The following is a 144,179-nucleotide window of genomic DNA, read 5'->3' as shown; positions in this document are numbered from 1 at the left end:
TGTGTTTATATTTTTTCAATCACATTCTCAACGATGAACTTTACCATCAAGCTGTCCTTATCTTCCACTCCACAGTGGCAATCGCCTAAAATACGCGTGCAGTATTACCTGGATATAAAATGAAACAGCTGTTTGTTTCTACTATTGTTCTCCTTTTTGAAGACATCGGGGCTGAAACGTCGCGATTCAAAATGTTGGATTCGGAACTCTCCCCTTTAACTTGTGCTGTAATAGTAGTCCGTCGTGATTCCCAACGGTTTCTGAGTGCAATACTGCTGTCGTGCAGCATGCACTCAATATTCTTAATTCTCTGGACCCCATTATGTTATTACCATAATTGGTCAAATGGTGTGACGAGAGATCTGAATTTAAACTGTTGATACCGCTATCTGTGCAGCTGTTTCCGAAGCCACTTTCGTATTGTTGCGTTATGACCCAAGTGCTCAATTTCCTTCAGCGAAGACGAGTAAGTTAACCACCTTTTTGTTCCCTCAATTTACCAGGAGATCCGGATCCGAATACTTATGTGCGACTAGGTGAGTGTCGACAGTGCTTCGTAAATTATTCTTTTGTGCAGTACTATATAGGAGCGAAAAGGTTTAATGGCTTCCAGTGAGTAGCAGAACAGAGCGCAGATGTTTCCTACTATTGTAATATAATTAGCTATTTTCAAGACGTAAGGTGTGAAAATGATCCACTTTAGGGGTTCCTTCTGCGCTCTTTTAGAATTGTATTTTAAGGTATGCATCACGAGGACAGCGATATGAATGGTACTGTGATATTTTGTGGCGCAATAAGAGATACATGTGATCTCTCACTTTTTCTCGTGAAGTTTTGAAAGCATGAATGTTTACACAACTTTAACAAAAGCATTTGTTTAACCATTCTTGCCGTGAAACGCTCATTATATGCCACTATAGACGCCAACATCGCCTGAAAAGCACGTGGCCTCTATTTCCGATACAGAAATATACTCGTTTTGTTATTCCCGTTCCTCTTCAAGAAGTACAGAAGCGCGAGGGCAAAGCCTTGCTTAGGTTAGACGCTCCCTCCTCCGCATACGTTCAGCGCTGAAATTGGTAGCTGGCGGGATGTTGGCAAGGAATTTATTTATTTATTTATTTATTTATTTATTTATTTATTTATTTATTTATTTATTTATTTATTTATTTATTTATTTATTTATTTATTTATTTTGTGAAGAGGAGAAGTGCACGAGGAACATTCCAGCCAGTGGCATCGTGATCGCTGGGCGTGACTGTGTTCGCTGTCGCTGTGTTCACCGCTGATCTGCCCAGTCCTGCTGATCTGCTGAATAAACCCCCATCTAACATTTGGTGGAGCTGCCGGTTAAGATCTATCCTCTCGTCCTGGAACTCCGCAGCCACACTTTACCACCTCCTGCGATGCCTGAAGACAGCAACCACCAAGCCGTACAAGTTGGCTCGCCCATCATCTGTCCCGGCTCCCTCCGCCAGCGAGCCCCTGCCAACTTCAGCGGCACTGACGACAAAGACGTTGAGGACTGGCTCACATCCTATGAGCGAGTGAGCGCCTACAACAAATGGGACGCGGGAACGAAGTTAAGCAACGTGATTTTTTATCTCACCGGCGTAGCAAATATATGGTTTCGAAACCACGAAGCGCACATTCCATCACGGTCCGCGTTTAAAGCTAGCTTCTCTGAAGTTTTCGGCCGTCCGGCTGTGGGGAAACTCCACGCTGAACAGCGCTTGCGTGCGCGGTCTCAGCAGGTTGGCGAGAATTTCACGAGTTATATCGAGGACGTCGTCGACTTGTGCAAGCACGTGAATGCTCAGATGTCAGAGGCCGACAAGATTAGATACATTCTACAAGGCATTGATGACGACGCTTTCCAGATTCTGAATGCTCGAGATATCCGCACCGTCGCAGAAGTGGTCACACTGTGTCAAAGTTATGATGAACTGCGCAAACAAATTGCCATAACTCGCGCAAACACCATGCACTCTGAGTCTCTTGCTGGCCTGACAGATGCAGGCGAACATTCTGCGCTCCTGCCACAAATTAAGAGCTTCATTCGGGAAGAAGTTGCTCGACAGCTCTCCCATATGTCCTGCCATCAAGAACCTTCCTCACACCTAGCTCCATCATCATCATCATCATCAGCCTGACTATACCCACTGCAGGGCGAAGGCCTCTCCCATATTTCTCCACTTAACCCGGTTCTGGGCTAGCTGCATCCACTTAACCCCTGCGAACTTATTAACCTCATCCGCCCACCTAACTTTCTGCCGCCCCGTGCTACGCTTTCCTTCCCTTGGAATTCAGTTTGTTACCCTAAGCGACCATCGGTTATCCTCTCTTCGCACTACATGTTCTGCCCATGCCCATTTCTTCTTCTTAATTTCCACTAGAATGTCGGTAACTTGAGTTATTTCTCTGACCACCCTGCACGCTTCCTATCTCTTAATGTTACCCCTACCATTTTTCGTTCCACAGCCCTCTGGGTTGCCCTCAACGTAAGTTGAACTATCTTGGTTAGTCACCACGTTTCAGCCCCATAGGTGAGTACAGGTAAGATGAAACAGTTATATACTTTCCTCTTTAGCGATATCGGTAAGCTTGTAGTCATAATCTGTGAGTGCTTGCCAAATGCGCTCCATCCCAATCTTATTCTTCCTGTTACTTCTTTTTCATGGTCCGGATCTGCGGTTACTACCTGTCCTAAGTAGACATATTCGCCTACTACTTCCAGTACTTCGCTACATAACGTAAAGTGCTGTTTCTTCCCGAGGCTGTTGAACATTACCTTAGTCTTCTGCATATTGATTTTCAAGCCTACCTTTCTACTTTTCCTGTCTAGGTCACCAATCATTATTCAGTTCAGCCCCCGAGTTGCTTAGCAAGGCAATGTCATCAGCAAATCGCAAATTACTGAGGTATTCTCCATCTACCCTTATCCCTAACTGCTCCCATTCCAAGTCTCTGAATACTTCCTCTAAACAAGCTGTGAATAGTACTGGGGAGATTGTGTCTCCTTGCCTAACACCTTTCTTTGTGGGAATTTTGTTGCTTTCTTTATGCAGAACTATGGTTGCTGTGCAGCCACTATATATATCTTCCAGCACGTTCACGTACGGCTCGTCTATCCCCTGATTTCACAATGCCTGCATCACCGCCGATGTTTCAACTGAGTCAAATACTTTTTCGTAATCAATGAATGCTATGTATAAGGGCCGGTTATATTCCGAGCATTTTTCTATCACCTGATTGATGGTATGGATATGATCGATAGTAGAGTACCGTTTCCGAAACCCTGCTTGATTCTTTGCTTGGTGGTAGTCTAAGGTTGTCCTGATTCTATTAGTGATTACCTTAGTAAAGACCTTATACGTAACAGATAGTACGCTGATTGGTCTGTAATATTTAATGTCCCTAGTGTCCCCTTTCTTATGAATGAGGATAATGTTTGCATTCTTCCATGGTTCCGGTACAGTCGATGACACCAGGCACTGCGTATACAAGGTGGCCAGCTTTTCTAACACGATATCCCCCCCGTCCTTCAGCAAATCTGTAATTATCTGATCCTCTCCAGCTGATTTGCCCCTTTTCATAGTTTATAGTGCTTTCTTGACCTCGTCCTTCGTCACTGGTGGAACGTCTGACTGTTTTTCCCTACCGCCAATCTCCTTACGGTCCTGACTACTTTGGCTACTGTAGAGATCTGTATAGAACTCCTCGGCTACTTTGACTATCTTGTCCATATTCGTGATGACGTTGCCCTCCTTGTCCCTTATCGTATACATCTGGTTTTTGCCTATGCCCAATTTCTTCTTTACCGCTTTAAGGCTTCCCCCCTTTTTTTACAGCATGCTCAATTTTCTCCATGTTATACTTCCTTATATCGGCCACCTTGCGCTTATTGATTAGCTTTGATATCTCGGCCAATTAAATCTGGTCTGTTGGATTGGAAGCTTTCATACTCTGGCGTTTCTTAATCAAATCTTTCGTCTCCTTAGACAGCTTACCGGTACCCTCTCTAGCTATCCTACCGCCTACTTCTACCCCACATTCAGTAATGATATCTCTAAAATTATTGTTCATTGCTTCTACGGTAATGTCGCCATCCTCGTTTAGAGCTGAATATCTATTCTGTAGCGAGATACTGAACTCTTCTGCCCTCCCCCTCACCGCTAATTTTTGATGGGTTTCTTTCTTACTAATTTGTAGCATTCCTTCTTCTGATTTAGGCTAATTCGGGACCTCACCATCCTGTGGTCACTGCATCGCACTTTCCCGATTACCTCTACATCTTGCATAATGGCGGGGGTTGAACACATTATGAAGTCAATTTCGTTTTTGGTCTCCCATGTCTATTTCCAGTTCTTCCGTTGTATTCATGATTCTTAAGTTATTGCGCTCTGCAAACTCAACTAGTAACTCCCCCTGCTACTCCTAGAACCAATGCCATATTCACCTACTGCCTGGTCTCCTGCCTGCTTTTTCTCTACCTTGGCATTGAAGTCACCCATTAGTACACTATACTGCGTCTTAACATTTCGCATTGCCGATTCTACATCTTCGTAGAAGCTTTCAACTGCCTTGTCATCATAACTACATGTAGGTGCATAGGCCTGTACAACCTTTAGTTTATATCGCTTATTAAGCCTAATAACGATGCCTGCCACTCTCTCATTATTACTATAGAATTCATCTATATTCCCGCTATATACTTATTGACAAGGAAACCTACTCCTAGTTGTCGCCTCTCCGGTAAACCTCGATAACGCAGTACATGCCCATCCTTCAGTACAGTATATGCCTCATTCGGTCTCCTAACCTCACTAAGCCCTATGATATCCCATTTCATACCCTCTAGTTCCTCTAACAGCACTGCTAAACTAGCTTCACTAGCTAGGGTTCTAGCGTTAAACGTTGCCAGGGTCGGTTTCCAATGGCGGCCTGTCAAGCGGAGCCAGGCTTTCTTAGCACCCCCTGCTGCGTCACTGGTCTGACCGCTGCCGTGGTCAGTTGTTCCGCAGCCGCTGGTGACTGAGGGCCGGGGTTTTATGGAGCTTATCATAGGAGGTTGCGGCCAATTACTGCACCAGGGTGGCCAACTCCTGTTCTGGTGAGGGAGTGCATTGCCGGAGGTGTTCACCGGAATCAGGTCGCGCCCCAAACCTGTTTATGCAATTCCATCGACACGCGGATTTCTTTTTTTTTTTCTTTTTTTTTTTAATTCGGTGGAGAATTGCGTGGCACCGGGATTTGAACCCCGGTCCTCTTGCATGCGAGGCGGATGTTCTACCGCTACGCCACCGCTGCCAACCTAGCTCCCAGTTTACGCCAAATTATTCCAGAACAGGTAGCTGAATCTCTTCCTCCAGCCCCTCAATCCATGCCTGTCGCAGCGCCGTTAACATATGCGGCTGTTGCTGCCCGACCACCACCTACATATGCGCCGCCGCCACCTGCCTACGTTCATCCGCCTCCTGCGCCTGCGCGAGAACCTGCACAGTTTATTCGACCAGCTTCAAGACCACGTAATCCCTGGCGCACGACGGATAACCGGCTAATTTGTTACACGCTTGCTGGACACATTTTTCGTTATTGCCGCAACCGTCTCCCAGTGTCGGCACCACCTATCTGAGTACTGGTCTTCGATGCCCCAGTATTCCGCGCCTACTTAGTCTCGAGCCCGCCGTCATTTCTCCCCAGACCGCTCAGCCATGTCCGACCGCCGTTTACCGTCGCCGCGACGCCGCTCTATCTCTCCGACGTGACGTCGACAGAAAGCTTCACGTGAGGAAAACTAGAAGCCGCAGTTCCTGAGGCGAGAACTGCGACCCCGTCGAACTTCCCAAGTCCTCATCTGTCGCCGTCAAACCTAATTGCAGTTTTCGTCGAGGCTGTCATGGCTCTAATTGACACTGGTGCTGCAATTTCGGTAATGTACGCAAAACTATGTACCACTTTAAAGAAAGTGAAGACGCCATTTTCGGGACTTTCGTTGCGAACGGCCAGCGCTCCGCATATCAAGTCTTTAGCAGCGTGCACCGCTCGAGTAGTTATCCAGAACTGCCTTTATACGATTGAGTTCGTTGTGCTGCCAAGTTGCTCACACGCTGTAATTTTAGGCTGGGATTTCCGGTCGCGTCACGCTGCTATTATCGATTGTGCTCGAGCTGAAGTGGGGTTCCCGACTGTGCCCAATGCCTTAACAGACGCTGATCAATCAAATTCCTGTGCTAAAGCCCTCGTCGCCGATGATATCGACCTTCCTCCCTGCTCTTCAGTGCTTGTTCGTGTCGCTTGTGCCTCTGTTAGCGATGACACCGTTCTGTTCACACCAGCCCATACTTTCCTGCGCCGCAAGTGCCTTCCATTGCCGCACGCAGTGCTCGCTATTTCCGCTGGCCTTTCCATGTTGTGGGTCTTTAACTCATTTAACTCCCCTACTGCTTTGCACCATGGTGAATGCCTCGAAAATATCCAGCCAATCGTATCTCTTCTGATCTCTGAGGAACCTGACGACGCGCCGCACTCTGCCGTGACTGCGCTCAGCCCCCCTTCACCTGCGCCCGCTCCCCCCTCTACAGACTTGTTCCTCCGTTCCATCGATGCCGATCTTCCTCCAGAGCAGCGCACTCAGCTTTTGAACCTACTACATCACTTTCGCACCTCCTTCGACTCCCATCAAAGTTCTTTGGGTCAAACTTCTACAGTCACTCATCGCATCGACCCCGGCACCCACGCACCACTGCGACAGCGCCCCTATCGTGCGTCTGCAACCGAACGCCAGGCTATTGAAGAGCAAGTCTACCTAATGATCCAGAATGGCGTGATTCAGCCCTCAAGCAGCCCTTGGGCGTCACCTGTTGTCCTCGTAAAAAAGAAAGATGGTTCTATCCGCTTCTGTGTCGATTATCGCCGCCTTAATAAGATTACGCGAAAGAACGTCTATCCTCTCCCACGCATCGACGACACTCTCAAATGTTTGCAAGGCGCCGAGCTCTTTTCTTCCCTAGATTTACGTTCCAGGTATTGGCAAGTTCCCTTGGAAGCGGCTGATTACCCCAAAACTGCCTTTGTAGCTCCCGACGGCTTGTACAAATTTATAGCTATGTCTTTTGGCCTTTGTAATGCTCCGGCAACATTTGAGCGGATGATGGACACCATTTTGAGCAGCCTAAAGTGGAAAACGTGCCTCTGCTACCTCGACGACATTGTCGTCTTTTCTCCTGACTTTGACACACACCTCTACCGTCTGAAGCACGTTTTGACCTGCCTATCTGATGCCGGACTGCAGCTGAATTTGAAAAAATGTCATTTTGCCGCCCGCCAGCTCACCATTCTCGGCCACGTTGTTTCCAAAGAAGGTGTATCTCCAGACCCTGCCAAACTTCGTGCCGTAGCAGCCTTTCCCGAACCGACTTCCATCAAAGATCTACGTAGCTTCCTCAGGCTGTGCTCTTACTTTCGCCGCTTGATTAGGAATTTTGCTTCTATTGCTGCTCCCTTGACAGAACTTCTGTCCGGCAGTTCCGACCTTTCGTCGTGGTCACCAGCGTGCGACGATGCCTTCAATGCTTTACGCCACATCCTAACGGCACCGCCTGTCCTACGTCACTTCGACCCCACAGCGCCTACTGAGGTCCACATAGACGCCAGTGGTATTGGTCTCGGCGCTGTGCTCGCTCAGCGCAAAGCAGGTTATACTGAAAACGTGGTCGCCTATGCTAGCCGTACACTCACGAAGGCTGAATCCAATTACTCTGTTACTGAAAAAGAGTGCTTAGCGATTATTTGGGCTCTTACTAAATTCCGCCCTTACCTCTATGGTCGCCCTTTTGACGTAGTGACGGACCACCGTGCGCTTCGCTGGCTTTCCTCACTGAAAGACCCGTCCGGCAGACTGGCATGATGGGCTCTTCGCCTTGAGGGATATGATGTCGGCGTTGTTTACCGCTCGGCCGCAAGTATCACGACGCCGATGTCCTTTCCCGCTGCCACCTTACAGCTGAGGTCGCGAGCCTTTCCTCTTCTGACGTTTCCCCGCCATCGCTTCACATCAATGACATGCCGTCAGCGCAGCGACAAGAGCCTTGGATAAATTCTATCCTCGATTTTATCGCCAATTCTACAGCTGCTTCTCCCTCGCGTGCTCTCCGCCGCCATGATTCTCACTTCGCCATTCGTGATAACCTCATCTACCGCCGCAACTACTGCGCAGATGACCGCAAGTGGTTGCTAGTTATTCGTGCGGCAGCTACGTTCGCAAAGCTGTGACTATTTCCACGCTGATCCACAATCCGGTCACGCGGGCGTCTTCAAGACATACACTCGTCTTCGGCTGCGTTACTACTGGCGGGGCATGTACACATTCGTACACAAGTACGTTCGCTCATGCCTCACCTGTCAACGTCGCAAGCCATCTCCCCAATGTTCTGCTCGAGAGTTGCTGCCGTTACCCAGCCCACCACGCCCTTTCGACCGCGTCGGCATTGATTTGTACGGGCCGCTTCCCTACACTGCGGCCGGCAGCAGCTGGGCTATCGTAGCCGTTGAACATCTGACGAGGTATGTGGAAACCGCCGCACTTCCATCTGCCACAGCGTCAGAAGTAGCTTCCTTCATTTTGCAGCGATTTGTTCTTCGCCATGGCGCACCTTGAGAGCTGCTCAGCCGCAGAGGACGCGTTTTCCTGAGCGACGTTGTGAAAGCCTAGCTCACCAAGTGCAATATTATTCATACAACCACCTCCGCCTATCATCCCCAGACTAATGGCCTAACTGAGCGTTTCAATCGTACCCTTGGCGACATGCTCTCTATGTACGTCTCCTCCAACCACTCAAATCGGGACCTCGTCCTTCCGAATGTCACGTACGCATACAATACCGCAACGCAGTCTACTACTGGCTTCTCTCCTTTTTTTCTCTACGGCCGTCACCCCTCTGCTACAATCGACACCATACTCCCGTATCAGCCAGACATATCAGAGTATACTCCTGCGTCTCAAGCAGCCCACTATGCGGAAGACTGTCGACAAATTGCCTGCGCATTCACGGCTAACACCCAGTACCGCCATAAATCCAACCATGACAGCCAACACTCGACACCGGACTTCTCGTCTGGCGCTCTTGTGTGACTGTGGATATCTTCCAATGCTCCTGGACTGCCTTCAAAATTTCTTGCTAAATACCATGGCCCATACCGAGTTCTGGAGCACATCTTTCCGGTTAATTATGTGGTGGAACCTAGCTGTTACGCCGTCCCATGATCTACGCCGGCGCGGACGCGAGATTTTTCACGTCCAGTGCCTCAAACCCTATTACGACCCTGCCGTCTTGCCCACGCCGTAAGTCGCCAGGATGTCTCCTCTTCGTCCCGCAGGTAATTGTGAAGAGGAAGAAGTGCACGAGAAACATTCCAGCCAGTGGCATCGTGATCGCTGCGCGTGACTGTGTTCGCTGTCGCTGTGTTCGCCGCTGATCTGCCCAGTCCTGCTGATCGAGTCCTGCTGATCTGCTGAATAAACCCCCATCTTACAATTTATTTATTTATTTATTTATTTATTTATTTATTTATTTATTTATTTAATATACCCTCAGGGTACAGATGTAGGTTACAGAGGGGATGGGCGCATACGGGATATATATATAAAACAGAAGGTTAATACAATAAGTACAAATCTCTTAAAAACAAAGCACAGAAAAAAAGAACAACGAGTTACATGGCCAATTTAGGAAGACGGCATAGCTGTAAAAAAAAATAAATTATAAAAATAGAATGAGCAAAACAGTATACAATGAAGATAAGCAAATAACCATACAATAAGTTTTAATAAGTATTAATACTGGGCAAGAAAGAAAGTTTGTAGCGCAGATTTAAATTTTTATTCTTCAGTTATACTTGTTAGGAATGCAGACAGGTTATCCCAATCATTACAGGTGCGGGGAAGAAACAAGTTAGAATAGGCAATTGTGTTTGAGGGTTGGAATGTTTACCTTTTGATTGTTCTGCATGTCTGCTGCAGGTGTCATTTCATAACGACCACAGACAACCTAAAGTGTACAGAATTTTACAAATAGACGTGTTAACGTCGCATTTTGCGGAAGTCTACGCACCTGATAGTTTTTATGGCATTGAAACATTCGGGGGGGATTTCCTTCATCGAAGACAAATAATTTATAATCTCTTGCAGAAGACGAAAGAGGTCGACCTCTTCCTCAAGGTGAGTAGAGGCTACACTTTATCAAATAATGTTTTAGTATAGCATCTTAAAATTTTTTACTAGAAAAATAGAGAGAGAGAGCGCTGGGTCAGTGCAATAGAAACGAAAGGCAAAATAACGCTACGCCAGCATTGCCTTCGTTCTTCTCCTTCATCAGTTTTGTCTGTCCTTACTTTATCTTGAGTTTCCTATCTTTCCTCTTATCCGCACCTTCTGCTTTCATTTGTCAGGAACGCTTGCCTCCCGTACTACTCGGCGCCGATTTTGTTCTTCTTAGCAAACCTGGTTTGAGGTAATTGCCCCTTAGGAGACTTGCTTCGGTCATACGAAAATGGCGCGAAGATACGAAGACGGGGCACATTTGGCACTGTCACTTTCGGCGTGCTTTCGAACGACGAAATTGCTTTCTTTTCACGAAACCTTTTCCAGCTTTTATTGTCTGCTCGTGTCACAGTGCTGCTTCATCTTAACATTAGGTTACTCCTTGATTGCTCTACTTGTGTTTTTTTCTGCGTGGTAAAAAAGAACATTTTGCAAAACAAACTCAGTTTGTGTTTAGCATTAGTCCCCTACTGTGTGTTTATATTCTTCGTGCCATGTACTTGCACAGTAAACATATCTCCCTCTCTGCCTTCTTTATTTGGTTCTAGATACCTTGAAATGGCCTTTTTCCGCAATTCTTTTCCCTTACCAGTAGTGCCTTTTCTCTCTCACTCTGTTTTTACTAGTCTTTTTCCCGCATATTATTCAGTTGGCACCTCTAATGATGTAGCACTGTTTTTCAATGCAAACACGAACTATGGCTGCAATACGAAACCTGCCGCAGCGCCCATGCCTGTACACATGAAATTTCATGATGATGCGCGCTAATACAGACAACTTTATTAAAAGCAAGGCTTGTAACCATGACAGGTTTGCTTCTGCACAGGGATACCTTCTTCACGTTTACAGAATTTTGTCCTTATTCAGCTATGAGCCACCAGCAGTTCAATTCAGTTCAGTTCAGTCGTTCAGTCGTGTCCGACTCTTCGTGACCCTATGGACGTCACGCTTTCCGGTCTCTCCCTATCTTCCTAACATCACATAACTTCATCTGCAGCGCCTCGAGGATGCCATCTAACCATCGCGTTCGCACCCTACCCCTTCTCCGGCGACCCTCAACCTTTCCCAACATCAAATCTTTCTCCAGCGACTCCTCATCAGATGACCAAAGTAGCTGAGCTTTAACTTTAGAATTTGACCCTCCAATGAGCACTCACGGTTGAGCCACCAGCCGGACGGCAGGAAATGCACATAGCTGTATTCGGCGCGATGGCAAAAGTGTTTATATTTTGATCTAAATGTTTTTTGGTATAACGAATATACTTAGCTCACGAAAGGTCTTATATTGGAATGCACTTTTTGTCACAATATTACCAGATTAATGTGTTTATTTATATATCTTAAATATAGCAAATACCTTGAACTGTCCGCTTGAGCCCTATATTACCTACCAATCGTTTGCCCTACGCTTATCAAAAGCGTGAGGAGTATTATCTATAGCAGAAATAAAGATGCCACATTATTTCCATCACTACTCTCCTTCGCTAAGACATCAATGCTGCAATATCGATGACCAAAGTCAGCTGGAATTAGGGCATTTTTTGTTCACCCAGAAATGTTATCACTTTACGGTGACTGGCGGATTCTCAGCAAGACATCACTGCGATACAACAAATGCAATATTCAGGCATCTACGGGAACTATCGAATAGAGACCAGACTTAAAGCGTAAAACTAGATTTCTGCACGACCAGGGTAAGCATCGCATTTCGTGGACCAGAATGGACACTGGCATTTTTTCCTCGAGGTAAAGCATTAACTTCGGATTTTATTCTGAGAAGGCACGTGAGGTGTAGCCTCTTTTTTTATCTCGTAATGTAAGAAACAATCCCTTTGGATACCATCCCCCAGATGAGGCCTGACCATCCTTGATCAAATAAATATTTTATGGCATCATGAAGCTGTGTTATGGTGCAAAGGGGTTCTTCATTGTTTATGAAGTTAGAAACCGCATCGACTAAAAGAGTAAAAATTTATTGCTTAAAGAAAAAAAAGCAACATTCACGTCTCAGCTTCTGAACAATGAAGCACGTTGCTGTAATAAGTCGTACTTCAGGTCATGCCACTTCGTGAATACTAATGGGCTTTAGTATCTTTAGTGACGCGTTTAGAGTAAGTATCTCTTGCACTACTCTTCATTTTCGATATCGTGACGATCTCACACACCATTTACGACTGAAAAATAGTACACAGTTATGAACTTCGTGGCAGATTTATAGAAAGCGTGAAATTTGGTTAAGTTTGGCACTAAATTGCCTTTTTTTTTCGATTCCCTCCTTTTCTCTTTTCGTGCTGTCCTCGCCGCGCGGCTGTTCTTTGTTTCTCCTACCAGCTTGCAGCACTCACCAGAAAAGACTGAGGCGTTCAGTTTGAAACACGAAGGCATGCTCAGTTCTACCATCTTCTTCCGCAGTCATGTCAACATGCGAAATACTAATATAATACTCCTGTTACACGCCTATTTCTCAATCTAGAGATAGTAGTGCCCAGCAGATTAGGCGTAAGGTAGTGTTTCCGATGACAAGTGGCAATGTTCTGACTCTTCAGATATCTGCCCAAAGAAGTTCGAATTTGTTCAAGGATTAAGGATAGATTTATAGCCACAAAACCTAGGCACTGCATGCGAGATTTGCACATTCGTTTTTCTGTTGTTGCGTTAGAACGCTGCCGCTCTCCTTCAACGAAAACGAGAAATTCAAAGTACTTTCTGTGCGCTTTATTCAACAGGGAGCCCAGATATGTACGCTAAAAGATGTGAGTACCAACGATTTTTGATAAATGGAGATTTTACATTGAATCCTCTAGGAGTAATAAAGCGTATGGAATGCAGTGAGTGGTACAAGACACTGTAAAAGTTTTCCAATTGAAAACATTTGGGCGCAAAGGTATGAACATAAATGGCTTCGCTTCTGTACAGCGGTATGTGTACTCCCAAAACCAGTGCAGTATTATCTGGTACATTGGAATCGAATTGCCAGGTTTGGATTCGTGAATGCAATTTCGAGGTGTTTGGCAGCGTTTCAGAGCACATATACCCTGTTCTTATCCATTTGTTCAGGCCTCCACTTATTGAAAGTATGAAAGCAAGAATATAAATTTCTCTTCATTTTGTGTATTTTAATAAATTTGTATAATTAGTCTAATATTTGAAGCAGCCTGCCTTTCATAATAACTCCGTTCATACCGCGAGTTTGCCAACACCCGTGTGTAGGCCAAACCATCGCGCATTATATGCAGTCCTTCAGCCTCACTCGGCACAAAAGAAAACGCGTAAGTTTCATGAAGGAAGCACAAAATAGCGACTGCAAAATACGTCATGCTCATCGGAATACTACCCACAGGAGGAAGACACTCTTGACCCTAGTTTTAAACTCACTAACTAGGAGAAAAAGCCGACCTTGCTGAATTACGTAGTATTGGAGAGATGTTCGTTTTCTTGTATGTAATGTTATCATCGCTTTTTTGTTTTGGCGGCAATGCAAAGTGAAAGTATATCTTTAATGCAGTGCAGTTAGTTGCGTAGGAGCATGTCTATTTAGGTTCCAATTTTAAATGAATATATACATATTTGGGACTTTCGAAATGTTGACTCACTTCATAATTATATGGGGAAGAGTTAAAGAAAATGTTGGCCACTTCTTTCGCATGTTGGTATATGTTGGTGCACTAATGCTTTCTTCAGACACTGCTGAACTCAAGTACTTTACTGTTCACCTCTGAGTTTATTTCGCACTGCTTGGGTGAAAACGTGTGCACTGAATTCTTGTTTTTGTGTAGCTTTAGTTTATAATACGCACGCGCCGTTTACTTTTTTTTTTCTGGTTGGGTAGTTCTTACAATCATATCTACACATGCATTCACCATTCGTGCTTTCACTTCTTTTTCAAGTAATTATTCTGTGAAGGCGATAACGCTTAACCAAGGCCCCAAATATCGGCAAGAATAGATGTCGCGTAGCTCCTTAAAACAGAGAGTATAGCATGACGATGTAAAGAGCGAGAGATATGTGATAAAGGCATTATTGCGATGCGGTGTGCTGTTTATTAGTGTTCGCGGGCGCGAAAGGCCGCCTTATATCAGCTCTGCCCAAAAGCAGGGTCCTGAGCCTGACATTTATGGCACCGTTGGTTTGGCAACTATACAACAGCGGTCAAATAGGGGACACGACTCATTGTTATGTGCAGGACACCGACGCCATGTAATTAAATGTCTGCTGCTTGCATAACACAAAACCACAAAGCACGTAAAGCAGATCCTTCACCTCCGTTTGCATAGCTCCTCTTAGATATAAGCACCCTCTAGCGCCTGCCGCAAAGGTAGGTCCGGCTTTCAGAAGCCCTGAGGACAGCTGCGACATAGCTGGCCAGAAATTTTAGGCTGTGTGTACGAGGTGAGAGATAAAAAGATATAATGGTTCAAGTGCTATGGTGATGACTCCTTAGATCCGGTATGACATTGTAGGTGGCATATACTAGCCATTTATTACCAAGACAAAGAAGCAGGACCGCGATCAAATTTCAGCAGTGATTGGGCTTGTTTTTCGATCCCTCTGTAGCACGGGATAAGTAATAATTAGAATTGTCCCGGCCTCTTTTCCGGTGCCTAATGTGCGTCAGAGCCTGTCTGACGCGACATGAAAGAACATCCTTTTGACTTCCCCTACAGTTATTCGCTGCAATCTCTGTATTAAAGGTATCCGATTAAAATTCGCTAATTAGGCGCTGCCACTGGCAAATGGTGTTTTTTTATCATTGGAATGCCTCAGGGGTGTTTAGCAAAATTGCGCAACCCTACTGCACAACACTATCGCACAACAGTACACCCTAAACACGAGGGACCGCCTAAAGTAACCGAATGTCCTGGAAGGGACAACTGGTTTTCTGAATTATAAGCCCCTCTAACTGCGATTACTTCTGCCCTCTGTTTCTAAACACTAACATGTACTTTACTTCAGAATTAGAGACTTGTCTATCATATATCTGTTTTGCTTACACCTACAACTACAACCCTGCGTGCCCACTACATCAATCTGTATTAAATACCATTTGTTAACTTTTATGAGTACTGGCTGAAAAATGAATGTGGGATGCGAATTTTCGATGCGAAATGTGTGGTACAACAGTGTCTCAAATGCTCTTCCGGTAAAAACTAAATCTCGCTTTTTCAACGAGAATAGCGTCATAAACATGGCTTTAGTTAAGTCCAGCTGTATTAACCGCAGGCCTGCAACAAATTACCTACATGAATTATTACACTGCGCCAAAAAAAAAAACGTTCGAAATGCGTCTTCTACATTTCCGACCATACTAAGCATACTAATAAGCAGTAATTGAAGAAGTGTAAGAGTAGTGGGATCAGTTGGTGCAGCGTTATACGAAAACGTGAAAAGGCATAAGTGCAAAGATGTCGGGCTATACACGACTCCAAGTAATGGAGATTAAAAGAAAATAGGGCCATTCGGATGGGTCATCCATCGAAGCCAGCACCTTCGAATTGCGTTACGGCCACTCTCCGCAAAAGCCAAAAAGGACTGTTGGTTCGAACTGAATAAAGATGTAAGTAGTGAAAGCGCGATGCGATCGTAAGAGACCCCGTAAGGTTGTCGCTTTCAACTCGTCAGTAAATATTTATAGCAAATGCACTATACCAGGAATAAAGTTAATCTTTTTTAAGTGTACAATATTCGTGCGATGTCACCAGAAAATGACTGGGGCTCAATCCCTCTGAACCAATTTTAAAGAGCGCAAACTCGATTATGCATGGTCAGACACTATTTTCTGTGCACATGTTTAACTCCTCCGTGGCTGGGAACGTCGAGGAACCGCGGCCAAAGCACTGGTTCCAGAGCGCGACTTCTCCTTGGCTGTCTGTGAACCTGAAGGACACCAGAGTCGGGTCTAGACGACACAAAGCCGTCGAGGGTATTTTGTAGAGAGAGGTTCCAGGAGGCAAGCCGGATGTGCAGAGGTGGCGGTGGAGGTAAATGGCCCGCATGAGACTATCGTAGGTAAATGGTAGGAGGGAAATACCACAGGGATTTTATGCTTTTTCTTTAATTCGAAGGAGGCGGAGTTGTAGGCTGATATTTGCTAACAGATTACTGTGACTAATTAAGAGAATTGTCCTCCCTGGTTTTCGCAGACAGCGGAAGAGATTAAGAAAGTTCTGGTAAGTAAATACACTTCATTTTCATACATTATTAGTAATTTATAAATATCATCCCGTTCTGCAACTTTTAAAACTGGCACCTGTGCCCAGGAATGAAAGATGATCCAAGGAGGCCTTTCTTTTTTTTTTAAATCTTTATAGCAGTTATTCGTGACTTTTTTCAGGCAAACACTAGCTTCTGTAGGGTCGTGCCGTTACTAATTTGTACTTATCCACTTTCCTAGTTACTGCTCGAACTTTAATGTAACGACATTTCTAGCTGTACATAATCTATTGAAGATTAAGGTTTGAAGTTGAAAGTTTATTTGCGAATCAAAAAACAACGTACAGGAATATACAGCGAAAGGTCCCATGGTACAAGACCGCGGGTTGGACCTCCCATGGTAATAGATTTCGATAGGCAACGTAAATAATAATATTATTGCAAGAAACATTTTGAAGCAACACTGAAAATAAATAACGAAATACATAGTAAAGAGTGCATTGCCGACAGATTTAGTTACAAAAATAGAATACAGAAACAAGTACAAAAATACTTACGAATTCCGCCACACAAAGAACAAATAATAAAGAAATCACAATTAAGAACAAAAATGTTTAGTTTCAACTTGAACAAAGAAAGTGTATTCGTTTGCTTAATGTCGAAATTCAAAGAATTCAACAGTGATATGGACAAAAATTGAAGGCATTGTTTCCCGTAGTTAGTACTGGCCTTAGGTAGTAGCAAAATATTACGTAGAGCGAACCGTGTAACGCTGTTGTTTTTGATCGTGTCGAGAGGAAAAATGCTAAATGGGAGCTGATGGTGACGAATCCTAAAGAATAGAATACCGATATTATAAAGATAAAGAGCTGAGAGGGTAGAGCATTTAAATCCATGAACAAAATGTGCAACGGTGGCATTCGAGGGGAGGAGGTTATGATGCGTATGGCTTGCTTTTGCAGTTTTATTAATGGCCAAAGATGAACATGAACATGGTAGGCGTTACCACAGGATGAAGTGCCGTAGTTTAAGTGGCTGTGAACGAATGCGTAGTAAAATGATGGTAACGTCTGGATTATGAAATAGAATCGGGCTTTGATTAGTGCGCGTAACCCATATAAAATTTTCTTGCAAGTTTCCGCTATATAATAATGGAATTTTAGGTGAGGATCAATAACAACACCTAGAAACGAAATTCGGTCTTGTGACGCGATGGCTGTGGAATTGAAGTATAGTAGTGGTGAAACAGGCAATGGCTTCTGAGGGGGATGGAAAATCTGAAAGCAAGTCTTAGTAACATTCACAGTAAGGCGGTTAATATGGCACCAATTCTCAAGAGAATTAATGCGTCATGGTGCGATGTTATCATGGTAGAGTCATCTGCGTATAATATACTATTGCAATGCCTAAAGCAGAATGGCAAATCGTTAATATACAGTAGAAACAATACAGGGCCTAGAAAAGAACCCTGTAGAACCCCTTTGCTAGTGAGAGCTTTGTTAGATGCAGGGTTATTAATACAGACTATGTCCTCTCGGTCACGAAGAAAGCTCTTCAAAAGCATTAGTGGAGGTCCTGATATGCCGTACTACTCTAGTTTCTGAAACGAGATGGAGTGATCGATGGAATCAAATGATTTGCTGAAATCAATAAAACCTGCACCTGAAACCTTTCCTTTATCGATAGCAAGCCTAATGTAATCTATGAGAGAAGCTATGGCAGTATCTGTAGATAGTCCGTGCCGAAAACTATTTTGAGTATATTTCAATATGTTGTATTTTTAAATATATCCTGACAACCTTATTTCAAAAAATGTTTCTAAAATTATGTAAAAAAAAAGGAAGAATGGCAATTGGTCGATAATTATTTTATGAACACTGGCATTATTTTCGCTGTCTTGAGCTGCTGTGGATAACTACCACTTAAAAAAAAAACAAGATTGAAGATGTGGCTGAGAACTGGTGCGAGCATTGAACGGATAATGTTCACATGTTTTTCATGGATGTTGTCAACGCCGGGACCGGTCATCTTTAACTTAATAATTCGAATACTTCTGGGCAAGTGCGGGCAAGAAAGAGGGAATGGGGGCAGCGCTCAAGAGAAGGTGTGCATGACGAAGAGCAAGGAAAATTAGACGAGTTCAAAAAATATAATTGCAAAATATGTTCGCTATTACTTCAGGATTAGTTAAAAGAACACCATCGTGGAAAATAGATTTAACTGCATTGGGTGACTTTGCAATGTTCAAAAACTCATCAGGAAACTGCCATTTTCGCTTAGAATTATTAGAGTGCTTGGATAATTGGTTTTTATAATAGCTTCATTTAGCTTTTTTTACAAGAGATGATAGTATACTAGAATACCTGATGTATCGCGATTTAAGACTAAGAATAAATGGCTGGCGTTTAGTTTTCTTATACATGTCTTTTTTTCTGCAGTGAGTTTAAGAGGGCGGTAGTTATCCATGGGGAAAGAGGGGTATTACACTTTCGCGAGGATGATCGAAGTGACGAGCATATATTAATTCCTGATACGATTATAGTCGACAGCTCATGAAGAGCCACTTCTGGTTTCGCGATACCCAAAATGAATGAAAGATCGGTGTTAGATATGGTTTCAATGTATTTTTCACTATTAAAAACTAATTTATGTGTAGACTTGTGATTAATACCTTGAGATGATAGTGCGTAAAATAATATCGGCAAATGATCAGTGATATTACATTCTACCATGCCGCCTTAAGGAGCGATGGGAAAATTAGAGAGAATGTGATTAAGTAAGGAATGCAAGCCGTGGTATGTACAACGTGTAGGGGTGATAATCAAATTTCCGTAATCATAGCTGTAGAAACAGGTCATGTAGTCGATACTGATAGGATTAGTCAAGTCAAGCAAATTAATGTTAAAGTCCTCCGTGATGAAGACATTATTCCATATTCATTATTCCATTAGTCCGCCTTTCTGAACAGATCGCGTTTTAAACAGTTTAGGGTTGCATTTCCTTCCTTTTCCCCACCACCGTCACTGGTTAGGTTGCTCGAAATCAAAGCATAAGGTGGCGGGTCTAATCTCGGCCGCTGCGGCCACTTTTCGATATAGCCAGGAAGCAAGATCAGAATTTCCAAAGCCCTACACTACGGCGTATCTCATGTTCTGAGTCACTTTCGAACGTTAAATCCCCGGAAAGAAAATCAATTCCCACATTTCTTTCACTGCGGGTAAGCCTACCGGCTCTGAAACAGACTTGAAGGAGTAGCTGGAAAGACATGCGGGCCTGACTCCCATTGCAACAAATCGAAAAAATATCCTCGCGCTCAATATTTCTTCTTCCCTACTGTTGCGATTCTGAAACCTCTAAAGAAAAATTCGCATGGCATAGGCACTCCCTCGTTCAAATTGCGGAGTCATCCAACAACAAAAGCGATATATTTCTTTTTAAATCATCATTCACAATTTAAAAAAAGATGATATGCCTATTGAAGTTAGCAAAGGATTCCGATATTTTCTGCTGCAGAGGTAATGTTCTTGTTCAGACTTCTCTATACTCTTCAAGCACTTAGTCTTTTATTACACAGTTCGTTCACCTACAGCTTCTGTTTATTGTGAACATGACGCATAATAGGGAAACATGTCGAAAACATTTTCTTAATTTAAATTCTAAGAGAATAAGCACTGTATCACTTAAAGAAACTAATCTGCCTTTAAGTTTAAGATAACTTGATGTTTCCCATACCTATGGCTATCAACTATACCAGTTGATAGACATATGACAGTAAAATATGGCATGGCAGCGTCGAACGGTTTTTCTTGTCTGTACTTGTCCACTGTGTGCAGTGAGAATAAAGCGTTATAGCCTTGGCATGCACTATTTTGGGACAATTCTGTATCTAGAGCATCATATTTAGCGGCTGTTGACACAACATTTAAAACTATTTAATTCTTGAACACGTCGATTGGATTCAGAATTTCAAGACCTTAATCTAAATGCTTTAAATGTTACGTATCGCGCATTTGGTCCGGATTTGAAGTAAAGAAGCGCTAGGCCTAAATACTCTGCACAGGCCATAGAGTTTCTTACTCTTACCTAGAGGGAAAGCTGTGCTGCCGTCTATGGGAGCTTACATGGAGTTTTCAGACGCCAGTTCAGCCACCATGGGCGCTCAAAGCATCATGGGCCGGAGAGCTACCGAGTGCAGAACTACAACTTTTGGCCAAAACTAATGCAAAGATAAACGTTGTTCTACCGTAAATAATGTCCTAAGATTGAATATTGTGACTATAAATTACAAATAGAGAGAGAAACAGAATGCCAGTGTGAGATTTATCCAATATAAGCGATGACTCTTTCTCCTATTGGCTTAGTTTTGAGAGCAGCACAAATACCAATATTTCGCACTTAATAGGCAAACTTTGAAATAAAAAAACGCTATGAAAATATTTATGGCTGTACAATCACTTAAGAAAGTTTTTAGTGGAATTTCGGGAAACAGAAACCATTTATTGACGACGTCTGCTTTAGCGCCTTCGCTACTATGGCTTTCGCGGTCTATGTACGCACCTTCAGATGATGATGATGACAAAAAAGAAACATCGCAGTAACGCCACTCCACGTACCCGAGAAAAACCGACTGTCCCGCAACAAGTAGCACACCGGCCCATGATTCTTAGCGCGCCCATGGTGGCTGAAGTGCAGCGCCCTCAGCTTTCCCTCTAGGTAGTGTAAGGAACTCTATGGCACAGGCTGAAGGATATTGAAATTTTCCGAGAAATTACTCAGTTTTAGCCATTGGCTCCGAGAAATACGAAAAGACGAAGCCAGCCTAAAGCTATGCTCTTAACGACTGCAGTCATCAGAGCTGAGTGTGTCAGAGAGATGGAACAAAGGCGCCTTTCCTACTTGTGACAAAAACTATGGCATCATTTTTCTCCTGTAAATTTTTCATTTCTGTGTCTTTGTTGCACAACTCCGCCACAGAGATCACACAGCATGCGTTAGCATCACGCAACGCGTCGTGCGATTTGGAACACGGTGCGCTGCTGTTGAACCTAGAGGCGAATGGTGGCAGCAGAGGCAAGGTGGTGTTGGTAGTTATGTCGAGAAGCATGAGGCATGATTAGTCTTTCGCAAAATTACTCGGCCACTTGTTCGGTGTTGTTGCATGTTTTAAAAGGAAATATAACCACTACCTGTGCCTGATTATGAAAGTACCATTTGACATTATAGCCTTACACGGAACACAAATTCAGTGAAGCTCTCCAGAGGCACGCTTCAACTTCATTGGTTTAGGATCAATGAGGATATATCTCATTCTATACTGAATTGAAAATTTCAGGGAAGCACGATTATCAATCGGAACTCATGGATGTACTTTGCTTACAGTCGGTGTTTTAATGAATTTAGCAGCTTCAACATATGCCTCAACTGCTATAAATGATATGATTTATCCAGTCAAGTTATGTAGACAGTTTACAGCAGTGGACCACAAATCGTTTTGAATTTCTCAAAGTAGATTTACTTTTAAAATAACTCTTAGCCTTCCGACAAATGTCAGTGGTCTAACTTTTCACCTACAGTACGCCAATTCCATGCCCTTTGTACAGCAGGTAATAGCACGCATGGTTATAATTTATAGATTCGCAAGGAAAGGCTAAACATTTTTAAGAAAATTATGCAGCGTAATGGGACGTCACACAAAAGAAACACTCAGGATAGAGGCAGACACAACACAGAGCCAACCCTGAAAACTTAGTGCTTGACATTCCAGCTCAGATGCTAAGATCCTGCTTCTGCGTTTGGTGCGCCAAAAAGAAAAGCTTGCATTTCTTCTAGGCCAAATATTGATCCACGAAAGATATCATTCAATGAATGTAAATATCAACAGCGCAGGTGTTGGCTTGCTGCTATTTTTGTAGTCTGCAGTCTAAAGAAAATAACTTGCATGACGAAAAGAACCATGTCAGAGAAGCTCTGATTTCCAGCCCTATTTCATTCAATGCTACCAGCATTTTTATATGCATAGTGTTCTTTTATTATATCCCTATTAGAGGGAGCCTTACGAAATTTAAGATTACTTTCTCTGCATATGACAAAATGTATACAGAAATTGTTCAATCGTGACATGGGCCACTCAAACAATTTCCGCTCTTTTAACCAGATATTTGATGACTGACGGCATGTTTGTGTTACCCCACAGAAACATACCCTGCGCTTCAACTGTAGAAACATACAGTCACTTATACATCAATTACAATTGCTTAGCTATCCCTTGATGAGATGTCTAGTGCCAATGCGCGGCAGAGCACACAGTATTTTAAACAGCCGTTCCTTAAGAGAGCGAAATACAGTTGGCAGTCAAACAGAATATACGAAGTCGTGACAAGATTGCATGATTTCTTGTTATCCAGGCTGCACTTAGGTCCATCTCTGTGTTTTCTAGGAAGATTCCCCAAGCGGAGATGACAGTATCGATCGAAGAATTTCATAAAGATGTTCAGTCTTCGAAAGCCGAATCTGGATTTGGGGCACTTGTAAATTGTAACTCAAAGTCACTGCACTTGGGATAGAAAAGGGGAAATAAAATAAAAAGTGAATTTTCTCAATTCAGTGTTTCGCTTACTTTTCTATATGAATGTTATAAATTAAGCGTGCATTATGTAGCATTCTAGGATCGAAGCAGCCCATTATCCAGATGGGCATGAGTAGAATGTCAGGCCCACAAAATAGATTCACCTTGCGAATTCGTCAGTACGGTAGAATTTGTTGCAATATTAAATCCCTACGGAGGACCAATTGCCTACACATGACTACTTTCACGGCAGTATCTACCCGAAATCTATCTATTTGTAACTTGTGCTGCTTGTAAAGCCATTCATCCCTGATACCCATGGGAGTGTAGCTCCCGTCCTGTAGTGCATTTTATGCATTTAAAATGGGGCTGAGAATCGCATTTATTTAGCAGTTTTATCATTCCATGTTAAACGCCGCAACCCGGCTGTGGGAGTGTGAAGACGACCTCGGCAATTTTCCCACACGTATACCGCGAGTGAAAAGGTCATTCTGCTGTACGGTAAGAGTGCGGGACAGTGGTGTTCCATTATGTACGAATATCAGCGCAACACAGCAAACGATACAACTTGTGTGTCATCGTTGTCTAAGTCGTATAGTTTTCTGCGCTGCGCTGATGTTAGTACATAAATTTCTGCACGCTGCAAAACGTTTTCAGCTCGCGTTCTTTGCGTTCGTGTACATCTACAATCCCAGTGTGGCATCGCTGCTTTGCCTACGACGTCGTAAGGTGATGCGCACTGGGACAACACCAGCTACACTACTACAAGGCCTGTGCAAGCTTATGTGACGTCATCGTAGTGAGATCATACTGAAAATCGGCTTCACCCTAGGCGGTTGCGTTTTTTTTTTTTTTTTATTCGACGCTGCTCTGGAGCTATCTCTTGAAATATATAGTGCTAGCGATGAAGAGGGTTATACTTGTGCTACCTATGTTATCTAATACTGCCACTCTTTTGAAGTATATGAAAAGTTTGACACACCTGGCATTTAATTCAATAGCAGAAATGTAGTTGCGAGGAAATTTTCCCCTTCGTTCAGAGTTACTTGAATAAACATTAAGAGAGGCACGAAAATCATCTGAGGGCACATTTATTGTTAGATGAATAGATAAAGCTAAGAATTGTAAGTAGAGATATTACTCAGAACGGTGACCCTGACGACACTCAGTGTAGATTGTCGTGAATACGAGGTTGCTTTCACAGAAGTACTGGTCACAAAGCTGTGTACGTAATTATAACAAAAGCTGCTTAAGCTGGGAGCAGTGATAGCCATGAGTATACTATATTAACGCATTGAGCAGCTAACTCGACTTTAACTCAGTCATTTACTACGGCAACTACGATCACGTGGCCACTAGCGAAATAAAATTGTTTCCATAAGAAAATTATTTAGGTTGCAAAACAATTTTGTTCTACACTCAAAACAGGGCGAATGCTACTCGATTATTAGTAGCTGTGCTGTCCAAGTTGTGTGCTCGATATGGGCACGTCTACGCTTTAATACACTGTGCTAAATCAAATAGCAGTGAATAACAGCACGAGTATAGGAAGCAAGCAAGAACGCTTTCTCACCACAGTGCACTTCATCGGTAATAAGTATTTCCACGGCACAGCCTTTGTCCACGCTGCATTTTGAGCCGAGTCCGACGGAAACTTGTACGTTTGAGGCTTTGGATCCATTGGCACGGTTAGAACGACAGTTTAGCGCACAACACCCAGACAGTTTCCCTTGCTCGCAAGCACCTATGCAGCACGGATTAGGAACACAGCAAACACAGGCTGAAGACACGCACACTCAGGCCGAGTCGTTTCAGATCGCCTTGCTTGCGTACGCTTGAGCTCGGTGCCGCCGATCTATCCCAAGATCTCACTGTCGTGACGTAGGACTAGTGGAAAGAGGGACTTGCGCTGGCCTTCTCTTAGTCTAGGTGGTGTTGACTGGGACCCAAAAGTGTTATCACGCCCGTGCAGCCAAGCCTCTCTGGAGCAGTTGACCCTTGACGATGGTAGAAACTTACAGAACTTTGCCACGGTATAAATGCGTTCAAAAAACCGCGGCGTTAGAAGAAAGACCAAGGGACAAAAGCAGCATGTAAGCATTTATGGTGTGAAATCTCGACTTTGCTTGACGAAATAAAATTTTCGGTGGCACGCAGGGACGCACTCGGCGATCTGCAGAGAAGCGCGAGGGTATTGCTCACGACACTCAAGAATGAGTTGGCGAATGCGACAAAGATAAACTGCGACAGACTGCCGTATTCTGTCACAGCCATCAATACAGTCAAAGGTGAAGCGAAGCAATAAGCCAAACGACAATTGTACGCGTAATAAAATTATCCGACACGCACAACTACTGTAAGCTCGCTGCGAGTTTTACGTAAAGAGCCTCAATTCTGTCGCGCAAAAAGCGCTAAAGGAAGGCTGGGCTTCAAAGCAAGTAGACATACCTGAGCGGCTACTACATGATGCCTGGAGTTCATCTCAGAAAAAAGGGCGAATCAGTCTTCGTAGACGCTGCATTTCGCCTACTCAAAGGTTATCTGTATGACGTTGTTCAGTGGCCAATGGAGCACACAATCAGGCTTGGAATCATTCATCCAAAATATGACAAACGATTCCTCCCGTACTGTAAGCCAAACATTCGTGCACGAACTTTCAAAGGCTTGTGGTAGAAGCAGGTAACGTAGCAACGATTCTTATAGCTTACGCTCGTGACTATATCGGCAGTTTGTAATAGATGGCATCTTTCTTGAAGTATTTTAGGCGTTGGAATGTCGATATTTTGTTCACCACGTCTGACACGTTTTCTCGTGTTTCCACGACAGTGTTTTTGAAGTATATGCAGTGCCTTATAAGGCCATCAATAAGAATGCTTTTGCCTTCTTATCGGCTCATCTTCCGGCGCCATATCATTAATGGTATTGTGACTGGCAGGAAATACTGGAGTGGGTTGCCATTACCTTCTCCAGTGAATCACATTTTGTCAGAACTCTCTGCCGTGACCTGTCTATCTATGGAACTTTTACCAGCTTACAAAAAAAGTCAAATGAACGGTTTGCAGGTTCTGTTCACCGCTAAATCTCACAGGGTGGGATGCCCTCTAAGGGTAATCATTTCTGAACTTTATTCTTGGCAGAAAAGTGTTCCTATTTTTCTGCAGGACAAGTTATGCCTCTTGGAAGTCAACTATCTATTTGTAGTTAGGAATTCTGAGAGCCTAGTAAAGTTTCTGGCAACAGTTTAACCAAATACATGACTACAATGTCTGTCGGCATAGAATACCCTTATTATTCCCTGCCCCATGGCCAGCTGTTTTCAGGTGTAGAAGACAGCATTGGTTTTAGTTTTGTAGCGTTTAAGAATGCTGCTGATGTATTAGTGGCAGGATTCACCCAAATGTTGAATGATTATTTGTCATCAACCTATGCTAAGTGAAACAGTGATGTTCATTTACAGAAACAAGTAATCAGCATAGGGTCCTGCTTGGCGCCGGTCCTTAGAGACCTGTTTTTAGCCGACTATGGCAGGTTGGTTGCTACCCACCTTCAGGAGTTAAGTTATAAATGTGTGTCGTACCGTTGACGATTTTCTTTTTTTTTTTTAGTTAGGCAATTGCCCAGTGAGCGTTGGACATGACTTTATCCCTATTTTAAAACATTTCAAAAAGAACTTTCGTCCACTTGAGGCGACCCATGAGCTAACCGCGGACAACAAATTCTAGTTTAAGATTTAATGGTAATATAGTGGCTACCTAAGTGAGCTGCTACTACCACCCTAGGGTTATCAAACCACTCCTGTCATATTCATTATCCCACACGAAGCTTGTGAAAAAGGCAATAGTGATCATGTGCTTTACCAACGTCATGAAAAAAACCTTGACCTCCAATTGATGCCCACCAGATTTAGCGAGCAGGCCAGTCGCCTTTCTAAAGCTGGTTATCCCAAACATATGTTATTTCGGTGCCAGAAGGCTTGGTGAAGAAGTTTCGGGAGATTTGTTCGGAGCAATCCAGGAATAGTAGAGAGACGGCTATGACTCCTTGTATGCACGACATTTCACACAGACTCATGAGAGTGGCCAAGAAGGCCAATGTGAGGCTGGATTTCTTTGCCCCAGACAAGTTGTAAAAAGTGTGCACAATCACAAACCCGGTTCAAAGTCGCTTAAAGGGATACACTAAGAGGCATAAAAGTAAATTTGTGGAGTGCACACAAGGGGAGGTATTGCGTCTTCATTTGACTTGTGGCTGGGTATACACAGTACAAACCAGCAGATGTTTAAATGAAAGACTGACAGAACACAAGCGCAACGTGGAACATTCAAGGAAGGGCAACTTGTCTGAAAACTGCTATGACTTCCCTAGTTGAACATGTAAGCCATTATTCGAGCAGTGCATTATTGAGGCAAGGAGCAGAAATCGTTTCATGCTTTAAATAATCAAGGCACGTTTGACTCTCAAATCGGGCTGTGTGCATTGGAACTTCGTTGATGTATTTGTCCAAATATTCAGTCACAAATTAGTGCGCCATCCTGTGTGTATCTCCGTCCCTGTCTTGTTTGCGCTTCAGGCTTCGAAAAAATGAGCAAACGCCACCAATTATCCCAAGAAACAACCTTGTTAGACAAGTGAATCTGGGTTTTTTGCTTATGAAGCGTTTAGTAAATTCGCGGATTGTTTCGGCAAAGTTCATATTTAGCACAACGAGCCGGACTTTTTGCTGCATGTCTTCATACGCTCCGTCGCATTGACAACAAACTTCAGGACTCCGAAATGCGTCACTTGCATTCGCGGTTGTGAAGGGGCTTTGCATGTTGTACACTCCGGTTTCATGAAACTGGTCTGGTGTTGTTTGAAAATTTTGCCGCTACAGCTTGTCCTTCGAAAAATTTAGACATCATCTTCATTTGTTGAGGATATGTGGTGTATATGTGTATACGGTGTATATGTGTCCTGACATGAATGTACTCGTCACACTTGCGACATTTACCGCTACGGCTTGTCTTTCAAAATATTGAAGGACAAATCCCTTTCACTTATTGAGAATATGCGATTATATTTGTCGACGATTATCGAAGCCTTTATTATTTCTTTCTCAGTAAGGTGGAAAGCTTTATTAAAACTAAAGCTTCCATGGACTAGCTGCGGCGCGTTTCACGTACGGCGCGGTTTGACCTTCAGCTGACCTTGAGCCGCATGCTTCGCAGCCTGCTCGCCATCCGCTTCTTTTTCGGACTTTTGATGCACGGAGCGGGCGGCACTATTCTTGTCCTGCTGCTGCTTCGCTTATTTTACATCGCACCCCTGCTCCTCCTTCTTCTTCACATACCAGCCAAACTTCATTCATAGCGGTATATATCGCCGGTCTCCGCGGAGCGCCGCACGTGACGTAATCACTTAGCTATGCTCCTCAGTGCGCATGCCCGGTGCGCTTCGGTTGCTGAGCTACAGCGGGTAATACAAGCTTTGGAGCAGCTGGTCGCTTGCGCAAGCTGAAAATTGCTGCGATTCTGTAGTGATATTTCTGAAATTATTCTTCCTTGCCTCTACCGTAATGTCGCCATCCTCAGTTAGAGCTGAATACCTATTCTGTAGCGAGATCCTGAACTCTTCTGCCCTCCCCCTCACCGCTAATTCGTTGATGGGTTTCTTTCTTACTAATCTATTGCGTTCCTTCTTCAGATTTAGGCTAATTCGGGACCTCACCATCCTGTGGTCACTGCATCGCACTTTCCCAATTACCTCTACATCCTGCACAATGGCGGGGGTTGAACACATTATGAAGTCGATTTCATTTTTAGTCTCTCCGTTAGGACTTTTCCATGTCCATTTCCGGTTGTTCCGTTTGCTGAAGAAGGTATTCATGATTCGTAAGTTATTGCGCTCTGCAAACTCAACTAGTAACTCCCCCCTGCTATTCCTAAAACCAATGCCGTAGTCACCTACTGCCTTGTCTCCTGCCTGTTTTTTCCCTACCTTGGCATTGAAGTCGCCCATTAGTACAGTATACTGCGCTTTTACTTTTCGCATTGCCGATTCTACATCTTCATAGAAGCTTTCAACTGCCTGGTCATCATAACTACATGTAGGTGCATAGGTCTGTACAACCTTCAGTTTATACCGCTTATTAAGCCTAATTACGATGCCTGCAACTCTCTCATTAATACTATAGAATCCATCTATATTACCCGCTAGATACTTATTGACAAGGAAACCTAGTCCTAGTTGTCGCCTCTCCGGTAAACCTCGATAACACAGTACATGCCCATCTTTCAGTACAGTATATGCCTCATTCGGCCTCCTAACCTCACTAAGCCCTATGACATCCCATTTCATGCCCTCTAGTTCCTCTAACAGCACTGCTAAACTAGCTTCACTAGCTAGGGTTCTAGCATTGAACGTTGCCAGGGTCAGTTTCCAATGGCGGCCTGTCCAGCGGAGCCAGGCTTTCTAGCACCCCCTGCTGCGTCACAGGTCTGACCGCCGCCGCGGTCAGTTGTTCCGCAGCCGCTGGTGACTGAGGGCCGGGGTTTTATGGAGCTTATCATAGGAGGTTGTGGCCAATTACTGCACCAGGGTGGCCAACTCCTGTTCTGGTGAGGGAGTGCGTTGCCGGAGGTGTTCACCGGCATCAGGTCGCACCCCAAACCTGTGTATGCAATTCCATCGACACGCGGATTTTTTTTTTTTTTTTAATCCGGTGGAGAATTGCGTGGCACCGGGATTTGAGCCCCGGTCCTCTTGCATGCGAGGCGGATGTTCTACCGCTACGCCACTGCTGTTCAGAAATATCATTACTGAGTGCGCGGTAGAGGTAGGCGGTAGGATAGTTAGAGAGGATACCGGTAAGCTGTCTAAGGAGACGAAAGATTTGATTAAGAAACGCCAGAGTATGAAAGCTTCCAATCCAACAGACCAGATCGAATTGGCCGAGATATCAAAGCTAATCAATAAGCGCAAGGTGGCCGATATAAGGAAGTATAACATGGACAAAATTGAGCATGCTGTAAAAAACGGGGGAAGCCTTAAAGCGGTAAAGAAGAAATTGGGCATAGGCAAAAACCAGATGTATGCGATAAGGGACAAAGCGGGCAACGTCATCACGAATATGGACAAGATAGTCAAAGTAGCCGAGGAGTTCTATACAGATCTCTACAGTAGCCAAAGTAGTCAGGACCGTAATGAGATTGGCGGTAGGGAAAAACAGTCAGACGTTCCACCAGTGACGAAGGACGAGGTCAAGAAAGCACTAGAAACTATAAAAAGGGGGAAATCAGCTGGAGAGGATCAGATAACTACAGATTTGCCGAAGGACGGGGGGGGATATCGTGCTAGAAAAACTGGCCACCCTGTATACGCAGTGCCTGGTGTCATCGACAGTACCGGAACCATGGAAGAACGCAAACATTATCCTCATTCACAAGAAAGGGGACTCTAAGGACCTTAAAAATCACAGACCAATCAGCTTACTGTCTGTTACGTATAAGGTATTTACTAAGGTAATCACTAATAGAATCAGGACAACCTTAGACTGCCACCAAGCAAAGGATCAAGCAGGGTTTCGGAAACGGTACTCTACTATCGATCATATCCATACCATCAATCAGGTGATAGAAGAATTCTCGGAATATAACCAGCCCTTATACATAGCATTTATTGATTACGAAAAAGTATTTGACTCAGTTGAAACCTCGGCGGTGATGCAGGCATTGCGAAATCAGGGGGTAGACGAGCCGTACGTGAAAGTGCTGGAAGATATATATAGTGGCTGCACAGCAACCATAGTTCTGCATAAAGAAAGTAACAAAATTCCCATAAAGAAAGGTGTTAGGCAAGGAGACACAATCTCCCCAGTACTGTTCACAGCTTGTTTAGAGGAAGTATTCAGAGGCTTGGAATAGGAGCAGTTAGGGATAAGGGTAGATGGAGAATACCTCAGTAATCTGCGATTTGCTGATGACATTGCCTTGCTAAGCAACTCGGGGGATGAACTGCAAATAATGATTGATGACCTAGACAGAAAAAGTAGAAAGGTAGGCTTGAAAATCAATATGCAGAAGACTAAGGTAATGTTCAACAGCCTCGGGAAGGAACAGCAGTTTACATTAGGTAGCGAAATACTGGAAGTAGTAGGCGAATATGTCTACTTAGGACAGGTAGTAACCGCAGATCCGGACCACGAAAAGGAAATAACAAGAAGAATACGATTGGGATGAAGCGCATTTGGCAAGCACTCGCAGATTATGACTAGCAGCTTACCGGTATCGCTCAAGAGGAAAGTATACAACAGTTGCATCTTGCCTGTACTCACCTATGGGGCTGAAACGTGGAGGCTAACCAAGAGAGTTCTACTTAAGTTGAGGACAACCAAGAGGGCTATGGAACGAAAAATGGTAGGGGTAACATTAAGAGATATAAACAGCGTGCAGAATGGTCAGAGAAATAACTCAAGTTACCGACATTCTAGTACAAATTAAGAAGAAGAAATGGACATGGGCAGGACATGTAGTGCGAGGAGAGGATAACCGATGGTCGCTGAGGGTAACAAACTGGAATCCAAGGGAAGGAAAGCGTAGCAGGAGGCGGTAGAAAGTTAGGTGGGCGGATGAGATTAAGAAGTTCGCAGGGGTCAAGTGGATAGAGCTAGCACAGAACCGGGTTAAGTGGAGAAATATGGGAGAGGCCTTCGCCCTGTAGTGGGTATAATCAGGCTGATGATGATGATGATGATGATGATGATGATGATGATGATGATGATGATGATATGGATGAGGCAGCAAAGCTTAGTGCGAGGGTATCCTACGCCCACCTGCATACCGAATCTGCTTATCCTGCCGACATCGCTCACCGTGAACAAGTGGCACGCAGGACAAATGAAAATGAGAGAGCTAAACGAGCGATGGAAAGTCCCGAAGAGCAAAAAGAGACACTTGCAAAGTAATGACGTGAGGCGGCAGAGAAGAAGTTGCGACAAGAGCAACAACAGTGGAAGGGTTCGGTCCCGTGCACGGCTACTACTGCTTTCGTTTGTATATCGTGGCTTAGCTGAGTTAAGTCACAGTCAGTTTTTATTTTGCAATAATAATACTTATACGAACAGCTTCTATTACAAGGCTGTCGAAGTGCACAGTTCAGGAGGCTTCGTGAACCCTTAATTGTTCTTGCTAAAAATTCTAAACGGTACGTAACGTGCTTTAAATGTATACTAAATTTTAGATCAACAGTTCAAAACTTTCTTATTGACTCCTGATAGAGACACTTACATGACATGCAGGGCATTGGTGCGTGCATTTGCGTAGCTCGGCAAATGTAGATCGCTTTTCGCTGTCAACATACCCACCTTTATTGACAACGTAATGGCCTTATTGTGCTTTAGATAATAGATGTGTTAAGCTTATGTAACGGTCGCACTTTTTTCCGTGTTAAGTAGCTCACCTTCCAAGCGTCGGAAGGAAGGTTTTAACATATTTTGCCACCAAAGAACTATTGTTAGCCTTAGCCATGGCTTAAGCACTCAGTCATGATTTTACACTGCTTCAGCTCAGACCATGCCGATTTTGTAAGCGGTGGTTCTAGTACCTCATTGAGTATACGAATACATGTTAAACGCAGAAAGAGGCAAATGCGATCAAAACATGAACTTCCAAGTTAATTTATGTTATACAAGCTTTATTCCAAAAAGGTTCTAAAATTCAGGGATTTGTAAACACGAGACAAAATATTGCTAATTGTTCGGCGCTATGGCTGTTTGAAGATGGAGGTCTGAAATGCCGTATTAATGGCTGGAGAGTCAATTCAGCACTGTCCGAGACGTCTGATATCAGTTTCCATTATCTTGGGAGTACGGGGAGCAGTTGAAGTCGGACACGTCAGTTATATTCAAATCAGGATCGTAGTATATGATTCCCGAACAGAGACCATCGACCTGGAATATACAAGGAGACATTAAAAAAGCATTGGCTATTTATATTAGCTTTAAGCGTCCGCGAAATTTTGAGCAAAACTTAAAATGTTTTTCAAACCAGAAAACATGAATTTCACATGCACGTAAACAGCCTTACATTTTTTGTACCTTGATCTAGATGAGGCTTAGGCTGCGAACAAAAGTCTACAAATGTGAACTAGGGGCCCTTGAAGATTACCAAACAGAAATCAAGCGTTTCCATGCACAATGGCGCCTGAAATAAAATGGCCGACTATTACGATGCTGAGCCTCTTCAACTTCGCATCGAGCCGAACATGTCTGTCGTGGGTTCCTTGTCTTCTGCGTGATAATATATGATCGCGACATGTTACTAATCAGCCAACTCAATTTGAGTATGACCCCTCTCTCCTTACGCCCAATGTAGCCTCCTTCATGCTTTTCACTTTACGCCTTCCATATTTCCCTCTACTGCCATGGTCCTTCTCGCTCTCTAACCGCGTCTCTATTTCCGTCTTCTATTCTTGCTCGCTTGTTCTGCATTCTTGCACTCTCCCATAATCTTCTATTTTCTTCCGGTGGCAACCATTCGGCTTCTTCACGTAGCATCACCATCAGGTTGCGCATTCTTTCACCCTTGTAATGACCTCCTCTCTTCATGACAGCTATGCTACAAATTTTTCCCGTGGCAGCTAGCCACAGTGCGGTCGTGCGCATTTCTAGGCTATCGACTCATCTCCAAATCCTCTAGCCCACCCTCTCTTGCTCTGACCTTCTTTACTATTCCTTAAATTTGGACAGAGGATTTCCATCTCCGCACTCTGCAACCAGTTAGCTATGGCAACTGGTGCTTTGCCTTGCTACTACCTCTTTAACCCTAACCTGAAATTGAAGATAAAGGGATCAAGTACAGGAAACAGAAACACAATGCCCGAAATATGTGCCAGACACAGATTACGATTACGACCGGTCAGTGGGTGGCAGATATTCGCCAAAAAGATGCGCAAGCACCTCAAACGTTATGGAACCATTTTAACACACTCGACATAAATTAGAAATCTTAATCGAACGTGATTCAGCGATGAAATATATTTGCCAGCATTAAAAGATGCCTTAATGCATGTGGCGCCAGCGCAATGCGGCATGATGCAGGCTCCTACCAAAAAGGAATTTTGACGTAGATAGAGACCAGTTAGCTTGAAGAAAGAAAAAACATAAAGAGAGCCTCTATACGCACAGCAACAAGTTTGGACACGAGAAGGAAATAAGAATAATTTTGTTGGCTGCTTGAAATGGCGCACTTAAAACTAAAGAAACCCCTTCAAGCTGACAAGGCACTTCCCGTGGGACACTATTTCAGGGACCTTCAAGACTTCTCAGACAGATGGGGTTAAGAGGCGGACGGTCTAGGATACAAATTTCGCTCCGAAACATTGAGTGTCAGGCGTTGTAATTATGAGCGCGGTACGATCGTGCAGCAATACCTATAGTTAGTGTTCAGTTAAGGCGTGCGAGCATCTCCGTATACGCATCAGTATTGTCGAAGAAAGCGAGCTAGATCACAAAGAGGAAATTATTACGACAGCAATCAAAAACAAAAATATAGGGGGACACTTAAGATCTACCTTCAAAAGTTATGACGCGATAACGTAGGCGATCACCTGACATATACAGTCCCGCTTTAACCAAGCCGCGTGGCCCATGGATTGGCGTGCCTGACTTGGCATCGAAGTGGACTGGAAAGTTAATTCTAATTCCATCTTTAAAAAGCGAATCCGCACCCCGATTCGGTAGCTCCTTGCAACTTTCAGATCTAATGTGGTCTCGATATGTATTGCTTGTATTTATTTTGATGGGAAAACGAACGGATACAAATATTACGGAGAGAGGTCACAGGACGAGCATTCAACCAATATTGACGAGGGAAAAGGCATCTGAAATACACCTGACGAGGCCTCGCCACCCGGCGACATGCATTACTTTCTCAATGCTTGCAAAAGCACTGAAGAATAGAGTACGGTATATGCAGTGTACCTTTCATCACGTGCAGGAAACACAGTAATGAAATAATGTGGTCGGAGCATTTTATAAACTCAAATGATAGGTACAACAAGGTATAAGATAATTTTCTCCAAACAATGATTAAATCGCATGATCAGTTAATTTATTACGACATAAACGGGAAGAATAAGCAACAGTTGCATATACACAAAACAATATTATAAGAAGAAACAGTGCAGCATGAACATAACAGTAATATGAATGAGAACAATTAAGGAGGCAGGTCATTTTGGTTCCCTAAGAATAAACTTTTACCCACGCCTGAAAAGCACGTGGTGACTCTGCATCCGCTGGAATGTCAACCAGTTCAGGGAATAGATACAAAAGCGCAGCGATCTGGTAGTCCAATGATTACGTGCCGTAAGAACTTCTAACGTTTCTCAGTAGACTTGAATCTTTCCTAAAAATATATGCGCATTTCGAACGACGGTACTAGTCACGAAAAGAGCTTAGATTGTTTTTGAAATGCGTGAAAATAATCAGTGCTAGACGATGTCTATATAATTGCAAGAATCTCATTTTTTAGAAACAGTGGAGGTGAGTATTCACGTAATATTGCATTTTTATGTTTCTAATTGCCTTTCTTTTGTAGAATATGGAGACATTCTAAATTACCTTTGATGACAGTGCCTCAAACTAGTATAAATTATTGTAACCTTGAGTAATCTTATAAGGGTAATTGTATTCTTAAAATAAAGCTGGAGCTAAACCACGTTGGTAGCGAACACCTACATCACTTCAGCATTCGGAGAGTTTCACCGGGTCCTTGTTCATACCATTTATGTGTTGTGTCCGGATCAAATTCTCGTGAAAATCTATGCCCAGAAATTTTTGAGTGGTCACACAATTAAAATTCGCCCCTCGAAAACGAAGTTAATATTACTGTCAAGTGCTTTGTTCCTAGCCCGAAAGATAATATAGTTCGTTTTATCTGTATTGAGTGTTTATTCTGTTGTAACCACACCGATAATTATTCGAGCCATGAGTTAGCATTCTTCATTAAGGCAGTAAGCTCATTGCCTTGACAAAATATATTAGTATAGTCAGCATATAACACTATTTCTGAGATTTGGGGCATTAACACAATATCATTTATAATATAAGAAACAGAAGAGAACCTAAGATGGAACCTTGGCGTCATTCCTTCATGCCAGCACGTTCATAAAAACTGCGATCGCACCGTTCACGATATATATTCGTAACTCCGCCTTCGTTGTTTTTTATCCAACCTCTGGGCATGTGAAAGTATTCTCACTCGCGTGTTGATTATTTTACAGGCTTGCATAAGTGATAGAGTTACGGACGAAGGAGGAAGAAGAGGGCAGTGGCGCGGGCAGGAGCTCATGCGCAAGGCCCGCACACTGATTCATTAAACGTCATCTCACGACCTTGCAGCATCTTCTCTCTGTCCTCTGTTCTCCTGTTTTCATCGGCTTGCCTCCGCGTAACAATAGCAACGAGTGCTCAACGTCAGCAACATGCCAGGCATGGGTTGCGACACTGCTGCGATAAGACTATTTGGCGGGCGAAAACGGCCATAAGCTTCGGACATAAAGATGGCATGCTACATGAACTCAACACGCTATATTCAAGATTAATCGTGACGGAATGCCTCCCGTAATTTGTGAATGTACGACAGCACGGATGTAACGTCACATTGTACGGCAATGTGTATGACGCTACGAATAGAACTGCGGGATATTTGTCGTATCTCCGACATAATTATGCAGGTTTTCGACTATTGTTTAATTGGCATTGTGTGACCAGAGAAAAACAATACGAAACCAAATAGTGCGTTTATTTCTAACTCTAATGCAGTATGCAGTAGTTCAACAAAGGTAACGAGTACTCTTTAATATGCGAAGCACTTGTATGCACGAAGCATATGGCACGAGCCACGTGCGTAGAACCATAAGCACGAAAAGTTCATTTCAGCTCCAGCGTAGGCTATTCTACATAAAAAGTAAAAATAAAGAAAGAAACCTAATAAGTGGCTGCGCAATTTGTGCTGTGCAATTTGTGGTAAGAACTTTCATCAACTATTTCGTTCTTCTGTACGCGAAATAAGCCATGTGAGCTCACCTCTCCGACTGGAACGCACTGCTGGGCAGAGTAAGTGTCCTCGCCGACCGTGCAGTTTGACGGAGCTGTAGTGAAGACGATCCTGTATTCCCGGCTTGACACCAGCTGCTTCAAAATGAATAAAGGCGACTGAGAACGACTATTCAATGTCTTCTAGCTTGCAAAGTTAAACAATTAAAGCGACTTAAATATCTGTGCGGTATCGGTAGTTGCTTAACATTTGCGTATGTCAGCCCTGGCGCTTTTCCCACAACGTTTAGTTGTTATAATACTTTTCAAATTCGTATAGAAATTCTGACACAAACACGCTCACACACAGACGCACAAACTTGTAATGCCCAGAAAACGCGGTCGCTTGCAATTCTCTGTTTTCAGCGATTATGGTGGAAGTGTTTGATTTCTTCAGTTGGAGTGGATGTCTCCGGAAATTTCGACCACCAGGGGCTCTTTAATGAGCTCTGATATTGTACAGAACCAGACCGCCTTGCAATTCAGCTCCATCAGAAAGCTGCTGCTGCGACTGGGATTTGTTGCAAAATTCGCGAAAGCTTTGAAAAATAACTTGTTGAAAATTGACAGCTTGTAAAAATTCCAGCAAGGCGCAATGTAGAGAGTTTTATATGGCAATAATTATTGATGAAAAGTAACGCAATCGATTCGTCCTGGTAATTATTAGCTACTTTTCTGGGGCTGTAATGTATCACTCTATAAGTTAAATTTAAAATGAACAAATTTTAATAAACTCGTTTACTTCTTTTCTATAACGTGTACTAGACTGTTCTTCATGAATGCCTTTGCTTACTTGTTTCCATTCAAGGTCTGTGAATACTTAATCTAAACTAGCGGTGAGCAGTACTGAGTAGTAGTTAAAAAAGGTTTCTCCTTGCCTAAGACCACTTTTATGGTAATTTTATCACTTTCTTTATTAAGGACTATGGTTGCTTTATGCAACTTTGAGAAATACTGGGCTCGAAATAGAAAAACGAATATCTTCAGGAACATACTCTTTGCAAAATATTCTGCAAAACTGTCTAAATATTAAGCTATTTAACTAAATCGCGCTAATTAACATTTTGCTCTAGTGAAAAGAAACTCTACGATCACAGTTACCTCATACTGATTTTCTGATACCCAACTCATAAATCTCGCGTATTTCTCATACGTTGCGTGATATATTTGTATGACATGAGATTAGTACGAGTTAAGTATCAGCTTGGTATGAAGAACTGATGTGTGAGGTTAATGATATCTCATATCTTTCTGATAACTTTTACAGCGCAGCTCTTTGGCGCCGGTTCGTGCGTTTCGCGTCGCTGTCGGCGTTGTTCCTCGTAACCAGCTCCGCAGCGGGCACAGCGCGCGCTCCTCTCCCCCCCCCCCCCTCCCCCTCTTCCTCCATGGCGGGACCGCGCGTGTGATGCAGCTGCGAAAGTTGATGATTATTGCAGTGATAAGCCCTGTAACACAACCTTTTTAATCCGGGGTTTATTTTTCAAATTTATTTTCAAGTTACAGGTAAATTTTTTAACTGCAATCTATTAAAATATCATTGTTAATTAAGAACCGTACGTTGCTGATCACGTCTTGTAGAAGGCTGTCGAAGCAAATATTCTGACAGAAAATGTGTGACTGCGCGTTTGGCTTATGCAGCACTGCTGCTTTTAGAGGCGCGCGCGTAAAAAATAGTTTTAAATCTGCCACATTTGCGATTTTTCCTAGCAAACGAGAAAGGTGGGGTTGGGGGCAGGAGGGAGGTACGGGCAAAGTCAAGAAGGCTGTACAGGCATTTCTCAATTTCTTCGGAAGATACAGGTGTTTCTCAATTTCTTCGGAAGATGACGTGGCTATTGAGACATGTTTACACCGATGCTCTGCAGGAGCAGGTGAAACTCAGGAGCACTTCATACGCTAACATGCGGCTGTTCGCGGGCTCTGTATTAGCGCGAGGGTTTTTCTACCGATGCTGAATTGGCACCGTGGGCTTCTTCTCTTTCCTCCAAATCATTTTGCTCCCTGTCCCGCGTCTAGGCCAGCTATCTGTGGATTGCGTTGTTAACCTCCCAGCCTTTGTGTTCTTATGTCGCTCTCTCGTGAGCGTTTCTAAGGTTTAACGTTTAGCTTCGTCTATCCTTAGCCTACGAAGCCAACTAGATCCTGACCACAACTAACAACGCCTCGGCTACAGCGCTTTCTCTCAAGCACTGACCCGAGAGTAGACTTCAGTGACATTGGCAACCGTGTCATACATGTCCTTGTTATGTGTTGTCTGGCTGGAAAGAAGGATGTTAGCCAGGTCTAGATACAGGCTTTTTCCAGGCTTCCGCTCAATCCATCCTCTTAAAATCTCCCCTTGGGAGTCACACTGAGGCACCAGCGCAGTCGTAGCGACGAGGAGAACGAAGGCGGCTTGTGTTGCCATAGTCATTCCGGCTAGTCTTCAACGCACATTCTGCGAGATATAAATGATTGTGAGAGTAACGACCGATTAGCAACTCCTTGTGCAAGGGATAAAATTGCAAAATTTGCAGACACTGCAATGCAACTCCTAGTAGAAGCATGTTCACGCTCAATAAGATAGTCGTCAGTTTGTGCTCTGTTCGAAGGTATTAAGGTAGAGCACATAGATACCATTCTACCACAATAATGTTTTAGAATGCTTTAGAAGAAACGTATGGCCCTTTTAAGACCCTTGGTTTCTCCACCTTGAGCAGCTGCTTTATTGGCAGAAAAACTGAGCGCCGCGTCTGGAAATAATATATTGTTGTTTAGGAGACGTGAATTCATCGTTAACGTTATCATCATCAGCCCTACTACACAAAACGGTTTCAGACATATTTCTGAAATAAAACTAGATGTGTTAAATTTAAAAGGTAAGAAGGGCATGCGCAATAATGGCTCGTTTTAAAACTGCCTTAAAAGTGCTCGTAATTTGTATTGCTACCTTAGTAAACCATGGAATGACCTGAATTATGATTCCATGCGTTCGAGTATAGTATCGTGTAGTGTTAGAATTTTATTACATCAGATATTAGTTCGATGTTTTGATTTATTTGTGTGACTAAATTACATTTATACAAAACTGCCACTTTTAAAACCAGTGTTGCATTCTACGAGCAGTAGCTAAAAATTGCCGGAAGATCCTAGATATGTCCCCTATTTTAAATGCTTGTAAAATTAGAGACTTACGGATGTTCGCGCTAAGCGTGATGTTGATTGCATAAGCAGGTCAGAGTGTAAAGCTTAGAATTGTTTCGGTATCAGCGTTGATTCGATGAAGATAGAGAGTTCATGCCAAGATTTGGAGACAGGAATCAGTTTCTACACGTGCTGCTCATAATTGCTTTTCCTTAATGTTGGCCTCAGGCACTGCACACACCAGGGGCCTCTGCACATATCAGCAAACGGAACGCATGTTAAGAGAGCTGTGATGTTTTCTTCGAGGAGGCAAGACTGGATCACGGAAAATTCTGTCTTACGCTGCATGTTACACTGTCTGCGCAGCAAGCACCATCAACAAACTGCCTACATAAATATAAGACCGCCTGACAGAGGAAACAAAGAAGCACGAATCAACAATTTGCCACGTAGTTCAGCAAGTGTGCTAAGACGTCCGAATAATGCATTATGGTGCGAAAGGGTAAAATACTAAAATGAGAAAGAAATTTAGGCACTACATGAAACTGTATCGTGTTGAACAAATAGGAAGTTATTCGCCGTTTGGAGTAAATGTCAAAAGGCATCTAGTTCGCTCCTGATTGGGACATTCATAAGGTTCGCCTTGAAATCATTTAAGCATTTCGAAAGCAGTGGTGAATGTTCTTGTTGCCAAGGTCATGCTCAAGCTATAGAATGATCACTTGTTGGGTCTGAGATCGCAGTAAAAGCTGGCACACCAAGATTTTTCCTTCCTGCTCACTTGAGGACATCACAATGTCCTCGCATCAGCTCCGCCATTATAAATTTTCTGTGTTTGTCTATTAGTCACTGTGGAAAACTTGAGCTTTTAAAGAAACATGAAAACTTTAAAGCTTTGCAAGGTAACCGATTCGTTCGGCAAGATTTATTGGCAAGATCGATTCGTCAAGATCGTTTTCCTTGGTCACTATAACTGATTATATTTCATGAGATGAATGTCGGTGGTTACCATATTACGACGATGAGAAGTGCTTTCCGTAATGAGAGTCCTTGAACTGCTTTGGATTTGCGCCCGTACGCAGAAGCACTGTGGCGACTCGGGGCAGACCGTAGTAGCTGCGGCCCATGAAACCCGAAGCAATTGATTTTTGCTTTTAAAACAGACTCTGCAGGATGTGGCCCGAGAAGGGAACGGAGAGCACAGCTGCATGCCGCTAGCTATTTGAAAATATACAAACAATACAGGCTTTGACTGTCGTAGCTGTTGGGTGCGATAACCCGACCATGCGACGAGGTCAGCAATGATGATTCAGTGTCTACTTGTTTGCGCCTGCTTTATTAACATACTGTGAGGTTGAACTCCTCAAAGAGTAATACCGAGTGATCCAACGGACCACAGGGGTGGCGCGGATTCACAAGCTGGAAAAGAAAATGGCCACCCCGGCAGACATCATAGTCAGCGACTGAAAACTGGCGATACGTAATTACACGTTGGGAAGAATCTCCCGACAACCAGCACGTATTGTGCAAAATTGTCAGCCCTCACAGCGCATTCGCTTAATCTGGACGCCTGCTCAAGCCTCCCTTCCTGGTAATGAGGTGACTCACAACCTAGCTCGAGAACTGTCCCGCCGAGCTGGAACGTACATCCCACCTACTATAAACCCTGGCAAGGACAGGTTGTTTTCTTATAAAAAACTTTTGAGGAATTACAGGTTTGCCAGACTCAGCTTCCCCCTACAGACAAAACGCTGTCCAAACGCCAGGCCAAAGCATGGAGTAAATTTCAAACTAGTACCTATCCAAATCCGCATTTATGTGCCGATATTAGGAAGGACTTTATTCAGACAAATGCAAAATTGTGATGTCAAAGTCAATCTAAATCATATTGTAACGGGGAAGCATTTGTTAAGACTTGCGCTGCGATGGGCAGAACCCGGCACATAGTATTCAAGGGCCGTCGAGCACCCACACTGTCCGCGTCGTAGAACAGCCCTTCATCTTTCACGCGCTCCTAGGTCGTCGTCGTCATCCGCGAGCACACCACTTCGTCGGACACGCGTTCCCGGTAACACTATCTCCATCGGCAAAATTCAATGTCCCGGTGCGTGCTAGGCGTGCGGTGTGGAGTTGTAATAATAATGTAGCGTAGTTACACGCACACAGAGTAGATGTGTTTATAGATGTTTACAAAGGGGTAGCTGACCAAACAAAGGGGTAGCTGACCAGACAAAGGTGTAGCTGACCAGACCAGCGGCGCCCAGCACGAATCACACCCACTTCGTCGTCCTCGCGTTCCCCACATTCAACACGCGAGCACAGAAGTTTGTCCTCGTCGTCCCTTGACAACATGGTTTGAGGCGGGCCACATGCACTATTTCGGAAGTGGGTGTAGAGGACGGATTTACGGCGCAGCGCTGTAATCTCATATGTTACGTCGGCCACTGGGCGTAATACACGATAAGCACCTGTGCAGTGCCACAGAGTTTTTCGCACAATCCCACACGGCGGGACGGGAGCCAGAGCAATACCAGAGATCCGGGAGGATAATGAACATCACTGTGGTGAGCGTCTTAGCGGCGTTTTTGAACCTCTTGGGAGGCAGAGAGCTTGTGACGAGCAATCTGCCGGGCGGCATCGGCTCGGGCGATGGTATCGAAGGGCAATAACGAAAAGATAGAATGGAGAGCATCCAGCAGTATTATGGCGGACAGAGTTGTATGTGAGAGTGACAATTGACAAGTGTTAGATGTGGCTCGAAAGCCTCAACGGAAGCGTCGGCCTTAAGGCTCGAGGTCTAGCGGAAGGCATCAGCAGTCCGGGCAAAGACAGGGCGCCGACTAACAAAAACAATGCTTAATACTGCATCACGTAGGAACGGCCAGAAAAGCAGGCCCAAAGAGAAAACTCACCAACTCACAAAGCAGGTGTCTCGGCGACGTCTCTTCGTCGTCTCTCGCACCGGAAGCAGCCGCTGCTTTTTATGCGCTCGGCAGTTCAGATGGAAAGGGAGGATTCATGTCAAAGCAAGCTTTGCAGACTCCGCCACTCAGTCATAGCGGCCCGGCCGGGGTGACGCTCTTTCCCTCGAGCGCTGGGCTTGGACTGCATTTGCACACACACGCACGTAGACACATGGCGAACTTGTCGAAACACGACTGCAAGAGGAAACGCGGAGCGTCCGAATGCATGGCGTTGAAATAGCCAAAATTCTCTCTGCTTTGACTGATGCTCTTGCGTTTGCTGCCTTTCGCTGCAGTCGCGTTGGTTGTCGCCTTTGTCGATGGTGGATCGTAACAGACTGCCCCACTGGGGAGGGAGATCCCGAAGGGCAAGAGACTGCATCCGTTGTACAAAGGGATTGTCGCGATGATGCTGCTCCCCACGATCGTCCTACTCCGTTTCTCTTGAGACCAGGCGGCCAGAAGATTTCTTTCGCAAGTTCTTGTTCCCAAAGCACTCTACAAAATGGCTTCCAAAAAGGTTTTAGTCGTACGCACAAGCGTCACAACTACGTTTAAAACTCAACCGATCAGCCAGCAAGCACGACACCAACTCCACTAAGTTATACAAAGCTTTATCCCTCTTATACAGCCACCTATCTTAAGGTGTAGCTTAACAGCACTTGGAAAGCGTCCACAAATTCGAAAATTATACTACAAACGTACATCACTTTCAAACACTAGCCAAGGATAATGCCGTATGTTGAAAATCCTGGGTCACGAAGGAAAACACCAAGTGACAACTTTGAGGCTTATATGCTCATGTTAGGGGCACCGATTTAAGCCATCGGGGTTACAGTTGAGACTCCTCTTTTTGTAACGCACCTCAAAAGAATAATGCTGCAAAGCGAGACTCTAACGTAAGAGGCGGCCATTTTTAGAAGGGGTTGTCTGCAGCCATTGGAGAGGGCAGTTATCCGTCTCAATGATAAACCTCGAACCGACAAGGTAGCATGATAGTTTCTGAACTGCCCACATGAGACACGCACACTCTTTCTCTGCGGCGCTGTACGCCTGCTCACGACCGGTCAGCTTGTGACTAGCATACAGGATGAGGCGTTCCTCTCCTCCCGTTTGTTTCTGGCACAGTATCAGAACCACGAACTCTTTAGTGTAATCTGGCGATCGTAGCACAAGCTGACACGTTAGAGCGCTCTTTAGTCCCAGACGATTGTTTAGGGCTCCATTTTTCTGAAAGCATCCGTCAAGGGAATCGCGATATTAGAATTCCTGAGGATGTACCTCTGATAGAAGCCGGCGACACCTAAGAAGGACCGGATATCGGTCTTTGTGCACGTCTGCAGGAAGTTTCGTATCGCGGCCACCTTTATTTCAGAAAGGTAACGATGACCCTGTCCAATCATGTGACCGAGGTAAACAACCTCAGCACGTGCCACTGGCACTTGGGAGCTTTGACCGTCAAGCCTGCTTCATGCAAGCGGGTTAGCACTGCCCGCAAGTGTTTCATAGGCTCAGACCAGGATGAGGAGAATGCCGCTGCATCGTCTAAATAAGGCAAAGCGAATTAATCGAGTCTCGGCAACACTTTGACCATGAGGCTTGAAAAGCGGCAGTTCCTTAAACCAAAACTATAAACTTTAGAAGTCTCGTCTGGCGGGCTAGTGGTGTAAGTCATTCATCTTTCAAAACTGCGCGAATAAATCAAGGACAGAGTGAGAAACACAAATACAGACACAAAGCTATTTGTGTGTGTTCCTGTGTTTCTCACTCTGTCCTTGTTTTATTCGCGCAGTTTTGAAAAATGAATTATCTAAACTTTAGAACGGAAAGCTCCCATTGGTAAAATGAACGCCGCATACCTACTAGCCTGCTCTGTTAGGGGAACCTGCCAGTAACCCCCTGAAAAGGTCTAGTATGGAAATAAACTGAGCGCTACTAAATTTCTCGATGCGCTCCTCGATGTTCGGTATCGGATAAAATTGATCCTTAGTGATGGAATTTAGCTTTCGGAAGTCTACACAAGGACGAGGGTCCTTGCCCGGTACCTCAACTAAAATCAAAGGGGAGGTGTATTATTCACTCTCACAGGCATCAATAACACCTAGCTCTAGCATTTTCTTTACCTCAGCCGCCATAATATTGTGCATATTGTGCTTGCATGGTGGCACACGGTACGCCTTGGAATGTACTGGCTTTGAGGGGGTAAGTTCAATGTCATGGGTAGGGACGGAAGTCCTAGCAGGCCTATAAGAGAACTGACCTCGAAACTATTGCAAGAGCTCGTGGAATTAGGTTTTCTGCTCAAGCGACAGCGGTGCATTAGAGACTAAGTCACTAATTAGTTGTTCGGTGTCTTCTCTGTTCGTCACTGTACCCATTCTCGGAAGCTCGATCGGAAGCTCTTCGGGCACGTTCACCATCATACACACCACTGCTTCCTTTCCTTATAGGGTTTAAGCAGATTACAACGCTAACCTTGCTGCACTTTTCGTTTCCCTGTAGACTCACCGTGTAGTTAACGTCTGACAGCTTTTGAACAAAGTTTTGAAGAAATCAGTGGTGCCACTTAATGGGCTCAAACGACTTACTTTGGCGCACATCTGGTCAGAATATCTGCATTATATTCATTTCTTCACTGACGGATCTGTGTCAGCACAGGCATTCGCTGCAGCTGTGGTCATACCAGCTCAGAAAACGACTCTACATTTCCTTTCGGGGACATAATTTTACGTCAACCGCTGCTAAACTTGTAGCCCTTAAAGAATCTATTCGCTAAACATGTGGGGAATCACCTCAAAAATGGTTTATATTACGGACTCAAAGACTACATTGCAAATTTTGGAAAACTTCTTACGCCACACTGCCTACCAGTCCCTGGCACTAAAAAAAAAGGGGGGCAAAAGCACGAAACCGTCCCACAGCTTTGATATAATCCAGCCCCAGGAACGCAACTGCCGACCACATGACAAGGAGCGAGAAAATAAACTGCCAGGTGCGCCGTTTCAAACACTTTACAAATGTAACCTGGAAACATGTTTAATAATAATATTCGGTCGAGACAGAAAAGGTATATACAGCTTGAACATTGGTACTTCGATCTCTACAAAGCCTTCGATAAAACTTTTCACGCAGCATGCATGCTGACACCTCTGTGCCAAAATCATTATCATCATCAGCCTGACTATACCCACTGCAGGGCGAAGGCCTCTCCCATATTTCTCCACTTAACCCGGTTCTGTGCTAGCTGCATCCACTTGACCCCTGCGAACTTCTTAACCTCATCCGCCCACCTAACTTTCTGCCGTCCCCTGCTACGCTTTCCTTCCCTTGGAATCCAGTTTGTTACCCTAAGCGTCCATCAGTTATCCTCTCTTCGCACTACATGTCCTGCCCATGTCCATTTCTTCTTCTTAATTTCTACTAGAATGTCGGTAACTTGAGTTATTTCTCTGACCCACTCTGCACGCTTTCTATCTCTTAATGTTACCCCTACCATTTTTCGTTCCATAGCCCTCTGGGTTTTCCTCAACTTAAGTAGAACTCTCTTGGTTAGCCTCCACGTTTCAGCCCCATAGGTGAGTACAGCTAAGATGCAACTGTTATATACTTTCCTCTTGAGCGATACCGGTAAGCTGCTAGTCATAATCTGCGAGTGCTTGCCAAATGCGCTCCATCCCAAACTTATTCTTCTTGTTATTTCCTTTTCATGGTCCGGATCTGCGGTTACTACCTGTCCTAAGTAGACATATTCGTCCACTACCTCCAGTATTTCGCTACCTAAAGCAAACTGCTGTTCCTTCCCGAGGCTGTTCAACATTACCTTAGTCTTCTGCATATTGATTTTCAAGCCTACCTTTCTACTTTTCCTGTCTAGGTCATCAATCATTATTTGCAGTTCATCCCCCGAGTTGCTTAGCAAGGCAATGTCATCAGCAAATCGCCGATTACTGAGGTATTCTCCATCTACCCTTATCCCTAACTGCTCCCATTCCAAGTCTCTGAATACTTCCTCTAAACAAGCCGTGAATAGTACTGGAGAGATTGTGTCTCCTTGCCTAACACCTTTCTTTATGGGAATTTTGTTACTTTCTTTATGCAAAACTATGGTTGCTGTGCAGCCACTATATATATCTTCCAGCACTTTCACGTACGGCTCGTCTACCCCCTGATTTCGCAATGCCTGCATCACCGCCGAGGTTTCAACTGAGTCAAATGCTTTTTCGTAATCAATGAATGCTATGTATAAGGGCTGGTTATATTCCGAGCATTTTTCTATCACCTGATTGATGGTATGGATATGATCGATAGTAGAGCACCGTTTCCGAAACCCTGCTTGATCCTTTGCTTGATTGCAGTCGAAGGTTGTCTGATTCCTTTATTCTATAGCGATTACCTTAGTAAATACCTTATACGTAACAGACAGTAAGCTGATTGGTCTGTAATTTTTAAGGTCCTTAGAGTCCCCTTTCTTGTGAATGAGGATGATGTTTGCATTCTTCCATGGTTCCGGTTCCGTCGATGACACCAGGCACTGCGTATACAAGGTGGCCAGTTTTTCTAGCACGATATCCCCCCCGTCCTTCAGCAAATCTGTAGTTATCTGATCCTTTCCAGCTGATTTCCCCCTTTTCATAGTTTCTAGTGCTTTCTTGACCTCGTCCTTCGTCACTGGTGGAACGTCTGACTGTTTTTCTCTACCGCCAATCTCGTTACCGTCCTGACTTCTTTGGCTACTGTAGAGATCTGTATAGAACTGCTCGGCTACTTTGACTATCTTGTCCATATTCGTGATGACGTTACCCGCCTTGTTCCTTATCGCATACATCTGGTTTTTGCCTATGCCCAATTTCTTCTTTACCGCTTTAAGGCTTCCCCCGTTCTTTACAGCATGCTCAATTTTCTCCATGTTATACTTCCCTATATCGGCCACCTTGCGCTTATTGATTAGCTTTGATATCTCGGCCAATTCAATCTGGTTTGTTGGATTGGAAGCTTTCATACTCTGGCGTTTCTTAATCAAATCTTTCGTCTCCTTAGACAGCTTACCGGTATCCTCTCTAACTATCCTACCGCCTACTTCTACCACACAATTAGTAATGATATCTCTGAAATTATTGTTCATTGCTTCTAGGGTAATGTCGCCATCCTCGTTTAGTGCCAAAATCATTGTACAACAAAATACGATTTTGTATTTTGTTGAGCAATGGTTCTGCGAGTGCGAAGGTGACTGACCGTTACCGAGAGGCCACATACCATTTGTTATTAATGTTACTAACAATAACACTTCACTGGCATTGAGTCAGGTGCGATGTCCCGCCCATACGCAAGGCCCACCCATCCACGCCCCAACAAGGGGTACCTTCGGGCGAACTTTCCAGGGATATGGTTGTTTTTCTTCGTCACTTGCAGCAATTTAATCAATAAGACCTCAGTCAGCAATCTGCTAAACGTAGTATTCTTGACGTATTTTTCTGGCTTGTCTTCAAAAAATAGGCAACTTAGGCATTGTGTTTTAGTGAAAGGAAGGCACGCGTCTGACCTCAATAATCTGCTGCAGTGATACATTGTCGCGAAACCAAACACCTCCTTCTGAAGTGCGCTGTCTTTCTGGCTCTCAAACGTAAAATATCACGAGCACAGCATAGCAATCATAGCATACACGTGCCTTCTAACCTTGTGGCCAGTCCAGACGCCAGGCAGCATACGTCCGCCTTTTCAAAGCGCGTTATCGCTTTGCAAAGCACTCCCGCCATCTTTTTCGAGTGGTTTGCATGCATTTCACGGCCCGACAAAAGAACACTTTCATTTCAAGCTATTGTACTTGCCTGTATCATTTACTTCGTCGCCTAGAAGCTCGTTGCCTTTAAGTGCCTCTTCGAAAAACGAGCAGCGGTACTTGGTTCGTTGATTACCTTCAACTGACTATGGCGTACACCCACTGCGGTGGAGTGGCCAAGACGCAGGTGCTGAATTGTTGTCGTTGGCCTCTTGACGAATGTCATGTACCTATCATGTGGAATTGGTCATGGTGTGTTGTTGTCAGTTCAGTTCAGTCGTTCAGTGGTGTCCGACTCTTCGTGGCCCTATTGACCATGTCACGCCACGCACACTTAATTACAGGCACACGGTTGTTGCAAAGCCAGATTGTAAAAAATAATGCAGCCATAAGAAGTGTGGTCATAATATACTACCAATCATATTGACTTTTGTGCAAAAAAAAACGGAAGAATTTCGAAAAGGGTTAACATGTTAACCTACCCGTTGCTATATGGATAATTTTACAAATAGTGCCCCAAGCAAATCCCTTGGCACTCGCAGCTTGGCGCTGAATTATACGGTACCTTCTTTTTCTCCTCTTTCTTCTTCTCCTCTCTGTACAGCTTGAGCGTACAGCGGAAGTCATTATTTTTGTTCTCTCAACTGCTATGCACAAATACGTGTCTACTGCTGCCGGTTGTTAATGGTAGCCAAATAACAGGCGGCACATACCCGCACAGAGGGATAGGCGATAGGCCAAGAATTGGGGTGCAGAGATTATTTTCTTTCTTTTCCTGCCGATTTGCTTGCTGAATTGAGTTTCTGCTTCTAAACATCACCTTGCTTCAGCATTTTGTGTCGGCAACTTAGCTTCAGAATCACTGCGGGCTAAGGCTTATGTTGTACCTTTAAAAAATTGCAAGGAAAAGAAGAGGACTAAGAGAAATGCAAGAACGCGGTATGAATTTTCCCTACGTGAAAAAATTACTATCTAGAGCCACTGGCCTCAACCGCTATCTGTCGATTGAGCTCTTTTCAGCGATTTAATTTATTTTGAGGCATTCGCCCTCCTTTTCCCGCATGCCACGAACTGCTGCTTGCGTCGCACTTTGCGCCTACTGGGCAGGCTTCGTATGACAGCCCCGGAAACGAGCGATAACATCTCTCTTTCCTGCACCCCCCCCCCCCCCCACCCTTCTGGTTGTGCGGCCGCTTTAAGTTTTATCATTTTGGAAGCTTCACTTTAACTCTCCGAAAACCAGTACAGCAACTTAGAAAGATAAGCGGTAGCCGGCTAGTCAGTGGTGCACGGTTTCAGAAAGTTAAATGCACGATAACAAACGTGGCCCTAGTGATAAAGGGCACGTGTACCCCTCGATCTGCTAGCGTGTTTTGCATTTCCTTGGTGCTGTTGCTGCTTTACTTTTTCTTTTTTTCCTCTGCACTGTTTCTTTTTCTTTTTACACAAACTGACGGGCCACACTGGTTCCTCTGCTGCGATCAGTAACATTCCGAAGTAGCTTTCTGTTCATCGTTCAAGAAACAAATTCTGTGCGAGACACGACTTTCGCTCCTAGAAGCAATGTCCAGCTCGACCGTGTCCATCCTCGTGCTCTGCCTGGCCCTTTTCGGCAGCGGAGAGGCCGGCTTTTTCGATGGCTGCTTCGACGAGGCAGACCAAAATCGTGGTCGGGACTCCTGCGTATTCGTGCCTAAAGAATGGCTCGAATCGGAGACGTATCGCAACCTCGCCCACATGGCACTGACTAACGCCACTGTTCGCCCCGATGGCACCCACCGGAACACTCTCTTCGAGGTCACCAGAGCAGCCAACCAGGTAAGCGCTCTACTTTCACGGTATACTTCCAGGTGCAGTGCACCATTATCATCGTCATTGTTAGCCCCCTTGCTGACTCCGCAGCAAACCAAAGGTTTTTCACACTAACCTGCATTTAAGTAGTCCTGCGCCACCTACGACCACCAATTGTGTCATCCATTATACCCACCTGCCCTATCCCTTGAACGGCCAATTCCGACTTAGCAGTTTCTTTGAGGCGTTGAGCACATTTTCTTTGCTTTGCACCTTCCAGTGGCTGAATTCTGTGGTGACTGTGTTTCTGTCCCATCGTTTCTTCATTGGCAGAACACCCCCTCCCCCTCTGCAGCTATATGTTATGCAACTAAGGACTAAGGAGCACTCGCACGTTGCATAGGACTGTGTGACTTGGCTCAGGTGTTCCTGCCGATGCACTTAATTTCTTGAAAGTGGGGATATATTAACTTCGTAGGTGGTCAAGGCACCTTAAGTGGGACCTACACAGAACCGTATTTAAATATGCAGGGGGTGACGTGTCTATATCTTTCCGTTCCTGAATCTTACTTCTGATTGGAAAGTTTGCAAGAATGTTTTGTGCGAATGTGCACAAAAATTGCTAAAAACTAAAAAAAAAACTAAAATCGCAAGTGTCGCGAAACGTCATGACATGCTTCGCATGAACAGGAAAAAAGGAGATCATTCTGATATGTCAATGTACTGCGTATTTGGCAGTGCCACAGAGATGCGGGTGATGTTCCAACAGCCAGACAGACGGCTCTAGCTTCCCAGTGAGTGCATTTATTTGCTTCTTGTATTTCATCGCACAGGTATCGAACGGGATAGTGACAAGAGTGGAGTTCACCACCGTCGAGAGCTTCTGCAGCAGCTCTGACGTGTACTCCAAGAAGGCCTGTCCGCCACGCAGCTCCATGGTACGGGCGCATAACGAGAGTAGTAGATATTGCTTAACGATGGTAAACTCAGAATCAGTTTGAAGGAGGCGCAGAATCTTTTTTTTTTTTTCCGTGGAGAGAGAGGCATCAGGCCCGCTTCCTTCACTCTCATCGCTCTTCTCTAAGCAACCGACACTCCCTTCTTTGGAAAGTCGACATTGTCCTTTTGTGTGTGTATGTGTTTCAGTAAACACCCAGAGGTTTGGTGTATGTAAGTCATTTCTATTCAGGCAGATGAGATATGGCTATCACCGCGAGCCCGCTGACAATCGGCTTAAAAGACACATAAATGGTGGCTTGTTCGCCGGAATGGTAATTTCATAGAACAGCCAACAACGGAAACAAGAAAGCACAATCTCAATTTTTACTCGTTGGAAGCTGACGGCTAGGCGCCTTCGAAGGCTGGGCCGACTGATGCTCGCGCGATTACATTCTAATTGATTATGACTGTACAAAGATTCCTTCTCCACGTGCACTGTCAGAGACATTCAAAGACACGGAAAGGGCGGCAAATTTTACACTAAGTTTCTTCACAATGTTCACGTCTCAACCGTATCGCTGGCGCGAAACTATTACCAACCAAAATGACGCAAAGTTCCGGATTATGCACGTCGGCGTCAGGAAATAAAGTGCACAGCGTAACATTTAGTCCATACAAAAATATATTTTTTTTTTCATTTTTGGCACCCGCTACATAGGCCACTGGTGTTAATCGTACAAACCATTCAGAAAAATTGTATACGCGACCTTATCAACATTAAATAAAAAAACTATTACCGCCGTCTTGTCGTGCGCAATTCAGAAAGTTCATTCTTCTCGTAGGTCCTTAGTCTCTGAGCAAGCCATCTGATGTTTTGCGGATGTTTACGGCAAAAATGGTTTGCAATTTTCAATTCAACAAACAGGTCGTCTTTGCTGTCTTCGTCTCTGGAACTTCATAATTTTTCAATCTGGAAGGACGAAGCACGCAGGAATACACTGTGACGTCCGCACTCAACATAAGTAACTTTACGCGATCACGAGTTGGAAAGTGGCAGTCGGTGATCATTCCTATGTTTATTTTCAGCATGCGGAGGATGTGTACTAATATTTTCTTTGTTAATTGAGATCACAGTTGCAGTGCCCGTAATCAGGTGCACAAGCAGTAGTGCAGCAATGGCAGCGTATCAGAACAGGATACCTGGTACTGACGATAGTGCATGGGACATGAAATGTTACAACTGACGCTTTGAAAGTGCCGTGCAGACTGCGCACCCATGAAATTGTAACTGCTGTCTATCTGTCATTATTTATGCAATTGAATACATAGCGAATTAAAAGCTTATTTTAAGCCTGGCACATTCTGCAGTGCCCTGGTTTGTTTTCATTAAGATTTTGGCATCTTTCATAAGTTTGATGTAGTGCTTTTTTAATCCGAAAACAGCGAACGCAGAGAGCAATCTTTCTGAACCCACCGCGGTGGTTTGGACACTCGACTGCTGTAACCAAGGATGCGGGATCGAATTCCGGCCGCGACGGCCGCTTTTCGATGGAGGTGAAAAGGAAGGCGCCAATGTGCCGTGGGATGTCGGTGCACGTTGAAGATCTCCAGATGGTCGAAATTTTCAGGGCTCTCCACTACAGCATTTCTCATAGCCTTAGTCTCTTTGGGACGTTAAGCCCCTCAAACGAAACCAATGTTTCTCAAACGTGTGAGCATGACAGCATGTATTCTTCCTTTTCACTGGAACGAAGATTGGCACTAGTAGCATTATCAAACGTTTTCTGATCTTACAGCGTAATTATTACAACCGATCCTTGGGCAAGTTGGTAATCTATTGAGGGTAAACAGCGCAAAAAAGACGAGGAGAGAAGGTGTACACAAACGAGCCCTCGTTCGTGTACTTCTTATGTACTCGTCTTTTTTGCGCTGTTTACCCTCAATGTAATTATTACAGCCTTTCTTAGAAATCGAAACAAAGAGCTCAAAAAAGTTACAATGTCTACATAATACTATTAGGGATTTCGCAGTGATAATTATTTAGTTACATTAATTGTACACAAGAAGCAGGAGCCCTGATAGCTACAGGAACGTTCGGACCTAGATCTTTCGCCTTCGTGGTCAGAACAGGCGAATAGATTTGTTGACTCACGCATGACTCGTACGCTCACACAAATCGTTCTTCCGCGTGCTGCGGGCAGTGTTTTGGTAGCCCGAGTCTTCCGTATCTGTATGCCTGCATCACCCTTGTCCTCATCGTCCTGCACTGTACAAAGCAAATCTGCATTAAAAGATCATTACTGCTAAACCTACGGCACTCGATATAACTCTCAGCTGTGCGAGCTGCATTTTTGTATCACTGCGTTACTACTGAGCGGCATTAAATATTATCTTACTTTTTCTCCAGCCTGTTAAATCTTTCCGTTGGCACCAGACTTTAAATACTGTGTAATGCTTTATTTTACGTAATAACCTTACGAGCGATAACATTTTATTTATTTCGTGCTTCTTGCTGCAGTCATTCAAGAAAGAGCAAACCACCACCATTTGTGCTAAACATTCTTCTAGGAGAGAGAAAACTGGGACCAGCTGGTTGTACGTGACGCTTTCGACGGGCTAATTGCTTTTCAGGGCGGAGCCAGAAGAGACGCAGGCACGACTTCCTCGCTGCGTCACTCTGGTTCCATCCCGTAAAGAATATGACACGTCAAAAGCATCATGAACATATTTGCTCGCGGCGACTAGACCAATAGGTCATTTGTTTGACTTGAGAAATGTGATTCAGTGCACTCTGCATATTCGTAGCGTGTGCCGAGTGTCGTTTTTTTTTTTCTTTTTTGTTTTTAATGGTATCGTTCTTTGATAACGTTTCTCTACTTCATTACAAACTTTTTCAGCCGAATGGGGTTTGTCAGGCGAGACTCCGCTACACCCGTTCCCTGGAGCTTGAAGACGTCGTGTGCGAACAGGGAATATTGCCAAAGTTCAAGGCCATTTTGTACTAAGGCGCTGCATGCAGGAGGAAGCATAAATGTGGAGTAATAAAATAGTCGATAATTTTCGCTGAAGCTATCTTATTGCGTGTATGTGTTTCCTTGCATCCTCATACATTTTCTCGTAGAAATATCGAGAATCAGGCAGATTGTTTTATGCAAACTAATTTTTTTCTTCTCGTGTGTGTTCTCGTCTTTCTTTTTGAGGAGTCATTCGAATTGTTAAAATGTCTTCGGAATCACACTGTCAGTGTGGCTGGAAAGGAAGCCAGAGTGGTCAATGGCTAGTCATGGCGTTCATTTACTGTGCAGATTTCAAGTAATCTGATCCGAATCCCGGAAAAGCATATCACTTTGCGACCATAACGATATGCGAGCATGCTATATTCTTGCCCGAAGTCACCGCATGTGAAAAAAAGTTCAAAATTAAATTTTCTAGAGCCGTTTGCTCAGGCAGTCCTCATATTCAGGCTTCAGTCTTTGTTTGGTAAATTTTCGTACATAACTCGCTAAGAGCACTGCGCACAAATGCTAAAGTACATGGTGAATCATTTGCGTTACGATAACAAAACACGCTAATTAAGCTCTTTTGCTGCAACCACTCTATGCTATCATCGTCTTCATTGGTAATATCGTAAGCATTTGTGCAGGTAAATGCACAGCAAACACTTTTTTGAAATTCTGATATCACACATTACCTGCGTAAACCCTGCTTGTGCTGCAATACATTGAAGGTGGCGATGTTCGGAAAATAGGAGCAGAACTAACGAACGAACAAGAAAAGTAGCCAGCACTCTGTGGTCGTTGCCGTAAGAATAAGACCGCAGCCAGGGAAAGATCACAGGAGCTATACGCTTTGAGGTATTTCGAAAATAATGGCCATAAAGCAAGAGTAAAAGTTACAAATGTCGATGCAAGTATACAAGAATCATAAACTATGTTCAGCGATTTAAATAAACTGCGCCTTCTGAAGCAGTCGCGACAGCGTTCAGTAGCTATCCCATCCGCGCAAGTTGTTCTCCCATTTTTCTTTATCACATAAATGGTTCTGGCAAATGACAGCATTGCAGCTACATTTATGTACTTCCGCTGTGCTTATAAACATGGCCAGTACAAGTATTGGTCACTTTTCCGAATTTGCTCCCTCAATAAAAATGCATCAAAACTGCATCTCCTTCGCAGTCGCCAAGTCCGTGAGATTGAATTCACTCTGCCACTCGCTTGACAGTGGGCTACTCGAGCTGGAAAACATGTCATATCAGTATCAGCAATGACATGCAGTGACAGCATGTCATGTGTGTCAATACAGTTCGCTCCGTGCACCACATGTCAAATCTCAGAGGACATGAACATCGACAACATTGTTCGTTATGCATCACTACACATTATCAGTATTGAGATACGTATTCAGTAGTGCTGTGAAGGTGAGCGCGACTGCGCTTCTCTTTTACTTGATTTTACTTGCACAGAATGAATATCATTTGAGCTCCAGTAAGTTTCTAAGAAGTCTGTATGAATTTCTTTCGTAGCCGTATGGCTAATATTATGTAAATGCTAATGAGTAATCCACCTTGAGAGATCCGTGTAAGCCATGGTACCAATATCATTCCAACTTCGAATTGTTCATCAGTTTGATTTACCCTACCGTCTGATCACCTGACCGATCTGGTTAGCTCTGTTGTTAGAGCAACAAAACCGAACGTACAGGTGGTTGTCACAGGATCGAATTGCGGACCAGAACAACATTTTTCAATAAGGAGGATTCTTAGAGAGCTTTAAAGGGGTCAAAATTATTCTAGAACCCTCTGCGGTGGCGTCTCTCAAGGCTTAGCGCAGCCATGATATGTTAAACTTCACATTTCACAACACATCATACCACACTTCCTGTATTTGTAATAATAGTGGAGTCATATCTACCCGCAACACTATGCGCATTGCAGTAATCTATCACTCTGTCTGGGTGTACCAGAACCTTCCAAGAAACCAAACTTTCATCTACCACCCTTCATTCTCCTGTGAGGAGGCTGCCCTGTGAGGCTCGCATACGAGCGAACTGAAATTGCTGATCGAGGCGGTGCACTGTATCTGGTCAGTCATCAGGGCCCTGGATTTAGGACTCCGCCCATCATAAACGGCTATAGCTAAAACTAAATAACTGTGAATATCATCTTTTTCATTGCATTCCAGATTGTCAACGTGCATTTTGAAAAAGTATTTTACTTAGCATCCGCAAGGGAGAGACTCGGTTTTCAAGTTGTTCAAGTTGTAAAACCGCTGCTTTAAATTTCTAAAGCGCTTTCAGTGTCCTTTCCTTAACGTTTCTTTTTGTGTGTGCTTTTAAAATGACGTCCTGTCATCTACCCTAATTTGGGCATCCTGAAATTGTTTCAGGTGTTTGATAATAAATATGTATTTATTAGTCCCGACGTTTCATGATAACACAATATACTCGCACGCAGTATTCGTAACATATTCCTTACACTAAAATATTTTCTCGCTGTCTCAATCACGTGATTGCAAGTGAATACCCATCAGAGCTCAGTGATTGACGTCAGATAAAGCGACAACATATGGCAGTTTTGCAATCCTAAAATAACACAGACGTGTCATGCGCCATTGTGTATATTACAATAATGGCTCTCAAAAGTAGTACTTGTCGTAAATCCTGATCACATTGCGGATATTGTCTTGCGTTCGTCGTGAACCTTTCAGGTAAGCCACAACAACAAACCTATCATTGCGTTCTTTTCAAGATTGATTCTTTGCTATTGCCATAAAATGTAGTGCGCTTGCGCAGTGTTGCGAGCATTGCAGCGGCTTTGCGCGCTGCGCCCTTTGTCCCGATCTTTCGCCCCAGCACACGTCCATCAGCGCGTCTGCCGCACGGAAAGCAACAGCTGTCCCTGGGCGCTGCTCTCTCATATGCCGGCTCCAGCAGGTGTGTGTCCGGATTGAAAAAGCGTCACGCAGACGGGGTCGGGCAACAGCTGCCCGCTTGTATAAACGCGCACCCCTGGGTCGAGGGTTGCGCCTTGGGCTCTGGGAGGGAACCGTCAAAACAAAGCTGCGTCCGCCGACCCGCCTCGAAACCCAAGCGTCAGGAAGGTAGTTCCTGTAGAGCCTCTCGTTCAGGGACGTGTCAGTGAGATAAATAACCGGAGCAGAGATCGACAGTGAAGTACTGCTGAAGCCATCGTCAACAAGCTTTGTGTATCGATCAAAGAATGCGGGAGATGGCCCCTTTGCGGGCAGTTCGCGCAGTCGCGCACAGACCTCCAGGTTGAGAAGAGCTCCATCAGGACAGGCGTGAGTCTGATTTCAACTTTCCTTTCAGCTAATGCAAACAGGGTAGATTTTTGGCCATTTCTTTATCTGCGACAAAGTAAATTAGTGAACAAAAAGAGAACCCCCTCCCTCCCGCCCTCCCCCCCCCCCCCCCCCCTCCCTCGAGAACACAGTGTACGCGCGAAAAATGTATACGTAGGTCGGAGGTTATTGTTTATCATTTCAGGCAGGGCCATCGCAACCACTTAAATTATTCGCCCAAAGTCATCAGTAGACTGAAACTATAACCGCCTATGTGCGCTGCAGTTTTGACATATTGGTCACCCCCATAGTGATTAAATCAAGTAATGCGGCTACTATTACTATGAACCTTCTCGATCTTTCCTCAGCTTCATTTTTATTATTTTGCCTTAAACAGACAAACAGACAGCGCGCCAAATTTTATGATGGCTAAGACATTACACGACAAGTACCTTCCAGTAATTATATGCGTGGGAGTATTTGCAAATGTGCCTGGGCGCTTACGTTTGACACTGACGCCGCAGCGGCGAAACACTCCGTGAAAAAACTTATTGCCGCGTTTCTTCGCAGTACCACAGCGAAAAACCATCACAATAACGGGTCGCCTACTGCGTGTATTGACTGGGTACAACTTTAACGCTAACAAAATATACTCCCCATCAAACTGCGTATAATAAATCAGTATATTCAAATCAGCGGTTTCAACTGGCAAAGGCCTGTTCCAAAAAAGCTAAAACTTGGTTCAGTGTCACCACAGCTTTCGTGTCAGTGTCTGACAAACGAAATCAGGAATTCATTTTATTAAGTTTGCCTTCATGTCAAATTCCGTAATTACAAATGTCAAGGATAACCAAAACGCAATAAACCAAAATTCGTGCAATGCCCCAGAAACGGCTGATCTGGAGATGTTTCACTGATGGGATGGTAGCCGACAAGGACAGGCAAAGCGCAATCGATAGAACGAGCTTTCACTGTGTAAGCAAAATTTGGGTCAGTGTGTTTGAGGCCAGCTCAAGGTTTATTACAAATTACTGGCCGCTCCGCAACTCTCGCGCACTACTCTTATCAAAAAGAATTTCTTTTGTATCAGCTTTTTAAACAACCCTCTTTATCATGGGTCAGCAGCCGACGTGCGTGCGAAGGACGTACAATTCGTATCCTTGTCAGTCGGTACAAAACCTCGTTTTAAGCGCATGACGTTCATCAGTGACGCGGCACGTCTACTGTCAGATCCAAGTATGTTAATGACATCTCTTAAAAGTGACATCTGCAGTTGAATGAGTTTGAAGAACTCAGTTGTTTTCAATTGCGGGCCAGCAATGCAGCCTCGAAGCCAGATCTTTAAACTTTGTAGCATAAAATAAGCAACCTTTGTACGGATGCCAGCATGACTGATTTCAGCTGTGTTTAAGCGTGACTGTGTAAGGACGAGGTACTCGACTGTGGAACCTAAAAGCTAAGCCACCAAATAGATGGAGTTTCAAAGCTTTCGTAAAGAAATCTGGTAGAAAGTAAACAGCGTGTCATCAGCGGTTTTTTGTGTACTGAGTGTTAGTTTTAATTCTACAGGACGTATTGTTCTTTGTCATGGTGCTCGCATTATTAAGACGGTTGTATCCGGCACGAGCGTCGCCGCTGCCGCCATGTACGCCAACTACGCCATGGCCAGCCGGTGCAGTCTGGTACTTGCGTACAAAATATTTCTTTCTCAAGCATGAGTAATTTAGTTTCACAACCGAATGCTGTTTTTCAGGAAACGTGATGACAAAATTGTCACTTTCAGTGGGCGCAATCATTAGCTACAGACAACTAACGTCGTACAACCAGCTGTGACCAAGTGGTTCAAAGCCCAAGTACTTAACACTGGCTGCAGGACCACGTTCTAACCGCGACTCCCCCTTTTGGAATGATGCGAATGCGACAACGCGCGTTCGCTATGCGGTGTAAGTGCGCTCAATAAAGAACCAGCCTACGACATCTCGATAGGCCTGGCGACGCCTCCACCCATTTTCATAATTGAACCTGTGTGAATGTGTGATTCGTTGTCATTTACAGAACTTGCATATGTCACCATACAACTGCCAATTTATTGAATGCGTAGACAGGTAGCGCTTACTTGTATTCGCAAGGGGCTAAGAAATCCATGTGGGCTGTTGGCGCTGCTGCATCAGCCGCCATGAAGAAGGACTGGAGAGACACGGGAGAGGCCGCTCTTCTCACGTGATTGTAGTTAGGTTTCTAACGATTCTCATCACTAAATAGCCACCAAAGCAAGATCTTCGTAATTGGCCAGAACATACCTATTCGCGCATAGATTAGGTAAGTCCATCGAGTCCATCGGTAAGTCCATCAGTAGCACAGCCTTCGCAAGCCAATATTCTTCTTCCACCTATTCATCGAATAAGGTACGAGGCCACATGCCGATCCCTTTAGGACTGGGAAAATTGAAAGGTTTTACTCCGATATCGATAGCGTTCCTCTCTTCAGTTAGTTGAGGCGGGTGGGAAAACAAGGACCGAAGGAACTGCTGTATTAATACCGAGATAGATTTCCAATACGTGTCCTTCTTAGCTATATTGACGTATGCGATGGCTCTCTAGGAAAACTATGTGCATCACTACGTAGAGCTTCCCATTGGCGGTGGTGGTGGCGTCGAACACGTGAGTTCTCTTGACTCAAGCCTAAAGTGGAAAAAACAAAGCGAGATGTTCTTGGGTAGGCCTAGAACTTGTTTTTCTGCAGTTTCCTCCTTCGCATGGAGTTAGCGGTCGTTATGCCCAGCATTCTCGAGCTTCTTATTGCGTTCAGTCTCTAATAATTTATTTTATAACAATGATAAAGGAAAACTACAATTAAAAGCGGGTACTTGTTGCGCTAACTGGGGCAATTGATATGACTTTCGATGGTTTCATGTGTCGTCACAAAGTGATAAAAAAACAAAATTGTGAATTGAGTATAGGCCTATAGCAAACGAATAGACGACATAGGCTGGTAAAACACCAACATCTGCCCCACTTCGAGGTTTTGGGAAATATAGTGAGATAGGAAAACGTGTCCATGCAAGTAAAAAAAAAGCTAGAAATTATTCTATAAAATCTTATCGCATGAGCCATTGAAAGGCTAAAATGAAGAATATGTTGGTAGAAAGCATGCGCATGAGTCTTGTACCGGCGTGGCCAATTGAGTCAAAGAAGCTGATTCAATTGATCGGGAGCGCTAAAGAACTATGCTGAATTGGTGAGTAATTCGGCTTGGAGCGATGACTGAAAGAGAAAGCATGTCCCTCGGGGAAAGGAGGAGAGTCATGGATATCAGAAACCAAAGGCGAATACTGAGTCAGGGGCTGCACACTAAAGTCAAGGAGGAAAAAATGGGAGGTCAGAAGAACGTTTCACAGCTGTGATAGCATTGGTGATAAAAAGAAGACATGCGGTCAAAACCCACTGAAGATATTGACAACACTATGTCCTAAATGAACATGAATTCGAGCGGCTAGAAACTTCCCATAGAGTCCATGTATCAAGAAACGGGGGTTTTGATTCGTCAAAATTCGGGTGTTTTCAAACAGCGCCCGCTGTCATTAAAGTAAACTGTGTGCAAGTTGCGAACTTTCGGGTTGCTGAGAAATGTACAATTTCCTAGCAAAATATCTGTTGTAGACAGGCAGCAAAAAAAAGTATTCGATGTAACAATATTGGAGGTACTTAAGACATAAAAAAGCCCTTTTTAGGAGGCAATGACGAGAATTGCAGATAGCTTTCATTGGCTGCTTCTGGACGGCGCTACATCCGCAAATACCCAATAATTTCATACAAAAGTAGTCACTTTTTCAAATTATGTTTCCCTACTGGTATGAGTAACGAGCTTTGGTATGCACAGTACGAGCACCTTAAGAACGGACCAGAGAAGACAGGAATGTGTTCAACGTGAACCACACTATTCATCGGTTAGATGTGAACTGCCTGTAGATGTAAACAAGGTGATGTGTTAGACAGGTGACCGAAGAGTTTTTGAACTGTATGAAAGTATGAAACTTATTATAGTGGTCGTCTGTGTGTAATGATGGGCCCACTATTTGCGCGTCGCACAGTGTGTCATTAAGGGTACCTGCAGTCACTTCAGTAAGTATACTATGCGGCATTACGCAAGAACATATTAAGGCCGCTAAAACTGTAACAAGATCGCCGATGTTACAGTCAGATAGTAAAACTAAAAGAAGGTTTAAAATGGGCCCAGTAACATAATAAGGCACAGCAAATAGTGATAAATGCGTTTAAATTAAGGAAAACAGCTGTGCACTGTTCCAGAGTTTAAACACTGGGTTATAAAAGAGCCATCGTTCTCTAAAGTTGGCTATGTTGATCTTTTAAGGGAACACGCGGTCTAAAAAAAGAAAAGGAAGATAGAGGTGGTCCGTATGGTCCGCCCTATACATCTGGACAAATTTTTCCAGGGTTCAGAAGGAATGGCAGCAGTCAAGCAAGCCTGCCTTCTCCTCCTCTCCATGTGGGCAGCGGTGTTTCTTAACGCCGGCTACGGGAGATCAGCATTCGTCGGCGGCTGGCAAGAACAAAAACCTTACAAGGACCCCAAGTATCTCCAGCTAGCCCACTATGCCGTCTCTACACAAACAGAAAATCGAAAGGTGTACGACGCAGTTGTCAGACTCGTCAGCGTATACACGCAGGTTAGTGAGTCTGTTTCGTATATTTCACTCATATGCTGAACTTTTTTAGGATCTTGGCTGCACCCGACGAAATTGCTCAAAGTCATGCCATGTTCCATTTTGAGCGATCATCATTCGCTGTTTAACCGTTAAGTTTAGACAATACAGGCAATCGTTGAAAGATTATCATCAGCAGCAGCCTGACGATACCCACTGCAAGGCGAAGGCCTCTCCCATATTTCTTTAATTAACGAAGTTCTGTGCTAGCTGCATCCACTTGATCCCTGCGAACTTCTTAACCCCATCCGCCCACCTAACTTTCTGCCGCCCCTGCTACGCTTTCCTTCTCTTGGAATCCAGTTTGTTACCCTAAGCGACCATCGGTTATCCTCTATTCGCATATATCCTGCCCATGCCCATTTCTTCTTCTTAATTTCCACTAGAATGTCGGTAACTTTAGTTATTTCTCTGACCCACTCTGCACGCTTCCTGTCTTTTAATGTTACCCCTACCATTTTTCGTTCCATAGCCCTCTGGGTTGCCCTCAACTTAAGTAGAACTCTCTTGGTCAGCCTCCACGTTTCAGCCCCATAGGTTGAAAGATAGGCAATTTTAAAAAAAAATGTACCAGTACTTGGTAATAGAATGATATCTTTCGCAGGTTCAGCGCAAATAAATACACAATGATTACAAATTTATAACTGACGAATACATACAGATATCTTCAAACTGATCCCTCAGTTGGCACTTATGTGGCAATATACTTCGCTAGGTCTGGATATTTAAGGTCATATTTTGTTGAATGAAAAAAAAAAACTATACACCGGAGGTTCACTTTTACATTTGGATGTGGTCCATGAGAATTCGGAAAATTCCCTTAGCTGGAAGAAATTTTTTGAAGCGACTACTTCACTACACGAGGTAAATTCAAGGTCACTGCGTGCTTCCGATGACCTTCAAACAGCTTCGAGGTCAAATAATTGGTTCATAGGAAAGGAAAGGCACTGTATCTGCCACACTTGTGCTATGGACACCTGACCCATGCCGTAAAGGGGGAAAGTGGAAAAGTGGACGTGAAGGAAAGGTGAAAGTCAAGGTCACGGTCAAAGGTCAACTGTGGTGTGAAGTAGCTTAACGCATGAATAGCTGCGTGGCGAGACACATGATCGCTGACGTCAATGTCGAGTATATATGGAGGCGCGCCACGCGCCACGGCCGTAGCCACACCATAGACTCAGAGTACGCCAAGTTCAAACCAAGATGAACTTCTTTACTGATCAGCGGAGTCTCTTTATGTCCATAACCAAAGGAAATTCGTGTGCTGAATAGAAGGCTTTATTATGCGTAACCATACAACAGCTATCGCTTCATAATAGGTTTAGCCAAATCTAAACCACAGCCATTTCTTTGGTGTGTGCGACTTCTGCCAGGGCGATTAGACTGCCGATTTTATCAAAACATCTATAATTTGACACTTGTGATAACGCGAAAAAGAATTCTGGCTCCGTTTTCATGTGGTAAAAAGGATAATCACAGCACCTTCTGATTGATTGTTCTGCTCAATCAAGGAGTCCTTTATAGCAGTCTTTGAGTTCAGATTCGCATGTCCTAATCATGTGGTCAAATTTGATAGCCGGCAAAAATGCTTTAAATTCATTCACTGCTTATTTCTCACTTCAGCTTTTCACGTTGCCATCTATTAAGATCGCAGGTATCTCTGAATTAGCTTCTTCCACTTCTCGGCCGGTAAAAGGAGTTGGACCACTTGAACACTTTAGCCCTAAATATGAAATATTCTTCTCATGTATTGGGAACTTTTGGTAACTCACAGCAAAGATATGGACCAGCTTCTCAGAAATTTTGACGGTGCAGCGCTTCGCCTACATTTGGCAGCCCGCCTTCGCGATGTTCTTAGCAAGCAAAGATTCACAGGATGTTCTGAACACTTGTGTAAAAAGTTCAGCAAGTTCAAAATGGTACCAAGTCAAGGACACAATTCAGTCTAAATCCCGTGAAAAGGGGAATGAACTAGCTTTGTTGGTTCATGCAAAGTCCTGCCAGACTCGTTAATTTCGGGCATAATCGCATTGTTTAGATCTATAGATAGAGTTAGTTATGCGTCTCGCATAATTTAAAACATCAGGCGACGGAAAATCGGACAGGAACTGCCTGCAACCATTTGACGTACAATGAGAACACGAGACAAAAAGAACAATTAAAATTAAAGGAGTGTACCTTAAAAGCGTTAACTGTTGGGCTTGTTGGGGATCAGTCTTGAAATTCATCTTATTTGGCGCGAAAGGACAAACAGTAAGAAAGCAAGTACAACACAAGCGCTTGTATTGTACGTGTTTTCTTACTGTTTGTCCTGTATTTTTGAGCTACATAAGATGAATTTTAAGATTCAAGGGGTAGGAAGAATCACAAAACATAGAAACAAATGTACGTTCTAACATATGCGTATGCAGACAAGATCAACAAACCTTGACTCTAGCTTCCTTTTTTCACACCTAGGTCGTTGCTGGAGTGAACTACAACATCACATTCACTGCGGCTAATTCAAACTGTGTTATTGGGAAGGATATGTACACAGCGAAGAAGTGCAGCCCAGCCGGACCGGTAAGGACCTCTGTCTGCGTGACCTAACTTTGGTAGAAGCGGTTGGCAAACAAGCGAGACTAAAAACAACTGCTCCTCTGTAACGGACTCTTTGCCAAATAAGAGACGCGCTTTTATTTCACGAAAGGCAAACTATACAGAATGCAGTATCTACTTTATAAGTGTCTAACATCGTCCACTGCACTGCACCAGTAACAATACACAAACAATACACAAACTCCAACCAAAAAAGGAGAATTTTTCCACGAGAGGGGAAAAATGCACAACTGGTAGGAGGTTGCCCTGAAAGGAGAAGGTTATTGTGTGGGCTGAAGAGTGCGAAGCCTAGCGGTAGTCCTATGCTAGAAGGACCCGAAAGGCGACTACAGGGAGCAACCACAATGTCACAGCGAGGCTGGAGAAATGCACTACTGGAGGGTGAAAATTAAAGGCGCACAAGATGGCTTGAGAGTCAAGAGGGCAGTTGAGAACGAAAGACAGGCGGGAGCTTAAAGTAGACAGTCTAGAAGTACTTCAAAGAAGAGGTCGAGGAGGATCCCGCTCAGTCTTAGCCGGTTGAAGGGTAAGATGCCGCGATGAAATATAATTGTACAGATAATAAGCACCCACATTCTCCCCGAGGTGAGGTCGATGAGGTATACGGTACCGGCAGGTATTCCAGAAGCGGGCGCTGTTTTACTTGATTCTTAAACCTGCAGGTATCATGCCAGAGTCTCTGCGATTACAACCAAGAACTAGGGAAAGACAGTCAGTTGAAGGATGGTTATGCGTGAAAAAGAGTAGGCTTTAGCTGCATATTTGAGTATGCGCATCTAACCAATTATTTACCTCACCATGTTGAAAAACAGTAGCAGCTGAAGAGCTGCGCTCAAGTTTCGCATTATCAAGTGCCATAATTGTCGGCAAGTCTTTTTAGGCATCATACTCCAAAGAAACGCCTGCTTCCTGTTGACTGATATTTAGGGGCCCTATCAGCCACATTTTCAGTCTTTATTCGTAGTCTAGATGCTTTAGCACTACCTAACGGCCAACAGTTTCCGGTATACTGGGCTCTACGCTTCTTCTCCCCTGCAACGTGTGCGCACAGTGAAATATTTTTTCCTAACTCTACATTTCGCATGGGTCAAACTCATAGGCGAAAAATTAGACCGGTAAATGAAAAGTAATGTGGCAACCTTTATTTTGCGCTCTATGAAAAGCTTGAAAGAAAGAGTTCATGGAACAAAAAAATGCCAACCACTTTACGTGCAGGCATTTTTCTTTTCATTTAATTTAAAATAACGTTTTAAAGTACTGGTCTAAATTTCAGGCACAGCTAAAGCTTCGTGAAATCGTGGCATCTACCTTAATACTCCCTTAACGCCCCCCTAATATTTTTCAGGTCAACAAGCTTTGCTCGACAGTCCTATATGTTGTTCTGTGGATGAATACAACTCAAGTGACCAGCTACACATGCTCCCCGTATGGCAGGGGCAAAAGGCACTGAGATCAAAGTGGCGGGCAGCACTGAAGCTATTGCCATTGAAGAATCACTTCTGGCTTCCAAGTTCAAGAGCCGAGCCGTAATGAAGAACAATTTGTAACATCTTTCTCGGTTGATAATTTCTTAAATTGTTGCTCCTTTTGGAAAAAAGCTCGAATAATATATAATAACTTTCAATCTGGCGTTGCTGATTGCGTCTGCCTCATCCTGCACTTACCACCCGTCCCCTTCAATGGCTTAAATATTATTATCTTAGACCAATCTCAACAGCGAGAAACCTAACCCATTGTTTCGGTCCGAGCGCCGGCTGTTAAGTCTGGGTCAATAAGCCATGGTGCTTGCCGAGTCGGTTAAGCATCTTTAGAACCATTTACTGCAATGATCAAAGCATTGGACGAAGTCAGATAGACAGCTCCTGTATATTCTCCGTATTTGTATCTTCGCAGTTCCCTTTTATGGTGACAAGCCATTTTAAATAAGCGAACTGGGTTTCTGCCAGCCGAAAACTAAACAGGCATTTGGGTATGTGAGCTCGCAGGTCGACTTAAGCATCTCACAAGCCACTTCCCAACCGCGAATGCAAGCAACACATGTCGGAATCTCAACATTCGCCGCCATGTGAAAGAGCGTAGAAATAGAAGCAGCAAAAAATACCGACTGGTTATGAGCAATATGTCTATCGCAGAAACAAACCTCGAATTTACGAAATGTTTCATGAGCAAAACAAACGGCTTCACTTGCCTAGCTCTATGAGAGCTCTGGTTACTAGCTAATTTGCGTAATGTGCCGGTGCTTGCAGGGCAGGGCCCACTAGCATTGTATTCCGGTCGCAAGTACTTCTAATATATGCACAGACTCTATATTGTCGCGCACTACCTATAGAAGCCAAGCAGCAGCCTTCTCCCCGATACTCTCTGCCCTGACAACTCCTTCAAATTCCTGACATATATTTCGCTTTCTATGCAGACGATATCCCTCCGTGATCATGCCAAAGTGATGAGGCCACCATGGCGACCCATCAACATTCAGCCCTCAACACAATTGATACATGCGAAGAAAAGAGGCCTACTCTGTCCATCCTCTAAATCCCACATCTCGAAATTAACTCCCTCAACTCCCTCCATCAACAGACAGGTGATTCACTTGGTAACTCAAATCAGTGCTATGACTGACTATGCTCCGAAGGAGCACACGACTATCTAACTAAAGTCCTCCAGGCTCAACAGACTATTTGGCTCATCTGTCAAGCCGCACATCGAGGAGCAGCACTTGAAGGTAGCAACACCCTTCGCCTCACTCAAGCATACGTTACTGCCAGAGCCACATACTCTCCGCCCTACCTACCCCTGAGAAGTAAGAAACGCGATCGAGTAGAGGCCTTACTCTACACGTGCACAAAAACACAGCTCTGTGCCTTCCGCTCAGCACATCTGCACTCCGACTGTTGAATATTGAAGCCCATAATAGCTATGAAGAACTCCGTAAGGCAACGCTGAAAGCCCGGACTGCCCGTCTCTCGCGTAGAACAGTCGCCCACTGCTCTCTTCTCTACACATATCGCGAATAGGACTCCCATGAGGAAGAACGTCCCCCACTCTCCTGCAATTCATTCCCAAGTTCTGGAAAAGTAATATTTTCTTATCTGGGTAAGATTTTTTTTTTTTATCGAAAAGTGCGCTAGCTCTAAATCTAAACAAGGGGTTGATTCTGTGGCGAAGTACTCGGTGAGCTTGTCTGGCTCACCGTGTGTTTCACGTGTGCTTTTCACAGCGCCAGCAAGTCTCGCCACTTCCTTATTGCCTGCACCAGGAAACAGGAGGAAACTCAAGCACCGCGTATGCTTTGAGCTATGTGCCGTTTCAACCGAGGCTATGTCGAGGAAGAACCAATCCACAACATAGACGCGTGGGAGCTACGCGACCGCGTAGCGCGAATCTCAAAGCGGATATCTCGGCATCTGCGCCGGTGTTACCGAAGTGGAGATGCGAAAGTCAAAACTCATAGCCCACAAGTGGCCCCTCTGCCCGGTCATTGACGGCTAATAACGATCCGTTCACGCCTAGGAGGCGTGAAGAAACGGCGGGCCGACACCGGGTAAAAACTCGGAAGCTCTCGCGAGGGGAGGACGCGGAAAAATGCTGTGCATTCTAGACGCTTATCGCTTGCGCTATCGCAAAACTTTTATGTGCTCAGAATTAGAGTGTCCGTCCCGGCTCGGCCCGCCCGAGAAAAATATACCTTCATCCGGGCCCGGCCCGAGCCCGAAGGCTTCCGAGTGGCCCGAGCCCAGTCAACAAGCCGGACTAGCCACAGGCTTTCGGGCCTGCCCGTGCACATGCACACGCTCTCGTGCCCCCAAGGTATCCCATATTTCAAGAACCTAACCGCAACAGCGCCTGAACTTCAAGCTAACGCCGCCAGCGTGCGGCTCTAATGTTCACCCTAAATATCAGCCTGCACTATTGTTCTGCCACAATAGGAGGGCTGCTATAATGCGCACTGTCCTCTCATTATTCTGAAATTTTGCAACCCACCGTATTTTGCAGCAGGCCCATGTTCGCATCTTTTGCTTAATCTGGCAAACGAATTGTAAACACAGGACACAGCCCTCCTACAAATAAACAACCTCCACCACATTCTGAAACACTTTACCCGTACAAGCCACGGACTTAATGAGCGCAGGTGTCACAAGATTTCCGAAGCAACCATGTTCTTACGAGTAACATATACTTATCTGTACCACCATCCAAATAAAAATCAACTGGATACAATTATGCAGCCATCCACTGAAGCTTATGCACTAAGGTATGTGTACCGGAGCAGGCATGTATTTCAGTCCACGGGCCGCGTTCCACAACACATTAGAGAAGACCAGCGCGCATCCTTAATTTAAGCATCACCACTTGGCTGCCTTCCTTAACTGTCAGGCCGTACTAGAAACTTGGACACGGCGCGTCTCACCTCTCACTAATCACCGATTTTCGACCTCCGTGCTACAACCTACCTTGAGTCAACATCCTCTCTATACTCCGAGAAATGTGCTCAAAGAGGGATTCAACACGCCGAGAAGCAATAGCATGCCCTATCAAGATTATACGAGTATGTTATGACTTACATTTTACAGATACACCTTTCGGTGGCTTCAACGTTACAGCATCATCTGTATGCCTCCGCCATCGGTAAGTCCTAAGCCCCACCGTCGTTCCTAATCTGACCTGAGCTGATATAGAAATTGCCGAGGCGATCGTGAACCACATTCATCAAACTAATGCCATCGCAATGCTCACTGACAACCAGAATGCCCTCTGTGATTTCGCAGCCAACATATTTCTGATCTAGCCGAATACACACTTTTACCAGCACCCAAGCATGCACGCCCTTTTGAAATGGGTTCCCGGTCAACAGGAAATAGGAAAGAACGAACGAGCTACTGTCCTCACTGCTGATGCGTATGTGAGTAACCTTTTATTATGGCCATGTTATTCTAACCCGTTCCAAGGTATCTCGTCTAAACAACGTTGCTGCTTTAGCAAAGCCCATGTTGTGCATGTCGCTGGGATGAAGCACTTCATCCAGCAGTACACTGCTTGATTTTTCCAGGGCTTCGCCTGCGACGGAATGAGTGTCATGCGCTACCTACTGGCGCCAAAGGAAGAAAAGAAAAAATAAGTGAGGACAACTAAGCTGAACATATTGTTGCTAAACCGCTGGGCTGAAGCTAGTTTGCCATCTGTAAGCAGATAGTGTTGATACATGTAAACTTGTGTCTGTGAATGTTCAACAAATTATTAACTGCACCATGTCGCAAAAACCGGATCTCTGGAGGATATACAGGGGTTCATGTGGGCAGGCTATCGCATTCATTTTCTGATGCCGCTGTGCACCGCATTTAACTCGTGTAATGTATCAGCATCTTCTGAATTATTTTTCTGTGATTTCTTGCAGTCTAAACGAAGTTATAATCCTTGTATGCCACGATTTCTTGATAAAGCGGTAAACATTGTAAGGACAAATTAAAACATTGGCTTTCATTTTCTATTATATGCTTCCTATGGCTAGAGGCGGCATGGGTAAAGTCGGGGTAATAAATAACGTCTAAACATCGAAGGCTCGCACACCCTGTGACAACATTTTGGAACTAAATTATTGCGCTGTTCAAGTGCAAGCTATCAGAGACCTTAAGTGTCCCTAAAGAGAAGAAATGGGAACCTGTTATGATTTGTACGTTTTACCTGGACGGGACCCGAGTACAATAAAAAAATACAGGTATATTCCCGACGAATAGGAAATACTAAGAATATCCATCGCATGCTTAAAGAAAAAAGACAGGTTGTCGGCACGCAATGTTCAAGTATGTGTATTGTATGCAATGCACGCTTCTAAAGACAAACTCCATATACTGTTTTTCAAGTAACCATGAAACTTTTCTTCAGCACATGCGTTGTCTTTTCACATCCGCTCTAGCACCGTTTCCCACGCATGAGCTGTTTCCATATTTACATAAATTTTGCAGTGCACATGAAAAAAACTGAACTCCGTTGAAAATGGCGAAACCCTGCCACAAGGCCTTGAAATGCATTCCTGCACTAAAAAAAAAAAAAAAAAAGGAGAAACTTGTGCAGTTTTTTGGATCAGCCTCTGCGTGTGCAAAACGATAAAAAAAAAAACATGCAAATCCTCACTGCATGCCCTACCCGGATTCCTAGTTTGCCACTGATTGTGCACCTACCGCACTACCCGGTTGTTTGTCTGGGGACGACATCAGCAGCCGACGCACGCGGAAAGCAGCGGTTACTTCAGGCATCGTCGCACAGCCCGGTTATCTCGCCCAGCAACCACGCCAGTCGGCGCCCGTACTGCTTCGCTGCTTTTTTTCAAACAGCTGACATCGTGCAGCTGTGCGTTGCGTTCCGCACTCGGGACACGTGCGGGCGGAGACATTTGACGGCAGAGAGTGTTATAAAGGTGCAACTGGACTGCTTGACATTCGATCTAGAAAAAATACTGCGGTCTGCCCATCGCCGCCAGGGTGCTTTAACATATAGGCGTAAATCCAAAGCTGCTCAAGGACGCCCATGTCAGTAAACACTTGTACTCACCTTTACAATATGGTAAGTTTCACCGTTCTGCTCCTTAACCATTACCTATGATATTGCCCAGGTGACATTATAAACAAAGGTAAGAATCAAAATCCCGAAATTAGTATACTTTAGCAGTAAACGCTGCACAAATTTCTTGCCTTGCCAAACATTACGGATGTTTCCACAATATTTTAAAGCTATAATTTATTCACACTGGTTTTTTCAGGTAAGCATACTGACTAGCAATATAATAAACGGCAGAACCGGTGTGAAAACAATCGGTACGTTCTCAAACGAGAAATAGCAAGAGATCAACGCGTGCTTTTTTTACTGCGGTCTCGTCCAACGTGGTATCTCGCTGCAACAACACCTTGGGAGCAAAACTCCATCTGGGATCATTGTTTTCGAGTGGTTTCAACTATCCCCAGGCGAACACATTGATTGTCTTTATATCAAGGAAGCACTGAAGACTATGCATTGATTGTCTATATCAAGAAAGCACTGGAGACTTTCCATAACCAAAAGTTAAATTTGCGTGTCGTGCTTGCGGTTGTCCAGCACTTCAGCATTTCATTCTTTCGTGTCATCTTGCGTGGTTCAACTTTTCTCGGCCCATCAACTGATCTAAACAGCAAAGATTTGATGCATCCTTCTCCACGTTCTGTGGTAGTCGGTCTCATAATTGTGCTGACAAGCAACGTCAACAATACCGTCTTTTTCTGCGCAGCCAACATAACATTCCTTGTAAGGCGGAATTATTCGGGATCTGTACCATGGAAGAAACATTTGCAGTCTCATAACTTTGTTTTGTTTACTGGTGTGTACAGAGGGACCACAGCATGTGTAGCATCTGAGGCCAACATTGGGCTAACCAATTATTAATATCATTGTGAATACTAACGCCTCTCGCATGGCCTTCCAATGAGGTCTTTATCCTTAAATCCTCAGCGCAGATACCGAAACCATCATTATCGATCGCTTCTATAGTTAACGTCACGCTTAGCGCGAATATCTTTAGCACTAATTTGCAAGCAGCGAAAATGAGGTGTATTTTTGGGAACTCGTGGGTGGTCGTCCCTACTCCTCGTACAATCCAGAAGTCTTTAAAAACTCAAGCAGTTATTTTTTTAATATGTTACTATTGCGCACGTAAAAGGCGAACATTGGACTAATTTCAGAACTTAGAATACTCTAACACAATGCAATATTATACTGAAAAGTGTACAATTGTTCGTAAGTCTCATTTAGATCATTCCATGGCCCACTAAGGTGGCCAGGCGCACACTAATATCTTTAAAACGTTTTAAAACGCGCCGTGATTCAGTATGTCTAGAAGCTAAATTTTTTTGTGTGTGCTTCAGAAATATGTTCAAAAGAATATTTTTTATACGAGCATACACAGCTATATGCAGGGCACTGACAACTACTAATGGGCCGTGAATGCGAAAGTAATATTTGCTCATCATGAATTCTGTTGAGAGGTTCATTTACCACTCTACATATGCGTAAACTTGTTATCCCCAAGCCGCACAAGCGCGCTTTGCGTACTTCAGCTAACATCATGTCTGGCTGGCAGCCCAAAGATGATAGGTTCGAATCACGCCTGTAACCCAAAATGCTTCTTTGCAAATAATTATATTTACATAGTTACATAATTGTAGGCATCGATTTGCCTTTATTTTGCATTGCACACCATGCTTTAATCCCTTTAATTCCATGCTTCGCGTCATCATTGACGACATTGTCGTGATGTGTTTTAAATTCACGCGTGAGATCATGTGGCTGTGACATCATTTCAATTTCGAAAAGTCAACTTTTCTGAACATCGGATTTCATTGCCAACGAACCCCATAATGTTTTTTCATTACAATCAACTCCTATGTGTGCAGTCTGTTCTGTGTGATACGAAGCTTATGCATAACGTACACGACTTTTCGTGTTTACTATCGAGTTTATTAGAATTCAGTTTTTCTTAGCTACTTTGTCTCTGGCAGGATCAGCCTCGAGATAATTCTGCTCGCGTCACAGTCTCAACTCCTAAATTTAGCTGTCAGAGTTAAGGAACAGATACCTAATGCAGCTAGAAGGCTACGCACACACACGCCCACACTAGTCATAAGCTTCTGTTGTAAGCATTTCTAGTTCTAGACCAGTGTCTTGAAGGAATTTCAGAGAAGGGCTTGAAACCTGCTTGCCACATGACTGATTTCTGTGCTGTTAAACGATGTCTTGAAGTGTGTGACATTCTTTCCATCTTGAGGGATGCAAATAGGACACACCTCTAAGCGTTGTAATCTGGGCAGCACATAATTTAATGCCGCAGAGTGGCCAGAGTTTTCTTAGTCCCTTCTTCACACATGTTGCTAGGGTGGGAGCCAAAGAGACGTAAAATAGTTAAGAACAGTTTCTCTGAACAATGTCGTGTCGTCTTGAGGAACCTTTCTTGACGTGTCCGCTAGCAGCACCCCTACATATGAAGGTGCAAACTAGAAAAGCAAAAAGTAGATTTTTCAATGTAAATTCAGCATCAAATGGGCCCAAGTGAGCATCAACCGTATACGTTTGGATGCCCAAGCTCGAACCTTGGATTATGAATCCGTCCGGATGACAGCAGGCTTAGCCAGAAAAGCTTCCATAATACTACCCATGTGCAACGCATCAGGCCGCCAGCTTTTCTTCGTCCTCTTAATGTCCCTGCCTCGGCGGCTCAGGGGTTGGGGCATTCGACTACTGAACACAAGAACGCCAGATAAATTCCGGCCGCGGCGACTGCTTTTCAATGCACACGAAAGGCAAGGCGCTTCTGTATTGCGCGATGTCAAGGCGCGTTGAAGAACCCCAAGTGCTCGAAATTATCGAAGTACTCCACTACGGCGTCTCTCCTAGCATCAGTCGTGTTGGGACGCTAAACCCTATCAATCAGCGCATGCCTCTTAATGCGGACATTCACTTTTGATGACCTGCATGCCCTACAAACTGTCTCTACTGCCTAGTCTCGTGGGCTAGGGTCGTGAAGCTGGGACTATTACTGAGCAGCTCGATCTTTACAAGGACTGAATAAAATAGTAGGGCCAAGTAAGGAATAGTCGGGGACTAGGAACTTGTTCTGCAATAAAAGTAACCGCTAAGGATGGTAAAATGAAGGGACCTGCAATGGTCATGTGTATTCTTTACAGAATACTTGCGGTAAAACAGCAACTCTTGCAGTGCGCTCTAATACCTTCTATTTAAGCTCAAAGTAATTACTAGCGTACTAAGTCAGCCTCTTTCCACCTGTACTGTCATGACAGAGTCGGCAGATTGTGCATTTCAGAGCTTCCACATGGAGATGCTGTCTTACTATTCCCAACATTCGTACCTTACAGAATGCGCTTAACAGAGCCCCAAGAAGGATTTCGGTGGGACAAGCCGCCTTCATTCTCCTTGTCGCCACGTTGACACCCGCGTTTCTTTGCGGCCAGCCTGCCAACGCAGCACTGGTCGGTGGCTGGACGAAGCAGGAGCCTAGCAGTAACCCCAAGTATCTTTCCCTAGCCCACTATGCAGTTTCCCAGCAAACACAAGGCCGGGACAAGTACGACACGGTTTCCAATCTCACAGAAGTCTACACACAGGTTGGTACGCGCGTGAAGGCTTTGCCGCCCGGCCGCAGTGGCACTGTTGTTAGGATGTTCAACTGTTGTACCCAAGAATGCGAGATCAAATCCGGTGCTTTGTTGTTTGCCTCACATCCACTTTTCGATGAATGCGAAAAGTAAGGAGCCCGTCTACTGTCCGATATCAGTACATGATAAAGATCCTAAGGCGGTAGAAATGTCCAGAGCTCTCCACTACAACGTCTCTCGTAGCCTGAATCGCATTGGGACGTTGAACCCCACAAACTAAACCAAACCAACTGATGGCTTTGCTATTATAGCGCTTTGCTACGTCGCAGGACCAGATTCGTTGGATTCTGGCGGGGAAATTCCAGGTAGAGAAAGCTAAGTGCTAATTAAAGCTTAGGCACTCAAGAAATAGAGCCAAAAGAAAGGCAAGGCAAGGAAGTTATCTGGGCAAATCCGATCTGTCTACCCTAAATACGAGAAGGCGGTTGGGAAAGAAAGAAACGAAAGAGGCTTGATGGGGCAAAGTTATCTAGATGGTGAGAACTATAATGCAGTACTGGCGAGCCGCTTGGCAATTGTGTTGCAGATGCTCCAGCATTTTTCGTGCTTCTTTCAACGCGTCGGCGTAAGTGAGGTCCAGATTAGCCATGTGATATAGCCCAGCGATCTATGAACACCTGCACCGCCAATTTGGCTCGCAGAGATCACAAACATAGCACATAAACAGGGTTATCTTTTGCACCAATTAAAATACACGTACTGCCTAAGCGTATTTTCGCGTCACTGAAACATTGTTAATTACCAACAAATTTTGGATCACGGCGCGTGGTAACATCTATCGGTAGTGATATTCTGAAGGCATACCTTCAAAATATCACTACCGATAGACGTTACCTCGCGCCGTGATCCAAAATTTTTTTGGTAATTAACAATGTTTCAGTAGGTTATTGAAACAATTTTAAACGTAGCACTGCGTTTGCAAACTTGAGGCATGACAGATTCCAACAACATTACTAGTAATCGTTGCAGATGCCAAGGTATTGACCGAGAAGTGTGAAAGATACTGCGTGGTTCCTTTCCTATATGCCATCTTACTGTGGGAAACGGAAGGTACATTAACACTTGCCACCGAAGGCGGTTGTAGTGGAGAGAGGTCGTGAATGCGGACGACAAGTTACCTGAGTATTATTTGCCATTCAAACCCTGTCAAGCCTGAAGGCTAAAGGAGTCCAACAGTTGTTGCGCCTGCCCTCCACCCCCCTTCAAAAAATACATGCTTCTTTTCGGAAGTGGATCATTAGGAGCTACAAGATTTTTTGAACAGCAAAGACTTTACATATTAGCACTAGCATTTCGCCAAAACTTGGTTCTTATACGCACTTACCAATATCATAATCAGCATTTATGGAAGAAGCACAACAGCAGCGACATGCAAAGTTAAGAAACAACCACTGAGGCTGCACTAGTCCTCCAAGCGTTTTACTTGTTCTCGCTATTCTCGCTATTTATTTATTTATTTATTTATTTATTTATTTATTTATTTATTTATTTATTTATTTATTTATTTATTTATTTATTTATTTATTTATTTATTTATTTATTTATTTATTTATTTATTTATTTATTTATTTATTTATTTATTTATTTTCAACCAGGTCGTGGCAGGCGTTAACTACAAGTTGACCTTCACTACAGCGCCGTCAAATTGCACGGTTGGCCAAGACGCTTACTCTGCCCAGCTATGCGTTCCAGTCGCAGAGGTGAGCTCGCATGGTTTCCTTCACATGAAAAAGAGAGCAAGCGAAATCTTTTGTTCAACAAGTCCTTAAGACAGTTCTCGAAACTACGTAGCTGCCACACAAAGGTTATTTAACCACTCTTTTTTTTTTTTTTTGCCTTTATACAGATAAGACAATAAAAGCTTTTTTTTTTTTTTGTAGCTGAAATGACCTTGTTGCTAACTTGGCTTATGTGCTCATTTATTTCGAATATTTCATAGTATTTATTACCCTGGTTTAACCAGAGCATTGTGCATTAGTATAACAAATAAGCACTCTTTCTTCTGTTCCACAGAGTTTTCTTCTGGTCGCGCAACGCTCATGAGGCATTTCAAATTTCAGCGCAGAAGTGACAGCAGATTTTTATCTGCGCGAATGGAATGTACACTTCAGTATTGAACTCATGCGCACCTCTCATTACTAGCCAGTTCTCACATAACATATAGTGGACAGGGCCTGAGCTCATTCTACCTCCGCGCCTCGTTTAAGCAAAGATGCGCGAGTGCACAGATGCGGTCAGTGTACGTTGCAACATGCTAGATGTGGTCAAAAAATTCTTCACCAAGCGCTTGGTGCTCCCAGGACACAAAAAAGAAGTTTGCATTTATGCATGCGTTGAAGACATTGCAGCAGTGCATATCAAGTAACTCCGGCAGAACATGAAAAGCACTACAGCAACGTCAACTTCATGTTGCACGTAACGTTTCACTAAGCTGTATTTTTTGAACTCGAGTGCGTGCTGCCTACCAGTTCGCTCGACTGCACTCGACCGGCCAGAGTAACCAGGTCGGTATAATCGAACAGGCAAGCCAACCTTTTTTTTCTGATACTCCGATTTCGATAAACTCGTTTTGACCGACTAATTGAAGCGTATTTCGCGCAACTATCGAAACAAGAAGGGGTAAATGACACATTAAACATCGCGTTCAATGTATATGTGTGAATGCGTGCGTGCGTGCGTGCGTGCGTGCGTGCGTGCGTGCGGGGGGAGGGGCGTCTTGGTTTGTGTATGCGTGTAAGTCTTGTTATTGCTCAGCGGGAAATAAGTGCGCCGCTTACATACATGTGTTTTTCACGTTTGTTTTTCACAAAAAAAAATAAAGTTCTATGAATTCTTTACTGATCACATTCTTACTTTTGTGAGCTAACTTAATTGCTCTAAACCACCGCTGACACAAGCAGTTAGCGCAATTAGCAAGTGCACGTGCTCCGTGATTGTTCCTGACTGATACATCGTGCTCACTCACTCTTTTATGGCGCGGCGGCCCGTTTGACTGCCGCACATACGTATGGGAGTATTGGTCTAGTAACTATAATCGCAAAGTCTCCTGTGCCGTCGCATCTAGCGTAATATTTTCTGTCATCACTCGGAAGGGATTCATGTTAGTAAAATAAGGCAATGCGCCGAATAAAAATGGGGGGAACCATTAACGACCGCTGTGAGCAATAAAATAGCGGATTTAATTGCATATTCGTCTGTCTACATCTGTCAGCTGCTATTTCAAGCAATCAACTCATCCAGCATAACAAGGAGCAGAAATTGGAAGGAACGTCTACATCCTGTTGCATAAATATAAAAAGGCATATTTTGTTGACTGAGCAGTTTATCTCCACACTAAGCACGTGGGCGCCCTAGACACAGCGTTCTGAAAGCACTAAACAGTTCTAGCTCCTTTGTACTCATTTTTCGTCTCCAATTTATCGTGCTCGTGTGTGTTGTGGAACTCTGTTTTCCTTAAGTCTAGAAATAACTCACTTTTCCTGCATAAAACATTAGATAAAGTTCATATCCGCGTTGTATTTTTGTTTTCTTTCTCCGTCGCCACATTAACCCCGGTTAGTAGCAATTATGGCAAGGCACGTCATATTGCATCAAACTAGGGGGTCAGAGATTAAAATAAAGCAATCTACAAGGTGCTAATTCTACTTATTACCGCAGCGCAAGAGTGTACAGGGTTTATGTATACTGCCGCGATGACAGGCGTTACGCACTCCGCAAAAACTGAATGTGGAGGCCACTTTTCCTAACCGGCTTGCTTATGCCTCTCTTTAAATGGCACGCAGACAACTGCATAAACCACGTGCATCAGCACAACTTCGATAAAACTACTGGGTTTTTTTAGACGGTCGTGTGTAGATACTGAAAACGCTATTTTATCTTTTCTTTTTGTTCTCTCTTGATGCCTTGCTCTGGCTTCAATAGTCACGCGCAGTTCCTCAGTTTGAGCCATTTTATCATGATTCTGTTTTCTTGATGCCTTGTTTTGGCGGCGAGATGTGCAATTTATTTAAATCAACATATTTTAGGGCTTCTTTTTTTTTGCAGCGTTTTATCTATGATATACATCGTCATATAAAATGTAGTGTCTTCCGCAATAAACTCACTTGGTAGTAGGAGTTCTTTTTATTCTTCTTCTTTCCTGTGATCGTGTCCGTGCGCCGTTGTAATAAGTTAGGTTAGCAAAAACATAAATCGATTGCATAGCCATTTCTTGCCGGACTGGTTAGTCGATTGCGTAGTTCCTTCTTGACAGGCTGTTTTTGACCGCCACCAAATGGTGCCTTTATTGAGGACAAAATTCTGCATTATAACAAAACGAGTGTTATTGGAACAAATAGCCGAACTAATTATCAGCGTAACCGAGTGAGTGAGAACCTGCTCAACGCCTGATGACCAGTTCAAGCTGATCCATAGAGCGCTCAAGACAGCAAAGCCTACTGGGGCCCTAGACTGAAGACCTCACCCAACCGGGAGAATTCATTCTGCCAAAAAAAAGTTTTTTGTTAATTCACGATCGAGCCAGAGAGTATTTCTCAGAAAAGAATTAAGAAGAGTCATGACATCTGCTCCGATCCCTCGTGGTTCTTCCTTCTCTTCACCTAAGAAATTCTCTTTTGTTATGAAAAACCTCAAGTGTGCTTTGTACCTGCGCATAGACACAAGCATCACTCAAATGCTTTCGCTTACGGCAGTATCATATTTCGCATAAGGGTGTATCGTAGTCGGCCTTAGAAATTTTTCACACAGAGCTATTCGCTAAGCAGAAACATTGCTCAAAAGGGCAGCGAGGGCAACTCCATTCAATGCTAATTGTAATTAAAAATATACTGCATGGTTCTTTCTGGTAGTGTAGGTGTTTTGCTGTACAGCAATAGATGCACCTGTTGGTTAGAAAATTTTACTTCGGGTGTGAAGAATATTCTACGTCACTTCGTTCACACCCCTGACGTCAAGTTCGAAGTGCATCCATTGTTGCTGTTTGGAAATGTCTGTATAACCTAACCTTAGGAGGCCGCGAGAGAAAACAAATAATCGTGACATGATTACAGTTTTCGTGCGGAAACAGCCATTACAGGCGATATCTGCACTTAATTTTTTTTTTTCACTTTCCTCAGCGGAATAAGAGGTATGCTTTAGAGCAAAACATCACGTTCATCGTAAGAAGGAGGTAATCGGTTGACGAAGACTGTCTTCAAGTTTTCTTTAATGTCTCCTTAAATAAAATGTGCTCAATCATTTTCATTGATTTCCTCAATCAAAGTTCTTGTAACGAAATATTGTACTCTTGTGTGCGTGTGTGTGACTCAGGTCAACGGGAGATGCACGGCGGTTGTCTACGAAGTCTCCTGGGCGAAGACTACCGGGCTCACAAGCTACACGTGCTCTCCCGTCAGTTAAGACGAACAATAATGAAAGTGAGCCGACAAAAGTTCAAGGACGCTGATGCTCTCGACATCTACCGCACAAAACTTCATTGTTTTTTGTGTGTTTTTCGGGGCAACTTCTGTAACAAAATCTGCAATTGCTTTGTGTCTAAGTTATGAAAATAGCATGAATAAAACTTCACTGCTGGGTGTGTAATCATTCTACTTATAAGCGCAAACGAAATATTCCCGCAGTGTGGCATCTTCTATCTAGCTCACTTACACCAAAGATTCGTGTCGTTTCCAGTATAATATTGCACCTAGCGTTGCCAGGTGGCGCATGACTGAGGTGTGAAAGGAGGACGAAGTTGAAGAGGACGACAAAGTGTCGCTTGCACGTTTGCGTCTGTGCTGCTGTGTTCTTGTGTCTGGGCTACCCCCTGCTATCATTGGTATCCTTAGTCACCGTGTACGTGACATTCTGGTGGAGGTGCGGGGTAAAAACGATCGCCTATGCAAGAATCTCCATCTACAAGACGTCGCGCCAGCCCTGTACCATCGCTCCAGTCGACGGCTCCAGGGACTGTCTCCGCAGTTTCAGCCAGCACCCGCCGCCATGGCATCTAGTGCTCCTGCGCAGCAGGTGACGGGCCTCGCACCGGCCTGTAACTACACCTTGCAGGCCCCTCGGGTACCGAAGACTTTCCATGGGGACCTCTTTGAGGATGTGGAGGACTGGTTCCTTCAGTTTGAACGTGTCACTGCATTCAACCAGTGGGACGATGCTGCCAAACTAAGGAACGTCTACTTCAGCCTTGAGGACGGCGCCCGTATCTGGTACGAGAACCGAGAGCAAGCTTTAACTTCGTGGCGGGAATTCCGTCGTCAACTGCTCGAGGCTTACACTAGCGCAGATCGTCGCGAGCATGCAGAACGTGCCATTCACTCTCGCATCCAAAGGCCGAATGAGAGTGTCCAAGCATACGTCGAGGACATGACGCGCCTCTTCAGGCGAGCCGATCCCGCCATGTCCGAGGACAAAAAGGTCAGGCACTTGATGCAGGGTTTGAAAGAGCAGTTGTTCGCAGGTCTTGTGCGAAACCCACCCTCGACTGTAAACGGATTCCTTGCGGAGGCCACCACAATGGAAAAGGTGCTACACCAACGTGCCGTGGCTTATGACCGACCTTTTCATACACGCACAACCGCGGAATCATTTGCATCTTCAGAGCGGCATCACGATGCATTGCGCGAACTGATTCGCAGCGTCGTGCGCGAAGAACTAAGCAAGTTCTGGAGCCCTCTGCAGCAATCGCCATCTTCCGTTTCTGCTATAGTGCGGGAGGAGGTGCGGCAGGCACTCAAGAGCCCTCTTTCGCCTGTAGTTCCGAGCCCGCCATTGCTGTCGGGGACCGACAATCGTCCCACATATGCGGAAGTTCTGCAGAGTCAGGCTCCCCCTTCACCACCGCCCATTCTCGCGTCACCTACAGTTCCGCTGCCCTCGGTGCAGCCAGTGCAGAACTTCGACAATCGCCCGCTGCCCCGACGCAAAGCCGACATTTGGCGCACGCCTGACCGCCGTCCGCTTTGCTTCCACTGCGGTGAACCAGGACATCTCTACCGGGATTGTCCGTATCGACGCCTCGGTCTCCACGGCTTCCGCATCGACTCGCCTCCTCCCCGGTTTGGTCAACGACCCCGAGTTATTGAGGAGTACCTGGCGGAGCAGCGTTCATCTCGTTCGCAGCGTCAGCCCCGCTCCCCTTCGCCAAGGCGCTCCTCCTCGTTCACTCACGGTTCCTCGCGAGAGGACCAAGGCCGCTCGCCTAGCCCTGGTCGGGAAAACTGAAAACAGCGACCTTCGGGGGCGAGGCCGCTGGTAGTCGCTGCGTTGAAGACCTCCCGTCGTCGCCGCTTCGATCCGACCGCGAGCTGCTGGTACCGTCACCTAGGGAAGCAAAAAGCATTTCTCTGGACATTCCGGTTATTTTAGACGGTCGCACTACGGTCAATGCTTTAGTGGACACCGGTGCCGATTATTCAATTTTGAGTGGTCGCATGGCGACTGTTTTGAGGAAGGTGCTCACTGCTTGGCCAGGTGTGTGCCTTCGAACCGCCGGCGGTCATATAGTTACTCCAAAGGGGATGTGCACGGCTCGCATTCAGATTAACGGACGTACGTTCGTCGTTAGTTGCGTTGTTTTAAGTGACTGCTCCCGTGACCTTATCCTCGGCATTGACTTTCTGCGGGAGTACGGAGCAGTTATCGACCTGCGAAATAGACTCGTCACGTTTTCGATGGGACAATCTACCGAACAAGATAGTAGCAGTCCTTGCAATAACGCACTTCGTGTTTCCGCTGAGAGCGTCTCGCTGCCGCCGCGAAGCAGTGCTCTTGTGGAAGTTACCTGTGACGATTTCCGTACCGGTGATGCTGTAGCGGAGGCGAACCATACACTCCTGCTTGCTCATGGCATTTGCGCTCCCCGAAGTTTATTGTCGTTTCACAATGGCCGGGCTGCACTCCTTGTCACAAATTTTTCTAATGAGTACCGACACTTGTTCCCGGGGACTGCTATCGCTTTTGCTGACCATGTTGCGCACGATCCGGTCTGTTTTGCATCCACGGCAGTAGAAACTAACGAGCCATCTCTTGACAACATCGACATTAACTGTCACTTGTCAAAGGAGAAACGGCGGGCTTTAGAGCAACTGCTGCTAGACTTCAAGCACTGCTTTGCTTCTTCCTCGAAGGTTCGTCAAACGCCCATCACACAACATCGCATCATTACTTATGACGACGCTCGCCCAATACGACAGCAGCCTTATCGTGTGTCTGCCAAAGAACGAGAAGTGATCCAGACGCAAGTTCAGGAGATGCTGGATGATGGTGTTGTGCAGCCTTCACAAAGTCCGTGGTCTTCACCAGTAGTCCTTGTCAAAAAGAAAGACGGCACTCTTCGATTTTGCGTCGACTATCGGAAATTGAATAATGTGACAAAGAAAGATGTATACCCGTTGCCGCGCATCGATGACTCACTGGACAGATTGCGACGTGCGAAGTATTTTTCATCTATTGATTTAAAAAGCGGCTATTGGCAAATCGAAGTAGACGAAAGAGACCGAGAAAAAACCGCATTTGTCACTCCAGATGGCCTATATGAATTCAAAGTACTCCCATTTGGATTGTGCTCTGCCCCAGCTACATTCCAAAGGATGATGGACACCGTCCTCACTGGCCTCAAGTGGCAGATCTGTCTTGTGTACTTGGACGATGTAGTTGTTTTTTCCGAAACATTTGATCAACACCTCGAACGCCTTCGAGCTGTCCTGGAAGCCCTCCGTTCTGCTGATCTCACGCTGAAGCCCCAGAAATGCCACTTCGGGTATACAGAACTCAAGTTCCTCGGCCATGTTGTAAGCGCTGATGGGGTGCGCCCGGATCCCGATAAGACTGCTGCCGTCGCACGATTTCCCGTTCCAGCTAATAAGAAGGCTGTTCAGCGCTTCCTCGGCCTGTGCGCATATTATCGGCGTTTCATTGCGGACTTTTCTCAGATCGCAGAACCTCTGACGCGCCTTACAAGGAAGGACACCTCCTTTGTGTGGAACTCTGAGCAGCAGATGGCCTTCTCTTTGCTTCGTGAGCGCCTTCAAACATCCCCTGTTCTGGCGCACTTCGATGAAGCGGCTGACACTGAGGTACACACTGACGCCAGTAGTATCGGTCTTGGCGCGGTCCTTGTTCAGCATCAAGACGGGTTTGAGCGAGTAATAGCCTATGCCAGCCGCACTCTCTCTCGTGCCGAAATGAACTATTCCACCTCAGAAAAGGAATGCCTGGCGGTCGTATGGGCTACTATGAAGTTTCGTCCCTATCTTTACGGCCGGCCATTTAAAGTCGTCACCGACCATCATTGTTTGTGCTGGCTGGCAAATCTGCGAGACCCATCTGGACGACTTGCACGCTGGAGTTTACGTCTTCAGGAGTTTGACATAACCATTGTTTACAAGTCCGGCCGCAAACACGAAGACGCCGACACGCTGTCACGAGCACCCGTTGACACTGGCGATACTACAGCCGATGACGATAGCGGTTTTCTAGGAGCCCTCAGCGCATCTGAGCTCAGGGATCGACAAAGAGCTGATCCAGACATCCTTCCACTCATCGATTATCTGGAAGGGCGTGATACGATTCTGCCTCGATACCTATCTCGGCACCTTGATTCCTTCTGCATACGGCAAGGCGTATTGTATAAAAGAAACTCCCAGAGCCAAGACAGAACTTACCTTCTGGTAGTGCCATGCGAGCTCCGTGAGGATATTCTCCTTGCTTGCCATGATGAACCAACGTCTGGTCATTTGGGTTGCTCACGGACTCTTGCTCGAGTGCGCAACATGTATTACTGGCCAGGACTTTCCGCAGCAGTGAAACGCTATGTACGAAGCTGTCGCGAATGCCAGCGCCGTAAAACACCGCCCCAGAAGCCTGCCGGATTTCTCAAGCCCGTTAAAGTACCCCGCATTCCGTTCGACCAAATTGGAATGGATCTCCTTGGCCCTTTCCCTTTGTCGCAGGCCGGAAACAAATGGATAGTCGTCGCTACTGACTACCTGACTCGATACGCTGAGACAAAGGCAATCCCTCATGCCACAGCTTCCGAAGTAGCAGAGTTTTTCATGCACAACATAGTCTTGCGGCATGGCGCCCCTTCCTACGTCATTACCGACAGAGGGACAGCTTTCACCTCACAGCTGATCGACCGCATATTCGAGCTGAGTTGCACGACCCATCGCAAAACCACAGCGTACCATCCACAAAGCAATGGCCTTACAGAAAGATTGAATAAGACGATTGCGGACATGTTGGCAATGTACGTCGATGTGCAGCACAAGACCTGGGACGAGGTGCTGCCGTACGTTACATTTGCGTATAATACAGCCTTACAAGAGACAACGCGCTTCACACCATTTCGACTTGTTTACGGACGCGAAGTTCAGAGCATGCTCGATTCCATGCTCCCGTGCCCAGATGATGACCAGCTATCCTCAGATGCCCAGCAATATGCCATCCGCGCTGAGGAAGCCCGCCAGCTCGCCCGTGTGCACATTGGGCAGCAGCAGACCACTGACGCGCACCGTTACAACCTCCGGCACCGCCAGGTTGACTACAAGCCTGGAGATCAAGTCTGGGTATGGACACCAGTTCGCCGTCCAGGCTTGTCAGAGAAACTCCTTTCCCGCTACTTCGGGCCGTACAAAGTGTTGCGCCGTGTGAGTGACCTTAGTTATGAAGTTATCCCAGACGGTGCCACACAACCAAAACGTCGAAAGCACAGCTCGGACATTGTGCACATTGTGCGACTGAAGCCGTACTACCACCGATAGCGTATGGCCACCCGCTGTGACCACTCTCTTGCTTTTCACACCATTTTTACCGGCCCTTCTCATTTTTTTTCGGAGGGAGGGGGTAATGCCACCTAGCGTTGCCAGGTGGCGCATGACTGAGGTGTGAAAGGAGGACGAAGTTGAAGAGGACGACAAAGTGTCGCTTGCACGTTTGCGTCTGTGCTGCTGTGTTCTTGTGTCTGGGCTACCCCCTGCTATCATTGGTATCCTTAGTCACCGTGTACGTGACAATATATGGCAATCTATCGCTCCCCATCACCTAACCACTTTGAAATTTCCTTTTTTTTCTTGTCTCAAAAACAAATAAAGCTGAAATTTTTATTATTACTTATTTACAAGCGAGTTCAGTTGTAGACAATAGTCCCTATGTATAACTATAGCGACAGAGAGCAGTAGGCGGGCGATTCAGATTAAGAACGTTGCCGGAATTAGTGGAGTGCAGCTGGCACAGGACTGGGATAATGGGGGAATATGACAGAGGCATTTGGCTTGCAATGGATATAGTTACACTGATTATGATAAGCACAGTATTTATAGCAACGCTGCCCCCTTTCTACGAAAAAAGCATCGGTAGTTTCTCAAAGAATCATCTGTCCATCTCTCTTAGTTTACAATCTTTATTGATGCCCTTTTTAAAAACGCACATATAGAAAGTAACTCAGAAAAATAAACACGATTTCAGCACCGACGTGTCGATTGTTCAAAATAATTCAAATGGTAAACCGAAATTCATAGGAGCCGACACCAACTAAAGAATAGTTCGAATTCTGCTTCCATCACAGACTGAAATTTTTACTGCGGCAACGGTATAGTACTGCTATTTGACGACAACCCTGGCGTCACCTGTGTGAAGCTTCTGAGAGCTAGCTTCCACCCTGCAGGAGCCTATGCGGCGGTAGAGCGAAAAAGAGACGGCGAAATTGAATTCGAAGTCGCAGTGGAGAGCCAGTTGACTTTATGAAGCACCACCAACTAGACATCTTTCGCCCCGCCCCCCCCCCCCCAAAAAAAAAAAACAATAATAAATCCTCCCCCTCTTTCCCCTCCCCGTATTCCAGAATCAGCGCCTACCGTGCAGCCACTTACCTCCACCAGTCTTCACCTTCCAGGGCTGTCGCGTTGTTAAGCCACGCCTTTAAACGAGCCTGTACATAACATCAAAAAGAAGTAATATCGAGAGCCAATTCAACTGTTCTCGCAAGTATTTCCCAGAGAGGTTGCACGAATGTATTACGACCTTCATTTCGTTATCAAAGACCCGATGCTATGTGTTACATGTGGCTGATTACACGGAATAGGCTGCAGCGAAGCACCGACCGCCGATAGAGCATTGGTGTCAAGTGGTGGGTCCCCAATGCAACGCATCACAAAGGTAAGAGATAGGAATAATGACGCTGGGCTCCGCTAGCCACTGCTGCAGGCCCCATCCTTAAACCTGCTGCAACGCATCTTCTATATTAAAAATAAAGTAGTGCTGCAGTCAAGCGATATCAGCAATTTCTGCAACCATTTCTGCACCCCTCCTCCTAACCCCCCCCCCCTTCCCCCTTCCCTCTACTATCAGCCCTTTGCAGTACTAAACCTACCCCGATGTTCACCAGTGCCTTCTCGCCGCTAGCATTGCAACGTGGAGGGTGCTTGATAGCGAAGAAAATTATTTCTGTTCAACAGAAAAACAAGCCTCCGTCAGTAGTCGCACATGATAAGGCGACCGGTGTGAAGTGCGATAATACCAAAAGATAGCTGTTGGCGTACTACTGAAACGGGTGTCGATAGCTTGCTTCACAATACGCCACGTTTCTACAAGTGCTACAAAATGTGCTGGGCATTCCCAAAAGTAGTTTTCGTATTTCCTGTCTCAGCATGGCATTTAGGTAATCACTAATGGATTCAGGTAAAGTTTTCATATCACTTACATATTCGTGGAACAAGAAGCCCTCGTACAGAGTACGAAGCATGCCCATGATGTCGCGTTTTAGTTGTCCTGCCAGCTGCATTGTTTTCTGCGTGGCCGCATTTGTTGCCTTCTTCTGTCAAGGTAAGTTTAGCGCATATGTCTTACTGGACCGACAACAGAGGTGTATGATTTGGCATATGGAGTTTAACCTACTAAAGTGGCATCGACTGTCAGGGGCGCCGTAATTGAGGACTCTGGTAATTTCGGCCACCGGGGGGTATTCAACGTGCTCTAATTGTATCGAGCAGTACACGGAGCATTGCGTCCTATGGGTGCAGGTTGCCATGGTAACGGGTAATGATGTCATTAGCAATAACTACGTAACGACAGTGACAATGCTTCCAACTAAACGCGGCTGCAGCAGCCGAGATGAAATGAGCATTCTCGGGATCAGCGCTTAGCCATAGCCGTGTAGAGAATGACAAGAATTAAGTACTTTTTAGACTCGGATAGTTCTGCTATTATGTATTGTCACCTTGAAAGCCGTTTTCAGCGCATGTGAAACATACAGCGCCATGCATTGTTAGGGCGAACACACAAGCACGTCGCACGTTCTCCGGAGCCCCAGTGCATTTGACCCGGCGACAAAGTGCCGCAAAGTGTTAAAAGCGAAAATGACACTGGAAGTCAGGTTTCGCTTTGTATGTCACTTCGTTTCGGTGCGTTCCAGTGCCAACGCAATAATGCTCCACGGTATGCAGGCATGTGCTCGAGTGCTCCTCCACGAGTGGATGATCCTGTTAAAATTCACAAGCCTGACATCAATACCGAGAGAGGTCCTAAAATTTAATTTTGCAGCGGCTCCTAATTCAGTAGGTTAAGAGGATAAAATGAACCACATGAACAGTAAATAAGCGTACAGTGTTACAACTTGCAATATTCGAAAAGTGCCAAATAAAGATGACAACATTCCTAACAAACGAATCCAAAATATATTCAGCTCATGGCTACGAAATAAAAGGCGTAAGCTTGTATTTGAAAGCAAAATTCCAAATTGATAAAATTATGGGGGAAACTTAAGCTCCGTCTTAAAGGGTATGACGCGGTAGCGTAGGCTACGACCCGACATATAAAGTTCAAGTTTAATCAAGCCGTATGAGCGTGCCTGCATTCATGGCCTAGGAGTAACGTGAATGCATGTGCCCTGGTGGGCTGATTCTAAAAGCAGAGACCCTCGCATATGAAAGGAAAGGTCCGAGTTGACAGCTCCTGCCCAGCGTAACGTCAACCAACCTCACGTCATATCGGTTCCCGGTCGTGCAACCTGCCACCTGACGGCACCATGCTGGTGATATTTCGCACACAGCACCGACTGCGGCGCCTACAACGCCAAAGGCAGTTTTTCTTATAAGCTGGGACTTTAACGCTATTGCGTTACTAAGCTTTCAACGGTTTGAAGCCCGACAGTAAGGTTCGTGTTTGAAGGGCGCAAGGTGCATGCGTTGTAGGGCTAAGTACTAATCCACAACTTAAAAGAGAAAAGTCAGACTTTGAGTCCAATACTCGTAATAAAAATAAAAAAGCTTGTTTTCGTAAAGACACCAACCGCATCTATTGAGTCTTTTTTTTTGAATATCACGAGGGCAAAACAAAACCTACGTTACTGAAAAAGGCTGTATGGTGCAATAACATCATAAAGATATTAGCACAATATGTCCCAGTTACATACATGGTCGTACATTTTTTGACATTCTTGGAATTTGTTACATCTGTATGAAACACCTGCTTGAAATAGTACACTCTACTTGTTTTTGAGTAGCTTATGGACAATTACACAAAAGTGTCATGGTTTGAATTGTCTGGTAAAGCTTAAACAGGTAGTTACGAAAGAGTAAATTTCACTTTTCGATTGTAGTATTGAATACGCTGTATTCATTTTGCGAGGCCAAAGTGGACCATAGCTTGGGCTAATGTTACGGTTTATCTGATGCAATAACCGGATGAGAGCAAATATTCAGGTAAAGCTAAGTTGCGAATACAATGAAATAATAAAAGCAGAAAGATTAACTAGGACGTCTTTGAGAACGCCTGGTAACTGAATGTTACAAAGTACAGAAATGAGATATGTGCGGGCCTATGAGGTGATACAACAATCTGAACGGGTAAGTATGAATGACTAGTAAAAATGCTTATAATATTACATTAGTTCATGCATTTTCTTTTTTTTTTCTAGATCATGAGCTATGACATGAAACGCGGCTTAGGCTATCTTCCTCAAAAGTTCCTATGTGCGAATCAACTTGCAAGCTAATATCTACGTCCATTGCAAGAAAAGAATGGCGCTCTCAATGAAATCTGGAATAATTTTTTGATGAAAGTGTCCAGTGTCTTCGGGATAATTTCAGTTCTACGGAATAAAAGTCAATAAGCTGTGAGAGGAGCTGAATCTCCAGGTTGTTTTTTTTTTTGTTTCAAGCAAGGAATAATTCTTTGTTTTCTTTTTTCTTTTTTCTTTCTTGTTCAGGCGTAAAATTGACATAATATATTCCTGTGTTTTCTGAAATTCAAGAGGTGATGAGTCCATGTTTCCATATACTGCCTCATTTGTAGTTTTGAGAATCTAGTGCAAACCGACAACAGCTCTCTGGTTTAATTCTAGCCTCGAAAACCTCGCCTTTAGGCACGTATAGCTGCATTCGTGAAACTAAACTCCAGAAAATACCCATCGGTACTTAATATCGCTTGTTTCCTAACAGAGTTGTATCCTTCATTACTGGGACATCTCTTCACCATTTTTTCGCAATTAGTCTTTTCGTGTTTTTCAAGTGCATTTGTTCTTCCTACACCTATACATCGAGATACTATTTTTTCCCCACTCTGAGTATTTCATGGCCTTTGCTGTAAGTGGAAGTATTAAATGTCACCAAACTTGACCTCACTGTACTAAACGTGAGCCTTATAGCGTTTTCTTCTTCTCTAGAGTGTCAATTTCCTTGACTATTACCTGGTGCATATCAACGTCCGCCTACGTTAAACCTTGAATTCTCTAATAACTGAGTTATCTCGTCTGCAGTGCATATTCGTTTAGATTGGATGCCTCTAACTGCCATATGGATATCATTGTCACTACTTTGATACTGGTAAAAAAAAAAAGATAGAAAGAGGTTTTAGCCTCTGCTTTTTCGCAGCCACTTCTATTGCCCAGAAGCCCGTGTACTACACCTTCTGCTTTTGGGACGCCCTCTCTCGGTGGCGGCCGGCTCCGCACAACTTCAACGTCAGCGACATTCCAGCCGAACTCTGCAGCGCCGTAGTCTACTCCCACGTGACGATCGACGACAGTAACGGCTGGATTAGATTGACGGAGCAGGAACTCAAACTAGGTAAACTGGTAGCATGTTACTTAACCATTTTCTGCCCGTATTCTTGCCAAATTTCACTGCAAGCAATACATCTATCTACCTTGAGAAGCTTTGAGATCTCCTGGATTTTTTGAGCACAATGGTCAAACCATGGGCTTGTTTAAGAAATGACTGATAGCGAAAACGTGGTTGACACACGTTAGACATTGGATACAGCTGCAGCAGCAATGCTCTCCTTCCGATTGATACTGCTATTAGCAACTGTTTAAGCGCCACTCTTCCACTTTACTTCCTCCTGAGGGAACTATCATGGTGTTTTTTCGATTATATGCATTCAATGGTCGACCTTGACGACAAACTACAAATTAAAATGATATAGAAAAGTAACCTGGGTTTAACTCCGCTTAAATCAAATGAAGCGTGCAAAAGCAAAGTTTAGCATTGTTTGGTATGGTTTGCTTGGCGTGCAGCATTGAAAGTCTGGCACAGTGGATGGCAGAATGATAGTCCTCTTAACTACACAGCATACAATTAATTACAGGTACATATGTCGCTGGTTTGAATCCCTGCCAAAACTAGCCTCTAATTTGACTAGCAGGAAGATGCTAAATGTGAAGTGAAATGGTATGGCATTATCCTGTACGCTGCACGAGGATCGGTTGCGTCAGAATTTCGATACAAAAGATGATAACTCTGGTGCCAGATGAAGGTCCATTTGTGATGCGCCATGAGAATAAATTTCGCGTCAGAAGCGATAGGGGGCAAGTAACATATCCCAGGGACATCTGTTGCGGATGTCATCGTCAACTCTCCGCTTCCGTGGCTGAACGACTGACGTAACAGTTGCTAAGGCGACCAGCGAGCACAGGCAAGATTTGTTCTCGGCCCTGACGATGTTATGGGAGCTTTATCACTGAAAGTACTATCAGGGCCAACTGGGAGAGAACGACGCTTTGAGCCTATAGGGTCCATGATGATGAACTGTAGTACGAAAAAGCAAGTTAATTTTCAGCTTAGTAAGCTGCTATAGAGGTAGCTCAGTGTATACCGTCTGCCCAACTGTAGGGGGAGGGGGGGGGGGGGGGGTGAAAGGTTACGCATTTAGCATCTAATGAAAATCATCGGTCTCCTACTGAATATAGCTGTCATTCGCCCAGGTGCACCCGGAATATTAAAGGGAGAAATGTGTCGGCAAAAGTGCCACACTCCATTTCATTCGTTTCTCGTAATTCTTCCTTATACGGTCGAAAAAATCGCGAATCTTTATCAAGGGAATATTTGAGTGGTGGTCAGCCATCTAAGCATGACCAGTGAAATATCTTAGCACAGCTTATTGTCTTGCTCGAGGCCTAGAAAGTCTTCATTCGCTCATAAGTTTTCTGTAACAAACAATTTGAAACTTTTTCTAGGATAGATTCTCTCGAGGAAATGCTCTCGGCCTCTTTTCCTGCAGGATGAGTCCTAAAATGGATGCCTGTTTACGGGCTAACCAATAATTGTCTTTCCTTTCACTAGATCCCGAGGCTAAGGCATACTCAAAATCATTTATCTACAACCCGATATGGCTGCTGCCACCTCATCGTAAGTTATTCTTGTTCATTGTTTGATTGTACTGTGAAGCTTTGCTACCTGGCATTTTTTACACTTTTTCTGCCTTACTTTGGTTCGTGTCTTTAACTAATTAGAACATCACGAAAAACATGGTCACAGAAAAACGTCGTAGGTCACTGAGAGTTATCATATCTCGCCTTAAATCCGCTCTTATCGCACAAAAAGACGATTTGTTGTTTTGAATTTTGGTAACGCAAGTATTGTCTCTCCTCCTCGACCATGTTTTCGTAACTTCGCCGCTCAGTTAATCCAGTCATCGTAGGCGACCGCAAGTGCAATAAAATATTCTGAAACTTTCCGCTGGTATCGTGGTCAATAGGAAATTGTTCTTTTCATGTAAAAATAACAGTAAAGTATCATCCGCATTTTCCCCATTCAAGTTGTACAGTGTGCAATATTATGCGATATGTGCAAAATTTTTCATAGTTCGGCCCTCAGCCCCTGTTAATGCTTCTATTAGTGTTTCTCATAGCCTGAATCGCTTTGGAACGTTAAACCCCATAAACCAATCTACCATACTTAAAACGCTGCGTTTGGTTAGTTTCGGTAATAGCTGCAAGAAAGATATCAATTCTTTTCGGTATACTACGGCTGTACATACATGGCTGATGCTCTGTGAACTCTAACGTGTATTGTTGAGAACATTATGTATCACAGCGGTAGCTGTAAAAATGTCTTAAGCCGGTTTCCGAACGCTCAGTGCTTAGAAGTTCGCATGAGCTGGTGCAGAGCAAAGGCAGATTGACTTTTGCCCAGCTGAAACTTTGCATCTCACAGACTATTAGACAAACACGAAAACGGACCGACACGGAAAAAGTGGACATCTTCAGAATAGAAACAGGGAGATTTTATTGCAACCATATTAGTCTTTTAAGGCAGAAAAGCTGAAGTCTTCCTTCTTATCTTTCTGACCACTTCTCACACTGGGTAGGAGCATTCCGGGAACTCAGCGAGCTCAAAAAGCGCAACCCAAAGCTGAAGATACTCTTGGCCGTGGGTGGTCCTCAAGAACCGGTGGAAAAGTACTGGCAGTTTTTTAGGAAGATGCACATATGGAGGGACACAGCTTTGAGTCTGTCGCAATGGCTGAAGACGTACGACTTCGACGGCGTCGTGTTCGACTTCTTTTCTGGCACCGCCTCTGCTCACGACTCCGTTCGGACGTGGGATACAGGCCGCCTCATTCATCCGTTCTTGAGGGTGAGGAATTCTTTCATAGAAACTTTTCATTTTGGATTTTTTAAGTTTACTGCGACGCGACTTCCGTGTGCACTATTGTGAGCTAAAGTAAGAGACTCCAGGACATGTCGATCTCCAGATCAGGAGTGCTAGATTAGTCGGAGTCCGGGTTTGGTGCGACGTTGTAAAGCAAGCGCACTTTTGCGCACGATAGTACTGCATAGCGTCCCAAACTTCAACATCCCCTATCCTTAAGGTAATGAGAAAAAAATGTGATCAAGGAAACTTAAAAGGAAAAGAAAAAGAGGTAGAAAAGAGAAAGGAAAGGAAAAAGGAGAGGAATGTATATAAGCACCTTTTTTACATCCATAGGTGTGTTGAGCCAGCCTTGAACTGCTTCGTGTGTGCCAGTATCAGCATAGTTATTCTTTTTAATCAACTTTTCCGGTAACTTCCTACCTGTTTAGGACGTTATTAAGATAGGCTTGTTCTTGCGGGTAGTAAAGAGGGGTTCCTTCTAATGCGCTCTTTGAACATGTGGTCTAAGAGATGGCATCTGGTAAGTCCACTGTTGATAAAAAATAAGCATACAGATGAGCGGGATGCAGAACCGTGATATAAAAGGCTGGAGAAAAAATTATGACGGATGTATTTTCGCTTCGTCATGCCCGCGCAGGATATTCGCACCAAGTTCAGGCGGGATTATATCACAGACTGGCGAATCGTCTTGACGCTCCCTGCTTTCGACAGTACAACACAGCGCCTTTTCGACATCGGCAGACTCTCGCAGTGAGTCCATTGCTACATTGTGGAGACACTTGAAGCAAGGCATGGTTGTATAGAGAAAAAGGCACATCTTTCTACTCTGATGATCTAGTTGTGCTTGTTCATCACCCTGAAAAAAAAATCACTGGAACTCACTCTCCACTAGACATTCTAAATTACAGGTAACCCCAAAGGCAGTCAACGTGTTTTTACACAGGCGTCTTTCTCGTTTACAACGCACGAAAGTGTATGTATAACAATGATATCTGAGATTCATGTATAAGAGAACGCATTAATGCATTCTCCTGGACCATCTAGAGCTGTCTTCAGCATAAAAACTAATTTTGTTCTGTTGCATAGAAACTTCTCTCAGGTCTCAAACTTTTATACAAAAATAGCCAAGGGCTCCAAAAGATATGGAGGTTCCATATTTATCATAACCAAACTAGCTTCTTAACGAAAACCCAGAGCCGCATAAAATCTCTTTAAGACCGCGAACCATTCTTATTCCATAATTTTACAACATAAATGATGGTTGCCTTCTATAAAATCATTAGATCTTGCTAGCTGAACATGTCCGTTTCTGTTCCAGGGAGGTTAATTTCTTCATTGTTAAGACAAACGACTGTCTCGAGTTTCCAAAAGGCTCCGGATTGAATGTTACAAGAACTATGGACATGGCCGACGTAAGTATTGCAATTCCACTTGTTTAGTTGTACAAAGGTTATTGGTTTGTTTTATAGGGTGTAATACGTGTAAGCTACTCAGGCTATGAGGGACGAAGTAGTGCAAGGCTTCGAAAATTTCGGCCAACTGGGGTTCTTCAACGTGTTCTGGCATCGCTCAGCACAAAGATATCTGCCTTTCGCCTCCATTGAAAAGTGCCCAGGTAGCACATAAGGGGGGTCCAGTGGGTCCGATGTAGACAAGTAGGGCTTGGGTAACTATTATAATACCTGCATCGGTCGCCGATGAGCCTTCTCGAAAAGCCTGACCGTTCTACGAGCCACGTGCATGAGAATTTTCATGCAGGTGGGCTTGGGACAAGACGTTTAAACGTTTCGCCGTTTACCGGTGCTCACGATGCATTTTGCCAGAACTACAAAACTGATCCGCTCACAGTCCGGCCAAGGATTATCAGAGCTAGACATCATGCGCACTGGTAGCGTACTGTATAGTGCAGCTGGCCCTGTCCCTTGTTCAAATGCCTGACGGTGAAATGTCTGAGAATTTGGCAGCAGAGAAGATCACTTTGCCTCTTTTGGCACTTACGTTTTGTCTACCTAGAGCATATAAATAATGAATAATAGTCGCACTTCTTACCCTCCTCCTTGATAAAGACATGGCAATGCACGATCCGACTCGAGTGGCGACGGCGCAGCTTGCTCTAGTCCTTCCATGGGCAATGATATCGATATCTAAACAGACTCACTCATTACAAGAATATCTACTTAGATGTCCACATTGGCATGCTCATCAATATCGCGTGACTTAAGGAGCACCCTTATAAGTCAGAAGGTCTCATGAAACGGTGAGGTGCGGTGTACGGTACGCCACGGCACGATATCATGTGTGGTGGTATGATATGATAAGATATGATATGGTATAATATGATATGATATAATATGATATGATATGATATATGATATGATATGATATGATACGGTATGGTATGGTATGGTATGGTATGGTATGGTATGGTATGACTATGGCATGGTATACGGTATGGTACGGTAGGCCACGGCATGGAACTATATGGTATGATATGGTATTGCACTTGAATTGAATGGTTCTTATTTTATACATTAATTACAGGGAATGTTTGTGACATTGTCTGGATTCCTAGCTGAAAGCTAGTTGGGATTCATACAAATAATTACAACAATATTTTACATATGACTCTTAAAATTAACATACACATTTTAGATATTTCTTCTGTCTATTAAACATCCAATGTAAGTCATAACAATAAGCACACAAAACAAAAAATTCCCAAATTCAGAGCGGCCTGGTAAGACGGTACAAATAAACAGTAACATAGAACAAACAAAAAAGTGAAGCATGCTTTTTCTCTGCTTGAAATGTTTCTTAAAAATACCGGAAAGGTGTTACTTTGCCATATTTAATTTCGTAGGTTCCGAAGATTAGTCTCAACATAATTTACAACGCCATTTTGCCGTAGACGTTTTCTGACCTTCGGGAGATTGAAATTTCTATTCATAGCGCTGCGGGTACTTACAGGCACAGTGAACAGTGATGTGTGCAATTTTTAAGACATAATGTACTGTGAGTAGAGTCCTGTGTTGAATTAACGAAGTGGTAGTATATTCATCTGCTTAAAAACAAGATGCTGTGTGAGCGTTGTATTTAGACTGCGCAATTAATCTAATTGCCTTTCTTATAATACCACAAGTGGCGCCAAATAGGACCGGTAGGTGTTACACCAGAATTCAATGCAGTATGTCTACTGACTTCAATATCTTCAAAAACAAATAGCTCAAAGTGTTTCCTTATCAAAGTGCTGGCCTGGTGACATTCACACAATGTAAACGACGCTGAACCTAGCTTTTTACAAAGTGTCTGAATGTAGGGCTTCCAATGCAAATTATCAACAAAGATTACTCCTAAATAAGCGAGTGTTTCCTTATCAAAGTGCTGACCTGGTGAAATTTACACAAGGTAAATTACAAAGTGCCTGAATGTAAAGCTTCCAGTGCAAACTATCAAGAAAAATTACTCCTAGGTGAGTAATGTTTTACCCGGGTCACACAGCACTTCTCTAACGTCTTTACTGCTAAGGAGGTTTACTGCTCTAAAGGAGCGAAAGGAAAAAGGAGCAGCGGCGTAGCTGCACGGCAAGCGCCAAGATGAGGATAATTCAGGTAAACTCCGTGAGCACTTTCTGTCGACTGGCAAAATCACGTTAAATATATAAAGCAATTCGTCTCAAGCATCGCAGTATGAAATAAATAGTACATTAGCGAGAAAACACTGCCGAACGAAAAATGCAAAAACAACAAAAAGGCAACAAAGAAAGAGCAGTGCACGAGAGCAAAGCAAATCATGTGTATGTCAATGCGGCGGCTGAAAACAATCGAAGTCTTCTCACAACGCTCCTGTCTTTTTAAAGTTCATTGTAATGTAAAGCTAACCCCTGAATAATACATAATTGTGATTTCGAAAGTATATTTGCGTCAACGTTTTTTTCTTTGATCTTTCTCGCTGGCGCTCATGTTTGGGCTGCTCCTTTACACAGTTTAAAGGCCGCTGACGACCGGCTTTCCCACCATGGGCCTTTTTCGCAAAGGTCTCTAGGCTTTGCCGGGTAGCTGCGCGTAAACCGCCTTTGGAGCTAAAAATCTTAACTCCCAAGGCCTTACAAGTGCCCGTGTGGCAGGGGTATTATGTACATATCAATAGTTTTACCAAGCTACTATACAGCCGGCAGATATGAAGGTATTATTTTTCTAGAGCTCCTAATTACAATGCATTTTGTATTATTGATATTCACAAGTTTGTTGAAGCTGTGATATGGTTTGGTACGGTACGGTACGGTACGGTACGGTACGGTACGGTACGGTACAGTACGGCATGGTATGGTATGGTATGGTATGGTATGGTATGGTATGGTATGGTATGGTATGGTATGGTATGGTATGGTATGGTATGGTATGACAGGATACGGTATTCTAGCTATGCTAGGCTATTCTGTATGACTTTGTATGAAATTGAATGGTTTGGCAGGGTACATTATGCTATGCTATGGTATGGTTCGCAGGGTACGGTATGCTCTGGTATGATAGGGTATTGAATGGTATGGTATGGTATGGTATGGTGATAGGATAGTGGCAAAGGGTATTGAATGGTATGATTTGGTATTGAATGGTATGATAGGGTATAGAATAGAATGGTATTGAATGGAATGGTATGGAATGGATTGGTATGGAATGGTATTGATTGGTATTGAATGTTATGTTTGTTATGTTATGTTATGTTATGTTATGTTATGTTATGTTATGTTATGTTATGTTATGTTATGGTACGGTACGGTGTGGTATGGTATGTGGTGTGGCGTTTAACGCCCCGAAACTAAAAGTGGGCTTTTAAGGTATGCCGTAGCAGATGTACGGATTATTTTCGACCAGCTGGGATTCTGCAATGTGCGCTGTAATCGCACAGAGCACAGATCAACGTCCACGTCTTTCGCCACGGCATACGCCATTTATTAGGAGAATCCCAGGTGCTCTGCAGTTGCAAAAAGACGCCAGATTTGCATGCGAACGCAGAGAGCATCCGCTGTGGAGCGCTCAAGTAAGGAACTTGCCTGAGAAACGTCCCAGCCTTTTGATGGTATTGTGCACTACGTCTCAATAAAAACAGTATGACGTCGTCATAAACAGTTGCAGAGACTACGGTAGCGTTACACAACGGAATCTTATTGCCATTTCTCTTCACAGATTGACAGAGCTGAACTGGTTGTAAAGAGAGGCGCCGAACGTCTAAGGGTAGTGCTGGATATACCGTTATCCGGTAGCACTTATTCGGCTACAGGCTCGGGCTCTGGCTTGCACACCGTATTCAAGGGCCGTGCCGGGCCTTACACGAAGCAGCAGGGATTCCTATCGTCCTACGAGGTGAGAACGCAAGGTATCGTGTGGTCAGAAGACGGTCTTTTTGATATTCACCTAAAACTAGGCATTTACGCAACATAAATTTTTCAGCGCGGCTATTTCAACCCGAATGAGAGCCATTTCAGTGTAAAAAATGTCTATAGTCTGACTGACGCAACAAGATTTTGTCATTTGCCCAGAACATGTTTCAGTAAAACGACATATCGTTCAGTGATTAAAAAATAAACAAGGGTGGGTGTTTTAATTCATTAAAATTATTCATGAAGTATAATATGTTCAAACCATTAAAAGAGCTGGTTTATTCTGCGAAGAAGGTTAGTGTATATTAATTAAAAACTTGTATTTGGAATGTCTGACTCAAGCTTGTGAGGAACCGAAGGAGTACACCTACATGACATATAACCCAGGACAAGAGCCATTTGCGTTCGTGTACCCTTCTAACGAAGGCTCATTATGTTTTCTGCTATACCTGCGTTCCTCTTTCCGTCAGCACCCTCTTGCTAGACTAAATTTTTCTTTACCATCAGCTACAGACACCTAGTGAAAAATGTGGTGCTCCTTCATATTTTGGACCGACGTACAGTCATGAGCAATATGAGATGCAACCAATTTTTTGCACATGATTGCGAAAATGCTCGGTATTTCTCTATTAAATATGAGGATACCCTATGGATATTATGCATCTGGAGGAAACCTTGTTAGAATGAGCTTGTCCGAAATAATAGGGGAGTAAATAGTAAATGAATTCTAAAATTCTGTTCCATCTCATATCGCTCGCGACTACGTTTCCAATGAGAGGCACGTACATACGTGCCTTTTTATGAGAAGGTGATTATTTCTGCCTTTGTTTCGTGAGCACTGGTGCAGTCCATCGTGACAAGCAAGGAAGCTACGTTAGACTGTTTTACCGAAACGTTTCAAGTATTTAGGGGCCTCCAACACGTGGTCTTCTCTAGAATATAGCCGCTGATATAAAAGTCCGCCCTGTCATCCTGTCCTTACTTTTTTTTTTTCTATTGTATGTGCTCGCCTTTCATTAGCACGTATCTCCATCCATTGCGAGTTCTAGTGGGACATTTTTAATTATCATTGCGCAATCCTGCAGATATGCGACCAAATTCATAGCGGATGGACTCAAGAGCGGTCCGGAGAGGAGGCCTGCCCTTTCCTCCATCACGACCAAGAATATATCGCCTACGAAGACGAAGAAAGCCTCCGTCATAAGGTTAGGTACCTTAATTCCTAAAACAGAACAGAGAAACAGCTTGTATTTGTCGTACACTTATTTCATATTTACTGCTCTGTAAGGTTATTTGAAGCTACCAGCTAAGATCCTGGATATCAGCTTCCAGTAAAACACTTAGAAACCGCACGGTTTAAAATTTTTATTCTGTCTGTGTAGCGCGCGTGGGTTTTATCTGTTGAGGACACCCCTTCCATCAGTCTCAATATACCGTCGGCCACTTTCCTTAAAATGCCAAAAAACGAAGACAAGAAAAAAGCATGCGAGGGTAAGGGATGTAGTGAGAGCCCTCTGCTAGGCTGTACTGATTATTGCGAATCAACCTTTGTCCATTATCGGCTGCAGTGCATCTCAGTCCCAAGAAGCTGTGACCAGCTAGTTTTTATCCGCGGCGTATATTGTAGGCGGTAAATCTTAAGCGTACATATTTGCGATAAGCATTCTAGGGTGCCTAAGAAACCGATAACAACTGTTTAAAATAAAGATATTCCTTGAAGACGCTCGTTATCAGTCATATATAATCTAGTGAAGGGTACGCCCTCGAGACGCTACCCGCTTGTTTTCTTGTTTAATTATTTTGTTCATGACGGGTTTTTCTTTTGCGCGGTTGTTATATTTGCAATGATTACTTAATTTCCTCATCTGAATGATATGCATGTGTTTTTCTGCCAGGCTATTTTTATGTATGTTTTCTTGTTTAATTATTTTGTTCATGTTGGGTTTTCCTTTTCCGTGGTTGTTATATTTGCAATGATTGCTTAATATATTTTTGTATTTACACTGTTCATTGCTGCGTATTTTGCTGCTTTTTTAAGCACTATTATATGTATGTATATTTCTTCTGTACCCCCCTTACACAATGCCTACCTGGAGGCCTGTAAGGTATTGTAAATAAATAAACATGAGCGGAGCTATAGGTAGGATGAGAACGGTACGTGTTTGCATCAAAGTAACAACTACAAAACAATTGAACATGGAACGTTTTCACGACTCTGCCATCGAATTCGCTTCGCAGGGTTTGCTCGCAAGCTGCAGTACAGCCAAGCAGACGACGCTGGCTCCAGCATGACTGACGCGCATGCGCATTCCCTCTCCCGATTCTCGCTCTGCTTTGCTTCGGGGCCACTGTATTTGGAAATCGAAGCTAGAATGCTTTTAAAAAATTGGCCGACTGTACAGGTAGTGTCCACCCGTAAGAGGGCTATAATCCGCACTGAAACAATTCTTCTTCCATGTGTACAAGTAAAAACGTTAGCAATGGTTAAACTGGGAGGAACCGAACGTCGAGCGGAAGCTATTCGTGGTCATGCTTTAGGTTCTGCTCGGATGACGTTGCGAATTTCAAGCTCTGACGTACTCGGCGTCTGATCTATGACTGGCGAGAAAGAGACTAGGCAGCCTCTTTATACAGCGAAATCGCGCCATTTCTTGATGTCATGAATCACGCGATTCATTGACGCAGTGTTTGTCTAGATGACTTCACTTGATGTCAAGGACAACGGTCAAAATCAAAGCTCACGGTCAGGTGTCTACATGACTTTGGAGGTTAATTTCGAGGTTGGCTGATGGTCCGACTTCCGCACAGACATGCAGGTCGGATTTTGTACTGAGAGCTATCAGCCTAAAAGCGCGTTATTTTTTTTTCTCAACTGTTTTTCTCTAGACGGAGAATGTTTGCAAGACATTTGCGACATCAGTGTAGAATTGGCTAAGCATTCCTTCTAACAGGCTGTTTACTTTCATACTAAATAATTTTAGGATTTGTGTATGGACCAGAATGAAACTTTGTTTTTCTTGCTCTAACGTTCCCCAAGCAGAAGAAATCCGTATAGGGGCTTGATTGTAGAGGTTTTACAAAGCCTCCTGTATCAGGTCTCGTCTCGTAATTGGGTCATAATTCAGTTTTCGCACCCGTTCTATATAGTTGACTGAAATTAATTAATCTCGTAAAGTTCGTAAAGACGGGTCGCTCTTGAGTGTTTATTCTGTCGTGTCGTATTGCAGGCAAGAATGGTCATGGGAAGAGGATACCGTGGTGTGGCGATTAGGACCGTGGATCTGGATGATTACACTGGTTCTTGCTCCAGAAAGTCTCACCTCCTCAAGACTTTGCGCTCTAATTTTGACGCGGCGTCACCTGGCGTTGATTTCCCTTATGACCCTCCCAGCGCAGTATGGTGGGACGAAGACATGTTCAGCACCCCGAACCCCTACCGACGTTATTCAAAAGCTACGCCGAGCAAAGGCCCGACCTCGACATCATCCAAACCCATCACGACAACGCAAAGTCCGCAGGACAAAGTCCAAACCTTTGGGCCCAAATGGGGCAGTTTAGGTGGCTTCCGCCCTAGCAATGAGACAGAAAGATATTCCATCCAAGCCAACGCGACTACACTGGAAATGACGGCTACAATCTCATCCACGGAGGCGCCATCGTCACAAAGCTCACCGGATGGTCACACTTCATCGTTCCATGTAGAAAAACCATCCTCCGTAAGCGACCGGATATTAGGCGTAACCTCAGCGCAGCCCTATACGAAATCATCGATTCCTTCAGTGGATGAACCTAAGAAAAATAATGATATCTGCAAGGACATGAGCTCCAACAGCCTCTTGCCTCACGAGTCTGATTGCAGCATGTACTACCAATGTGTGCATTCAACGCCGCATGTAAAATCGTGCGCGCCAAACACGATATTTGATATTGAACGACAAATTTGCAACTGGCCGGCGCTGACCAATCGACCCGAATGCAAAATTTGAATTAAAAGCGCCTGTGATGATCACTTTCTCCGAAAAGTCCAATTTTGTATAACGAAATCAATAAAGAAAATTCGGTTCGCGTATCTTTGTTTTGTTGATATCACTGCACAATGGTTACGGGACAGTAACCACTGTATAACGTGAAATTCAGTGACGGGTGTTGAGGTATCTTGTTTTGATATTGCGCTGAGGTAAGAAATCTGAGAATGAAAAGCGCATAATCGTTTTATAGAGCACTCTTTTTGGTTTTCTGCGCGCGTTCCTTCAACTACCTCAAAGTTTCGGTCCGCCGTTCCAGGCACGTCCATCCTTCGGCAACGCATTTCACTGCAGCCGCGGCAGACCGTACTAAATTCTTTCTCTCCAACCTTCATTTTTACACGGCAAACATCTTTAAATATAGTGACCGTGGAAGCCATCCTTTGCGTTTGCACCTTCTTGTGCTCTCACTAAACTCTCTTTCTTCCGTGATAATCAATTTCCGCATGATGTCTCTGTCAACTGGTAACCGCCCTTCATTTTCGAATTCCTCCGCTCTCCATACCCTCCTCCTTCCACGGCAACCACCCGTCCAGTGGTTGCCATGTCAACCGCCCATTGTTTCATTAGGCCGACAGCTGACAGAAGTGCAACGCAAAGCAAACGACTTCTACTAGCGCTTTAAAACAACTATATTTGCTACCATACAAACAACCACCATAATAATGTTTTGCAACATGATGAGCTTCATCTGGGAAGATAATCAGAAAAGAGCTGCCTTGTTCCCTATGCCACTGTTCGTAGACAGGTGAGTTCAAAATGTTGGACTGACCGAAACACGGCAAATACATGGTTTCTATTCAAAAGCACCATAATATGTGAACTCTTAAATGCTGAGAATTTGTCTGAGCGAGTGCTGCTAAACGTGGCCAAGGTTAATCTTCAAACGCGTGAACTAAGCGTTTATTTCCTCGCTGTAGTACGTCATCACGCAGTCGCTAACAATGTTCGTCAAACTTTTGGGCACCGCATCATTCGTTCTCGGAATAATAACACTAATCATAATAATATTAATAATAATAATAATTGGTTCACAGGAAAGGAAAGGCGCAGTATCTGTCACACTTGTTCTGTGGACACCTGAACCACGCCGTAGGGAGAAGGAGGAAGGTGGAAGTGAAAGCGGAAAGAGAGAAAGGGGTGCCATAGTGAAGGGCTCCGGAGTAATTTCGACCACCTGGGGATCTTTAACGTGCACTGACATCGAACAGCACACGGATGCCACTTCGTTTCACCTCTATTGAAACGGACCTGTTGGCGGTCGGGTTCGAATCCGGATACTTCGGCACAGTTGTCAGGCGTCTTAAAACTGTACCACCGCGGCGGGGCAATTCTCGGTAAAGAGGTAGGCGTTTTCTAATCAGCAAAAAAAACAGGCTACTCTATTACACTGCCCTCTGAGGCAGTCGCACGATTTATCAATTATCATCAGGACAATACTTGGTGCGGCACAGTGCTCGGGAAAGATAAATCGGACCTTTCTCTTCGGTTGTGTAAGACCGGAAGAGGGGCGGAAGCATTGGCGCAAGAGGGACAAAGTTTTAACCTGCCAATCGCAGGCTCCAGGGACGCACTCTTAGCTTTGCACTACGGTGTCACGATCGTCCAGTATAGGAAACACCTGAGTGAACTGACACTCACCGTTGACCTCGCGACCAAGGTATCCGTTTATATCGCTTGAACGGTTCTCTGAACCGATAGATATTTTTGATTCTGTTGAATCTCCGATATCGTTGTAGTAAGGAATTGTTGAAGAGAAATCCTTTCAGTAATACGTGGTTATACATTAGCTGGCTTGACTGCATCGGCGTTATGATCCCGGACAGCTTTGCATGGCTCTGCAGTGAAGGCTCAGCAGAAAAGGGCAGGAGATGGGCGTTTGTCACTATGCGGTGTATTGTATGGATGAAGAGGGGGAAAAGCTTTAATGCAGCACAGTGTTAAAATATTGTTCGGTTAGGGTGACGGTAAGGTAATGGAGGGAGTTGAAAAACAATGTGGAGTCGCTAAAGGACAGGTACAAAAGCCCATCTCCTTTGTTTTCTGCCTTGTGCGCAGAAAGTTGTCCGCGACAATATTGACTGCAATATTTATTTTTTAACTAAAACGCGTGAATCTCGCTACCTATCAAGATCATCTAACATTTAAGTCTGCTTCGTGTAGGCGTCCACCTATAGGAGTCAGGCAGATATTGCACTTTTCTTATCCCAGAAACAAATCAACAAACTAATTTTAGATTAGCTTACATGGTTTAACATGCCAAAGCAATTCAGGGTATGAGAGACGCCGTGGTGAAGAGCTCTCAACATTTCGACCTCCTGGGGCTCTTTAACCTGCGTTGACACCTGATAGTGTACGGGAGTCTCGCAAACTCAGTGGAAATTGCAAAATAGTGTGTATAGAAAAGGAAAGCACATTCTTCTGCGGTGCCGTATGGGAGGGGAAAAAGGTATGAGGTAAAGGGAGTAATAGATACCGTAGTGGAAGGCTCCACCATTTACGGACTTTTAAGCGTACTGAGACCACTGTGCCAGTTTCTCAATACTAAACTGCCAAGCAAAATTAAACCATACCAAGCAGTGCTTTCGCACGTCTTCGCACATTACTCGGTTTAGGGGAAGTTAAACACCAACTAATTTTTCAACAAGAGTTCGTCGCAAGGTAGAGTGACTGCTAGTCATATATTTCATGAGCTTATTGATAACAGGAAGCAGTAAAATGCATGGTATTAATGTTTACTAACTATTGAAAGTGTTGACAGGACAAATTTAACGGCAAAACAAAGTAGCAATATTTAATTTATTTTACCATTACCTGACATTACAAGCCTAACCATGTATGTGTTATAACTGTTCAACCAGCAACTGCATCCTTACAACCATAAAGCATTAGACATTAACTTACGCATTTAAGTGAATGAAGTCATTTTCGCATACACCCTCTACAATCTCGTCACCGCTTCTCACATTCGTTTCTAGGCGCTTATGATGTGTCTGTGAGGTGTGTCGATTTTAGCGTATTGACGACATTGAAAACATTCGTGCGATAACACCTTGACACCAGTGACTGCAATCAATAGTCCAGGTGAGTATGTTAGTAAAGCCACCTAGTACATCTATTCAATTTCGCGATGCTCTTTTTTCTTAACCCTGCCGTAAAAAAATGGACCTAGTCTACTATTGTTTTAGGGTTCGTGTCTTTTAGGTTATACGTTTCAGTCAATTTTCTTCCATGTGATGTGCGTATATTAACGCCTGTCTCCGTGCAGAAGCATGCTTCTTCGTTCAATGTTTAGTGATAGTCTAATATTTATTCATAAGGTTATGCACACTGTTTATGGGATGCTTTCTACCTAATACCTTAATCCAAGCTTTCATATTACACAAAACAACTTCTAAGGATTACATAGGGCACCAAGTAGAAGAACTAATGGTCAAATTCTTGCTCTCCCAGTGCCTGGTACTGAGCTGTCAAGCGGAGCAGACATCCTGACGCGCGCTGTTTTTGAGGCGAAATCCTCGTTAGTGGTGACAGGAATTGTGCGTCCGCGGAGAGTGGAAGGTTTTATGCCGGCATTGTCGAGAAAGGATTGATGAGTAAAAAAATGGCTGTATAAAGTAGAGGGTGAAAACATGTGTTTGTGTGGAAAATTTTATTGATGTGGAGTAAACAGTTAATTAATTAGAGCCAAAAACGTCAACTTGACGTCAAAATGTCCAAGGACGTCGATATAGTGTGCAGACGTCAAGACTGTCACGAACGTCGATTCTGTGCAAAATATGTCAAAACTGTGCAAAACAAAAGAAATGCAAGAACCTCGCAAAAGCATTTCAAAGCTTTAATTTCGAGCCTCGTCATTGCATTAAAGCATCGAAAACAGTCAGTCAAGATCGAGTAAAAGAGGGGGAAAATTAGCAAACGGAAACAAATAATGAAAACATAAAGAGAAAAAAGCAACCAAAAGATAAAAAGTAGAAAAAGTACAAAATATAAAAAAGCAGCAAATTAATGAAAAAGCAGTGATAGCGAATAGACGCAAGAAAGGCTTTCGCCCTGACGCACTTAAGAGAGATCTAAGTGTCTCCAACGAATTTCTACGCTGTCACTGATTTTAAATAAGGAAAATGCCATTTTTTGTGCTTATAGTGCGTTTTATCAAAGGTCGCAGTTACCGTGGCAGCAGAAGTTGAATACGAGGCACTGTACCTTGTGTCCGTCCGGTCGGACGCAACAGCCTTAATAAGCTACGCACGTAATTTCAATCAGTTCTCGGCGAGTGGACACTCACTAGAGCTCTTAACAGGTTGCGACATGCGCAAGCGGCCCTTGAAGCAGTTTTAGAGCGTAAACTCCACTAATCAATGTGAAACTTCGGATTTCCCCTCGCTGAGTCTGCTTGATCTTTATTTGGTCAGTCGATCGAATTAAGCACAGGCGTCCACGGAAAAGTGAGGCAGGGACTGCACCTAGTATCCTTTCCCCAGGAACCTACGTAAACAAAAAATACTTAAACCAGTCGGAATGAAAATGGTGTGTAACATGTGCTATCCCGTCTACTCTTAAGGCGAAACTTGAGCGTCTGCCTAATTCAAACCGTGTACAACCTTGGGAAACCATGCAAAGCCATGCTTGACAGAGCTTTAGCTCGCATAACTAGGTTCAACTTCAGACGGCATTCTTAGCGCAAAAAAACTCACACGCACACGAGAGAAAAGGAGGGACACGGGACAAGCGCTTGCCCGTGTCCCTCCTTTTCTCTCGTGTGCTGTGTGAGTTTTTTTGCGCTAAGAATGCCGTCTGAAGCTGAAAACCATCTAGCCCGTCTAAAAGTACTCCTAAACTAGGTTCAAGCCATCCTTGATTTCGTGCCATTTTTCCGCGCATATCGCAGTAAAATACAATGTACAATGATATTTTGAAGAACAGCACGACTTGCCCATGGACAGAAGGAAGACATACACGGACAAGGGCAGCGACACGGACGGCGACTTGGACAAGGACAGAAGTCATACACTGCAGCGCCTGTCCGTTTATGTCTTCCTTCTGTCCTTCGGCAAGTCGCGCTGTTCTTCAAAATGGCATACCAACTCACCCAAGCATCAGTTCTAACAATGATGTTGCGACAAAAGCATCCTGACTTGCGTGGTTGGTGTGTAAGCGAAGGGCATATTCACCCAGAGATAGCGACTACTTTACAGGCTCTGACATCACAAGGCTTCCGCTTATCACAGCTTATGTGAGCAGTGTTTGATAAGCGCGTACAATAGAATCATGCTGCTAAGGCAGATGCCAGCAGCTTGGGATAATCGAATACAAAATTTTCTCCACGAGGTTTTCTCTGTCCAACATAGCGATGCGCTAATACGCCACCCCCCTTCAAAGTGTCCCCCTTTCGCAGCTTTTGCATTGTGCAACAGTACCTTGCGATGATACTCAGCAGGCAAGATATGCTCTTCTCATCACTTGAAGCGTGAACATAGCACTGAGGTGGGAAGCCTTATTTCATTTCATTTTATTAAAGCTGAAAGTAGGTTTTAGATATTTTTTTATCGCAAGAGTACTGAAAGGTGTTATGTTCCTCTCTTTCCGTTCCAGCAATTCGGTTATGGCTCTTAGGATCAGCGTGGTTGCATCTTGGGTCCTTTTCAGTCAAAGTAAGTTTTGTATTGTGAGCTATGCTGAGAATTTCCGTAAGGAAAGGTGTGAGCTATGAATCATGCTGTATAGTTAGGGGCTTCAGTGTGTCAGTGTCTTTTCTGACTACATGCATCGATGCATTTTGACGTTAAAAATTACTTATGACAATTTTCGTCCATAACGGGCTTTCTGAAAGGGTGGGAGATTAGCTAAGTGGAACCAATCACACTATTCTGGACAGCGAGCCATCTTATAAGATGCAGTGCAAGTGGGCCCGCCTGTACGCGCACTCGGAGTCAGTGAAGTGCAGCTAAACATACTGAAGCTGTCGCTAGCGTCACGCCATTACAGGCGTACAAGGTGCAGATTTTGTACAGAGCAGAGGTCAATAGGCTGCGTCTTCTGTGTCTGTTATTCTTACCACATGCGCTAACTAGTGCTTATCAAGGACATCTCGGTACATAAATTTAATAATGGCTTCAAGAAATGAAAAACGTGCATTTTGGAGTAGAGTTGTGCACTATGAGACTGAAAAGCTCTGAAAAACGAGTGGATGCTAAAAAAAACTTTCAAGAACAATTTGGAGGTCATGGTTTCAGAACACAAAAGTAACCCCTTATGCTCTCTATGGTGTTAGTGGCTGTTAGCTCGCTTCGTGTGTGGGTCGTAACGAACGCCTCATTTTCCCTACCATTGTTTACTAACTGAGCTAACGGTAACCTCAAATCTGGCAGCCTTAAGCCGCGTTCAGACTACGTGCGCAACGCACGTATCGTTCGTAAGGATCGCAAGCGTAAAAGCAAGAAACGTAACGTGTCTGTTCAGACTGCTGTCGCATTGAGCGTAAGATGCGTAACGTCCGCACCGAGCGTGGGCGTAAATGTCGGAGGACCCGCGACTTTTACGACTAGCACAGATACGTCTGTTACGCGCGACCAATGCGCACAGCCGTTTCGGTTTTCCCTTTCCGGTCACGGGGCTTCCGGTCCTCCCAGATTTCGCGCGCAAACCACTAGTAGGCGACATCATCCAACGCTCCTACTCTGCTGCAGTGTCTCGGCTCGCCGGTGTTATTGGTGTTGTGTCGGTGATTGTGTCTGTCCGCAGCTTGATCATGTGCAGTGCGGAATCTTCGCTGTGGAATTATCAGCCTCTCATAAAAAAAGTTCGGCAGAGGCCGGCTCTCTACTACGAGTAGCTGAAATCGCACATAGAGAAGTGCAAAACCATGCCTGGCTGCAAATTGCCAGTGCGCTGAGTCAAAGCAGTAAGTGGTTTATCAATCCGTTTTTTTTTTTTTTTTCATGTGCGAACAAGCTCTCAACAAGCAAATGTTTCCTCTAGTTTAGAAAAGTGAGGTTATGGAGGCGGGGGATGCCCGCTTCATCCCCGTGCATTCTCGCATCCCATCGGCTCCGTTGACAAGTGAGGAAACAGTTGGCCTGCAGCGAAAGGCCGATGCGGGGCGGCTTTGCGGTCGAGAACGGAGCTGGCGCGGACTCGTCGAAGTTTGAAAGAAGCTCACCGTAAAAGAGAAAAAGAAAACAGCATTTTCTGAGGGTACACGAGGTTCCGCGGACGTTTCCGTGCCTGCCGCGCGCCCCGGCTCATTGTTTGGAGTCAGTAGTACGGCCTTTGAGTCACCGCCCCGGCCCGTCTCCAAGATCGCTCCGGGGCACTGGTAAAATCGCAAGCAGGGATGCAGGCGGACCGTACACCTGTTTGGTGCGAGAGAGTGCGATCACGGGACAGCGAGCAGGAGTGCGCGGTACGTCGACAATGAGAGCGGGCGCGTGAAGAAATGTGCGAAGGAGTGAGCGGTGCGTCAGCATGGTGAGCGGACATTTGAAAACTGTGTGCGAACGTGCGTGTGCGATGTGCGAAACGAAGAAGTGTATTTGTAATCGAGTGGTTAATTGTTAATATACCCATTGTTCTTTTTCGTATTTTATTTGTGTGTCCAGTTTTTCCCTTCACATTTCATTTTGAGCTTGAAGAGCCCTGACCTCCGCTATCAGCCGCTCGCTAACCGGCGAAATGTTGAGAGCGGCGATTGGCCGGTCGTAAAGAACGCATCTCACCGAACGGCCCAGTGTGAACATGCGCGGTCGCAAGCTACGTAAACGGGGGTTCCAGCCGCTATGCGCACTGCGATAAATACGATACTCACGGCTTCTACCCTCCCCGTTAGGCCATCTTCTACGTAACACTCTTGGTGTCACAGGACGTTCCACGTCCGCCGCTACAGACGAGGATGGCGCTGGCGAACACTCTTAAGAATGCGTTACACCCGCTATAAATACCTCAGAAAGTGGAATATTGAACAGCCGCCGTATAGCTCAGTCGGTGGAGCACCGTTCGTGAAATTCGAGGTCGTGGGTTGTGATTTGACAAGTGGCAGATGGTTGTTTTTTTAATTCTGCATTCAATCTTTTATATACATGATTACATTATAACTTCACATTGATCAACACAAAAAAAAAAACCCTACGCTTTCCTTTGCGCCAATGGCTGTTGGCTCCCTTTATATCCATCTCATAAAGAGAGCCGTCTCATTTACTCTACGTTTTGTTTTCTCGAACACGGACCATTTTCATTATGAACTTAGAGACAGAGTAGTAGCCTATGTATGTTGGAAGTAAGTGTTGCTTTGCAGTAATACGGGTTTCTGGAGTTGCCGCTATATCTCTTTTCCATGTTCCGCATATCTGGGCGATAATTGGCCTATTACTTTTCTTATAAACGGACCATGAATCCTTCACTTGGTGCACTCTACACGATAAATGCATGAATTCCGGCACACTTTCGAAAACCTTTCTTTATTATTCATGTGCGCGATGTGTGTGAGATCTTATTGTTGGTGTTCTCCAGAACATCTTGCTTAACCCTCAATAGCCTGCACACTCAATGCAGTGCTTGCTCAACAAAACCCAGTAGTCTTCGTTTTTGCTAGCAAACGAAAATATCATCGCGACATAGCACTAACCGCAACTCTCTACAAAATTTCTCAAAGGAAAGTCAACTTTTCTGCTACCAGAAGCACACTCGTAGCACAAGCAGGCATAAAATATTTTAAATATTCCTACTCCTTCATTATGGTCCCATCAGTGTCTAAGCACGCCTTTGTCGTTTTATTATCGTTCTCAATTAAACCTAATCTGCTAAAATAATTGCAAACGAATTGTATTTTTCTGACAAAAAGCTTATTATTTCTTACAAGTTTTTGCGTTATAATGGCCAGTAAAGACGAAATCCGCACGTTCAGAATTTCAGAACATTATCAATTCAGAAGTATTACGTGGTGCCATGACAAGCGATGAAACACGGCAACACAACAGAAACAGAACAACGTGATGACATGGCGATGAAATATGCTTTTAATGGCCAGCGGGCCTAGCGCGAGCACTCCACCCCACGCCACTGCCCACTTCATCGTCTTCGAAGCAATATATTATCGCAGGGGCTGTGAGAATGGAGAGTACTGTAAACAACAGACGATCGCACTGGCGCACAGCTCAAGTTTTTTATTGGGCGTACGTTTTCTCATACCCAAAAACGAGCTCCACTGATACGAACGAAACGAAAGAAACACGAAGAAGTAAAAATCAACCAGCAGAACGTCATTCACGTATTCAATGTTCTGTGATGACTTTCCCACGGAACTTATAAGCGGCATGGAAAGCGATGGTCGGCCTCACTGGCCTTTCCTTAAAAATATTCCGAAACGTAACAAGCCTTCCCTGTCTAGCCAACTGCATGTTTCTATAAACAGTGGTCTGTTAGAATTAACTGAACACCGCCTCTTTGCCAAGTGGCAACGCCAATCCCGAATACCGGGGCTGAATTTTTCATAAGAGATTGACTTCGTCTATATTTTGCGGGTTTTTTTTTTTTTTTTTTTTTTTTCAGCAGCTTTCGCATCGGCTCAGAATAAGCCCAACTACTACACACTCTGCTTCTGGGACGCATTCTCGCGGTGGCGGAACCCACCTTACAACTTTAGCATCAACGACATCCCTGCCGAACTCTGCAGCGCTGTGGTCTACTCCCATGTAACCATCGACGGCAAGACCGGCTGGATTAGGCTCACCAACCAGGAACTGCAACTGGGTAAATGACAACGTTCTGCACTATATTGCAAAAGTAAAATCAGTCTTGAATTTGACCTCAGTATCTATGGCTCACTGTCACGTGCAACTTAATGCTGCTCGGAAAATGCATATTAGGGACAGGTGCGAGCCACGATTGCCCAAGTGAACTCATGTCCTCAACGGTCGTTAGCAGTCCCAGCACGCACCAGCTTAACAATTAGACACCACAGAGTGGCAACTGTTATTCATGTCCGAAAGAAAACATGGCTTATAAAACGACCTGGTAGGTAGGTGGCATTTGGTTGCGCTGACTTCTGTAAACGGCGATCTTAATTTATGTGGGGATTGTCTCATATACACGTCGACTTACATCGGCTTGACCATGAAACTGACATTCACGGAAAAGCGGAAAAGCATTTTATTTTATCTATAAGCACCGCAGTGGTCGTATTGTTTGGCAAGACGATAGCGCACGCGCGTGCACTCTCAGAGTGTCCAACACGATAGAGGGTTCAAGCAAAATACTGTAGCAACTAGTCACTTGTTCTTTTTCTGGTGAAGGGTTGGGCACAAATGTTTAACTCAGCGGGCTTCACAATATCTCACGAAGAAAATTAATTACTATATGAAATTAGGTCAATGAAAGTGACAGTTGCATAAGGTTATCACGTTTGATTCCAAACAAAAAAAACGTTTTCACTATAAAAACAAAGAACAAAGTGTCAGAAGTGATCGCAGACAAATATATTCGGAAGGAAATGTAATTCCCAACTGTTCATCATCAGAGGTAGTTACCGCCAAATTCCGCACTATCTACGCTAGCAGAATCCAGGAAAGAGTGACATCTAAGGAGGGAGAACTGAACAAGGGTAAATAGGGTACGCCTCACTTCGCAGATGAGCCAACGTTTCGACAAGTGGACTTGTCTTCGTCTGGGCAGTCCACTTGTCGAAACGTTGGCTCATCTGAGAACTGAGGCGTACCCCATTTACCCTTGTTCAGTTCTTTATACCATGCAAACCATCTTCTTCATTTCGTTCTACCTGGATCTAAGGAGGGAGTACTCGTAATAAACGTGATGAGCGAATTCTCAGAGGTTTGGCAATCTTGTACACACATTTTCAACAATTTGAAACTGCTTGCATTGAAGACAAATGTCATTGAATAACATAGTTTTTAAGTATCCAGTGCGCATAATTTGGTAATACTGTGCAAGTGGCTTCATTTAAACCTGTCTTTGTGATCATATCAGCAGGATGTCATATGTATGTCGTATGGACACGGGCAGACAAGTATTTCAATCAAAACAGTTAATAACAGATAACCACTGTAAAACGTGTTGAATCATCGGGATAGCATTTCAAGAGTCAATGTTACCAACGAGCATGACAACCCCATTTTTCTGTTCAGATCCAGAGGCAAAAGCGGCTGCCAATTCCTTTATCTTCAATCCGATATGGCTTCTACCACCGAATCGTAAGTCACCATTCCCTAAATACTTTTTTAACAGCAGCACTCATTTTGAAGTGTTCAGGTGTCGTTGTTCAACGCTGAGGTTCACTGAGGATTACTCTGCACTGTTTTACGGCTCTCCACCCACACCCCGTCCACCAACTCCAATCCCCGTCCTTCTTTGCATGCGATGTATTACCTACAGGCTCATACCACCTTCTTGTTTTGTTTTGGTTTTGTTGTTCACATAAAAAAGTACTTGACCAGAGTTTGTCAATTATCATCAAGATTCAAGAGCATTCAACTTTGCCGCAAGTTTAATGCCCTCAGGAAGAGACTCAATAGCATTTTGTTTTTGAAAGACCTCCATAATCTCATTGTGCACAGTCGCCAGCAAAAGTTCACAGGGTGCATGCTCTCAGTAAAATATTTACTACAGCGCTGCCGCACGGCACAGTCGCCTGGTGCTGATGAAATGGGAATTAGTGTGAACGTCGTGTTTACTTGGAGCCATTTCAATCTAGTGGCTCCCGCAAATGCGCCGAAATATTTTTATTTCCCCTGCATACCTGCATGCTGCAAAATTTTGCAGCCAACGATGCCTACTGGGCATCCTCAGTCTCGATGTTCCAGACGCGTATTTCCGACCTTTACACTGTAAAATGTCCCGAGTCATCTGAGAGTGTTCCAACCGGCGATTATGGATCTAAATGACCTTATAATGCTGCCTAAAAGGTATAATACACGCGGGCGATACTGTAAATTCTTTGCTCACCGGTAGTTCTTGTCTGAAATTATAAAAATGATGTAAAAAGTTTCTTTAGTAGCTCAGAAAGCAATTATCTCTTAAAAGCACCTCGATTTTTTTACCTAAAAAGCAACGCATCTGAATTTACAAACGAACAATAACTTGCACGGTGTAAACTGAAAAAAAGAGGTAAAATTAGAGGCGAAAATTATATTCCCAAAATAGCAGAGCTCTAGCCGATTTACTCACACAGATGACGATGTTCGCGGGATACTAATTATGTTTTTACGAGTTCTGAGAGTCTATTTTTTTCTGCTAAGTGGCAAAGTCGACACCTTGCACTATACCACTTACAGTTCGTTCGAAGAGACACGTTACAACTACTGTGTGCCTCGCCAAAGTAGTTTTTTGTCATTGATTGATTGATTGATTGATTGATTGATTGATTGATTGATTGATTGATTGATTGATTGATTGATTGATTGATTGATTGATTGATTGATTGATTGATTGATTGATTGATTGATTGATTGATTGATTGATTGTGCGATTGATTGATTGTGCGATTGATTGATTGTGCGATATCTGAAAGCAGGCAAAACATTTCGAGAAATCGTCCCGCTTCCCCTTATTCCTTCTCAGTTTTCCTTTCGTTTGACAGGAGCTTTCGCCCAACTGAGAGAACTCAAGAAACGCAATCCAAAGTTGAAGCTCCTGCTGGCCGTGGGCGGCCCTCAGGACCCCGTGGAGAAGTACTGGCAGCTGTTCCCTAAAGTGCACATCTGGAAGGACATGACATTGAGCCTGGCGCAATGGCTCAGGACGTACGAATTCGACGGTGTCGTCCTAGACTTTTTTTCCGGTCCCACGACGATCCAAGACTCGGTGAAGACCTGGGACCAAGCACGCTACATCCACCCGTTTGTACGGGTAAGTATGTCTTCCGCGTCAAGCTTAACCATCAGCGGTACAAGCAAGCATTAATTATTAATATTTACAATGTTCTTTACGAGCGAAATTATTACAGCAGGAGCGCTAATCAAGCATGCTGGTACATCTAAGTGGAAAAAAATCTCACAAGTTTCAGCAGTAGCGACGTGAGTAGAAACGAAAATCCCTGCATTACCAACAAACGCTGAAAGACTCTTGAACGCATGGTAGGTAATGGTCCTCAATAGCATGCCGATAGCAGGTATACTAAAGGACAAAGGTTTTGGCGAGGGGGGGGGGGGGGGGGAGATGAATCTGTGATGTAATCAGAAGATGAAGAACAGCGCAGTGATGATGTAAGTTTAGAAACTAGTCTGAATGCCACAGTGGTGAAGATCGGATTAGTTTTCGAAAATAGTCGGTGAAATATCCTCATGCAGTAGAAAACCATGACTGTTCAATGAGCGACGTTGAGCTCAAGTATGCAACCACACAATGAGTCTCTCAAACCGCTTCGTACCGTTCTGCGTCGTTATTCCTTACCCGTTCCACAAGAATATTTTTCTTCTTTCCTCGCAGCAAATCAACTACGATTTCCAACAAACTACGAAAAAATGGAGCATCAGCCTTACGCTCCCCGCTTTCGACAGCACTACGCACCATCTGTACGACATTGCTCAGCTCACGCAGTAAGTACGATGAAAGATGTGCTTGAAAAAATCATCCCTTGAGCTTTACGCTGTGTGCGTTGTGAATTCGTTCATGTTTTTTTCATAGCTTTCTTGTGCACACGTTTTCGTCATAAAAAGCGCTGGCAGTGCACCAGCCATCTCTGTCTCAGCACTCTAAGTTCTGTATCTCTTCATAGGTACACTAAGTGATTAGTGTCACAGCTCAGAGCTCGTTATGGGATTCAGAGTAGTTTCTAGGTGCAGCTCCGCCGAGCCTCGCAGCTTATGGTGCTATAAATAATAAAATTCCCGTTGTTTTTATTTATTTTTATTTCTTTGCCTAACTAAGTGTACAGATAATGGAGGGTTTTTGGGTTGTTTTTTTTTTTTTCATAACATTGAGGCTCTTCTTACCAACACGCATCACAGCCAGTGACGTTTCGATGGTTCACTTACTGTTTGTTCTAAAATCATTGTTGCTTGAACAATGAGCATTTATAGATCGGAAAAAAAAAATTAAGTACTTTTAGTGAAAATAACATTTTATTAAGTATGTACAGCTGCAATCGCCGTTTCTTCAGTAATTTTAAACAGAACAGGTACTGAGTTTGCGTTTACGCAATTAAGTATTAATCAAAAGTAAGAAAAAATATCTAACTTCTCATTTTGACAGTGTGGTTTTCATATAGGAAGCTGAATCCAACGAATACATACGTCGGGATTAGACCTAGCTGTCTGAAGCCCCGTCGAAATCATAACGGGATTCTCGGATCGAGCTTCGCTACACTTGTACAATTTTTCACCCATTCTCAACGCACTTCCACTGCCGGGCCAATGGCTTGCGCTGCCTGAGTAATGTGAGCTTTCTTTCAAGCGCCACATGACAGCAAAACAAGGCAACTAGACAATTACCGCGCATTCATCCTAGCGATGAAAAATTTACGCAGTTCTTGCTTCTTCTCCTTTCCGTCAAACAGCTTGTGCACAGGTCAGTGTGTGTCGCAGCGTTTTCTCGAGCATTCACGACAGTGGCAGTTTTAATCTAGAATTCGCGCAGGCCTCTGATATGCAATGCGCCCTGCTGTTAATAATAGCTGAGAAAATTCGTCAAATCTGCTAACAATAAGAAGCAAGGAACCTCATCTGCTGACAAAGAATATACCAGTCGCGTTTTCAGCATGAACAATTGATTGCTCGAGCGCGTTCATATTAAAAATTCTGAGGCACATGCCATCATGTCAAATGTTAAAGGCACCCTCGAGTCACAAAGACACTGAAATCCATGGGCACCGTAACAGATAGTCTGATGCATAAGGAGCTTAAATCCAAACTGAGATAAAAGAAGAAAATTAACGGCATTTGATCACCTCTCCCTTGCTCTATTTCTTACGAAGAAATACTTTTTCCTTGATCACGCAGAGGCATTTCAATTTGAAAACATCTCTCTAAGATCGGCCATGGTCATAAATGCATGAAGGACAGTACGGTTACATTTTACATATCCGTACTCAGCCTTCGATTCTACCGCCTCAGCCAATTTTTGCCCATCAGTGAAACAAAAAGCACACGAGCGTACCTTTCAAAGATGAGCCTACAACTTTTGTGCAATTGCGTTAGAACTGCGCGAACTCCGAACGTCCAAAAGTTGGCTAGTGTGCCTATAAACTTAGCTCTGTAGTAAATGAGCATGAAGCTCACCATAGGTATCAGCACTCCAGCACAAGAAAGGTACATTAGTTGCAAGAATAGGTAATAGCGTACGCGCCAAATATATTGACAAGCAGAAGAGCTGAGAGGGCTGCCAGTTTTCTGCGCACAAGGTACGCGCTTTGCCCGAAGGTTACTCTGAATAAACTTTATTTTTAACATATCGCAAGATATCGTTAAGGCATCATTAGAGCGAAAACCCAGCATCGGCAGTGTCACGCAGAGGCTCCAATCATCAGCCAAGGTTGGTAGACGGAAGAGCCAGTTACCGCGGCTGGCAGGTGGCGAAGTAGAGAGGGAAACTGACATCTCCTGTTCTAGAGGAGAGGGGAAATGGACCTGACGGTGGCTTTCGTGAGAATATGGAAGATTCTGATCAGTTCGAAACATGCATGTGCGTGGTGATGCACTGTATGTTGGGTAATGCATGACATGGGTGGTATGCACGTCGTGAACGGCAGTTCAAAGCGATGTTCCTATGCTGTCTCGTTGTCACAGCTAGTAGTAATCAGAGATTTTGTATTATACCAGTTCCGAAACTCTGCTTCAAAAACGTGACCCATTTTTGTATGCATTTTATGAGTGCTTATTAATTGTCGCGCCATCTAGAAGGGGGCAATAGAAGACTTCTGTCATTGCTGTCATTGACGTTTGGAAATCACATTTTTATCTCTGTTTGTCATTTTAATTGACTGTATGGCTGTTATCTTTAAGCACTTTTGCTACTGCAAGTCTTCAACTAATATTATTTTCCGCGGTGGTTGTGCATTTATCAACTATCTGAAAGTTTGCAATTTAGATGCAGTTTCCTTTAACCGCCGCGGCGCCACCACTATTCGTACACACCCGAATTTTGACCAATCAAAACCGCCGTATTTTTTTTTTTATACTTGGGCCTTATGGAAAGTTTCGCAACTGGCGGTATTGAAGAGTTATGGTGGTAATCAGGTGTCCTCACGGTTTTGATTTTACGCTACACTAGATATCATCCTATATCGGCTTTCATATTCCTAACAAGCTACTAAGCTACTATACAACACTTTCTGCCATACATACCTCAATCCGGAAACCTGAACGATACGCTATACAATAGAGTCACTTCAAAGCATGCACTTTTTTTCTCTTTTTTTTTCATTTCACCTCATTTCGCAGCGAAGTGAATTTCTTCATCGTGAAAACAAGTGACTGTCCCGAGTTCCCGAAGGGTTCTTTCCTGAACGTGACGAGGACCATGGACTTGACTGATGCAAGTACTATAGAATCCTGTTCATTACGTGCAGCAGCACGAAACTTTAATAGCATTGAGACGATCGCCTTTTCTTTGCCCCTGCGCCTTAGGATGGATCAAACTTGCTGAAAGGTAAAGATTAGACAAAGATTGGGTGGCTGTACATATGCTGCATGAAAACGGTACTGATATCTGACTAGCGCATGGTGGTAACAAAAAAATATTTATAGGTGGTGACCAGATTATATCTCGATGTGGCGGCATGGGCACGTTGCATGCTGTTGAATCTTCGTGTGTGCAAAGAGCCTTCTTCAAGTTACATATTACCGAGTCTTACTACCCTTTAGAAGACGAAAGTAGAGTGGAGGGTGCAATAATAGCATGTACAAGGGAGGATACGTGCACTGAGAAATGACGAGTTTTACTTCTTAAAGCAATGATCTAAAAGCAAGTGCACAAAAAGCCACTTGTGATTTTTTTTTTCTCATCAAGAGCATGCAACTGTAGAAAAAATCAGCTGAGATGAATGGTACGCGCTCAGTCTGTCACTACCGCCTACCCCAGAACCAAACTAACCTCATGGGATATACTTGCGAGGTACTGGAGGATATTCTGGGTGTCGGACCTTGATCGAAAGCTTAACTTTTGACATGCTCAATTGTACTTTTACCAGCTTTGTTTATTCCCTGACCGCACTATACGATGCCTGTCTTTGCTGGTCTCCCTCTGGATCGAGCAATACCTTGTCATTAAAAAACTATGGCAATATGAACTTACCAACGTAAGTCTTCGTCGAACCTGGAAAGCGCGCAGTACATCGCCGAGTGATGCAATTTCTTGCTTCTTTTACATCTGCATAGTGGGTGGAACAGCGCGATCGTCTGTTGTGCGTCTCTTCTTGTGTTTCGTCTTTTCGCGCTGTTCCACCCACTATGCAATTGTACCAACTCGCCCAACTGTCCATCCTACTTTTACATGTGCAATGAATTAAAATCTCTTCGAGAAACGAGTTCTCACATCATTTCCCTCTTTGACATTTGCAGATCGACAGAGCCGAGCTCATAGTCGAGAAAGGCGCCCCGCGCGAGAGAATAATATTGGACATTCCGCTTTCCGGTCGAACCTACTCGACCACGAGTGCGGCCCATGGTGGCGTGCACACGGTGTTCACGGGTCACGCAGGGCCCTACACGAAGCAACCGGGCTTCTTGGGATTCTTCGAGGTGAGACGAGAGCAATGCGGTCCCGGCGATAGGTCCCTGTTGCAACGGCGCGTTATAGCAGCGAATGTTTGTTTTCTTTTTTTTCTTTTCTAGATGAAAATAGGGTTAAGCATCGGTGTTTGCTGAAGGCTAGGCTTGAGGGCTCTTTGCGTACTCTACTGATATCTGTTTTTCATATTTGCAGAGTTCTCGTTCGTGGACAAGTAATGACCTTGTATATTTTTTCCACTTCTATACTTTCCTCTGTTTGCTCATCGTAGAATAAAAGCAGAATATTTTCGAATTTGTGGAACGCGTAAGGATAATTTGTAAACTCGACTGTAGGACTCTGCTGGCTAACTTCTGCATCTTCAGCAGAAAAATGGCCTTTTTCATTCATTCTTTTCTTGTCGTTTTCTTTTTGCCTGTTGTCTACCCCTGCTGGCTATATTTTTAACCCCAAATCGTCAAGCACATTGGGCGCCCTCCCCTACAGCATCCCCATAGCCCGAGTTGCTTTGAAACGTTAAAACCAATACACCAAAGGAGACCAATCTCTCTATATAAAAGTAAAAAAGACGAAGAAGACGCGCTTGGCATCATCACTAGATCGGCCTCAATAGTGTAGTTCCACGAGCTTAACCTCTGCACTGTATGTATGTTTTTACTACAGAGATTCCACACATGACGCATCTTTTATAATAATAATAGTCTTTATTTCCCAGCAATACTGGGTGATGGAGGGGGTGAGAAAAAGCGAAGTGTTCTTGACAATGTTCTCACCTCCTTTACAGTTGGCTACGTCGAGGGTCAATGGGTCCCATGTAAAGCCCATTTACGCAATAAAATGAGGAAACAAAACATGGAATGAGACATAGACGAGGAACATTACATGATGCTGCGTAGCAGTATAACTGGTGCGGTGCTTAATCAGTACAATCGATATGGTGATAATTTATCAGTGAGGATCGTTATTTGTAATGAGGTGATGTATAATTTGAGTTGTTGAGATCGATGATATTCTTTCCTGTGTCTGCAAACTTATTTAGGATGGCTAGTAACTGATTGCTTAGCATCTGGTGACCGCAGTGTTTCATCGATGTCGGCATAGTATACTGTGGTCTCTGACGACGGGGATACGGCGATTTGAAAGAAAAAAAAAAGTGCAGCTAGTGTGCTTAGAAATGGGAGATGCCTTTTTTATTTTTTATTTTTTTTTTTTTTTTTTCAAATTTGAAGCGATGTAGTAATATGTAAGAGTATGGTTTGAGCGCGTTAACGATTTCTAACTGATAACATAAATGTTTTGTAGAGTGTTGGTACGAGAGGTTGTATACAGGCCGAAGTATTCTTTTCATGGACAGCGTTTTTTGCTTTTTTTTACATACATTTCAGTACCTAGTGCTGGCCTATATTAACGTGCAGTAGTTAAAATGAATACGAAAGAAAATGTTGCATAAGCTTTCTTTAGCCTTCATGGGTAGAATGGATCTGTGGCGGGAGATTAAACTTACCTTAGAGACTTGCCAAGAAATATTATCTATTTGTTCGTCCCACTGAATTTTCTCCAAAAATACGACCCCGTGAGATTTAAATGATTTTACTATATCATTTTCTGCGATTTATAGGTAATATGTAAAGGTAGGCTGCTTTCTTTCTTCCTAAGGTGAAACTTCACTGCTTTTGATCTAAATACGTTAACCAGAAGGCGGTTTAAAATGTCGCTAAATTTGTCATAACTTTATTTGCTTTTTATGCCACGCCATTTCCTGTTTCTCCGGAAAGAAATATACTCGTTTTGTTTGCGTAAACAACGAAGTAGACACGGAAATCTATTGTGATGATGTCATTTATATATGTATCGAATAATAATGGGCTTAGGATGCTGCCTTGCGGTACATCGCTAGACAAAGGTAGCGTAGTTGCTTTTTCATTACCTATCGTTGACGACAAGGTACATACGACTTAGTGAAGTTGACAGCTTGACCATGGACACCATACAACTGTAAAAACTCTTAAACAGTACTGCGTGAATTATTTGTTAAATAGATTTCTGGAAATCGATTACCAAATCAAAGACGATATTTTTCCTTTCAAAATGTTCCAGTATATAGTATTTCTGATGAAGGAGGGCAAGTTCTGTTGACCGAGCGTATCAAAATCCGTTCTGGCGATCTGCAATTATATTGAAACTAACGAAGAATGCTACGATACGTTTTATTTTTCGAGGCATTTGGAAAATGCCGGCCCTGTACTGATAGGTCTATAGCTGTTTAGGTGATTCTTACTGCCCTTTTTATGAAAGACTGTGACCTCTGCTACCTGCATATTTGTAGGAAATGTGGAGTATTTAATGCAAACGTAATAAATACATATATGTATTCCAGTGGAACAGAAATTGTGCCGATAATATGTTTAACTGGGCGGATCTGTATGTCGTTGCAATCACAAGAAGAGTTACTGCTTAGCTCAGAGAACGCAGAGGTGATTTCTTTAGCGCATACTCTTTTCTGAAGCGCAAGGCAAAGATGAGTCCCATGACATGCACAATTCACATTGTTATAGAGCTGCGCAGCTGTTCTAGATTTAAAAAAAAAAATAGTGCCTAGAACTCCTCGTCAATTCCAGTGTCCGTACGCATAAAAATTAAAACAAAAAACTACAACGGTTCCTTGCATTCCTTGCGAACGTGTGTACTGCCAACCACCAGGATAACGATTTGTATATATATATATATATATATATCATTATTTCCACTATTATATGCTGCTTCATTTTGGTGTATGTTCGTTTCTTTCTTCATTGCTGCATTCTTAAGGCGTTTATTGTTTTATTTCTTTCAAAGAATATGCTTACATCCACTCCTTTTTATAACGGTTGTAGGACCTGAGTGTACGTTAAAAGAGTGAAGGTGTTCTGATATTTAATATGTTACAATATATTTACCGTGTTGTATGCTATTCTGTATATATGCTAGACTAATGCTGTTGAATCTTCGTATCTGGTAGAATTTATTGCCTGTGCCGCAGCCTCATGCGTACGCGCTTGGCATTCACCATTAAGAAAAAAAAAACGAAGAGTCTCTTATCGACAACAAATTTCTGTCTCTCTATCCCACGCTCGCATCCGCCCAGGTGTGCGACCACATCAAAAGCGGCTGGAAGCGGGAGCGCTTCGGTGAGGAGGCCTGCTCCTTCCTCAACATCGCCAACCAGTACGTGGCCTACGAAGACGACGACAGCATACGGCGAAAGGTCAGTAACATCGCAAGAGAAAATAAAACCTGGTGTCATGCATCGACTAGGAAATTACTTTGAAAATTTATCTCCTGGGGCCGTTGCAATGCCACCTAAGCTGCATATTCATGAGTGTGATAGCTTTAATCATATATAGCCCCAATATTTACTAATATTCTTCAACCTTACTATTATGCATGATAAACTGAAACACCACTAATATATCCATGCTCCTGTCCCCCGACAAAGGGAGGAAACGCGCATTTTGCATTCTTCTTATTTTAATATCGCTGGCTCACTTTTTTCTCTCCTATAAATTTGGCAGGCGAGAATGGTCATGGGCAGAACGTACCGTGGTGCAGCTGTCAGAACCGTTGACCTCGACGATTTCACCGGTACCTGCACGGAAAAGTCACACCTACTCAAGGCTCTACGCTCCACCCTCGACATAACGACCCATTACGTGCACTTCTATTACAATCCACCGAATGCGACGTGGTGGCAGGAGCTACAGTCCCTGAAAAACTCCGATAATTCGAGTTCTGAACATGGCTCAAACAATACGCTCAGCGACGCATCAAGTACGACACCAGCTCACGGGGAGACCGCGACACCAAAACCGCAGCAAATTGTGCCTGGAACTACCGAGCAGCAGTGGGGCAAGGTGTTCGTGCCGTTCGACCCAAATGCGACAGATATGCCTCCCTCAGCAGCGCCTCTAACAACACCGCTAAGAACCATCCCAGCGACGTCATCAACAGTAACATCTACGTCACAAAGCAAACCAAGCGCTGGCAGTACGCCACAACCAGAGACGCCGCCAACGCCAACCATTCCTCCTCTACTCCCCGGAATTATGCCGACCACGCCAAAGGGCGTTGGTGACGTTTGTAAGGGTGTCGCTGACAGTGAACTTCTACCTCACGAGTCCGATTGCAGCAAGTACTATCAGTGCGTGCATTCCAAGGCACACCTGAGGACGTGCGCTCCAAACACGATATTCGACACCATTCGACAGATATGCAACTGGCCGACTCTAGCCAATCGTCCAGAGTGTGCTCTGTAAATGAGTATCTGTTCTTCTGCGGAGTCGTTCTTTACTCGAACAACAAACAAAATAAAGTGTATCCTTCAAAAACGCAAATGTTTTTATAGGCACCGTCTAAGCAAGCGCAGTTGGCAGTTTCTGAACAAACGATTTTGATGCGACTAATCTGGTTCATCTCTAGTATATACAGTTTTCACAGCTGTGGTTGTGCGTGGCACCTGAAACGGTGAAATGACACTGTCTTCGTATATGTTTTCTTCCGCACCCACTGTTTTTATCATCAGGATCACAGTACGCCTTGTGCTGTTCCGTAATTTAAGCTAACCTGATAACTGGACAGGCCACACATGTAGATAGAAAGTAGCGCCGCTTTCGGCGTCACTTTAAGCTTGGGGGATTCACGCGGCTTGGTGGATTCTCCCGACGCTACTCTCGCAGACCTGACCCACACTCGCCCAGAAGGCGCTTCTGTGTGGCGTATTTTCTTAGGTTAAGCTATGTTGGAGTTAAAACTTGATGAAGACGACTATGTTGTTGATGTTTTTGTTTTTTTGCGCAGCGTGAGAGAGTGTTACAGTTTTACACGAGGCATGATCGGCTGCTGCTGCAACAGCAGCATAGTGTTCTCGTACCTGGGCCAGGGAAGCTGATTTATTGATTCTGGCTCGGATTCGAAACCCAGCTGGGCGGATGAAACTGGCGCATGCGCAGTACCTAAGTTTTTCAGACGAATGACATTGGATAATGGTAGCAGTAGAGCTTACGCTCTAACACAGATGTTTCTATTTTCGATCCTAACAGCAGGCTTAAACAGCGACGTTCCTGTCGTCACGTCGGCTTGGCCTCCGCACAGAGTGCCGTGCTCGGAACTCCCAAAAACTGAGGTAGTATATATTCGCCACCTGTTGTGGTTTTGCCCGGCACTAAAGCCAAAGAGAATCCGGCACCTGACAGCAGCGAATCTCTCCCCGAACAACATGTCCTCATTTATTGCATGGACGCAGGGGCCCTCATTTAACACTCCCCTTCCTCCGCTACACAAACATACTTTAGTTTTCTTAACAACTGCCGTTATGCCCGGAGGCAATAAAGAATGTTATCAAAAATTGTTCTTTTAAGTATAACGCGTTTTCTAATGAGCAAGAGAATTGAAATGAGCACTGTAAATCTCTTGCTACGCTGACGGATTGAGCTCTAACCTTTTGTCGTCAGCTCGAGCGCTCCCTTAGATAACCTACCTTTTTGCTGGTCCTATCAATCAGCTCTCTAAAAGAGGAAGACGAAATGGGATTGGCAAGGTCGTGCTCACGCGTGACAAGCGCGTGACAAGAAGACGAAGTTTGAATCATCGCAGAGGTCAGCGAAGAACGCTTACGCTCGGCCATCTCTTCCTGCGAGCTAGCATCCTTCAACCACCGCTGGGCCTGCCGTGGATATCCTCTGCGCCATGTAAGCGAGCGCCATCGATCGTAAAGGGCTTCTGGCCTTTCTTTTTGTGATCCTGTAGTCCACAGCCATTAGCAGCCTGGTTGTGCGCTGCGAGGTTAGAGGGGCATCGAATTAGGTATGATCCCGCAGACGAGGAGATAACAGGCGCGTGCAATTCAGTGTCGCCGTACCACAATGGTCTACGATAGAGAACGTGACAGAACAGTATGCGAGTGTGCATGATAGGCCTACGCGACCCCACATAGCAGAGTAGAGCCATGCAATGCATTTTGCTGAAGTTTACGATTCTTGAAGGCAGGATTCGAGACGATTTAACAAATCTCTAAGAATAAAGTGTGTGCTATAACAGGCTGATAAGAACGAGACAATACAGCACAGGATGGGATTGGCCAGAGAGTGGCAGGTAAGGTTTAGGATAAAATTGGAAAAGTTCATTTGTGGTTCAAAAGTTCGTCGCTACCTAAGTGTGTTTTAGCGATAATGCGCGAACTGCAGGCCAGTCGGCGATGCACGGCGTGCCGTCGGCCGGTATTGGCCTGCGGCATCGACGACGCAACTTGCCGTTGTGTCAGCCGAGTAGTAAACTTGCCTTCAGTGTCAAAGGCCGATAGTAGACGAGCTTTCCAGTGCACATTGGCTTTTTTGTCTTTTGCTGCTCGACCTCAGGGGACTATATATAAAGTAGCTTCTCGTCACCGCGGGGACCCTGGTTTTGGCGCTCAACTGCATATCACGAAGAGGCGGTTCGAGAGATAGAGGGAAGCGGAGGACCGGGGTACGATCCTTGTCAGGGCGACAGCTTTTGGATAGAGGCGAAATACAAGGTGCCCATCTACTGTGCGACGTCAGCGCAAATTAGAGAATATCAGGTAGTGAAAAATTCCGAGGCCCTTCACAACGGCGCCCTCATAGTCTGACTCACATCAGAAACTGACCTCAAACTTTTATATTTGAGATGTTCCAATCATTTGCGCGCAAAGAATGCGAAGCTCAGAGCAAACGTCAGCTTTACAGGCCGCTTAAGTAATGGCAGTAGTATCTTCACTAGAATCTTCGACTGCTCGCCTTCTTATTTCCTCTTCTCCCTTCTGTCCTTTTCTCCCTCTATCGATCGACACGCTGGCAATAGTGGTGACACTGAAACAAACGTCAGTCACAGGCCCGTACACTTTCCCGTTTTCTCTCTCCGTTCAACCTCACACACACGCATTTACTAGCATGCAAAAAGACATTGCCCGGCTTTTCGTGCATGGCTGTTCAGTCAGTGCTCGTAATAAGAATAGATACAATAGAAACAACAGTTTGGTCTAGGACACTTTTCAAACATTTCAGCCCAGAATTATCGAACGCGGAATCTTATCCATTCAAAAACCGATGGTAATAATCGGCGACAGTAGGAATCGATCCTGGTGGGTCGTTTTTCTGTGTATTTTTTAACGTTGCCAGAGGAAGGACATTGTATATAAAGCTTTGTAGTCTTAGCTTCAAAACAGCTGATGAATAATGTATAGCTAGTCGCCACTATGTTTTGATTTTAAAAGGATTGAAATACGAATCAATCGAGGAATGCTCTACGACGACGTAACGCTCCGTATTTCTCTGCGATGCCATACGGCAAAGCTCGGGGGCTGATTGTGATGACGGTGCAAAGCTTTTATTGTACAGTAAAGAGAGGTGCGGAGCCCCTAGTGTGGACACACGTATACTGAATAGTACCATGGTCCCTAGTCTAGGTCGTTCTGGTGGGGCCCCTAGTCCAGGTGCCCATTGATTGAAGCCGTTGACCTCGCTCTCTGAAGCAAGGTATTTTAGGCTTGAACGTCCGAGCAGCCAAACATTGCCGCCTCCCAGTGTTCTCGTGCAGGGTTCGGGTTGGGAGTTTAGGCTGAATTTTGCTGGCAGGCCCAGATCATGTGGTTGTGATCTGCTATCTCGCCATCAATGCTGTTACTTGCCGATGACCAAAAGGTAAAATCTCGGTCTCTCCAAGCATTTCCCGACCATCGCACAGCAAGATTCGTAAAGCAGACCTTGTGCGATTTGTTTTCGCCTAACATCTTCCCCACACTTTAAATCTGAACGTTCCCTGTAGTTGTTCGCCGTCATTGCAGGTGTCGCCGGGTAAGCATCTAGCGTCTCGCTCATGTGGAAAAGGGAATAATACTTTCCTTGACAACAGCTAGCTTTTTTGAGTCAGGGTCCGTATTCCGATTTTGCGTCGTTGTCGAAAGTGTCGCCATCTTCCTGACCTCTGGTTATTTGTTTGGTATGAACACAAGAGCCGGATTTCAGTTTCGTTTATATTCCTTTCGGTTCCGACATTTCCACCAATCAAATGACTCAACGTCAGGGAGACAGCGACACCTTCGATAACGACGTAAACTTGGAATACGGGCCCAGGTCTTGAACTATTGACTTGGATTAGTCCTACGCCTATGTGTGCTGCCTGCCAATTTTGAACATAATGAAGGGATTCTGTGCACATTATTCCCATAAATTGCAACTGTGTTTGTACCATTTTCAGGCGATCATGGCGCTATACCACTTAGTGGAAAGACTTCCGGTAAACAACCTAGCCGTCACTTCAGTTGCAGTTTCAATCTTCTGTTGACAAATAGCTAGCTAAGCAGGCACTTAAATTACTTTCTTCGGCGTCGTCGCCGATGGCGGGTTCTTACTGTTGATTCTGACCAAAACTAATAGTCAGCACTTCTCTGACGTGCAAATGAAATTTTTGAAGGAAGAGCGCCATTAACATTTATAAACAGGCTTTTCGGCATGTGAAGACGGCTTTCACAGCCCAAATGTACCAGAGCTTTTGGATGTCAATAAAGAGAACTGTGTTAATTACTAAGCTGTTAAATTAATTTATGATATTTAACTTTTACCTATCCCAAATAGGCGCCTGGTTGTAATCAGAAATTTGTGACCCCTTTTAATAATAGCCATGTTAGTCTTACATCGAAAACGTGATTACCCTCGGCGCTAAGACTCGACAAGCTTTGGTTGCCTCGCACACTTGAAAAATCCCTGCCTCTCCCGTAATCGATAATAAATGTAAGCACGAAGAATTCCACCCCTCCATAGAATAAGTACCACAACACTGGTGTCCTACATGCTATGCGGTACTTACCCCTGACTGCTGCTCCTGTATACGCAGGACAGCGAAGGAAACTTCCCAAAGGTGCCGAAGAATGACGGTGCTGAGAGCGTTGCTTAGAGCAAGAGTTTTTCAAAAGCATGCGTCTTTTGAGGCAAGACAGCCAAGTTTGTTGAGCAACAGCTCCCAGGGTAATCGCCGTTTAGTATGGATAATATTGCTATTACTATTGGCGGCTATACATCCTCCATTCACAGAAGCCTAACTGTATTAGATGAATATTTAATTTTCAGACGTTATTCAACAAGCTTACTGTAAAGATAACATTATTCGTTGTTTTCTTCATGTGCACTAACATTGGAAATATTGTGCCTCAGATGCCATGTTTACGCCTCAAGCCAATTTTTTTAAGATTTGTAGTGGGCAGGGGGCAGGGGACGGCAGAAAGTTAGGTGGGCGGATGAGATGAAGAGGTTCGCAGGGGTTAAGTGGATGCAGCTAGCACAGAACCGGGTTAATTGAAGAAATATGGGAGAGGCATTCGCCCTGCAGTGGATATAGTCAGGCTGATGATGATGATGAGTAGCGGCCTTCCTCGAGACACCTGGTAGACACCGTAAAGTTCCATTTCCGGGTAAAAAACAAGCTGGGACAAGACTGCGATGGAAACCTTAATAAACAACGCTCTTCCTTTCTGACTGGTGGAGCAACAAGCCGAATATATGCCGTAACTCGAAGTATGAGGAAGCGTTTTTCAACAATGAAGAAAATTGGCTTTTACCTTTGAATGGAATGTGAAACGTGATCACACATTTGTACGAGAACACGAGAAAAAGTTATGCTTCCACGTGCATCGTCATCAAGCCTTGTTGTCATCATGGCACAAGCATGGAGAAAACTTTTCAGACCCGTGGACTTCCTTTGAGCCACACGTAGGAAGTCTTACAGGGAATTCCTGTAGATCAAGAGGAGCTAAATTAGGAGAACAAAGGATCTGCTGACCCTATATACCGGAAGCCAAGTTAACTGACATGCAACGGGACGAAGGATCTGCTTACCGTGTATACCAGACGATAAGTTGATACGCAAAGCACAGCAAAGGCGGCATTCAACGTTTCAGGTTTGTGTCCTTATTTTTTCATTGCAGGCCACCAGACTATGAATTCAAGTTATTCACGGTATGCTGTGTCGTCATCATTGCCAGTGAGTACACGTTTCGTTATTCGCACATTGCAGTGTCAAAGGAAACCTACCGACGTTTCTGAAAAGCATTAATACCCCCTCAAAAAGGTCGTCAGAAAGCTTCAACATAGAATTCGGCGCTGCTTCGCATGTGGATGAATCAGAGAAATACGGTGAGGGAATAACATCAGTGAATTGACAACACTGTCGTAACATTACAATATTAGGTAAAAGAAATTAAAACAATGTACAGACAGGCAAATAAGACGAAGGGAAGCAGCCCAGAGAGAGAGCATTATGTTCCACGTGTGAGAACAATTACATCAACAAACACAAGCAGAAGCACAACAGCACAGAAGGAACATAATGAAGAGCGATCGAACGAACAAGGAAAACAAGGAGGAAACAAAAGTTGAAGCAACTCCATAGATACTAAGTCTGGGCAGTAATATCACTAGCATTACGCGTTTTATCCCTCTCGGCGGAATCATGCATCGCTAGTACGCGGGAAAGCGGGCCATCGATGTACTGCAAGCTGAAACTACCTTCAAAAGTATTCATATGGGCGAAAAAAGCACTGCGCAAATAAACTCGTGGCCAATTGGATGTCCATCTCGTCACGCATATTGCAGTCTGCTCATTGAAGTCTGGCACTACGTTGCCCAGGTGTGCGAAATATTAGTGGTTCAACTTTGTAAAACCGAAAATCGAGCGACAGCTCGTCGTGATCATGCTACACGTTTTACTGGGGGGACATTGCGATCTTCGTGATCAGGCTGGCTCGGCTCTTGGTCCATTACTGGCGAGAGAGGCTCGGCAGCTTCTCTACACAACGGAATCACGCGATTTTTGATGTCACGAATCAAGCAGTTATTTGAAGTAGTTTTTCTAGATGGCGTCACTTCATTATAAGGTCATCGGCCTATGGGCAAGGTCTAAGATGAAGGTCAGGGGTCAAAGTTGATGGGTCAAGACTTCCGCTGCTGTAGATGTACTTCCAAGGTTTGACTTTGAAGTTAGCTGAAGGCCAAATTTCCACAGAAACTTGGATAAAGCTGTCGCTCTAAAAAAGGCCATCTCGCTCCCGCATGGGGTCGCAGGCGTGAGTCGCATGGTGAGCCTGGCTTGGCGGCTGCCCAAAGTGGTGGTGAGCGTGGCGTGCGGCCTGGTCCTGGGTGCCCTGGCGGGCCCCGACACAGGAACCGAAGCGGCCAGCATCCCCATGTACGTCAGCATGTACGTGCCGGCCGTCACGTATACGGTCACCATCCAGACGCCCTATCACGTGCTCTGCAGCTGTGCTGTCACCTGCCTCACCCTAGGCACCGCGGGATTCCGTAAGTACGACGGCGCATGCGCCCGAAGATTCTGGTGACCACACCTTTAGGAGTTCATCTGAGCGTCATATATAGGCCTGCCGTAATGGCTCAGCTGAAAAAATGAAGGCTAATTTCTTGATGATGAATCGTACACGGATGTCGGAAACGCTAACATTAATTTATGACCACCTCAAGCAAGGAGATGCAATAATCAGGACTTATGCGTGGAGTACATGCCATGGCTGTTTCGTTCGAGAAAGCGTATTGATCGATGCCACGTTTATCGTCAGAATTTGAGTGGTTGATATAGATACAGGGTAAACACTACGTCGCGTTGTGATATGTACATCAGCCGGAAGCTTAGAACAGCAGCGTCAGCATAAACTCGACCACAGCGCAATGCGTTGGCTTTTTAGGTACATCAACCGACAGAGATAGGTGCTATGTGTCATCGCATTAAAATATGCCTTAACTAAATATCGGTGATGTACCTTCTACTACCCCCACGCAGTGATGGCGGCGGTACTCAACGGCCTAACGTTATACGCACTGCGGCAGCTGAGCGGCGCCTTCTACGTGCGGGACCTAATTTTCACGAGCTTGCTCATGGCTAACCAAGAGCCCATGCCCCTCAGCGACGTCATCACACCCTCGCCGTGTAAGTGCACGCTTCTTTGAATACGCCAGGTAATGGCAGGGTTGCATCGCACGTGTTCGTAAACTACGCCTTATAATCTATTTAAAATAACTTGCATTACGATGTGCCCTAGTTCTCCACACACTGGGTAATATGAAGAATGACATCTCTGTGCAGAGCAGTGGCAGTGATCGAGAAGAGCGTTTCTAAGTTCCATGGATGCCTTTAGACAAGATGAACCACTCATATAAATACGCTCTAGAGGCTCGTGGATGCTAGTTCGTCTTCTGGGAAGCATTGGCGTAGCACATATTCTGCGGATAGCAAATCTCTCGAAAAAGCAACAATTCTTTTTGCACTCCAACTGCCATTATCTCGCTGTTATTTCCTTTTTTTCTCTTAACTGCAATGCCATACGACTGCAGTCAAGGCCCGCATATTGGAAACCGTGCTGGCGGGAGAGGCACTGGTCTCTACCTCGCTCTTCCTGTTCTGGGAAATGGTCGACAGCAACTCGGACAGCGTCAGCGTCATGCGTGAGTATACGGCACCTGTCGAAACAAAACTACACAACCACGTCAAAATACGACTAAATGGTCTATTTCTGTCATAACGCCTGTTCTGTATAGAGCCTAATACTTTCTGCTGCAAGTACACAAAATTCTGATTTTGCCACAACAATTTCTGTCGTCACACCAGATTCAATGACAAAAACTACATAAAATATCTGTTGTGACAACAGAAAACATTATTTCGTTCTCTTCGACAGCAGTGGCCATCACGACCGAGAGTATACTATATGGTCGACAATCTTCGGAAATTCGTCTATGACAGAGTGTACAGAAGTTCTTAAATTCTTGCTTTTTTTTTTTTTTTCGAGTAGTACAAAGGCCACTAACATCGCAGCTGGTGCATTCGCAGAGGTATTTTTGTTAAAACCATCGGCACGATTGCATGTGTGTCAGTGGGGCTATTTCTGAGATGTCATCCGTGCACAGATAGCGGAGCTGAGCAGAACTCTGCTCCTCATCCTAGCGACGCGTAGGAAAGATAAAAGAAGTCGGATAAGGAGCCATAAACAAAACATGGCGCGTCAGCCTCAGAAGAACTCAAAGAATGGCTTAAGTGGGTTATATTAATTGCCTTGTTCTTAATACTCCAGCAAGGCCAGCTTCTTGAATCATGGGGTTTAACGTCCCAAACTGACCCAGGCTACGAGAGACGCCATAGTGGAGGCGGGCTCCGGAAATTTCCATCACCTGAGGTTATTTAACGCTCACTGACATCGCGCAGCACACGGGCGCCTTACTTTTGGCCTCCATCGAAAAGCGGCCAACGCGGCCGGGATTCGATCTCGCACCCTTGGGCACAGACCTCGAGTGCCTTACCACTTCATCACCACAGCGTGGCTTCAATTCACTTTAAAGCAAGATAGCAATGTTTTTTTTTATGTGGTTGCGTCAGGTTTCTCGTGCCAGAGCTTCAAGTGATCAGCGTGACAAAGCACGCGAGCGCTGCCTACGCAGTGACCACACCGCGAACTTGTGTGGATTCGTGTTTTGAAACGGGACCAAAAACCCGTCGAAACTGAGCCTATACAAAACGTGTCGAAATTTAACGCCGTCCATGGAAACACTGGTAGGCGACACTAAATCCTACCGCGGGCGGTCATTCTTTCCATGGCTTCTGACTAAGCGAAATAACTAATTATCTTCACGTGGGGGTCTAAGACGGTATTTCTGCTTACGAACGCCGTTGTCAGGCCAGCCGCGCAGTCGTGATGCATTTCTAGGTGAGCCTGTTCGCATATAGGACAGGAACTTGGAGACTGAAGAAAATAAATGTGATGACTACGATGCATGCGACGAGTATGTGTCAGCAATGTACTACAAAGCAACTACTACAATATGCCCTCTTTGCCGAAAGTAACCAGACTGCGTGTTCCGCTTCTCAGACGGGTAGCAGAGACTTCGTACCACTTCTGATTCTTTAAATCTTTGTTAAGTAAAGGCGAGCTCCTGTCCCCACTTCTTAACACAAGTTATGATCTTCTAGGAATCAATATTGGCTTTAGAATACAAGCGAGAAGCAAAACATGCAGCCTTGTTACTTTTGGCAAAGACGGTACATATACAATGCACAACAATGTTTACAGAAGCGCGATAACTGACACTGTGCGGGCAGTTAAATTTGTGATTATGAAATGCCTTTATTTGCTGTGCTCCCTTAAACCTTCTTCTCGTCTTTATAATGCACTAGCACACTAGCAGTAAAGCTACCACTCTGCCATTTAGCTGTTTTGTGATGTGTGAATCCTAACCTTGAACAACCTTGGCATGATGGGCAACAACCCACCGAGACCCAATGTCAGGCGCGCTACTCCTAGGTCATGCAGGTACATACATTCTTACGACTTGATTAAAGCTGAGCTTCGTATCTGCGTCGAGTGGTCTTTCTCAATGTGGAACGTCAGTTACGAATGTATGCTAATGAGCATGTGCGACCCGAAACCGAAGTGAAAACCGCAGTGCTGGCGCACCGAATTATAAATCGGCTGTGATTCGTTAATCTTCATTTTCAATGCTCCTTTCTCCCTAACAGCAATTCTGTCGTATTGGCGGTCCGGTATGCTTTTAATTTTTTCAATACAGAATGTTGGGCTTCCAGCTTTCAGCAAGCTTTTTGTTGTACATATCCGAGTCATTTATTTCATTCGACTTTCTCTATTACAAGTATTTCGATCGTTATGCCGAAGTATTAATTCTCTCTTATGCAGGAGAAAAGGGGAGGGTTTTCTCTCTTCAGTTTAGTATGTAAGCACTCAAATGCTCACCACCACAAAGAATCTTGTTCGATCTTGTTTGTGCATTCGGTCTGATTAGCTAAGCTGTTTCGTGAGGTCGCAACCACGTGGCCTCGCGCGGGTAATTCCTATGAAGTACGATATAGCGGTTCCACGCTCTAGTCTTCCCAACGGGTCTTTCAAGTTCGCCAGCTAACATATGATCGAGCTTATGATTGATCATTGACTCTCCATAACAATGTGTAGTGCCTTCACAATAAAAGAAGACCGTCGGGTAGAAATGGAACTGGTTGGGTTCGAACCCGGGTTGTCGGGTTCAGTAGCCGAGCGTTTCAACCACTGAGCCACCACGGCTGGTGGTATCGCTAGTTTTAGCAAGATTTAAGTATCCTTTTGACAGAGCTGCTCTCAGACGGTGCCACAAGTAGGGTTAAGCCCGTCACCTGCGAGATCAAGCGCGCCGTTTCACGGCAGTTGATTGCGGAGGTGACGGTTCAGCCTCTATCATTTGATGCGCCGGCTCCCATATGGCGCCACATGTACAGCAGAAACTGCAGCTTGCCGTGCTATCGCACTATAATCGGTTTGACATAGATAACACCTGCCGATTTTTCCACCTCTCAATAGTGACAGGAGATATCAGAGCCACAATGCTCATTTCGCAATGGTATGCCGCTTACTTAATGGCGCATTAAATACTTAGCGCGCATTAGGACAGCACAGAAAGCGATGCAATGCAAAGGCAGAGTACTGAACAGCGTTTAAAAAAAACGTTAATAGTATTCCATCCTAAATTCGGTTAAGGACATATAGTTTTTCGGTACATTCACTGAACAGAGCGGAAAAATGCAAGAATTGCGGTCAAGTTCCAAATATCGTGTAGAATCGGAGTTCACAGATTGTGCTCCTCTGTATCCTATAGCTTCATGTAGTTGGCTGAACCCATTTGTTACCTACTCAATCTGTTTTTATGTAGCGGCTGCATGACTGCAGAGCAATGCTGCGGGGTTTGCTGTTGCCTCAGCAACGCGTTGCTATGCAGCTGTCATGTAATTGCTATGCACAGCAACAATTTTCTATACAGCTGCATGGCGTTGCTATGCATAACGAGTTACTATGAAGCTGTATGGCATTGGTATGCAACTGCTGGGCAGTTGCAACTCTTAGCGTCGAGTGCTTGGTGCTGCTATGCAGCTGCTCAGTAGTTGCTATGCGTAGCAACGAAATACTATGCAGCTGCGTGGCATTGCTATGAGCTGCTGCACAAGCAAAACAGATTTTGATCGGGCTGGTAGCCTCCGCATTAGCAATTTGCACTACAGCTGTGGTCTCTTAGAGTGAAAGAGTGGCTGGCTGGCTTTTCCGATACTTCGATGGCTTCTTTGACTATGCCCGGCTGATTTGTCGACTCGGCTGGGTGCAGGCGTGGTGACTTGGTTCGTGTGGTTTGTGCTGGGCAGCGTGGTGCTGGGCAAAGTGGTGGGCCATGTCATGGCCTACGTGCTGGACCACCTGCACTACGAGGCGACCCTCATGTGTAGCCTCTCACTGGCCTCCGTCTACATCACCTACTACCTGGCCGACCTGTTCATGTGCCGCGGAGGAATGCTAGGCGTAATCGCCATGGGCCTCACCATGAAGGCGTGCGCCACCTCGGCAGCCATGACCGACGACGAGCCGTTCCTCAGGTATGCACAGCACATTCTGGTAATTAATGATGGACCCACAACGCGATCTGACCAGGTCGCTTAAGCAGACTTCGAAGTAGAGATCGCACCGCATAGCACATAATATGTGCTGAGTCCTCAATAATGTCCTTTCTGGCAAGTTCGCGGGTCACCTAAATGTCCAGTCCAAAAGGACCGCTTCTAAGTCACTTGCGAGCTTCTGTAGCACTTCTGTAATTCCTGTACTTCAATTCAATGAGCATTACAGGGCCATGTCCGGCGACGAACCGTTCTTCAGACATATCGCATGTTTGTAACAATTCATAATGCACGACGATAAATAACTGGATGTCATAAGGATAAACTTCGACTTCAAGGTCGAGATCACGAGCAACCCCACGAAATGGTATATACTGAGTTTTCAATACAGGCCATTCAGTTCAGTAAGCCGCCACATAAATGAACAGCACGAATGAAAGGCATTCTCTCCAGCATGAATTGCATCCAAGCATTTTAAAAGGGCTCTTTAACATTACTGGAAGCCGAACTTCTGACAGCTGATTACTGGCCTATCTCACATTCGAGGTTCAATGCAAAGCATACGACATGGTTGATAATCTGTATACCAACTGGATGAGCTGTATGTCAGTTTCCTCATCTAAATAAATATAACGCTTTCAAGAAATACTCCCCTAGTGAAACCAACCTAACCTGCCGTAGTTCTTCGTTTGCCAAATTTAATAATTGGAAAATACATAACTTTTATTTATTCGCAGCAAAAATTTTTCAATACAAAAGTACAAAAAAAACTGCTATAGCTGTCATGCACTCAGGGTATGATTTACGTAGCTATTTTTATATCGTCCTGTCCCGTGACTAGCTGGTCGCTCATTCAGATCTCTTGTCGATTACCTCATCTCAGAAAGCGCTCCAAGGAAAAGCGCATTGTGTCCTTAGAGATGCCTCGAAGCGCTGAAGTGATACCGCTGTAACATGCAGGCATCTTTTTTTTTGTGGTTTCGGCGCGAGTTACCGTTAATAGAGAGATTTAGTATACCGTGATCCGCGATCGGCCACCATGACCCTCTACCGCGCGTGGGCGGGGCGCACAAGCTAATTGGTCCCGACGCGGCAGGTCTATGTGCCGATGGATGGATGGATGGAATATAGGAGCGTCCCCTTTGAAACAGGGTGGTAGCAGTAGCTATCATGCTCATTTTTCTCCATATATCTTAATTATTGATTTAGAATGGTTAACATGGTGCCGATATCCAGTATGTGGCGCCATCTGTCGGCGTCGAGGGGATCTGGGCATGCGCAGTGGAACGCGCGATGGCGAAGCAGGCTAGCGGATCGTGGTTCACGGTAAACTAAAACTGTAAATACCGGTAATAAAAGCTACGTAAACTTAATGCAAATATTTCAGCCAGCTTTTAAGATGATGTAAAACATTTGAGTTGACACATTGTTCTTTAAGCCAATAATTAAGAAGAGAGATAATTACTCATCAAGCTAATCAAGTCTGGAAAACAACAAGTACTGCAGATTAGGCCGCGAGATTATCAGCAGCCGTCAGTTAGTTTCGCTTGGTTAGGACACATCATCGCTTTTTTTTTAACCTTGGTTACATTTACATTTAGCATATCAGGCAAACACCCTCATCACCAGTCGCATCCGCGATTGTTTTCGAGCAAAAAGATGTCAGCCTCAGCCGTTCTTATCTTTGTACTGATGTCGTCGCTTGCCTTGTTAAGAAATCAATGGCTTCGACGAAACCAGCCTCTGAATGCTCTTACGCTCGTGCCTTTTCTGCATACAGGTTCTGGAGCACCTACCGGTACGTGTTGTGCGTGTTACTGATCTTCCTGGCATCGATGCGCGTTGGCCGGGAACTGTCGAACATACGGAACTATCGGCCCGTCTACATGCCTTCTGTCTACTGCTTCGTACGCCTCAGCAATAGGTGCGGACGCCTTGCAAAGCACAGCCCCGCTCTTCGTAGTGCCATATAATTTCATGTTGTTTAATTATTCATCATATTTTGCTCGATGCCAATCTTTGCAACACCTGTTTCCATGCCAGTGTTCGGGAACGCCGTGTACGTAGAAAATTGTCCGCTGAAGGATACCAAGGATGAGCATCAGAATTATACCCCCGTCGTGTGCCTTAAATATAAATAACGTTATGGGAAAGTAAATAAGGAGTAGCATGTCATCTACCGCACTCTGTATCGGAAGCAAGGTATGCTGTCAAAACCCCCGGGTAGATTTCCGTCACTAAAAATACGGAACACCCATGGTCAGTAGTTTCCACGGTTTTAACCGAAACTTAAAATTTACTAAAACTAATCCAGGCGTACGTAATAAGCAGAATCAGTTGCGCCAAGCCCTACCTGGACATCAAGGCCGGAGAAAAAGAGAAGTTAGACTATTTGATTCGAAGATGCGTTAAGAAGGCTCTAGGACTGCCCGTGGGTACCTCGAACGAATGACTGCTCGAACTCGGGGTGCATAACACGTGGGCAGAATTGGCGGAGGTAGTGCGAGTCTCCCAATTAGAGAGACTAAGCACGACCGAGACGAGCAGGGTGATCCTTGTAAAAGTAGGCCTCAACCCATACAGAGGAGTTCAAAAAAAATGTCACAATTAGTAGGGAAAGCAGGAATGAATTGGTAGTCCCCCTTTCCTAGAAACGTGCATCCAGAATTTAATGTCGAAAGAAGGGCCAAACGAGCCGAAGCTCTAGAGCGACGGTTCGAGAACATGGGAGCGAAGGAAGTAGTCTATGTTGATGCGGCAAGTGACAGAACGGGTGCGGCGGTAGCCTCGGTAGTCGATGGTCGAGCGGCGCCGGTATCCGCGGCAGCCATCAGAGGCCGCAACATAGAGACTGCGGAGGAAGTTGCGATAGCGCTAGCTTGCGTAGAAACGGAAGCCAAGTTCATAATCAGCGACAGCAAAACTGCCATCCAAAATTTTGGAAAGGGGAGGATATCACCGGAGGCAGCCAAACTCATCACCCAAGGAATGCTGAATAGGAAAATTCAGTTAGTTTGGACACCCGCTCACGCTGCCGTCCCGAGCTCTCTACTTCCGGGTAGCCGTTGAGCCCCCCGAACACTGGCCATACGACGAGCGTCTGCAAAATTACGGGGAAATCATCGACCATTATAAATTAGGACGTAGACTGGCACCCCAGTCAGATGTTAGCCTAAATAATGGAAATGCTGTCGCGTGGAGGCGGCTACAAACTAATACGTTCATGAACCCGGTCTGGGCGTTTCCCGCACTACCAGACGTTAGGGACAATGATCTGTGCAAACAGTGTGGGGCGAGAGGGACCCTCGACCACATAATTTTGGAGTGCCCACAACCTCCAGAAACAGGACAAGATATTACAAGTAGAGAAGCCTGGGATACTGCTACGAAGCGCGGACCCTGCGATCCAGCACCACACCGTCCATCTGGCGGCAGAGGCCGAAACAAATCAAGGGCTGCCTGCCAGCCCCTAATCCACGATCGCACGACTCCCCGTCTTCCCTGGCACGCGCATCGGGGACGAGGAAAAGGACGCCCATTTCCGATGGAAATAAAAGTTCTGGAACCAATCAGTACTCTCTAGTTACTTAGTTGCATGACTTTTAGTTCCGGGGTTGAATGTCTTCTGCGATTGTTATTATAATAACAATCGCAGAAGACGTTCATTTTGATGTATACATCAAAATGAACGTGTTTGAGGTGATATGACTTTGTTGCCAACAGAATAGCATTCCTATATTTAGCGGAAAATGCTTCAGAGATAGAAAGCGTCCAGAGTCGGTCAAAGAAATAACTCGAGTTAATGATATTCTAGCCGAAAAGAGGACGAAATGGGCATGTGCAAGATATGTAGTGCGAAGAAAGGATAACCGATGGTCGCTAAGGGTAACGATTCCAAGGGAAGGAAAGCGTAGCATGGGCCGGCAGAAAACCAGGTTGGTGGATGAGGTTGAAAAGTTTGCAGTGGTCAAATGGATTCAGCTATCATAGTACCTGGTTAAGTGGAGGAATATAGAAGAGGCATTCCCCCTGCAGTGGGTATTTTCCAGCTGATGATGATTATATTTAGCGGCAAAATCTACCCAAGGACTTGGAAAACATACCCTGCTGTCATAAGGAGTGATCTAGAAGACATGTTAATTCATGTTTACAGCATTTAATAGGTTCGGTAAAAAAATGACTCAGCCCCCCAACCCCCCTGCTCACTGAGAGGAAGCAAAGAGACGGCGATAATGCGCAGCGGCACGGAGTGGTTACTATTGCCTAGATAGAAAAGTTCCAGCTCAAGAATGAGAGAAGACAATGTTATATCCTGGGCGTTGGCTATATCCCTCAATTTTGAAGAACTTAAGCGGAATTCTCGGACACGGGCGGCAGACCGCAGCGCAGCTGTACTGATCCTCGTGCCGGTTTGCGCTGACAGGCGTATTGCTTGGTTTGGTTTGCCATATGGGGATATGGGGTAAAAAAAATAGACCCACTTGCTTCAGGACTAGTTGGTTAACGTATTGGAACAGCTCAAAAGACACGAACACAGGAAAGAGGGTCAGAAAGGGCGTCTGAGAGACTCCGTAGTGGAGGATTCCGAAAATTTCGACCACCTGGGGTTCTTTAACGTGCACTGACATCGCACAGCACACGATGCTCTCTACCGCAGAGTTATCACCGTGGTGGTGCTGTTCCCGGTGCTGAAGCGCACGGGCTACCACCTGACAGGGCGCCAGGTCTTGGTGCTCGCCTGGCTCACGCTGAAGGGACCCGTTGCCATGGTATCGCTGTCCACGCGAGCCATTGGCACGCTCGTTTACAGGCACACCATCGCCGTAAGCCATCCTTTCCTTTTATTCGGACACTATCGTTTCGCCCCTATCACAACCGCTGCGTGTTGTGCAGAGGTAGTCGGAAAAATTGATGAGGTTAAAGCACGGCTTGAACCTAGTGATGCGAGTGAAAGCTGTAGCCGTGATATTACCATTAATACCGCCTTTCAAGCTGCGGTTTCTTTTTCATATTTTATAAATACAGGAATGGTAAGGCGCGGCATCTGTCACTTTCTATGGACGTTTGATTCATGCCGTAAGAGAAGGAGGAAGGTGGAGCGAAAGCGGAATGAGATAAAGAGGTGTCATAATGGAAGTCTACAGAGTACTTTCGACCATCTGGGGATCTTTAACGTGTACTGACATTGCACAGCACACGAACGCCTCTCCTTGCACCTTCATCAAAACGCAGCCGCCAGTGGTCGCATTCGAACCTTGCACTCCTGTACAGTACGTAGTCGGTCGTCTTAACCACTGCGCCACCGCGGCGGGGCATTTTTTCTATAAGCTAGGTTTTGGGAAAAATAAGGAGCAGTATACTTTGGGGTGAACACCTATGCTTAATCAGGTAGAGGTCACGCCACTTTTTGAAGGTCAAGTGGTCGGATGTATTGGGGAAAGAAAGGCAAAGCTAGTATATTTATAGCCACACTTTGTGCTGTGACTGCTTGGTGGTTAATGGCTCACTCATGCTGACATTGTATGTTGGTTTATAGGAAAGCGAAGTCACAGTATGTATCACATTTTTCTGGAGACACCTAAACCACATAGCCTAGACAGTGTTGTCAGCGTATGAGCTAAAATGTATGTCAGGACATGGCATACATTTCACATAAGCTGAAATGTATACCATGTCCCGACATACATTTCAGCTTATATGCTGACGACATTACTGTATGGGCTAACCGAGGCAGTGATGGCGACATAGAACACAAGTTACAATCGGTCTTCAACATCATCGACTCGTACGTTCGCGCGCGCGGCTTAGCCTGCTCCCCTTCCAAATCAGAATTCTTCCTCTACCGTCCCAGGCCACACGACCCCGCCAAGCCTCCCATCTCATCCACACTAGGTAATCACCCCAATTCCCTAGTCTCCAAGATTCGTATCTTGGGTTCATCCTTCACTCCCACGGCGCGCACGGCGACACCATCCAAGATCGGTTTGGTTTGGTTTGGTTTGGTTTGGTTTGGTTTGGTTTGGTTTGGTTTGGTTTGTGGAGTTTAACGTCCCAAAGCAACTCAGGCTATGAGAGACGCCGTAGTGGAGGACTCCGGAGATTTCGACCACCTGGGGTTCTTTAACGTGCACTGACATCGCACAGCACACGGGCGCCTTGCTTTTCGCCTCCATCGAAAAGCTGCCGCCGAGGCCGGGATTCGATCCCGCGTCCTTGGGAACAGTAGTCGAGCGCCGTAACCACTGCGCCA

The 144,179-nt window shown here is 44.6% G+C and overlaps 5 protein-coding genes across 5 annotated transcripts; 4 read left to right on the top strand and 1 right to left on the bottom strand.

Annotated features, from left to right (window-relative positions):
- Positions 1–32,709: 32,709 nt before the first annotated feature.
- On the bottom strand, positions 32,710–40,481 carry LOC146175739 (cystatin-2-like). The gene is made up of 4 exons (XM_084580857.1): positions 40,288–40,481; positions 39,308–39,550; positions 37,102–37,206; positions 32,710–32,961 (listed from the first exon to the last, which is right to left on the bottom strand). The coding sequence occupies exons 2-4, from the start codon at positions 39,524–39,526 to the stop codon at positions 32,857–32,859; spliced, it is 429 nt and encodes a 142-aa protein (XP_084436983.1). The 5' UTR covers positions 39,527–39,550; positions 40,288–40,481; the 3' UTR covers positions 32,710–32,856.
- A 9,927-nt stretch (positions 40,482–50,408) lies between these two features.
- On the top strand, positions 50,409–54,769 carry LOC146175738 (uncharacterized). The gene is made up of 3 exons (XM_084580856.1): positions 50,409–50,793; positions 51,600–51,704; positions 54,603–54,769. The coding sequence occupies exons 1-3, from the start codon at positions 50,539–50,541 to the stop codon at positions 54,708–54,710; spliced, it is 468 nt and encodes a 155-aa protein (XP_084436982.1). The 5' UTR covers positions 50,409–50,538; the 3' UTR covers positions 54,711–54,769.
- Positions 54,770–57,745: 2,976 nt separating this feature from the next.
- On the top strand, positions 57,746–66,948 carry LOC146175737 (cystatin-2-like). Its single transcript, XM_084582107.1, has 4 exons — positions 57,746–58,004; positions 62,458–62,691; positions 65,185–65,289; positions 66,671–66,948. Exons 2-4 carry the CDS (start codon positions 62,470–62,472, stop codon positions 66,773–66,775), a joined length of 432 nt encoding a protein of 143 aa, XP_084438233.1. The 5' UTR covers positions 57,746–58,004; positions 62,458–62,469; the 3' UTR covers positions 66,776–66,948.
- Positions 66,949–69,936: 2,988 nt separating this feature from the next.
- Positions 69,937–81,190, top strand: LOC146175736 (cystatin-2-like). The gene is made up of 4 exons (XM_084581198.1): positions 69,937–69,951; positions 75,144–75,467; positions 77,114–77,218; positions 80,826–81,190. Exons 1-4 carry the CDS (start codon positions 69,937–69,939, stop codon positions 80,913–80,915), a joined length of 534 nt encoding a protein of 177 aa, XP_084437324.1. The 3' UTR covers positions 80,916–81,190.
- Positions 81,191–88,076: 6,886 nt separating this feature from the next.
- Positions 88,077–125,823, top strand: LOC146175735 (putative chitinase 10). Its single transcript, XM_084581197.1, has 20 exons — positions 88,077–88,331; positions 91,379–91,573; positions 93,068–93,133; positions 94,095–94,363; positions 95,019–95,131; positions 95,700–95,793; positions 99,565–99,741; positions 100,844–100,963; positions 102,986–103,733; positions 105,343–105,443; positions 107,930–108,003; positions 109,379–109,437; positions 113,330–113,530; positions 114,922–114,987; positions 116,373–116,641; positions 117,221–117,330; positions 120,172–120,265; positions 121,291–121,470; positions 124,584–124,703; positions 125,011–125,823. Exons 1-20 carry the CDS (start codon positions 88,178–88,180, stop codon positions 125,749–125,751), a joined length of 3,951 nt encoding a protein of 1,316 aa, XP_084437323.1. The 5' UTR covers positions 88,077–88,177; the 3' UTR covers positions 125,752–125,823.
- Positions 125,824–144,179: the final 18,356 nt, after the last annotated feature.

This window comes from Amblyomma maculatum, chromosome 10 (genome assembly GCF_055883805.1).
Source record: "Amblyomma maculatum isolate TAMU_Amacu chromosome 10, ASM5588380v1, whole genome shotgun sequence".
Classification (NCBI taxonomy): Eukaryota; Metazoa; Arthropoda; class Arachnida; order Ixodida; family Ixodidae; genus Amblyomma; species Amblyomma maculatum.
This window is presented reverse-complemented; position numbering and strand designations above follow the sequence as displayed.

What these genes read in the sequence shown, in the direction of transcription:
- LOC146175739 (XM_084580857.1), bottom strand. Translation starts at nt 39,526, where the DNA reads ATGACTATGGCAACACAAGCCGCCTTCGTTCTCCTCGTCGCTACGACT. An exon ending in TCACTGAAGTCTACTCTCGG is followed by an intron (nt 37,207 to 39,307) that starts GTCAGTGCTTGA and finishes ATTTTGAAGCAG; the next exon opens with CTGGTGTCAAGCCGGGAATA. An exon ending in AGTGCGTTCCAGTCGGAGAG is followed by an intron (nt 32,962 to 37,101) that starts GTGAGCTCACAT and finishes TGTATATTCCAG; the next exon opens with GTCGATGGTCTCTGTTCGGG.
- LOC146175738 (XM_084580856.1), top strand. Translation starts at nt 50,539, where the DNA reads ATGTCCAGCTCGACCGTGTCCATCCTCGTGCTCTGCCTGGCCCTTTTC. An exon ending in TCACCAGAGCAGCCAACCAG is followed by an intron (nt 50,794 to 51,599) that starts GTAAGCGCTCTA and finishes TTCATCGCACAG; the next exon opens with GTATCGAACGGGATAGTGAC. An exon ending in GTCCGCCACGCAGCTCCATG is followed by an intron (nt 51,705 to 54,602) that starts GTACGGGCGCAT and finishes AAACTTTTTCAG; the next exon opens with CCGAATGGGGTTTGTCAGGC.
- LOC146175737 (XM_084582107.1), top strand. Translation starts at nt 62,470, where the DNA reads ATGGCAGCAGTCAAGCAAGCCTGCCTTCTCCTCCTCTCCATGTGGGCA. An exon ending in TCGTCAGCGTATACACGCAG is followed by an intron (nt 62,692 to 65,184) that starts GTTAGTGAGTCT and finishes TTTCACACCTAG; the next exon opens with GTCGTTGCTGGAGTGAACTA. An exon ending in AGTGCAGCCCAGCCGGACCG is followed by an intron (nt 65,290 to 66,670) that starts GTAAGGACCTCT and finishes AATATTTTTCAG; the next exon opens with GTCAACAAGCTTTGCTCGAC.
- LOC146175736 (XM_084581198.1), top strand. An exon ending in TCACAGAAGTCTACACACAG is followed by an intron (nt 75,468 to 77,113) that starts GTTGGTACGCGC and finishes ATTTTCAACCAG; the next exon opens with GTCGTGGCAGGCGTTAACTA. An exon ending in TATGCGTTCCAGTCGCAGAG is followed by an intron (nt 77,219 to 80,825) that starts GTGAGCTCGCAT and finishes TGTGTGACTCAG; the next exon opens with GTCAACGGGAGATGCACGGC.
- LOC146175735 (XM_084581197.1), top strand. Translation starts at nt 88,178, where the DNA reads ATGGATTCAGGTAAAGTTTTCATATCACTTACATATTCGTGGAACAAG. An exon ending in GCTGACCAATCGACCCGAAT is followed by an intron (nt 103,734 to 105,342) that starts GCAAAATTTGAA and finishes TGCCAATCGCAG; the next exon opens with GCTCCAGGGACGCACTCTTA. An exon ending in ACATCCACCCGTTTGTACGG is followed by an intron (nt 116,642 to 117,220) that starts GTAAGTATGTCT and finishes CTTTCCTCGCAG; the next exon opens with CAAATCAACTACGATTTCCA.